The following is a 144,179-nucleotide window of genomic DNA, read 5'->3' as shown; positions in this document are numbered from 1 at the left end:
AAGCAAAATAGTCAAATACAAACAGGTAAAACGGAGGGGGGGAAAGGAAAGAATTAAAGATGAGAAAAAGAAAAGGGGAAAGGGAGGAAATAGAGGGGAAAGAAATAGTCAAGTAATCTGTTGACCATCATTATTACACAGCCTTTAAGTAGCAGTAATCCCTCTCTACTTCGCGGTTCATCTTGCGGATTCCTTTATTTCACGGGTTTTCAAAGGGGGCTTAAATCCATTAAATCCATTGAAAATTTTAAATTCATTAAAAATCCATAAAATTCTTCTTCAGTACTACTGTACTCTATTAAAGATACTGGTAGGATATCACATATAGTTCCATCTGAGAAACATAGAAAGACCTCATGGTCCATCTAGTCTGCTCTTATACTATTTCCTGTATTTTTATCTTAGGATGGATCTATGTTTATCCCAGGCCTGTTTAAATTCAGTTACTGTGGATTTACCAACCACGTCTGCTGGAAGTTTGTTCCAAGTATCTACTACTCTTTCAGTAAAAAAATATATTTTAATCCTAACTATTTTTCCCTTTTTGGGTGGGTGGATGGATGGATGGATAGATAGATGGATAGATAGATATCTTCTCTGTGTCTGTCTGTCTCTATCTATCTATCTATCTATCTATCTATCTATCTTCTCTGTCTGTCTATATCTATCTCTATATCTATCTAATAATAATAATAATAATTAATAATTTATTAGATTTGTATGCCGCCCCTCTCCGAAGACTCGGGGCGGCTCACAACAAGCGATAAAACAATATTGTACAAGCACAAATCTAATATTAAGAAAAAACTAAAAACCCTATCAATTAAAAAAAAAACCAAACAACAGATACATACCAAACATAAATTATAATAAGCCTGGGGGAAAGGTGTCTCAAATCCCCCATGCCTGGCGGTATAGATGGGTCTTAAGTAGTTTACGGAAGACAAGGAGGGTGGGAGCAGTTCTAATCTCCGGGGGGAGTTGATTCCAGAGGGCCGGGGCCGCCACAGAGAAGGCTCTTCCCCTGGGGCCCGCCAGACGACATTGTTTAGTCGACGGGACCCGGAGAAGGTCGACTCTGTGGGACCTTATCGGCCGCTGGGATTCGTGCGGTAGTAGGCGGTTCCGGAGGTATCTATCTGGGTGGGTGGATGGATGGATGGATGGATGGATGGATGGATGGATGGATAAATAGATATCTTTTCTCTATCTATCTATCATTATTATCATCTCTATCATTATCTATCAATATATCTATGTATCATTATAACTATCATACCTATCTATCTCTACCAGGCTATCATTATCATTTCTCTCTCTCTCTCTCTCTCTCTCTCTCTCACACACACACACACACACACACACACAGAATCAAAGACGGAACCAAGTCTTGCCTAGTACTGCTTCCATTTCCCACAGAGCTAGATGAAAACTTTCCTAAGGCAAAAGATTCCTGCTTCAATTTCCTGGACCTGCCCAACATCTTCTCCATCCCCAGCAGCTGCTACAGAGGCTGATGCTATGTACTGTTCCCAGCTCCCTCCCTCCTCCCATTCTTGGTAATAAAACCTAACATTTTCCTCCACTTAGCCAAGTGGCCTGGCTTTCTCCTTGACCCCTCTCCCATCTGTCTCTTCTGGGGATGAGAACCATCGAGTGTCCTTGTGCTTCCTGGCAGTCGGGCTTGGCCTTCACAGCAGGTTGCTTCTGCAGAGTGCGTCTCTCTATGTCCTAAGGCCTAGCAATTAAAATCAGACACGAACTTGATGGATCACTAGACCAAAACATGACTAATGTTTTAGATCAGTGATGGCGAACCTCTTTTTCCTTGGGCACCAAAAGAGCGAGTGTGTGCACTCTATCACACACGCACAAGTGCCCATAATTCAATGTCTGGGGAGGGCGAAAACACCTTCCTCCACCCTCCTGGAGGCCCCCTGGAGGCTGGAAACGGCCTGTTTCCCAGCTTCTGGTGAGCCCAATAGGTTTGTGTTTCGCCCTCCCCAGGCTTCAAAAGCTTCCCTGGAGCCGGGGAAGAGTAAAAACGTCCTCCCCCATCACCCTAGAGTAGTGGTGGGCAATTAATTTTGCCAAGGGGCCACATGAGAAATTGGGATGGTCTTGGAGGGCCAGACTAATATAATTAGAAACATAGAAGACTGACGGCAGAAAAAGACCTCATGGTCCATCGAGTCCCCCCTTATACTATTTCCTGTATTTTATCTTACAATGGATATATGTTTATCCCAGGCATGTTTAAATTCAGTTACTGTGGATTTACACCCTCCCCGAGCCTCTGTGAGCCCAAAATCAGCTGGCCAGCACACATTAATGTTGGAACTGAGCTATGGCAATAGCTCACGTGCCAGTAGATATGGCTCCGCGTGCCACCTGTGGCATCCATGCCATAGATTCGCCATCACTCAATCTGTATAGTCTGGAGGACAGAAGGGAAAGGGGGGACATGATCGAAACATTTAAATATGTCGAAGGGTTAAATAAGGTCCAGGAGGGAAGTGTTTTTAATAGGAAAGTGAACACAAGAACAAGGGGACACAATCTGAAGTTAGTTGGGGGAAAGATCAAAAGCAACGTGAGAAAATATTATTTCACTGAAAGAGTAGTAGATCCTTGGAACAAACTTCCAGCAGACGTGGTTGGTAAATCCACAGTAACTGAATTTAAACATGCCTGGGATAAACATGTATCCATTGTAAGATAAAATACAGGAAATAGTATAAGGGCAGACTAGATGGACCATGAGGTCTTTTTCTGCCATCAGTCTTCTATGTTTCTATATTTCTATCACTCTTAGATCCTACCCTGCTTGACTTTGATCTAAACCCTTCTTCCAATAAGAACAAACAACTGTGAACAAAGTCTTAAGAAGGAAGAAGGAAGGACCCACGAATGTAAACCGCCCTGAATCCTATTGCGATTGAGTGGCATAGAAGTCGAATAAACAAACAAACAACAGTTTCCAAGAAATACAAATAGAAGGCAAAGTTCTATTGGTTCCTCTTATGTTCCTCTTTATACCTGTTTGAAGAATCACACAGAAACTGTAAATTTGGGTTATGATTTTTTTTATTAGTTCTAAGAAGCATCTTTCCTAACTCAGGTTGGTTTTGGGGTTGGTTGTTATTGGGGTTTTTTTGGGGGGGGGAAATAATATGGCTATGGGTATTTTTGTATTTATTTATTTATTTATTTATTTATTTATTTGATTTGTATGCCGCCCCTCTCCAGAGACTCGGGGCGGCTAACAGCGACAATAAAACAGTGTACAATAGTAATTTGGTATTGATGATTAAAAATCAATTACTGTAATATAAAAACCAAACATACATGCATACATACATACCATGCATAGAATTGTAAAGGCCTAGGGGGAAAGAGGATCTCAATTCCCCCATGCCTGGCGGCAGAGGTGGGTTTTAAGTTGTTTACGAAAGGCAAGGAGGGTGGGGGCAGTTCTAATCTCTGGGGGGAGTTGGTTCCAGAGGGCCGGGGCCGCCACAGAGAAGGCTCTTCCCCTGGGTTCCACCAAGCGGCATTGTTTAGTTGACGGGACCCGGAGAAGATCCACTCTGTGGGACCTAACTGGTCGCTGGGATTCGTGCAGCAGAAGGCGGTCCCTGAGGTAATCTGGTCCGGTGCCATGAAGGGCTTTATAGGTCATAACCAACACTTTGAATTGTGACCGGAAACTGATCGGCAACCAATGCAGATTGCGGAGTGTTGGTGTGACATGGGCATATTTGGGAAAGCCCATGATTGCTCTCGCAGCTGCATTCTGCACGATCTGAAGTTTCCGAACATTTTTCAAAGGTAGCCCCATGGAGAGAGCATTACAGTAGTCGAGCCTCGAGGTGATGAGGGCATGAGTGACCGTGAGCAGTGACTCCCGGTCCAAGTAGGGTCGCAACTGGTGCACCAGGCGAACCTGGGCGAACGCCCCCCTCGCCACAGCTGAAAGATGTTTCTCTAATGTGAGCTGTGGATCGAGGAGGACGCCCAAGTTGCGAACCTTCTCTGAGGGGGCCAGTGATTCTCCCCCCAGGGTAATGGACGGACAGATGGAGTTGTCCTTGGGAGGTAAGATCCACAGCCACTCCGTCTTGTCTTTTGCATCATGCAGAGACATTAACTGCATCCAAAAACCAGAGGAAAAAACAGCTGATAAATAGCCTCTTAATAGTGTTTATTTCATGCAGTTTGTGGGCATCCACCAGAGGACAGCTAAAGACCAGCTAAATCTCTCACATCTACTTTTGTCTATTTTATTTATTTATTTGTTTATGGGATAGTAGTAGTTTGTACAAACATAAGTAAAAAGTAATGATAAAAGAGGACAATAAGACAGTAGGACGGGGACTGTAGGCACAGTGGTATGCTTATGCATATTTGGTTTATATTTTGTTTCCGCCCCCTTATTTTTCATATATTTTGTTTCCAGAAAATCGGTTTCCTTCAGGCTGCAAAGTTCTTACAATCTAGCAATCCATCGTGATGGCCTAACCATGATAATTATTTGCTTCCTTTCTACTTTGAAGTCTTACCTAATTTTAGGAAATCCCTCCCTCCTTTCCTTCCCTCCCTCCTTTCCATATTCCTTTCTTCCCTCACTCTCTCCCGCACTCTCTTGCTCCCATATTCCTTCCTTTCTCTCTTTCTCCCTCCTTCTCTCCCTTCCATATTCTTCCTTCCTTCTCTTCCTTCTTTCCTTCCCTCCCTCCCTTCCATATTCCTTTCTTCCCTCACTCTCTCCTTCACTCTCTTGCTCCCATATTCCTTCCTTCCTCTCTTTCTCCCTCCTTCTCTCCCTTCCATATTCTTCCTTCCTTCTCTTCCTGCTTTCCTTCCCTCCCTCTTCCTTCCCCTCCATATTTTTTCATTGCTCCCTTCCTTCCTTTCCTCCTTCCTTCCTTCCCACCCATCTTCCTAAACGCAATAAACTAGGTCAAGAAGCCATGAAGAAATTTTTAAAAACCCCAGGAACCTTTAAAAAAGAAAATTAGGCCAAATAAACTGTTACAAAAATCTCTGCAGGCTTTTAATTTTTTTAATTCTTCTGCTACGCTTGCAGAAAACGACGTTTTAGAATTAGTCCACTTTCCTACCGAACATGTCCAACAATGGGACGCAGATAATCTCAGCTACGTGGACAGAGGAGATTCGGGGATGAAATGTTCCCAGTTCGCTCGTGCCTGTCGGTCATCGGAGAGCCGGTCGCGAGAGCTGGTCCTACAGCAGTGGGGGGGGGGGGGGGGGGGGGCTGCTCCCAGGAACGTGGGGGGGGGGGGGGATGCCGTCCTGGTAGCAGAAATGGAGCTGATTGGCAGTCGGGCGTGTGGGCCTGGTGCGAGATTTCGGTGATTCCCGCCAATTTTTTGCTAACCCTGCTTGCGAAAAAGCAAATCTCGCTTCTGCGTGTGCGGAAGCAAAAAACTGGCAAAATTTGCCAAATTCTCATGGTTGCGCGCGTCCTCATGCGAGGTTTCGCTTCCTGCGGACCCCTGACCCCTGCCTGCATGCTGCGACCACTGCCCACGTCCGACGTCCAGCCGGAGGCGTCCCGGTAAACAGAGGTAAGTGTGGCCCCTCATTGTCCTACAGGGAGAGGTTTTCTGGCCCATGCTCCATATTCTTTATCACGTCTAAGAAAAATAAGGGCTGTTGTTGTTGTTGTTGTTATTATTATCATTATTACTATCATTATCATTATATTAGATTTAGATTTATTGGATTTATATGCCGCCTCTCTCCACAGACTCCGGGCGGCTCACAACAATGGTGAAAAACAGTACATAGTAACAAATCTAATATTTAGCAATCTAAATTTCAGTTTTAGGTTAAAAAGTCCAAAAAAAAAGAAACCCCAATACTGTACATAAAAAACAAGCACACAATCTAATCATACACCAAAACAACATGGGCAAGGGGGAGATGTTTCAGTTCCCCCATGCCTGAGGGCAGAGGTGGGTTTTAAGGAGTTTCCGAAAGGCAGGGAGGGTGGGGGCAATTCTAATCTCAGGGGGGAGCTGGTTATTTATTAGATTTGTATGCCGCACCTCTCCGAAGACTCAGAGCGGCTCACAACAGCGATAAAAAATGTGACAAATCCAATACTTAAAAACAACATCTAAAACCCCAAAAGCCATACAATTCAATCATAGCATACATAAATAAATCACATGGTTCGTAACTTACAGGAGTGGTTCGAATCTCGGGGGGGGGGGGAGTTGATTCCAGAGGGTTGGGGCCGCCACAGAGAAGGCTCTTGCCCTGGGCCCCACCAGACAACATTGTTTAGTCGACAGGACCCGGAAAAGGCCAACTCTGTGGGACCTTATCGGCTACAGTATATATTAGATATATTCATGAAAATCAGTTTTTATAGTCACAGCATTAAGTTTTTACTTTTGTGATGTGTACCACCTACAGTTCACATTTTGGAAATGCTCATTTAATGTTTTGTTACGTCCTATGTGTTATGTTTGTTTGTTTTCTTCTTTATAATCAATAAAATTATTTAATTCAAAAAACCTCAACTGTCATAACTCGTATGAGTCAGTGATCAAGCTAGGATTTTGATCACATGCCAAGCGTCCGAATTTTGACCAGGTGACCAGGGAATGCCGCAACTGTTGGAAGTGAGAAAAAAACAGTCCTCATGCGCTTCGTTCGATGTCCTTGCAACTGGAAAGGCCACTAAATAAACTGTTGTAAGTTGAGGGCTATCTTATCGGAGAGGAAAAGCAGTGATGGTTAGAGGCGGGCATTGAGGCCTTAAACTTTTCCACCAGTTATGGCTGACTCAGCCTTCCATCCTTCCGAGGTGGGTAAAATGAGGACCCAGACTGTTGGGGGCAATAGGCTGATTCTGTAAACTGCTTAGAGAGGGCTGTAAAAGCACTATGAAGCGGTAATAATAATAATAACAACAACAACAGAGTTGGAAGGGACCCTGGAGATCTTCTAGTCCAACCCCCTGCTTTGGCACCCAGACAGAACAGGCAGGAAACCCTACTCTACTTCAGACAGATGGTTATCCAACATCTACTTTAAAATATCCTGTGTTGGGGCATTCACAACTTCTGGAGGCAAGCTGTTCCACTGATCAACCGTTCTGATTGTCAGGAAATTTCTCCTTAGTTCTAAGTTACTTCTCTCCTTGTTTAGTTTCCATCCATTGCTTCTTGTTCTACCCTCAGGTGCTTTGGAGAATAAGTTGACTCCTTCTTTGTGGCAACCCCTGAGATATTGGAAGACGGCTATCATGTCTCACCGGGTTCTTCTTTTCATTAAACTAGCCGTGCCCAGTTCCTGCAACCGTTCTTCATATGTTTTAGCCTCCAGTCCCCTAATCCTCTTTGTTGCTCTTCTCTGCACTCTTTCTAGAGTCTCAACATCCTTTTTGCATCGTGGCGACCAAAACTGAATGCAGGATTAAGACCTTATAAAGTGGTATTAACACTGTACATGATCTTGATTCTATCCATCTGTTAATGCAGCCTAGAACTGTGTATATACAGGGGGTGGACAAAGAAATGGAAACACTTGACTTTTTGGCATCATAATGTTTGAACATGTTCAAATCAATCAAAACTTGACATATTTTAATGTTTTTTTAAAAAAATTCTGTTATTTGATATGTTTTTTTAAACTACCTTTTTTTTAAACAGAAATTTAAGGAAATTGGTTATAACCTTCTAGAAATGACCTCTCAGACTTTCAAAGAGGCCAAATTGTTGGTGCTCGAATGGCAGGCGCTAGTGTCACAGAAAGTGCCCAAATGTTTGGCGTTTCAAGAGGTCATGTCTCAAAAGTAATGACTGCTTTTGAAAGAGAAGGGAAAACGTCCTCAGCCAAGCACAGGTCTGGTCGAAAGTCGAAGTTGTCTGAGAGAGACCGTCGGACTCTAAAGCGAATTGTTAGAGCGGATTGCAAGAACGCAGCTTCTAAAATCACCGCAGAGCTCAATAGATACGTTTCCACAAAACCTGTTCGAAGGGAGCTTCACAAATCTGGATTCCACGGAAGAGCTGTGGTTAGCTCTGGCGCTGCTCCTGCCCCAAGGACTGTGGATGTGGGGGAGACATCCACATGCTGCAGGCCTGTTTTGCCCCCCGGTGGAATCTGCTGATGAAGGCTCCTCTGGCCCAGAAGACATGAGTGACAGGGAGGAGGAGAGTGTGGCAGACAGCTCAGAAGGAGATCAATTATCTAGCTCCTCCTTGGATTCAGAACAAGAGTTAATGATACAGCCACGCATGTGGAGAGCGATGCATAGGCAGCAACAACTGAGAGATTATTATCAAAGAAAATGAGGCCACCTGTGGTTGGGTGGGGCTGTGGTAATTAGTGAGGCTGCTATAAATAGCAGCCTGTGGGTTTGGCCATTGTGGAGGATTATCTGATCGTTGTGTTTCGTGACTGCTTTACTGACTTTGACCTTTTGTATGCTGATTTTCCCCCGCTTTGAAACTAAACCAGAGCAAAGTGTGTTTCACTTTGTGAAAGAAGAAGGACTGTGAATTGCCTCACAGCTGCAAGCTAAGTATCTCAGAACTGATAAGGGACTTGTATCAATTACCAGTTTGGAGACGAGTGCTCTTTGCTCTACCAAAAGAGGGCTTGGTTTAAGTGAATTTTCCTTATAAAGAACATTGTTTTGAATTTTCAAACGTGTGTGTGTCTGAAATTTCTACCTGTGAATTTTTGGGAGGATTCTACCAGAGAGCACGACAACATCCCGTAAGTCTAAATGCTATTGCTATTCCTCATTCCTGCTTAGAGAGGGCTGTAAAAGCACTATGAAGCTGTATATAAATCTAAATGCTATTGCTGTTCCTCTTCGTGTGAACCTTATCAAACCAGCAGGGATAATTATTCTTTCTGGTCTCATCCCTCATCCCTTAATGTCTCCCAAAGACCCCCGTTTGTTGCAGCTGCGATTGTGACGCAGCCTCTGACTCATAAATGAGGCTAATTTAGAACTCCAAAAACTTTTCCTGGTTCTCAAAGCAAATACCAATTACCAATAAAAAAAACCCCACCAAAAACCAACAAACCCATGAAATTCAAAGAAAAGTAATTGGTTAGCACAGCGGTGGAGGTAAAGGCAAGAAATGGATTGTTACGACCAAAATATACGTCCCTCCTGACTCACTCTGAACTTAAAGTGCAAATAGAACGGAGGTGATAAAATGAGATTATATGAGGAAATGAACTTAACATTTTAAATGATTAATAGGGCCCATTAAGCCCCCCCATCTGCCCCCCATTGAGATGTTCCTATCTGTGCTGTGTTAACATTTGGCAAAACACATTTTCATATTTTTTTAAAATAAATGTTGCATCCAAAGAGATTTCTAATAGCTTCTTGTAACCCATTTATTTATGTATTTTTGTCATATTTGCAAGGCTGTCCTGTTCCATGCAAATTCCATGAGGTCTAGAATGTTGTGGCTGGGGTTGTGATAAAAATACAACATTTTATTTTATATTTTATTTTATGTTATGTTATGTTTGTTATTTTTTTTATTTTATTTTATTTTATTTTATTTTATTTTATTTTAACCATACTCTCATATATGTTGAGAGTGCTGGTAATGACCTATAAAGCCCTACATGGCATCGGACCAGAATACCTTCGGGACCATCTTCTGCTGTACGAATCCCAGCAGCCGATAAGGTCCCACAGAGTTGGCCTTCTCCAGGTCTTGTTGACTAAGCAATGCCATCTGGCGGGACCCAGGGGAAGAGCCTTCTCTGTGGCGACCCCGGTCCTCTGGAATCAACTACCCCCGGAGATTAGGACTGCCCCCACCCTCCTTGCCTTTCGCAAGTTATTGAAAACCCACCTATGTTGCCAGGCATGGGGAAATTGATATACCCCGTAGCTTTTACAATTTATGTATGTTTTGATTGGGTTGTGTGACTATTTTAATGACAAGGGTTTTTAATTGTTTTTTAAGTATTGGATTTGTATAATGTTTATTATTGTTGTGAGCTGCTCCGAGTCTCTGGAGAGGGGCGGCATACAAATATAATAATAATAATAATAATAATAATAATAATAATAATAATAATAATAACAACAACAACAATGATAATAATAATCCCCTGGGGACAGCAGAATTGAGGAGAAGCAGCTAGAAAAATTAGTGAAATACGAAGATCTAAAAATCGAGCTGCAACGACTCTGGCATAAGCCAGTGAAAGTGGTACCAGTGGTACTTGGCACGCTGGGCGCAGTGCCAAAGGATCTCAGCGGACCTTTGAAAACCATCGGAATTGACAAAATCTCCATCTGTCAATTGCAAAAGGCCACTTTACTGGGATCGGCAAACATAATTCGCCGCTACATCACGCAGTCCTAGGTGCTTGGGAAGCGCCCGACTGGTGATGAAATACGAAATCCAGTATAGTGATCTCGTTCGCTGAGTTGTATTGAAATAATAATAATAATAATAATAATAATAATAATAATAATAATAATAATTGAATCAGGGCAGGTCAGGATGATGAGAACAAATCACTAATAATAATAATGAAATATATTACATTATACAATGTCTGCGGAGTCTACGGAGAGGGGCGGCATACAAATCTAATTAAATAATAATAATAATAATAATAATAATAATAATTGGGTGAGCAATTGGACTGCATTTAACCTGTGCCTTGTGTGTACCAGAAAATCCCTTTGGCATTTAAAAAGGGAGCTGTTTCTGTTTTTCTGTTTATAAAAACTTTTGGGTTTTCCTTTAATCGTGTGGTGTGTGTCTTCCTGGACTAATTACCATGTAATTCCGGGCGGTTGAAACATGCCGGCAGAACACTACTGATTGCACCCCAAGATGGCTGTAATGCCAAAGTCCCTTGTCAACTCTCTCCTGATTGTTACAAATCTTAAAATGACCTGCCAATGTGAATTCTAATCAGCTCAGGAGTTTTGTGGGTGGGTTTTTTGGTCATTGTTTCTTGGCAGAAGAGTTGAGCTATTTTAGATTTTTCACTCCCATCAACTCCTCTTGGCGTTGCCAAGGCACAAGAACTGCGGCGGCTGGAATCGAAAATGAGAGAAGGAAAGCAGATTGTATCCAAGCCAACCACTCCACACCAGTTGTTCAGTAGCTTAAATGGGTCTCTTTTAATTTATTTATTTTTCGTAGAAACATAGAAGATTGATGGCAGAAAAAGACCTCATTGTCCATCTCGTCTGCCTGTATACTATTTCCTGTATTTTATCTTAGGATGGATCTATGTTTATCCCAGGCACGTTTAAATTCAGTTACTGTGGATTTACCAATCACGTCTGCTGGACGTTTGTTCCAAGCCTCTACTACTCTTTCAGTGAAATAATATTTTCTCACGTTGCTTTTGATCTTTCCCCCAACTAACCTCAGATTGTGCCCCCTTGTTCTTGTGTTCACTTTCCTATTAAAAACACTTCCCACCTGGACCTTATTTAACCTCTATAGGAATCTCCTGGGAGGAAACAGGGCCTCCACCCTCCCTGTGGTTTCCCCAATCGCACGCATTATCTGCTTTTACATTGAATCCTGTGGGAAAAATGGCTTCTTCTTACAAACTTTTTCACTTAAGACACCTGAAGAACAGAACGGATTAAGTTCGTAAGTAGAGGTACCTCTGTATTCTTCCTCATTCAGTCAGAACTGAAGAACCTTCTTTGATGAGAAATGAAACATCTTCAAGGGAAAAACCCAAAAAGTCCAGTTGGGACAACCATGTTCTGGAGATGAATCCAAAAATCTCCATAGACATTGCTTCATTAATGCTGTAAAACGTGTCGACTGGTTTATTTTATCTATTTATTCATCACATTTGACACAGTGGCCCCTCTCACAAGTATTTCTTAATCATCCTCCTCAATATTTAATGTATAACATTAGAAGAACCGATTCTGTTATGACAATTATTGCTCTTTCCCACGCTCTCTTTTGTTATTCTAAACTGCCTGGAGACTTGGGAGCCGGCTGGTACATAAATGAACACAGTCTCAATTTCTGCATATTATTCTCTGCAGCTCCATCTCGTCTTCCAATTCATCTTTCCACAGCAGCGTTTCTCCACGTTGGCAACTTTAAGTGGTGGGAAGTCCATTTCCTAGAATTCTCCAGTCAGTAGGCATGGACTTCAATACCCAGAATTCCCCAGGCAGCATGGTGGTGCAATGGTTAGAGTGCAGTACTGCCAGCTACTTCTTCGGATCACCGGCTGCCAGCAGTTTGGCAGATCGAATCTCGGTAGGCTCAAGGTTGACTCAGTCTTCCATCCTTCCAAGATGGGTAAAATGAGGATTCAAATTGTTGGGGGCAAATATGCGGACTCTCTGTAAACCGCTTAGAAAGGGCTGTAAAGCACTGTGAAGCGGTATATAAGTAAATGCTATTGCTATATGTGGACTTCAGTTCCCAGAATTCTCTAGACAGCATATATGGACTTCATCTATCTATCTATCTATCTATCTATCTATCTATCTATCTATCTATCTATCTATCTATCTATCTATCATTTATCTTCTCTCTCTCTGTGTCTGTCTCTCACATTGTCTTTCTGTCTGTCCATCCATCCATCCATCCATCCATATTTATCTATCTATCTATCTATCTATCTATCTATCTATCTCTATCTATCTATCTATCTATCTCTATCTATCTCTATCTACCTATCTATCTCTATCTATCTATCTATCTCTATCTATCTCTATCTATCTCTATCTATCTATCTATATTTATCTATCTATCTCTATCTATCTATCTATCTCTATCTATCTCTATCTATCTATCTATCTATCATTTATCTTCTCTCTCTCTGTGTCTCTCTCTCACATTGTCTTTCTGTCTGTCCATTCATCCATCCATCTCTCTCTCTTTCTCTATCTATCTATCTATCTATCTATCTATCTATCTATCATTTATTTTCTCTCTCTGTGTCTCTCTCTCACATTGTCTTTCTGTCTGTCCATCCATCCATCCATCCATCTCTCTCTCTCTCTCTCTTATCTATCTATCTATCTATCTATCTATCTATCTATCTATCTATCTATCATTTATTTTCTCTCTCTTTGTGTCTCTCTCTCACATTGTCTTTCTCTCTGTCCATCCATTCATGCATCCATCCACGCATGCATGCATGTATACATCTAGTCTATCTTGTCTGTCTTTCTGTCTGTCTGTCTGTCTGTCTGTCTACCTACCTACCTACCTACCTACCTACCTATCTATCTATCTATCTATCTATCTATCTAACCAACCATTTATCTATATAATTTATCTTCTCTCTCTCTTTCTCATTGTCTGTCTGTCCATCCATCCATCCATCCACCCATCCATTTTGGAAGAAGCCAGGCTGCTGGGAAGGAAATGGTTTGGGTGCGGTTGAAGGCAACTGAGCTTAATTCAAGGCTGCCTGGACCGTTTTTCCTCCAAATTAGTTTGCCCTTTAAAGATCAATTGAACCTCTCGCTAGCGTGCTCGGCTCAGCTAAGCAGAGCGGTGCTGTGCTCAGTGAGGCAAACACTGTTTCTGATGGTATTAACAGAATAATTAATAATTAACAGCTTGTCCCCATGGCTCAGAAGCTGTTGTTTTTGGAGCATGACATCGAAAGTAGCTTTTCCGTCGGCATCAGAGGCAGCGTTTTGGAACAAGTAAGGCTGAATTAGCTACGACTGTGAAGGTGTTTGAATTCATCGACAAAACATAGAACATGGAATAACAGAGTTGGAAGGGACCTTGGAGATCTTATTTATTTATTTATTTATTTTATTAATTAAATTTCCATGCCACCCAACTCCCAAGGGATTCAGGGTGGCTCACAACAAAAACAGGTATAGATTGATATAAAAAAATTAAATTTGCATAAATTTGCATTAAGAGAAGAGAAGAGAATATAGAGTAGAGTAGAGTGGAGTGGAGTGGAGTGGAATAGAACAGAACAGAGTATAGAGTAGAGTAGAGTAGAACAGAATAGAATATAGAGTAGAGTAGATTAGCAGGATGCTTGGCTGCATAGATAGAGGTATAACAAGCAGGAAGGGGGAGATTGTGATCCCGCTATATAGAGCACTGGTGAGACCACATTTGGAATACTGTGTTCAGTTCTGGAGACCTCACCTACAAAAAGATATTGACAAAATTGAACGTGTCCAAAGACGGGCTACAAGAATGGTGGAAGGTCTTAAGCATAAAACGTATCAGGAAAGACTTCATGAACTCAATCTGTAGAGTCTGGAGGACAGAAGGAAAAGGGGGGACATGATTGAAACATTTAAATATGTTAAAGGGTTAAATAAAGTCCAGGAAGGAAGTGTTTTTAATAGGAAAGTGAACACAAGAACAAGGGGACACAATCTGAAGTTAGTTGGGGGAAAGATCAAAAGCAGCATGAGAAAATATTATTTCACTGAAAGAGTAGTAGATCCTTGGAACAAACTTCCAGCAGAGGTGGTAGATAAATCCACAGTAACTGAATTTAAACATGCCTGGCATAAACATATATCCATCCTAAGATAAAATACAAAAAATAGTATAAGGGCAGACTAGATGGACCATGAGGTCTTTTTCTGCCGTCAGACTTCTATGTTTCTATTAGAGAAAATACGACAGAATACAATATAGAATTAGAGTAGAAAATCAAGTAGAATAGATCTGTGAAGACCAGGCTTTGCCAGGAGGCCTGGGGGCCATGAAATTGATATCCATCATGGCCGAATTGTAGTGAATGCTATGCATGTGTGTTGCTTGGATTGTTGAGTTGTGGTTTTTTTTTAATAGGGTGTTATACACTGCTCAAAAAAATAAAGGGAACATTTAAACAACACAGTATAACTCCAAGTAAATCAAACTTCTGTGAAATCAAGCTGCCCACTTAGGAAGCAACAGTGATTGACAATCAATTTCACATGCTGTTGTGCACATTCAACTTTGTACAGAACAAAGTATTCAATGAGAATATTTCATTCATTCAGATCTAGGATGGGTTCTTTGAGTGTTCCCTTTGTTTTTTTGAACAGTATAGTTTTAGAGATTCGTATTTGACTTCTTTTGTATCTTTTTATATCGTTGTAAACCGCCCTGAATCTTTCGGGATTGCGTGGCATAGAAGTAAGTGGCGGAAGAACAGCTAGTCTGTGTAGAATATATTGAGAAATATCTAAATATATTGAGAAATATCTAAGACTTGGGTCAGTTCAGCGTCCGTGTTTTGGCTGTGAGCTTTTCCCATCGTTCTTGCACCGCTACAAAAATAAAAACAATTAAAATAAATTGTGATGCCTTTTTCCCCAAGCCCTGGAAATTTTCCCCAGACTATTATTAGCAATTGGGTGTTTTTGGAAAAACAAGATGTACAACTATCAGTCGCATTTGTTCGGCCTCATTTGGAGGTATTGTTTGCTTAGCAGCTGCATCCTCAAATCGTTGTGGAATATAATTCCCGTAAATACAGCATTGCCGAAATAGCCAGAATATGCAATAGATCTTTACCCAAATTCCACATGTCTTTGTACCTCATGATGACAAGCTGTTCCTAAACCAACATTTTTTAGCTGAGACATGATTGGGAACTTGTACTAATGGGAAACAAATGAGAGCCATTTGATTTTCTGCTGACTTCCGCATTGATTTTTCTCATACTGTGTTTCCCTGAAAATAAGACACTGTCTTATATTAATTTTTGCTCCAAAGGTTGTGCTACGTCTTATTTTCGGGGGGGTGCCGTATGTTTCTCAAATAAGACAAATTCACAGGCAGAAAAGCTGACACCCCCAAAGAAAGGGTACCGTACGGTACACTGATTATGGTACGGTACCTGTCAGTATGGCACCCACACACACAAACGACGGAACTTATACGGTACAACAGTATACTCCCGCTATTGCAGCCTCCGGCCACCAGAGGAACTACAGTCTACGCACTGTAGTGGAGACTGTAATGGTGGTGAGACAGCAGCAGACTGTGTCTGCTGTACTGGACGGTACAAAGCGATGGAAGGGGCCAGCAGGGGACGCCACATTATTATGGTACCGCTATGAACAGCTTTGAATGGTACCATATGTTTTTCCACCGTATCGTATGTAAACTTGACTACGCCTTATTTTCGGGGGGTGCCTTATATTAGGAAATTCTGCAAAACCTCTGACATGCCGCCCCGAGTCTACGGAGAGGGGCAGCATACAAATCTAATAAATAGATAGATAGATAGATAGATAGATAGATAGATAGATAGATAGATAGATAAATAAAAATAGGGTAGGAGTATAGGGGGCAGCGTCATCAATGGCAAATCATATGATCCCAATTGATTGCAACAGTTTGGTAGCACCGAACTGGCCATAATTTTGCCAAATTACAATCCCCCGGGAAAGTTGGGTCTTAGACATAGACCCAACAGACACAGACTTCGGAGGATAATCAGAACTGCAGGAAAAAAACCCAATTCCTTCCATTGAGGACTTGTATACTGCATGAGTTGAAAAGAGGGCCCTGAAAATATTTACTGACCCCTCGCATCCTGGACATAAACTATTTCAACTCCCACCCTCAAAACGTTGCCACAGAGACTGCACACCAAGACAACTAGACACAAGGACAGTTTTTCCTGAATGCCATCACTCCGCTAAACAAATAATTCCCTCACCACTGTCAAACAATTCACTAAGGCTGCATTACTATTACTATTAGTCTTCTCATCGTCTCTATCACCCATCTCCTCCGGCTTATGACTGCACGACTGTAACTTGTTGCTTGTATCCTTACGATCGATATTAATATTGATTGTTTCTTGGTTGCTTATTTGACCCCTATGGCAATCATTAAGTGTTGTCCCTCATGATTCTTGACAAATGTATCTTTTTCTTTTATGTACACTGAGAGCATAGACACCAAGGACAAATTCCATGTGTGTCTAATCACAGTTGGCCAATAAAATTCTATTCTGTTCTATTCTATTCCATTCTATTCTATTCTAGACACAATATCAACTTTATTTGATTAGTCAATCGACCATATCAAAGCGAGGAAAAGGACCACATCGGTCGTCATAAAACTGTGACTGGTTAAAATACAATAAAATTGGCTAAAATAGAGGGAATTTGAATACATAATAAGTTAAAATGCAGTATAATAAGCTAAAATTGAGTAGTAAAACATGAGAATATAACTCGTGCAAAGGATTATATTAAACAAATCTAAGATACTGATATAAAACATTCGTAAGTGAGTTCATCTCCTTTGCATGCCACCCCAATATGTTCTATAAAAAGTATTCTCATCTGAACAGCCCTGACTATAAACTTAGCGGTTCTAGAAACTACATATATATTTGTACCCTGAAGAAAATATGATAATTGTTTATTGCAGTCCCAGTGTATGATTTTGTGAAGTAGGGGCTGTAAATACTGAGGTCTTACTGAGGAGTATAGTTTACAATTGAGTAGCACATGTGCAATGTCTTCTATTTCTGGTGCACCGCAAATGCATGTTCTCTCAAAATATGGTACTTGGTGGAATCGTCCATATTTGACCATAGAATCTAACTGCTCAAATCTTGCTCTAGTGAGTGCTGTTCTATGGTATTGGGTCAGACCCATTGTCAGGTATTTTTGTAGTTGAAAGGCTGTTTTGTTCTTGGCTAACCATTTCAGTGACCTGCACTTAGAAAGTGCCTCAATATCAGTTTGTGCATTAACATCTAAAACTCTTTGTTTAAATATTTCCTTGGCCTGATGTCCGGCTGAAAGCAGGTGTAAATTAGCCCATCAGAGGTATGTTAATTCAAAAATGGCTGCTCTATGGCTAACCCTTTTGTAGGTTACAAACAATCAAACTGACATAAAGGTTTTAGTAGATCCTACACTATAAAGCCTGTTCTCATAGTTGTTGTTGTTTAGTTCAATATGAGGGGTTGCCACAAAGAAGAGGGAGTCAACCTATTCTTCAAAGCACCTGAGGGTAGGACAAAAAGCAACAGATGGAAACTAATCACGGAAAGAAGCAACTTAGAACTAAGGAGAAATTTCCTGACATTTAGAACAATTGATCAGTGGAACAGCTTGCCTCCAGAAGTTGTGAATGCTCCAACACTGGAAGTTTTTAAGAAGAAACTGGATTTGCCTGAAATGGTATACGTTTCCTGCTTCAGCAGGAGGTTGGACTAGAAGTCTTTCAAGGTCCCTTTCAACATTATTATTCAAGCTACTATGTTTTGTCTACTGTGTTATTCTGTTAAGTCTTTTGTTTTCCAGTCTTCACTTGTGCAAAATTTCGAGAAGGTGAATAGGATAATGTTCACACAACATATTTACCCATCATTTCTGCATCATGTACTGTAGAAGTCCATAGCAGACCACCTAAATCAATGTTCAACTTAGCTTCTTTCTTCATGAAATGAAATAAGTCCCCCAATAGAATGGTTATTTGGGGACTTTAAATGACAATTACATTTTTTTAAAAAACCTCATTTTTTAAAAAACACACCAATTTTATCCAAAATTATTTTTTATTTTTTTAAAAAAATTATTTATTAAATTATAAAAGATAACAAAAAGGAAAATTTAGCCAAAATTTTAATTACAGTGGTAAAACAATATCATACAAACTGTAAAAATAAATAGAGCAAATAAATGTGGGCACAATCCTATTTATAGCAAATAACATAAACAAATATTGAAGTTTAATATTTCAGATGGGGCAATGTATCCCTTTAAAGAGAGCAAAGATTTCACAAAAAATCTCTCACTTTAAATGAAAAGAGAATTAATTATTAAGCCAATCTAGAGACTGTTGGAATAGAATACATAAAGAAGTTGTAGGGAGAAAGACTTAAACACCATTGTTAATTGCAAACCCATTAAACAACATTTTCCAAGTCTACATGTCTAGACTGTCTAGAAGGAACCAGCTAAAATAACAACATGTCCCATTTTAAACCTAATTGAATAAATCAATTTCGTATTCCTTCCTTTTGTGTAAAACAATTTGCTCTTTCGTTCAGATGAGTGTCAATCTTTGTCTTGAAATTCTTCAAACCTTTAAAAAAAAACCAACTCCACTTTTGTAAGACTAGCGAGAAGAAATTATTTGAATTACTCACTTGAGATTGGCATTCCTTCTTAATTTTTCTTCTTAATTTTTCAAGACTTGTCTAATGATTAATTTTTGTTCGTGTTCTCAGAATTTGTTGGAAATCCTTTTCTGTAGCATCTTCATGAACAGACTGTTCCTAAGAACAGACAGCACAGCTGAGATCGGAGCTGTAAAATTCTGGTGCAATTTCTCAAAAAATGTCTCTCAAGGCCATTATAAATTGCTAATTTTATTATGTCCCTTGTTATGAGTTTTTGTTAAGGAGAGACGTTGGTGGCGCAATAGTTAGAATGCAGTACTGCAGGCTGATTCTGCTGGCTGCCAGCAGTTTGATTCTCATCAGCTCAATCATTCTTGATGAACTTATCTTTTCTTTTACGTACACTGAGAGCATCTGCACCAAGACAAATTCCTTGTATGTCCAATCACATTTGGCCAATAAAGAATTTTATTCTATTCTATTCCATTCCATTCCATTCCCATCCCATTTTCTATTTTATTCCCATTCCCATTCCATTTTCTATCCTATCCTATCCTACTCTACTCTACTCCCCTACCCTACCCCTACCCTTCCCTACCCTACCCTACCCTACTCTACTCTACTCCCCTACCCTACCCCACCCCTACCCTTTCCTACCCTACCCTACTCTACTCCCCTACCCCTACCCTTCCCTTCCTTACCCTTCCCTACCCTACTCTACTCTACTCTACTCCCCTACCCTACCCCACCCCTACCCTTTCCTACCCTACCCTACTCTACTCTACTCCCCTACCCTTCCCTTCCTTACCCTTCCCTACCCTACCCTACTCTACTCCCCTACCCTACCCCTACCCTTTCCTACCCTACCCTACTCTACTCCCCTACCCCTACCCTTCCCTACCCTTCCGTACCCTTCCCTACCCTACCCTACCCTACTCTACTACCCTACCCCTACCCTTTCCTACCCTACCCTACTCTACTCTACTCCCCTACCCCTACCCTTCCCTACCCTACCCTACTCTACTCTACTCCCCTACCCCTACCGTTCCCTACCCTACTCTACTCTACTCCCCTACCCCTACCCTTCCCTTCCCTACCCTACTCTACTCTACTCCACTCCCTATCCCTATCCCTGTTCTATTCTATTCACAATCAGTCACCTAGTCCAATCAAAAAGCTGTTTGGTTGCCTGGTGACCTCACTCCTCCTTCCTCAGGCCAGGTGTAAGAATGACCTTGGTTCCCAAGAGAAAGTATGTTGTTTTGGCTATAAAACCCCAGCTATCTCTAATCCCTCACCCCCTCTCTATTCCTCAGCTCCAATCTGGCAACACTGAAATTGTCAAGGTGGCCTCGGTCAGTTCAGCTTCAGGGCTGACAACAAACAGCCTTGGGTTGCAACCAACAAATCTGTCACCATTGATGCAGCGTCTGTACTATGGGATGTGGGTTTTTGTTGTTTTGAAATAAATGTTTGGGTGCTCCAACACAGGGATATTAAAGACGAGACTGGGTGACCATTTGTCTGGAATAGGAGAAGGCTTCCAAGTTCTGTCCTTCTTCTCAGGACCTGACGTAATATTCCAAATTTCAGGGAGAAGAACTGTAATCCAGGTAATGACTTTAGCAGGGTAAAACTGCTTGGTCACGGTGAATCTGCAGATTGTAATGTAACCTGATTGGTTGACAAAAGGCATGGGGTGAGGTATCATCAGTACGCTGATGATACCCAGCTTTACATCTCCACCCCATGTCCAGTCAATGAAGCAGTGGAAGTGATGTGCCGGTGTCTGGAGGCTGTTGGAGCCTGGATGGGTGTCAACAGACTCAAACTCAACCCTGATAAGATGGATGGGTGTCAACAGACTCAAACTCAACCCTGATAAGACATAGAAACATAGAAACATAGAAGACTGACGGCAGAAAAAGACCCCATGGTCCATCTAGTCTGCCCTTTTACTATTTCCTGTATTTTATCTTACAATGGATATATGTTTATCCCAGGCATGTTTAAATTCGGTTACTGTGGATTTACCAGCCACGTCAAGACGGTGTGGCTGTGGGTTTTGCCTCCCAAAGACAATTCCATCTGTCCGTCCATCACCCTGGGGGGGAATTATTGACCCCCTCGGAGAGGGTCTGCAACTTGGGCGTCCTCGATCCACAGCTCACATTAGAAAACCATCTTTCAGCTGTGGCGAGGGGGGCGTTTGCCCAGGTTCGCCTGGTGCACCAGTTGCGGCTCTATTTGGACCGGGAGTCACTCCTCACAGTCACTCATGCCCTCATCACCTTGAGGCTCGACTACTGTAATGCTCTCTACATGGGGCTACCTATGAAAAGTGTTCGGAAACTTCAGATCATGCAGAATGCAGCTGCGAGAGCAATCATGGGCTTTCCCAAAAATGCCCATGCAACACCAACACTCTGCAGTCTGCATTGGTTGCCGATCAGTTTCTGGGCACAATTCAAAGTGTTGGTCATCACCTATAAAGCCCTTCATGGCACTGGACCAGGGTATCTACGAGACCGCCTTCTGCCGCATGAATCCCAGTGACCGGTTAGGTCCCACAGAGTGGGCCTTCTCCAGGTCCCGTCAACAAAACAATGTCGTTTGGCAGGGCCCAGGGAAAAAGCCTTCTCTGTGGCGGCCCCGGCCCTCTGGAACCAACTCCCCCCCAGAGATTAGAATTGCCCCCACCCTCTTTGCCTTTTGTAAGCTCCTTAAAACCCACCTCTGCCGTCAGGCATGGGGGAACTGAGATATTCTTTCCCCCTAGGCCTTTACAATTTATGCATGTTATGTTTGTTTGTAGGGATGTTTGGTTTTTACAATAAGGGTTTTTAGTTGTTTTAGTATTGGATTTATATGATGTTTTTTTATTACTGTTGTTAGCCGCCCCGAGTCTACAGAGAGGGGCGGCATACAAATCCAATAAAATAAATAAATAAATAAATAAATAAATAAATAAATAAATAAATAAATAAATAAATATACCATCATGAACCTTTGCATAGGTGTGGCTGGGCTTTTGAAGCAGAGCGGCTTGTAGATATTGCGGCTTAGAGATATTGTGTGGCTTGTAGTGACTGAAGAATATCATAGCTAAAGACTTGTAGCTGAGAATAGTCGATAGAGAATTGTGAGTATTTTGTTTAGTAACTGCTATAGAGAGATAGCTACAGTGTAAATAGTTAGTATAGGTTTGCTACGAAAGAAGTAAATATTTTCCTAAGAAACTCTGCAGTACGTACCTAGGCAGAAAAAACCCTGGACACACATACAACCTGAGAGAAACCCCTGTTAGCAGTAGTGACTGTGAAAGAGATCTCGGAGTCTTGGTGGACAATCAACTAAACATGAGCCAACAATGTGCAGCAGCAGCAGCTAAAAAAGCCAACACAATCCTAAGCTGCATCCACAGGGGAATACATTCCAAGACCAGGGAAGTCTTAATACCACTCTACTACGCCCTGGTCCGACCACACCTGGAGTACTGTATTCAGTTCTGGTCACCACACTTCAAAAGAGACATTAAAACTCTGGAGAAGGTGCAAAAAAGAGCAACCAAGATCATTAAGGGATTGGAAACCAAGACTTAGGAAGAGAGACTGAGGGAACTGGGCATGGATAGCCTAGAGAAAAGGAGGGCCAGAGCGGACATGATAGCAGTCTACAAGTATACGAGGGGATGTCACAGAGAGGAGGGGATCACTTTATCCTCCAGGGCACCAGAGGGCGGACGAGGAACAACTTGGCTGGAAGCTAACCAAGGAGAGATTCAACATGGAGATAAGGAGGAACTTCCTGACGGTCAGAGCGATCAACCAATGGAACAACCTACCAGCGGAGGTTGTGAACTCCAACACTCTGGACATTTTTAAGACAAGATTGAACTGCCACTTGACTGGTGTACTATAGGGTTCCTGCTTGGGCAGGGGGTTGAACTCAATGGCCTTCATGGTCCCTTTCAACTCTAACAATAAATAAATTATCTTCAAGATTAAAGTTCCTGATATCCGGGTCTGAGGCAGACTGGCTATCTGCTTTGGCTATCTGGGTGGGCTAGCTTCTGCAACATGTTACTCCAACACTTCTGTTATACTCCCTTATGCTGGGCTTGTAGACCAACTGTAGTGGTACCCCGGCCCAGTCAATCATTGTTTAGAAAGCGCCCAGAGATACTTTACGAGAATACTCCTCCACTACTTGCAACAGAATACCCTACGCAACTAGACTTACAATGCTAGGTTTAGAAAGCTTGGAACTACATCGCCTTAAACACGACCTAAGCATAGCCCATAAAATCATCTGCTACAATGTCCTTCCTGTCAATGACTACTTCAGCTTCAACCACAACAATACATGAGCACATAGCAGATGCAAACTCAGAGTTAACCTTTCCAATCTCGATGGTAGAAAATATGACTTCAGCAACCGAGTTGTTAATGCATGGACTCACTACCTAATTCTGTAGTATCATCACCTAACCCCCAAAACTTTATCCTTAGACTATCCACTGTTGACCTCACTTGATTCCTAAGAGGAATCAAGTGAGTAAGGGGTGTGCATAAGTGCACCAGGGTGCCTACCGTCCCTAATCTAAATTTCTCTTTTATTAGTACCAATATCATGTGTATAAACAATGTTACATAGAATCATAGAAGATTGATGGCAGAAAAAGACCTCCTGGTCCATCTAGTCTGCCCTTCTACTATTTCCAGTATTTTATCTTAGGATGGATATACGTTTATCCCAGGAATGTTTAAATTCAGTTACTGTGGACTTACCAACCACATCTGCTGGAAGTTTGTTCCAAGCATCTACTACTCTTTCAGTAAAATAATATTTTCTCATGTTGCTTCTGATCTGTCTGGAATCCATCTGTCTGGAACCCACACCACATCTCGGACATCAACACCCTTGAAAATGTCCAAAGATACTTCACCAGAAGAGCCCTTCACTCCTCCACTTGAAACAGAATACCCTACGAAAGCAGACTATCAATCCTAGGTCTAGAAAGCTTAGAACTACGTAGCCTAAAACACGATCTAAGTATTGCCCACAAGATCATATGCTGCAACTTTCTACCTGTCAATGACTACTTCAGCTTCAATCGCAACAACACGAGCACACAACAGATTCAAACTTAATATTAACCTCTCCAAATTTGACTCTAAAAAATATGACTACAGCAACCGAGTTGTCGAAGCGTGGAACTCATTACCTGACTCAGTAGTGTCAACCCCTAACCCCCAACATTTTTCCCTTAGACTATCCACGATTGACCTCTCCACGTTCCTTAGAGGTCAGTAAGGGGCGTGCATAAGTGCACCAGTGTGCCTTCTGTCCCCTGTCCAATTGTCTCTCCTTATCTCATTTATCTTTTCTTCCTTTCAAATATGTTCACCTATACTTTTATATCTTTTCTTCTATTCTTTTCTTTATTTATATTATTACATATCTATTCTCTTCAATGTGTATTATGTATTGGACAAAATAAATAAATAAATAAAAATAAAACCTTTCCCCCAACTAATTTCAGATTGTGCCCCCTTGTTCTTGTGTTCACTTTCCTGTTAAAAACGCTTCCCTCCTGAACCTTATTTAACCCTTTAACATGTTTAAATGTTTCGACCGTGTTATTTCTTTGCATGCTACCAATACGTACTTGACAAATAAAATAAATAAATTTAATAAATCAATTGTGGAAACCAATCCATCCGTCCATCAGGGATTGTATCCATGCTGCCAAACGACAGAAATGATCTTCTCCCTTGCCTTGGCTGTTGAGCATCTTTTGTGGAGGGTTCCTTTAAAAAAAAATGTTTTTGCAACAGCTGTTTGTGAGCTCGAAACGTTTTCAATAGAAAAAGACCTGTAAATTTGCTCTAGGCTAGACGCGTGAGAAGGCAGGCTGGTGAGTCATCCGAGATGGTCCAGGAGGATAAATGATCAACAGTGGCCTTTCTGCGTTCCAGTTGCTGTCCCTGCAGACTGCAAAGAACACGTTGCTCCATGGGACAAGCTGATCCGTTATTCTCTGCCGGGAGGCCGTAGCAGCCTGGATCCCCTGCTCCACCCAGACCTACTCAGAAGTGAATCCCATTGAATTCACGGTGAGATGGCGTGGGGGGGAGAGTAGGAGCTTCTTCCTACGCAATGGACTCCCAGAACAACGGAGTCCGAAGGGACCTTGGAGGTCTTCTAGTCCAACCCCCTGCTTGGGCAGGAAATTAAGGAAAAATTTCCCGACAGTTAGAACAATTAACCAGGTGGGTGTGTCTAGCTGGTCATGTGATCAGATGGGGATGGCTAACTGGTCATGTGACTGGGTGGGTGTGGCTACATGCATCGGGATTACTCAGAGGGCTGGAAAAAAGTGAATTACAACTGGTCTTTGCACTTGATAGCAGTGTTTCAATACCTCAGGGGCTACCACAAAGTAGGAGTCAACTTATTCTCCAAAGCACCTTGGGGTAGAACAAGAAGCAATGGGTGGAAACGAAACAAGGAGAGAAGCAACTTAGAACTAAGGAGAAATTCCCTGACAGTGAGAACAATTAATCAGTGGAACAGCTTGCCTCCAGAAGTTGTGAATGCTCCAACACTGGAATTTTTAAAGCAGATGTTGGATAACCCTCTGCCTGAAGTAGTGTAGGGTTTCCTGCCTAATCAGGGGGTTGGACTGGAAGACCTCCAAGGTCCCTTCCAACTCTGTTGTTGTTGTTGTTGTCTTCCTCCTCTTCCTCTTCTTCTTCTTATTTAAATATAATTTATTAGTTTTATAAAAGGGGAAGGGGAAGTAGGGAGTACAAAATCGAAAAAAGGGGGGAGGGGAGAGTACACGTGTAAAAAGTTTAAGGTAAATTTACAGAGAGTTACTATTGTTATTGTTATTATTGTTGTTGTTATTATTATTATTATTATTATTATTATTATTATTATTATTATTATTATCCCTACACCACTACAGATAAATGGTTATCCAACAATTCTTAAAAACTTCCATTGTTCGAGCATTCACAACTTCTGCAGGCAAGCTGTTCCACGGATTAATTGTTCTAAATGTCAGGAATTTAGTTCTAAGTTGCTTCTCTCCTTGTTTAGTTTCCACCTATTGCTTCTAATTCTACCCTCAGGAGCTTTAGAGACTAGCCTGACTCCTTCTTCTTTGTGGCAACCCCTGAGATATTAGAAGACTGCTATCATGTCTCTCCTGGTCCTCCTTTTTATTAAACTGGACATACCCAGTTCCAGCAACTGCTCATCATATGTTTTAGCCTCCAGTCACGTAATCCTATTTGTTGCTCTTCTCTGCACTCTTTCTGAAGTCTCAACATCCTTTTTACAAAACTGAATGCGGGATTCCAAGTGTGTACATGAGTGGGACTATAGACACAAGTTCCCACCACATGCGAGTGGAGCTGAGTGTGTATTCATGCTCCCCTGTTACTTGTGCAATCTGGTTATGAATGGACCACACCTCGGTAGTGGGCCACAGCCCGGGATTGGGGATCCTAGCCTTATACCATTTCAGGCTATGAGCAGTATAGAAGTCTAAATGCTATTGCTATTGCTATTACAAATGCAATATTTGTAGGACTTTTTCTAGGAAAGCATCCAATGGGTACCAAGGAGATTCTCCATATCAAATCATGATCAGCTAAATTTTCCCCTTCCCATCCTCCCATCCTTTTTCTCTTTGCAGATGGGCATATATATATTTTTTTGAAGGGGGGGGGAGCTCCCTTTTCCCTTAATGCCATGACTACCAGCACCTGTTTCAGCCTGTCGCTTAAAAGAGGGTGCTTCTCATAGGGAGACAAAGCCTCAAAATGCGTAGCTGCAAAATTTGCTCAGCCAGCAAACCAGGAATAACTGCAGATTTCAAAAACCCCTTTCGAATCTCTCCCATGCTTCCTCCTCTTTCATTTCTTTAATTTAACCCTCTTTGAAAACTAGGGGAGGTCTCGTGTAGCTTTTAGACTTATATACCGCTTCATAGTGCTTTTACAACCCTCTCTAAGTGGTTTACAGAATCAGCCTCTTGCCCCCAACAATCTACAATCAGTCAACAGGCTCAAACTCAACCCTGACAAGACGAAGTGGCTGTGGGTTTTGCCTCCCAAGGACAATTCCATCTGTCCATCCATTACCCTTCGTTAGTTAGTTAGTTAGTTAGTTAGTTAGTTAGTTAGTTAGTTAGTTAGTTAGTTAGTTAGTTTTGTGGTTAGCTCTGGCCCAGCTCCTGGCCCAAGGACTGTGGATGTGGGGGAGACATCCACATGCTGCAGGCCTGTTTTGCTCCTGGTGGAATCTGATGATGAAGGCTCCTCTGACCAAGAAGACATGAGTGACAGGGAAGAGGAGAGTGTGGCAGACAGCTCAGAAGGAGATCAATTATCTAGCTCCTCTTTGGATTCGGAACAAGAGTTAATGATACAGCCACGCATGCGGAGAGCGATGCATAGGCAACAACAACTGAGAGATTATTATCAAAGAAAATGAGGCCACCTGTGGTTGGATGGGGCTGTGGTCATTAGTGAGGCTGCTATAAAGAGCAGCCTGTGGGTTTGGCCATTGTGGAGGATTATCTGATCGTTGTGTTTCGTGCCGGCTTTGCTGACTTTGACCTTTGTGTGCTGATTTTTCCCGCTTTGAAACTAAACCAGACCAGTGTGTTTCACTTTGTGAAAGAAGAAGGACTGTGAATTGCCTCACAGCTGCAAGCTAAGTATCTCAGACCTGATAAGGGACTTGTACAAATTACCAGTTTGTTTGGAGACGAGTGCTCTTTGCTATACCAAAAGAGGGCTTAGTTTAAGTGAATTTTCATTATAAAGAACATTGTTTTGAATTGTCAAATGTGTGTGTGTCTGAAATTGTATCTGTGCATTTTCGGGAGAATTCTACCAGAGAGCTCGACAGAACAGTTAGTTAGTTAGTTAGTTAGTTAGTTAGTTAGTTAGTTAGTTAGTTAATCAAGTACACATTGGTAGTATACATAGATACAGTATAACACTGTTTATATACATGATATGAGTACTAATAAGAGGGAAACATTGGGACAGGGGATGGTGGGCACCCCTTTTACTGACCTCTTAGGAATCAGGAGAGGTCAACAGTGGATAGTCTAAGGGTTATGTTTTGCAAGTTTGGTGATGAAACTACAGAGTCTGGTGGTGAGTTCCAGGCATCAACTACTCGGTTGCTAAAGTTGTATTTTCTACAGTCAAGTTTGGAGTGGTTTACGTTGAGTTTGTATCTGTTGTGTGCTCGTGTGTTGTTGTACTTGAAGCTGAAGTAGTGGTTGACAGGAAGGACATTGTAGCAGATGGTTTTATGGGCTATGTTTAGGTTGTATTTAAGGCGACGTAGTTCTAAGCTTTCTAGACCTAGGATTGTAAGTCTAGTTGTGTAGGGTATTCTGTTGTGAGTGGAGGAGTGGAGGGCTCTTCTCGTAAAGTATCTCTGGATGTCTTTTCATGTATTTATGTCTGAAATGTGGTGCGAGTTCCAGACAGATGAGCTGTATAGCTGTCTAGTCCCACCTTAGACATGAAAGCCAGCTGGGTATCTTTGGGCCAATCTCCAGCAGAAAGCGAGTTCTAATCCCACCTTGTTCTGCTGGCGTGTTTCAACCGCCCGTAATTACAGGGTAATTAGTCCAGGAAGACACACACCACACGATAAAAGGAAAACCCAAAAGTTTTTATAAACAGAAAAACAGAAACAGCTCCCTTTTTAAATGTCAAAGGGATTTTCTGGGATACACAAGGCACAGGTTAAATGCAATCCAATTGCTCACCCAATAACTGGGAAATTGAGTCCAATTCTAAAGTCCAGAGAGTCCACACACAATCTTGAACAGCCCAAAAACCACAATCTTGACGAAACAATGAATCAGATAAACTGCCATGAGGCTAAAACATGAAGCTGCACTTTTATCTGTAGCACTAATTACAGCAGCCCCACCCGACCACAGGTGGCCTCATTTTCTCTTGTAATAATCCTTCAGTTGTTGTCTCCTATGCATCACTCTACGCATGCATGGATGTGTCATTGATTCTTGTTCAGAATCCAGGGATGATACCAATGATTGATCTCCTCCTGTGCTGTCTGCCAAACTCCCCTCTTCCCTGTCACTCATGCTTCCTTGGTCAGAGGAGACTTCGTCGGCAGATTCTACTGGGAGCAAAACAGGCCTGCGGCATGTGGATGTTTCCCCCACATCCACCTGCACATTCCTTGGGGCAGGAGCTGGGCAAGAGCTAACCACAACACACCTTAGGCATGAAACCCAGCTGGGTGACTCGGGGGCAGTTCACTTTTCTTAGCCCAACCCACAGGGTTGTTGCTGGGGGAATATAGGAGGAGGAAGGACTCTTAAATATGCTCACCACCTTAAATTATTTGCAAAAACTAATAAAGGCAGGGAGAAAATATGTCTAAACCAAAATAAAAACAAAAATTGAATGGCAGCCTTTCTTGCCTAGGTGTTGAAAGCAAAGGAACTGATGAGTCAACTCTCTTCTTGATGCCCGATGTTCTTTTCATCCAAGTTCATTTGGCACATGAAATGAGGGGCTGAGGCTGGCAGCCTTTCCCTTGTCCATCTGAGATGGGCACGAGGCTGTCCCTACCAGATACCATAGTTCCCTCTAAGCTGAGCAGTGAGCAATCGCTCACTTAAAAATCATCCTCAACTCAGAGTTTTCCAAACCTGCCCAGAAGCCGAGAGGGAACGAGTGAGAGGGAAGGAGAGAGAGAGGAAGAGAGGAAGAGAGAGAAACAGATAGAAAAAAGAGAGGAAGGAAAAGAGAAAGAAAAAGAATGGGAGTAAGGAAGAGAGAAAGAAAATCAAAATCTAGTTTGAAACTAGCTCAACTATTTAAGTGGCATTTTGATATTGATAGAGTTGCCCTATTATGAGCTCACTGTTATAGACACACAGTACAGTATTTTATTTTGAAATTCTCTGAGGCAAAACAGGGTGGGTTTTTTATTTGTTTGTTTGTTTGTTTATTTATTTATTATTTCTGTGCCGCCCATTCCCTAAGGGACTGCCGCTCAGACACTATACTTTTCCGCCCCCCCCCCAAAAAAAATTAGAGGGAACACTGCCAGATACTGTTTACTTTTTGTAAAAAAATTACGAAACCAATTACAGTCATAAAATGAGTCACAGCTCACTTAACATCCACCTTTGGGGTTTTGTTGCCGTTTTAAGTGAAGGACCTACCTGTGTGATGAGGAAGCAGAGTTGTTATATTCGCTGAGGTTGAAATCCCTGGGAGATAATTGATGTGTTGATGTGACGGGAGATAATTGATGTGTTATTATGATGATGATATCATTTCTACACAGCTATCTTTAAGGTTGGGAGTAAACAAGAGAAGCTCTTCTGTTGGGAGAAGGTGAAACCGAGTAAATGAAGGGTGTGATTTATTCATCCCAATAAAATAAAGGTCTTAAGCATAAAACTGATCAGGAAAGACTCCGTGAACTTAATCTCTATAGTCTGTGGGACAGAAGGGAAGGGGGGACACGAACAAAACATTTAAATACGTTTAAATAAGGTTCAGAAGGGAAGTGTTTTTAATAGGAAAGTGAACACAAAAACAAGGGGGCACAATCTGAGTTTAGTTGGGGGAAAGATCAGAAGCAATATGAGAAAATATTATTTTACTAAAAGAGTAGTAGATACTTGGAACAAACTTCCAGCAGACGTGGTGGGTAAATTGACAGGAACTGAATTTAAACATGCCTGGGATAAACATAGATCCATCCTAAGATAAAATACTGGAAATAGTATAAGGGCAGACTAGATGGACCGTGAGGTCTTTTTCTGCCGTCAATCTTCTATGTTTCTATAAATAACGGAGCTGGTAAAAAATGAGGTTGGGGTCTTTGTCACAATTAAATGTGGCGATTAAAAGGTTATTCGGCAGTTTAGGGGAAACGTCACTTTTCTTCCACACCAAATGATTTCGAAGCTATTTACATCCCCTTCACCTTCCTCAAACAGGGAAAGGTTGTGCACTATTAGTGGAGAGATTTTTAAACGTCAGCTTGAACACCAAAAATTGGCTTTCCTTATTTTCACGGATGTCAATCAAATGTCAGCGCTGCAGTGGTGAGAAGGCAGTATTGCTGGCTGACTCTGCCCACTGCCAGGAGTTCGATCCTTCTTCTGTCCTTCCAAGGTTGGTAAATTGAGGAAGGGAGGGAGGGAGGGAGGGAGGGAGGAAGGAAGGAAGGAAGGAAGGAAAGGGGAGGGAGGAACAGGCCTGGTGGTGCAGAGATGAGAATGCATCTAACTTTACCTGCTGTCAGGAGTTTGATCCTAACCTGCTCAAGGTTAACTTAGGATTCTGTCCTTCCAAGGTTGATAAAATGAGGAAGGAAGGAAGGAAAAAAGGGAGGGAGGGAGGGAAAGGAAAGAGGAGGGAAAGAAGGAAGGAAGGAAAGAGAGAAAGAAGAGGAGAGGGGAGGGGAGGGAGGGAAGAAAAGGCCTGGTGGTGCAGAGATGAGAATGCCATATTGTAGGCTAACTTTGCCTTATGTCAGGAGTTCAATCCCAACCAGCTCAAGGTCGACTCAAATTTCTGTCTTGCGAGGTCGGTAAAATGAGGAAGGAAGGAAGGAAAGAGAGGAAGAAGAGGAAAGAGGAGGGGAGGGAGGGAAGAATAGGCCTGGTGCCGCAGAGATGAGAATGCCGTATTGTAGGCTAACTTTGCCTTATGTCAGGAGTTCAATCCCAACCAGCTCAAGGTCGACTCAAGCTTCTGTCCTTGCAAGGTCGGTAAAATGAGGAAGGAAGGAAAGAAGGAAGGAAAGGAAAGGGAAGGGAGAATGCCGTATTGCAGGCTAACTTTGCCTGCTGTCAGGAGTTCAATCTCAAGGTTGACTCAGCTTTCCATCCTTCCAAGGTCAGTAAAACGAGGACCCAGATTGTTGCGGATAATACAGTGACTCTGGAAATCGCTTAGAGAGGGCCGTAAAGCCTTGTGAAAGAGCTATTTAAGTCTAAGCGCTAGGACCCCTCATTTCAACCTTGAGCTACAAATATCCCCCTTTATTGATGGTTGGATTATTATTTTTTTTCAAGGGAAATATGGCTTGGTATGCGCTTTCTCCTGTCTCCTTGTGCCTGGGTTTTACGCTGTCCGGTGGCCACTTTTGATCCTTCAGCTGCCCAATTTCCCTGGGTCTTTCGTCTGCATGTGGCAGGATGGAGCCAAGGAGATGCCCTGTCTATCGCTTCCTTTTCTGGCTCCCTTGGCAGCATCTGTCGGCGTTCCCTTCTGGATCTTGCTTGACTGGGCACATTTGTCATTGTTTTTCCGAGTGTGACATTCTGTCCCAGCTGCGTCACCCCTGTCATAAGTGCCCAGACAAGGACAGGAGTTGGCAGCTCTCAATGGCAGAGAGATGGTGCCGGGTGCCTAATCCCCCTCCAAAAAGAAGGAAATCACCCAAGCCCAAAGAGGCTCGTTGGTAGAGGAGAGAGGAAAGAAAATTGCAGGGAAATATTTTTTTTTTAAAAAAAAATGTATTTCTGTATTCTGTAATTTTAAAAAACATTTTAATTGTAAGCAGCCCAGAGGCCTTTGGGAGTTGGGTGACCTATAAATTGTATAACTATATATAAAGTGTGTATGTGTGTGTGTTATTTATATATATATATATACATACATACACAGTGGTACCTCGACTTACGAACTTAATTCGTTCCGTGACCAGGTTCTTAAGTAGAAAAGTTTATAAGTAGAAACAATTTTCCCCCATGGGAATCAAAGTAAAAGCAAATAATGCGTGTGATTGGGGAAACCACAGGGAGGGTGGAGGCCCTGTTTCCTCCCAGGAGATTCCTAGAGAGGCCCCACGGAGGCTTCTCCCTGCCGTTTCCGGCCCTGTTTCCTCCCAGGAGATTCCTAGAGAGCCACATGGAGGCTTCTCACTGTTATGCCAGCCTCTTTGCTAATAGCAAACCACAACACTCCCCACCTTTTCCGGCCATTTTTTCTCCCAGGAGATTCCTAGAGAGGCCCCATGGAAGCTTCTCCACGCCTTTTCTGGCCCTGTTTCCTCCCATGAGATTCCTAGAGAGGCCCCACGGAGGCTTCTCCTTGCCTTTTCCGGCCCTGTTTCCTCCCAGGAGATTCCTAGAGAGGCCCCACGGAGGCTTCAGCAAACAATGTGTGCAAACCCATCAGGAAAGAAATAAAAGCTCGGAATTTGGGTGGGAGGAGGAGGAGGAAGAAGAGGAGGACAGTCACTGCTGAAAGAAGAAGGTGAGGTGACGGGAATAAAAAAAAATCTAAAACTTTAAGGCTTTTTTTTTTTAAAAAAAGAGGGACTCGAGGTGGCAAGGAGGAGCACGCGCCTCCCATACACCTGGTGTGAGGCTGCCTCTCATACACTGCGCCAGAGGGAGAAACCCAGGGGGAATGGCAGGAAACTGGCGGGGCCTTTGTGCCGCTCTCAACTTTCCTGGGGAATTTTTCTGGGCTTGGGTTCTTAAGTAGAAAACGGTTCTTATTAGAGGCAAAAATAACATTTTGTGTCCGTATAGGCCTTACTAGCCACCTGTGGACACATCGTGTACAGCCCACAACCCATCAGATGTCAAGGTCCTCTTCGAACACGATGGACCAACATCATTCTTGACTACATGCCATTCTCCCTGTGTCGAAAGATTTGGCGGGTGCTGATTTACTCAAGCAGAAAGACCATAAACTTCTCCAGGTTTATAGACAATTCACACTGTTACAATAACACGAGTAATTTATAGGAGGTGTCCCTGCCTCTGAGAAGCTAAAGCCTGTGCGTTGTGTTTTCTCTAAACTAGCAGCCATCCTCCTGCTAAAGAACCACTTCCTTATCTTGATTACACATTATCCTTGGTTTATAGCTGGTGGAAGTGCCATCCATCTGGTAAATTCACACGATTCGTTTTTCTCACCATGTACGTGCATAGGGAGCGTCATATCTCATAATCAACAAATTAGAAAAAAAGTGGAGTAGACTACAACAGATGGAGATGGATCAATAGCTGGCTGACGAACCGCACCCAACGAGTTGTCCTCAGCGGTTCCAAATCCACATGGAAGAATGTAGGCAGTGGGGTACCACAGGGTTCAGTCCTGGGCCCTGTGCTCTTCAACATTTTCATCAACGACTTGGACGAGGGAATAGAAGGGCAACTGATCAAATTCGCAGACAACACCAAGCTGGCGGGGGTAGCCAATACCCTAGAAGACAGGCTCAAATTACAGAAAGACCTAGACAGACTAACACAGTGGGCCCACACCAACAAAATGATGTTTAACATCAAGAAGAGCAAAGTCCTTCACCTAGGCAGAAAAAACCCTGGACACACATACAACCTGGGAGAAACCCCCTCTTAGCAGTAGCGACTGCAAAAGAGACCTCAGAGTCTTGGTGGATAATCAACTAAACATGAGCCAACAATGTGCAGCAGCAGGTAAAAAAGCCAACACAATCCTAAGCTGCATCAATAGGGGAATACACTCCAAGACCAGGGAAGTCTTAATACCACTCTACTACGCCCTGGTCCGACCACACCTGGAGTACTGTATTCAGTTCTGGTCACCACACTTCAAAAGAGACATTGAAACTCTGGAGAAGGTGCAAAAAAGAGCAACCAAGATGATCAAGGGACTGGAAACCAAGACTTACGAAGAGAGACTGAGGGAACTGGGCATGGATAGCCTAGAGAAAAGGAGGGCCAGAGCGGATATAATAGCAGTCTACAAGTATACGAGGGGATGTCACAGAGAGGAGGGGATCACTTTATTCTTCAGGGCACCAGAGGGCTGGACAAGGAACATCGGCTGGAAGCTGACCAAGGAGAGATTCAACATGGAGATAAGGAGGAACTTCCTGACGGTCAGAGCGATCAACCAATGGAACAACCTACCAGCGGACATTTTGAATTGCCACTTGACTGGTGTACTATAGGGTTCCTGCTTGGGCAGGGGGTTGAACTTGATGGCCTTCATGGCCCTTTCAACTCTAACAATAAACAAACAAACACACACAAACAAACAAACAAACAAACAAACAAACATCTAATCCTGTTCCCCCAAGGCAGCTTACTTGGACCAACACACTTTATACTCTGTATAAATCACCTTTGCGATCACAGTGCAAGCAACTGCGTTCTCTTCGCCGATGATGTCAAACTTTTCAACAGCACTGATAACACAGCTACTCTCCAAAAAGACCTTGACTTTGTGTCTGAATCGTCAAACATCTGGCAACTCCAAATCTCAACCCCAAAATGCTCTGTCCTACACATTGGCAAAAAAAAAAAAAATCAGATCACCAAATACAACCTGAATAAACAAGACCTTACAGACAACCCTCAGTCTGTAAAAGAAAAGAAAGAATATAAAAAGAAGAGAAGAGATACAAGGTAAAAAGTATTGATCGATATGAATATCTCTGTGGATTATAAGATGTCATTTCCAGGTTAGAGCAGGAAGTCAAGGCGGAGTCCAATGAAAGAGAATGGCGGAGATTTGTGGCGTTCCTGAAATCAAAGAGTGAAAAATCTCTGCTGTGTTGTCCAAAATGAAACAAAAGTTGCACTTTGAATCTATTGTGAAAGTCGGTAAGCCGATGGACTTAAAGTGGTGATTTTAAAGTGGTCTCTTATCTCTGAGCCAGCCAAGAATGGAGTGCAGGAATGCTTCCCAGAACAGGTAGAGAATTTCAAGACGAGAGAATACACTTCAGTCTTTATGCTTTGCACTTTTACTTGCTAAAGTTTTATGTATCTAATCTGATATGAACCTAAATAAAAGAGACTATTATTTCAAGGAGTGGATTTTTGAGAGTCTTGAAAAACTACTGGAACCGTGCCTAGAACAGAAGCTAGATTCGCTTAACAACTATGTTATTGACTTAACAAATGCAGTGATTCACTTAAAAACTGTGGTGTGGTCATAAAATGGAGCAAAACTTTCTTAAGACATATCTCACTTAGCAACATAAATTTTGGCCTCAGTTGTGCTCATACCCTGATAAATTAATCCAAATAATGCCTTGAGGCACACTCCTTCTCTTGTCCTCATCAACACACACAATCTGTTTCACATTGTAGCAGCTTAAACTTCTTTACAAGTAGGTGGTTGTTGTTTTAAAAAAGAAAAGAAAAATGAAAGCTTTGTTTTTGATGTTGCAAACATGTTTCATGTCTCAGCGGGAAATTATGTAGAAATAAAGTTATCGGGATTTGAGATGCTCTTTGAAACTCTGATTCGGTTGAAAGGGATGCCGAACAACAAGGTAAGGAAGGGAAATAAATAAGATGCTAACTTGCATTTTTGGGAAGCAGCCTGGAAAATTAAAATCATAGTTGTTGTTGTTTTTTAAAAGGAGAGATGTAGATCGGTGTTAATAAAAAGATTAAGGTATCAGCCTCAATCTTAAACCTGGCTGATTCCTTATTGCAGACTTGGGGGCTTTTCGGGGTGGCGCAGTGATTTGTGCAGCAGAAGACGGTCCTGAAGGTATTCTGGTCCGATGCCATGTAGGGCATAACCAACACTTTGAATTGTGACCAGAAACTGATCGGCAACCAATGCAGGCTGCAGAGTGTTGACTAGTGTGCCTCCCGTCCCCTGTCCTATTGTCTCTCCTATATCTCATATATCGTATCTACTATTCTTCTATTTTATTCTTCTCATACTACTCTCATAATATCCTTCTATTCTCTAATTGATATATTCTGTTCCTAAATTTTCACTTCTATTCTTTCTCTAATATACTTTACTCGAGTATAACCTCTATAACCTTCATTGTGTATTGTTGTGTATTAGACAAAGTAAGTAAGTAAGTAAGTAAGTAAGTAAGTAAGTAAGTAAGTAAGTAAGTATGTAAGTATGTAAGTAAGTATGTAAGTAAGTAAGTAAGTAAATAAATAAATAAATAAATAAATAAATAAATAAATATCTGGGGAGGCCCATGATTGCTCTCACAGCTGCATTCTGCACAATCTGAAGTTTCCTTTCCTTTCCTCTCCTCCCCTCCCCTCTGCTCCCCTCCCCTCCCTCCCCCTCCCCTTTCCTTTCCTTCTTTTTCCTTCCTCTTCATTCTCCTTTCTTCTTCCTCCCCCTCTTTCCTCCCCCCATCTTCCCTGCACTCTTCCCATCTTTCCTCTTTCCCTTTCCCTTCTTCGTTACTCAAATACAAAAGGGGAAACATTTCTCCTTTTCCTTTGTTTTTAAAGTTGGTTTGATAGCTCTCTGCCAGTGAAAAAAGGAGCTCGGGGGACCGCATTTTCAGCGCCACGATGCCTTCCTCGAAGCCCTCATTGGCCAGTCCTTTGGTGTTTTCCAGGGTGGGTCAGATCTAAGCGACCCCCCCCCCCCCCCGTGGGCTGGCTTTGAGTTTACCCCCCTCCTAATCACTTTCTAATGGTATTTTAACTCAGGTCTCCTTTGCCTTAATTCATGTGAATGTTGATTGCTAGTTTTTCCATGACAACAAATTGGCACATGGTATTACATGAGCAAGAGCTAAATACCACAAAGAGCTAACAAACTGTGGAAACAGTGGCAGTGCTGATATTTGCCTTTTTCAGAGGCCCCTTTGCTGCCTTTGTGACTCTGCAGATTGTGATGGATCCTTTATTCCCTTTTTGGATTAGAATAATTTCTCAGATTTACTGATGGTTGCAATAGAAACCATTTTTTTTGCATTGGGTGTGTGGTCTCTCCCCTTCCTACAGACTGACACAGAAATACACACACACACACACACCTCCAAACAATGGTGACCAAGTTGTGCTGTAGATAAATGATTCAAAGATTGATCCTTGCGAATTTGATAATTTCATGCTGTAGGGTGTTAGTATACTGTGTGTAACTATGTTGCAATACAGAAGCTAACAATGTAAGTATAAGACTGTACTTTTAAGAGTCATTTGCTGGTTGGCCACAAGAGGGAGCCAACAATGTTCCTCTTGGGGGAGTTTATACTAGAGAGATTTATATTTGCTGTGTGTATATTTTGCTGTGTGCCATAACCTGGTTTGTAAACCATTATTAGGATTATATGTGTATGATATTGGACTGTGTAACTACTATTGCTTATTTGCCTATTTGTACATAATAATATTGTTCTATTTTGTACTAAGTCTGATTCATTGACTGACTAACACAAATAGCTACATTTACTCTGCTTAAAGTTTGTTGAAGGTTTATTATATTACCTAGACATTCTAACATAGGGCATCCTAGACTCATGGAGTGGGAAACTCATAGGAAGCTGCTCTTACAGGAGGACAAGCCATTTGACAGCTAGCAGAGCACTGGTTGCATGTCCATGAATTGTGTTAGGACTCTATCCATAACTGTTGGGTTGGCAATATATTGATTGCAGGTGTTGCAGACCACCACAAGAGGGAGCTAGAGTTTATAGCTTATTTCTCTGAGTCACCCTCTCTGTTTCTCTTTGTCTGGCTACTCACTATTAGGTTAGCTCTGCAATCTCTCTGTATTGTAGTTATGCATATCAGCTAAAATGTGTTTCGGCTTGATATCTTTGTTTGCTGATTATGACAAAGACAGCTGGTAAGAAAGACTACGTACTTGGTAATATTGGGATTGTTATTCTGGCTTATTATGTGTATGACTTTATACTGTTTATAGGAATATGTTATTTCTCAAAGTAAACTTTAATTCAAGTTAGTGTATCTGTGAGTGGCTGAGTAGCTATTCACAACTAATCTCAATCTAAACGTTTCTGTGTGCACAACGTTGGTAAACAAGGATTACTTTGCTGCTCATACATTAACAAATTGCATGCTATCTAACTCACTGAATTAATTTATCTAAGGTCTAGTTTGCAAATAAACAAACTAAGGTTAGTATTACCAAGTTAGTGTTTTAGGCAAATGCAATGGGTTTGGAGAAGATATGGTTAAGCATATTCTGTAGCAGGATCGATTCAATTATTGCAATTCATCTAATGGCCAGAACTTCAAACAACAGAATAGAAGAGAATAGAATGGAATGGAATAGAGTCATGTATTGTATTGTATTGTATTGTATTGTATTGTAGGGTAGGGTAGGGTAGGGTAGGGTAGGGAGGTAGAGTAGAGTAGAGCAGAATAGAATAGAATAGAACAGAACAGGACATGATAGAATGGATGGAGTGGAGTGGAATGGAATGGAATAGATTAGATTGGATGGAGTGGAGTGGAGAATGGAATGGAATAGAATTAGAATTAGGATATGGTAGGTAGAATAGAATAGAATGGAATGTAGTGCAATGGAACAGAACAGAACAGAATACTTTATGGGCCAAGTGTACACACAAGGAATTCTTTTCTCTGGTGCAGAAGCTTTCAGTGTATATACAAACAAAAAGGTAATATATAATCCTAAAATACCAAGAGGAGAAGGTAGTAGAAAAGATGAGTAGAAAAGAAAAAAGAGGGAAACTCAGTAAGCTTTGGCCTGGTTATCACCAGATCTCCAACCTGGTTGTGTATGGACCACCAGATTGCCAACCTGATTGTGATTGGCAGAAGGCCTCAGATTCAAAGTGTAGCCTTTCCCAAAACCTTTGGAAAAACGTTAAAGCTGATTCTCAGTCAGTTGCTTTGGAAACCCTTCCTCCTCCCACTGAACAGGTTTGAAACTACTTTTACCCTCTATTTTAAGAGCCAGCGTGGTCTAAGTAACCACCTCCTCATTGCCTTCTCTGCCAAGGAATTAGAAATGTTAGTTATTATGGTGGAAACACCCTTTGCCAATGCCCTTCTGGAAATAGCAGCGCTCTAGATTGGCGAGCAAGAGAATGGGCACAACTCTTCCTCTGCCTTGTGCCAATGCCATGAGCAAAGCTTTGGGCCACAGAAAAGAAATCAAAGCATGATGCCCATCCAGAATTGGCGGTTTCTTACCTGTCCTCATTTTCTTTTTTTAAATCTTATTAAAATTTTATTGTTTATAAGTTTATATATTTTTTCTCTTTTCAAGCCACATGTACAGTTTCACCCATATAATGTATACTCTATTTCTTTCTCTTGCTCATTTCACAATTCTAAGGTAAGTTTTGCTCATTTCTGCGCATTCCAATAATTTATTAATTTCCATTGTGTCTGAGGGCATGTTTTCAATTTTTCCACATTTGCGCAATTGCTAGTCAGGCGGCTGTTAATGTCTAGTTAAACAGTAGTTGGCTTTTGAATGTTTTCCTTTTATTATTCCCAATAGATATGTTTCTGGTTTTAATTCCAATTCGTAGTCTAATATTTCATTTAAGTTTAAGTTTAATTGGATTTTATGCTGCCCCTCTCCGAGGACTCGGGGCGGCTCACAGCACATAATAAAACAGTAGAAAAACAATCCAATTAATAACATAAACAATCATTTAAAAATTCTAATTTTAAAACTTCAATTAACAATACATACAACAGTCATACTAGGAATTTATTTATTTATTCATTTATCCAAGTTTGAATCATAGTCCAAAATTTCTTGCTTTCTGGGCACGTCCAACCGAGATGGTACTACGTTCCATAGGTTTTTTTGCATTTCAACAATTGGGGTCTAATTTTGGATAAATTTTTGCAATTCTTGCCGAGGCATAATGCCACCGGTAGAACAATTTGTAGAGATTTTCTTTATAGGCTACAAATAATGTCTATTTATAGTGATCCTTCCAAATTCTTTCCCATTCCTCTAATTGAATTATGTAATCGCCTGTCCTCAGTTTTCAGTGGAGAGGTTGCTGAGATTCTTTGGAATCTGATATGTAGATTCCAGAATCCCTTCCCAGAAGATCCAGGAGTTTAACAGGAACACAAAAGTCACATAGCCCATGAGAGACCATTACTCATGTAGTGGTAAATATTCTCTTACATAAGAACATAAGAAGAGCCCTGCTGAATCAGGCCAAAGCCCATCAAGTCCAGCATTCTGTGTCACACAGTGGCCCACCAATTGTCCATGGGGATCTTGAGCAGAAGGAGAAGGCAAGACCCTCCTTTTCCCCTGACCCCCAACAAATGGTACTCAAGGGAATCCTGCCTGCCTCAACCAACATAGAGGCGGCACATGGACATCCATTTCAATAACCACCGATACACTTGGCATCTATGAATCTGTCTAATCCTGCCTTGAAGCTAACCAGGCTGACAGCTGTCACAACCTCTTCTGGAAGTGAATTACATAAACCAAGGACCAATGAAGAAATATTTCCCTTGATTTGTCCTCACTTTCTTACCTATGAGCTTTAGGGAGTGCCCCCTCGTCCTAGTGTTGCATGATAGAGAAAAGATTTTTTCTCTATCTACCTTTTCTATCCCATGCATGATTTTATACACTTCGATCAAGTCACCCCTTACACGCCGTCTTGCAAGGCTAAAAAGACCAAGGCGTTCTCTTTTAATGGTAATGTCAACTGTCCAGTTGGCAAATATGGAAAAAGAAACTCCTGGGACACTATTTTACCAAGAGTACAAACTTTACTACATAAATCAACATTGGCATAAAAGAAGCAAAACCAGCTCTGGGATTCCTGTGCATAGTTCATTATTCTTGTGCATGCATAGTTCATTCCCCATTTTCCCCAGTCCATTACATACAACAACAATGCTTGGATGCCGGTCAAGGGCTGCAAAACCCACACAGTGTGGGTGTGGCTTATTTCGCGGGTGTGGCTTGATGGTCATGTGACCCAGTAGGAGTGACTTGCCAGCCATGTGACCAGGTGGTAGTGGCTTGACAATCATGGGGCTGGGGGTGGCTTAAAGGTCATGTGACTGGGTGGGGGTGGCTTACCGACCAAGATAAGGTTTCAACAGGAAGCAGTTGTTGGAGCTAAGCAGTCACCATGAGAAAGAGTTGGCAAAAGAGCCGGGCTCAGTTCCAATTGGATCTGACTTGAGAATGAGGCTCAGCTAAAGTACCTCACTGAGGACTACGAGCATAGGCTTTCCAAGCAGAGGGAAGACCTGCGGGAGTGCAAGGCTAAGAACTGGTGCCTGGAGGCTCAGTGGGCTGAGATGGTCAACCAATTCTAGGCCATGATGCAATCCCACTAGAACAAGGCCAAACGGCTCTTTGCCACCAGCAGAACTTCCCTTCAGTCTTCTCCAAACGGCCCACACCAGGAGGCTGAAGCAGACCCTGTCAGAATTTATGGCCCCCTCTAACTCACACAAAGGCCCCCTGAAGGGGAAGGCTCTCTGCAGCAACATAAATGTTTATTGCAGGTATCCATCCCAGGGGCCATAGTTTGAGGGCCCCTGATTTGGTGCAAAATAAAAATGCAAGCAATTTTTCTGCAGACCACCAAAATTTGCACACAGACCACCAGTGGCCTACGGACCACCAGTTGGTGACTGCTGCCCTAAACCACATCTTAGTTGGCTGTGTGAAGCAAACCTATTGGGGAATTGATTTATAATTCCATTGTTATGCAAGCCTAGGAAACCAAACAAAACATAGTATAATCCAGTTAGTCATCAGCAACCATGCTATGCAAATACATATTTTGAACCAATTAGTCTGGTTTGTAACTGGTCAATCTTTGTAGAATTATTAAAAAAACAGTGCACAGTCCTTCAAGTGGCACTTGAAGACAGCACTCATATCATCTCCTAATAATTTCTCCTCCTAGCAACAAACGCTCTTCCCGCTTTTACTCATTGGATTTGATCTTTAGGCCCTCGGTATATGTCTTGTCTTACTCCATAATATTATTAGAAAGAAGTGGTGTGTCACTTTCTCCGGATCAGAAGATTGCGATAAATTGATTCAAGTATTGCATAAGATGTGGGAGCAAGGGGAAGAGAATGGGGATGACCTTCCAACCCAATTACTAGCTGGTGTAAATAAATAAAAAGCCATCACATGAAGAATGCGCACTCCATGCAGTAATTCTTGCTTTAGGAGGCATGACAGCATGTGCTGCTGTGCATTGCAATAATAAACAGGTCTCGTCTCCACTTGACCTGAAAATTCAAGATGCCTTGGCCAAAAAAACCCTTAAAAGTCAGCCATGGGTTTCAGAGAAAGAATGTCATAGAAAGAAAGAAAGAGATCAGTTTGAGGAAAATGCCTGTTGCACAGCTCTAATGTCTTCTTGAGGGGACTAGTGCCTTCTCCTCTATGGCTAATTCACTCAGTTTCATTAAGCTGAACAGAACAGAACAGAGAAATTAAAATAGAGTAGAGTAGAGTAGCCTAGCCTAGTCTAGCCTAGCCTAAACTAAACTATAGTAGAATAGATAGGATAGGGTAGGGTAGAGTATAGAGTAGAGTATACTATAATATAGTAGGATAGGAGAGAATAAAATAGAATAGAATAAGGAAATTCGAATAGAGTGGAATAGAATAGAGTAGAATCGAATTGAATATGGAATGGAATAGAGTAGACTAGAATAGGATAGGATAGGATAGGGTAAGGTAGGGTATGGAGAATAGAGTATAGAATATAGAGTATAGAGTAGACTGTAGTAGAATAGAATAGAATGGAATGGAATAAAATAGAATAGAATAAGAAAATTAGTAGAGTAGAATCAAATTGAATCGAAAATGGAATGGAACAGAATGGAATGGAAAGGAATGGAATATAATAGAATAGAATATTTATTTATTTATTTATTTATTGGATTTGTATGCCGCCCTTCTCCTATAGAATAGAATAGAATAGAATAATATGGGAGTGGCAAAGCAGAAGATAGGCATGAGGAAAGGAGGCAGGATCAAAGCCTTTCGGAGACACTTTCTCAGGAGCCGTAGTAGCCAAAATTGAGGCTCGGTTCAACCGAACCCAACGACCCAACCCATGCGCCGAGCACGAATCCAGCCCTCTACCCCCCCCCCCCCAACCGCCCTTTGGCAGGGGCCGCCGGCGCTGTCCGAGGTGCTGAAAGCGAGAGCGCCGTCAGAAACCAACCCGCCACTTTCTCTCCCTCTCCCCCGCCTGCCCACCGCCCACCGCCCCTCGCGCTAGCAGCAGTGACGTGGGCGAAACGTGCAGGCGGCTCGGCCCCAAAGTCCCCGAGACGCCAGCTTGCCGAGGAGCGGAGGGGCGCAGAAACCGAAGCGGGGCGGAGACAGCGAGCCAGCGCGCTTCCTGGAGGCTGGCGGTTGTGTGTGTGTTTGTGCTTGCGTGCGTGTTTGTGAAAGCGCGCGGCCCCCCCCCCACCCCGCGCGCGCTCCCGTGTTTTCCTCTCAGCCTACCTCTCCGGCAAATCAGCATCTGAAGACACCCATCCACACAGCCCACCCCACCCCCCCAGGAGAAAAAAGGGGGCGCTCCTCGTGTCATCCGCCGGCTGCCCGGTTTGCCTACCAGTTGCCGGCCCATGAGGTATTGTGGCAATGTTTGCGGTCTGGAGCCACGGTTTACCTCCATCCTGAATTGCCCCCGTCGATTATGGGCTGTATTGGCTCCAAAACCCCCATTGGTAAGACCGGCTTTCATTGTTTATGGAAAGGGGGTGGGTGGGTGGGTGGGGAGGAAGGCGGCTGCGTTTTCCCCGTGGATCGGGACCAGGCGCCCTATGGACTCAGGGTTGGGTGCTCCCTGTGGAGAATGGATTGGAGGGGGGGAGGAGCAAGGTGGTAGTAAGGAACCTTGGTGGTAGCAAGGATCTCCCTCTCCCTCCCTCCCTCCCTCCCCCTTCTCCCTCCCTCTCTCTCCCTCTCTCTCTTTCTCCCTCTCTCCCTCCTCTCTTTCTCCTTCTCTCTCTCTCCCTCCCTCTCTCCCCTCTCTCCCTTTCTCTCCTTCCCTCCCTCTCTTTCTCCCTCTCTCTCTCCCTCCCTCTCCTCTCTCCCCCTCTCTTCCCTTTCCCTCTCTCCCTTCCTCTCTCCCTTTCCCTCTCCCTCCTTTCTCCCTCCCTCCCTCTCTCTCTCTCCATCCCTCCCCCCCTCTGATAGCTCCATCCCCTCTTCCCCTTCGGAGTTCCTAGGTTGCCTTGATGCTGACCCTGACTCCCTCGCCTTCTCATCCTCTGATTCGGCTACTGGAAGGGCCGGCGGTCAATGGGGCCACAAGAATGACAACCTCTCGCTAAAAAAAATATAAAATTGCCAGGAAGACATAGCCAGAAGAGGAGAGGTTGTGGGTCAATTGTTCGCCACTGTTGAGAAGCCTCACTTCTTTGCTACAGAGAAGCATGGACATTCCGGTTCAGGAAAAGCCAATGTGACTTGCTTTTAAACCTATGGGTTTCAAATGATTATTTTTTTTAAAGCATATTTATATCATGGTCTATCATAAGTGGAAAACTGTCTGGGGGCGGGGGGCGCTCAACTGAGCCCAGTTGGTTTTTCTTGCTTCCCGCCTGGACCCTCCGGGCGTGGGTATCGCAGTTCTCGGGCAGTGGCTTTTCGCGGGACTGCGTGGCCCCGCAGCGCCCCGGCAGTTTCCGTAGGTTGTTTTCTCCCTCGCCGCCCTCCCGCCTCGCCCGGCGGCGTCGCCAGCTACCGGCCGAAGACCGGCGCAATTAGCATGCTAGGACTGACTCGCGGTTGCCAAGGAACCGTTCTCCTTAGCAGACCTTCAGTCTCTTCGCCCCCCCCCGCCCCCCCCACGTCTCCCCAATATCAATTGCTATCCCAGAATCAGAAAAAGGTGAAAGGAAGGGCGGGGGTGGGGGTGGGGGAGAATCCGAGTCCATTGGCAAGATTCGCAAAGTATGTTTTCTACTCCGGGATGCAAAAAAGGAAGGGAGGGAGGGAGGAAGGAAGGAAGAAAGGAGGGTGGGAGATAGGGAAGGAAGGAAGGAGCCAACCACAATGGAAGGATGGAAGGAAGAAGAGAAGGAAGGAGGAAAGAAGGAAGGAAGGAAGGAGATAAGGCAGGAGGGAAGGAAGGAGGGCGGCAGGGTGGGAGGGAGGGAAGGAAGGAAAGAAGGAAGGAAGGAGAGAAGGAAGGAGGGCGGCAGGGTGGGAATGAGGTAGGGAAGGAAGGAGAGAAGGAAGGAGGGAAGGAGGGAACTAAGGAGGGCGGCAGGGTGGGAATGAGGTAGGGAAGGAAGGAAGGAGAGAAGGAAGGAGGGAGGGAAGGAAGGAGGGCGGCAGGGTGGGAATGAGGTAGGGAAGAAAGGAAGGAAAGAAGGAAGGCTTTGAACCCTATTTCCAAGCTGAGTTGGGGCTATTTTGTACGGTAACCAAGTGAGAGTTGGATGGAACGCAAGCCAATTCTTCTCCCAACCCAACAGGGCAAGTGAAAATAAAGGCATGAAAAAAAAGAAAAAGGCTGTCTTTGCAAGATGTGTGTATGTTATGAGTAAGAATTAAAGATTCCCCTTGAATTCTGGCACTGCCTAAAGAAGGGAGTAGCTGTTCTTATGCCAATTGGAAGTATTATATTCAATTCCTTCTTGGCACATGCCTCATAACTGATTCAACACCAGCCTCCTGCTCTGGCTGCTCTGGAGATGAGAATAACTGCTTCTTTTCTCTCAGGAGTTGCCTCTGAGTTCCTTGGAGTAACTCTACACTGTTGACGTGTGTGTCGAATGAGCACAGCAGAGTCCTAGAAACAGTTGCACAAAGTTTGCCTAGGAGGTGAAGAAGGAAACCTGTAACCCAGACAATATGCGTAGGGCATCTACGAGTGTTTACTTACACTTGAATATCCCATTCTTCAAAGCCACTAAGCCTGCTTAGCGCATATCCCCAACATGCAGATCGGACAATTCTTACGCAATTAACAATGAAGCAGAACAACAACAGTAGCAAAAAAAACCAAACAAAAAAATCGGCCTAAAATCCAGAGATCTTCATCTGACATTAATAAAAAGAAAACAAGAAACATAGAAACATAGAAGATTGACGGCAGAAAAAGACCTCCTGGTCCATCTAGTCTGCCCTTATACTCTTTCCTGTATTTTATCTTAGGATGGATCTGTGTTTATCCCAGGCATGTTTAAATTCAGTTACCAACCACATCTGCTGGAAGTTTGTTCCAAGCATCTACTACTCTTTCAGTCAAATAATATTTTTCTCACGTTGCTTCTGATCTTTCCCCCAACTAACCTCAGATTGTGCCCCCTTGTCCTTGTGTTCACTTTCCTATTAAAAACACTTCCCTCCTGAACCTTATTTAACCCTTTAACATATTGAAATGTTTCGATCATGTCCCCCCTTTCCCTTCTGTCCTCCAGACTAGACAGACCGAGTTCATTAAATCTTTCCTGATACGTTTACGCTTAAGACCTTCCACCGTTTTTGTAGTCTGTCTTTGGACCGGTTCAATTTGATCCCACTCTTTTTGTAGGTGAGGTCTCCAGAACTGAACACAGTATTCCAAATGGGGTCTCACCAGTACTCTATACAGCGGGAACACAATCTCCCTCTTCCTGCTTGTTATACCTCTAGCTATGCAGCCAAGCATTCTACTTGCAGGCAAGAAAGGAAAAAAGAAAGGAAAAAAAAGAGAAAGACATTGACTTGCTGCGTAAAATCTTTCTAGTGACAGGATTCCAAAACTGAGGGGGTGGGAAGGGGCAAGAGGACTTAATGCATTTGGTTATGAGAACAGCTTTTCAGTTATGAACGGGAGTGTACAAGCTTTTAACCGAGAGTGAAATTCTATGTAAAAGAGAAAGCAGTGATCTTTGTAGTAATAGCTTGATTGAACACAACAGCAACTATATAAATGTTGATCTCTCTCTGATCATCCCTCAACATTTCTCCTTTGAGAGGGGGAAAAAGCCCTCCCCTCTGATATTCTCTTCTTTCGTAGATTCATTTGTGTGCATGTCCTTTGCAGTGTGTTCTAAGGCAGGGGTCTCCAACCTCGGCAAAAAGGGCCATGAAAATATTTACTGACCCCCTCGCATCCTAGACGTAAATTGTTTCAACTGCTATCTTCAAAACGATGCTATATAGAGCACTGTACACCAAGACAACTAGACACAAGGACAGTTATTTCCCAAACGCCATCACTCTGTTAAACAAATAATTCCCTCGCCACTGTCAAATTATTCACTAAGGCTGAATTACTATTACTATTAGTTTTCTCATTGTTCCTCTCACCCATCTCCTCCCATTTATCTGTATGACTGTAAGTTGTTGCTTGTATCCTTAGATTTATATTAATATTGATTATTTCCTGATTAGTTATTTACACCCTATGACAATCATTAAGTGTCGTTCCTCATGATTCTTGACAAATGTATCTTTTCTTTTATGTACACTGAGAGCATCTGCACCAGAGACAAATTCCTTGTGTGTCCAATCACACTTGGCCAATAAATAATTCTAATCTATTCCTTAAGCCTGGCGGACTTCAACTCCCAGCCAACCATGCAATTGGGACTTGAGGTCCACTAGGCTTAAAGTTGTCAAGGTTGGAGACCCCTGTTCTAAGGCAGGATCCAAAGTCAGACAAATCGTCCTTTCTGGATATTTAGCGGTTGATCTAGGTAAAGGCAGGGATTGTGGCAGGGTGGCACAGTGGTTAGAGTGAAGCACCGCAGGATACTTCATCTAACTGCTAGCTGTGGTTTAGCAGTTTATATCTCACCACGGGCTCAAGGTTGACTCAGCCTTCCATTCTTCCGAGGTGGGTAAAATGAGGACACAGATTGTTGGGGGTAATAGGCTGATTCTCTAAATCCCCTAGAGAGGGCTGTAAAGCACTGTGAAGTGGTATATAAGACTAAGTGGTATTCCTCCCTCCCTCCCTCCCTCCCCCTCCCCCCTCCTTCCTTCCTTCCTTCCTCCTTCCTTCCTTCCTTCCGTCCTTCCTTCCTTCCTTCCTTTCTTCCCCTTCCATCCATCCATCCATTAGGCTTAAGGTTGACTCAGCCTTCCATCCTTCCGAGGTGGATAAATTGAAGACCCAGATTGTTGGGGGCAATATGCTGATTCTGTAAACAACTTAGAGATGGTTGTCAAAGCACTATGAGGCGGTAAATAAGCCTAAATGCTATTGCTATTGTTTTCGTATCTTGTTTTATTGGCCATCGATGGCAACATTCACCCAATCATGTTAGTCAGATAGGTCCAAGGCCTGCAGGCTGCATGCATCTACAAACCATGCCAAGCTTGCCTGCTTATTTTGATCTGCAAGCATACGAACTGCGTTCTTCCTAACCACCAGGCTTAGAAACATAGAAGATTGACGAGAGAAAAAGACCTCTTGGTTCATCTAGTCTGCCCTTATACTATTTCCTGTAATTTATCTTAGGATGGATGGATGTTTATCCCAGGCATGTTTAAATTCAGTGACTGTCGATTTACCAACCACGTCTGCTGGAAGTTTGTTCCAAGCATCTATGACTCTTTCAGTCAAATAATATTTTCTCACGTTGCTTCTGATCTTTCCCCAAACTAACCTCAGATTGTTCTGCCTTGTTCTTGTGTTCACTTTCCTGTTAAAAACACTTCCCTCCTGAACCTGATTTAACCCTTGAACATATTTAAATGTTTTGATCCTGTCCCCCCTTTCCCTTCCGTCCTCCAGACTATACAGATGGAGTTCATGAAGTCTTTCCTGATACATTTTATGCTTAAGACCTTCCACCATTTTTGTAGCCCGTCTTTGGACCCGTTCAATTTTATCCATATCTTTTTGTAGGTGAGGTCTCCAGAACTGAACACAGTATTCCAAATGGGGTCTCACCAGCGCTCCATACAGCGGGATCACAATCTCCCTCTTCCAGCTTATGGTGCAAGGTTAATTTTAACCCAGGGAAGGTTGAGATTTCGTGGCTTCCACCAACCTAGATTGTTCAATGATGGTTGCAGTGGGTGAATCCGTAAAATGGGTTCATTTGGCAATTTGGAGACGTGCCTGCAACATGTGTATTTAATTATGGGCGATGGGGAATACCTCCTCTGGATCCATTGTGGTCACTCAGGTTCAATAACATTCTGTGCTGCGTACTTATCTGTCATTGTGGGCTAAAATACAGCCTGCATGGTTTAAGCTTGAAGCCTGGTCTTTTAGCAGTCGACGTTGGCATGTTTGTCTGTTTGTCAGGATGGGTTAAATAAGCTTCAGGAGGGAAGTGTTTTTAATAGGAAAGTGAACACAAGAACAAGGGGACACAATCTGAAGTTAGTTGGGGAAAGATCAAAAGCAACATGAGAAAATATTATTTTACCGAAAGAGTAGTAGATCCTTGGAAGAAAGTTCCAGCAGACGTGGTTGGTAAATCCATAGTAACTGAATTTAAACATGCCTGGGATAAACATAGATCCATCCTAAGAAAAAATATAGGAAATAGTATAAGGGCAGACTAGATGGACCATGAGGTTTTTTCTGCCGTCAATCTTCTATGTTTCCATGTTTTTATGTTTCTATGTTTTTTTTGTTTTTTTTAAAAATTATTATTATTATTATTATTATTATTATTATTATTATTATTATTATTATTATTTATTGGATTTGTATGCCGCCCCTCTCCGGAGACTCGGGGCGGCTAACAGCAGTAATAAGACAGTATACAATAATAATCCAATACTAAAAACGATTAAAAAACCCATTAATATAAAAACCAAACATACATACAGACATCCCATACATAAAATTGTAAAGGCCTAGGGGGAAAGAGTATCTCAGTTCCCCCATGCCTGATGACAGAGGTGGGTTTTAAGTAGCTTACGAAAGGCAAGGAGGGTGGGGGCAATTCTAATTTCTAGGGGGAGTTGGTTCCAGAGGGCCGGGGCCACCACAGAGAAGGCTCTTCCCCTGGGTCCCGCCAAGCAGCATTGTTTAGTTGACGGGACCCGGAGAAGACCCACTCTGTGGAACCTAACTGGTGGGTGGGATTCGTGTGGCAGAAGGTGGACTTGGAGATAATCTGGTCCGATGCCATGAAGGGCTTTATAGGTCATAACCAACACTTTGAATTGTGACCGGAAACTGATCGGCAACCAATGCAGACTGCGGAGTGTTGGTGTAACATGGTCATATTTGGGGAAGCCCATGATTGCTCTCGCAGCTGCATTCTGCATGATCTGAAGTTTTCCCATGAAACTAAGGTGGGCGAGTGAGAACAGACCAAAGGTCAATTCTCTTCATACAAAACAAAATGAGATCAAATGATGGAAATCAGAAGTGCAAAGCACAAGAGTGGCAGCTGAGATTTCCGAGCTGGAAGGGCACCCCTGAGGCCTTTTAGTCCAACTCCTTTCCCAAGCAGGCGACCTTATCACCATTCCAGACAAGCAGTGATGAACTCCTACGGGTACGGTTAAGTACGCAGGACCGTAAGAAAAATTTTGAATTTTTTTCTTTTTTTCCCTTCCGGGCTCTGGGTCTGTTTTTTCTATCGCAGTAAATGAGGTTGAATGTGTATAATTTTCGAAGAGCTGTGCGTGTGTATGTGTACATACACACATACAGTTTATATAGTAGATGGTGTATACTTTTGTGTGCCTGTGTGTAATATAGTAGGGAAAGCAAGTAGGATGCTTGGCTGCACAGCTATAGGGATAACAAGCAGGAAGAGGGAGCTTGTCATCTCGCTATATAGAGCGCTGGTGAGACCCCATTTGGAATCTTGTGTTCAGTTCTGGAGACCTCAGCTACAAAAAGATTGACAAAATTGAACGGGTCCAAAGAGGGGCTACAAGAATGGTGGAAGGTCTTAAGCATAAAACGTATCAGGAAAGACTTCATGAACTCAATCCGTATAGTCTGGAGGACAGAAGGAAAAGGGGGGACACGATCGAAACATTTAAATATGTTACAATAATAAAAACAATTAGAAAGAGAAGATTAACCTAAAAAATTAACTTATTAACCAAACATTCAGCAATCATACTTAAGGCATTCAGTGGTCAGGGGAAGATCTAAGAGTCCCAAGCCTGGCGGCAAAGATAAGTTTTTAAGCTCTTTCGGAAGGCAAGGAGGGAGGGGGCAGTGCGAATCTCTGGGGGGAGTTGATTCCAGGGGGCCGGGGCTCCTACAGAGAAGGCTCTTCCCCTAGGTCCCGCCAGCCAACATTGTTTGGTCAACAGGACCCTAAGGAGGCCAACTCTGTGGGCCCTGTGCCAGATTTGAACTGCTGAACTACAGCTAGCAGTTAGCTGAAGTAACCTTTAGTGCTGCACCCTGGCTCATGATATCAGGGATGGTGGGCCTCTACACAGTGGTTCCTACAATAATTGATCTCCTGTCCTATATGTAAATGTACGCATCAATCTAGCAATGGAGGTAGTAGTTTCATGCACTATTTATTGAATACTTAATAGGTTTTTTTTTTACTGTCCTTCCTTCTCTAGTACCTTAGCATGATTCCTAATTACTTTTAAAACAGAAAACAAGTAAATAGTGTGTTTTTACCCATAAACACTTTCATCATTTTAGTCATTATCTAGAACTGAACTTTTATAGCAATTCAAGCTACTTGCCTAATCTGTTATCATACTGAGCCTTATAGGCTCAGTACGAAACCTTAAAATGTTAACAAATAACGCTGTCTCTCATTTGTCCTTTTGGTGGCTCTTCAAATAATGTGACTTAATCAAGTGGAAAAAAAGAGTCCAAGCACCTGTTGGAAAACTTATCTTGGTTGGTAAGCCACTCCCACCCAGTCACATGACCATTAAGCCACTCCCAGTCCCATGATTGTCAAGCCACTCCCGCCTGGTCACATGACCATCAAACCACACCCACACAATAAGCCACGCTCACAGCGTGGTAGTAAATTTGTTTGCAGCCCTCCACTGCTTACATCCTGTGTATCTCGGTAGTCAATCTTAGAAGGGATAGGGGGGAAAAAACCCCTTCAAGGGCTTGTCAGGAAATCTTTCTCTCAATCCAGACCATTTAAAAAAATAATAATAATAAGCTGCAGGTGCCTCCCATTCTTCTTCGGTGAGTTGGCAGATACCATAACAACTTTTCATGCACCATGAACATGTCTGAGATTAATGATGCTGCAAGCATTGTAAATACATAGCAGTTGCCAAGTGCCTAAATTCTGATCACATGATCATGGGGAATGCTGCAGTAGGTATTTATTTATTTATTTATTTATTAATCAGATTTGTATGCCGCCCCTCTCCGTGGACTCGAGGCGGCTAACAGCAATAATAATACAATGTAAACAAATCTACTATTTAAGTTAATTTAAAAAAAACCCAATTTAAGAAACCAATCATACATACTGACATACCATGCATAAATTTTATAAGCCTAGGGGGAAGGGAAAGTCTCAATTCCCCCATGCCTGACGACAGAGGTGGGTTTTAAGGAGCTTGCAAAAGGCAAGGAGGGTGGGGGCAACTCTGATATCTGGGGGGAGTTGGTTCCAAAGGGTCGGGGCCACCAAAGAGAAGGCTCTCCCCCTGGGTCCCGCCAAACTCTGTGGGACCTAACTGGTCGCTGGGATTCGTGCGGCAGCAGGCGGTCCCGGAGATATTCTGGTCCGGTGCCATGAAGGGCTTTATAGGTCATAACCAACACTTTGAATTGCGACCGGAAATTGATCGGCAACCAATGCAGACTGCGGAGTGTTGGTGTAACATGGGCATATTTAGGAAAGCCCATGATAGCTCTCGCAGCTGCATTCTGCACGATCTGTAGTAACTCTAAGGACTGGTTGCAAATCACTTCTTTTCAGTGCCGTCATAACCACAAATGGTTGGGAGACAAATGGTCATATAAGTTAAGGACTGCTGTATGAGACATGTATTGATACATCACTCGATTGGGAGCTAATGTACTTGTCCATACAGTGGTACGTCTACTTATGAACTTAATTTGTTCTGTGACCAGGTTCTTAAGTAGAAAGGTTTGTAAGAAGAAGCAATTTTTCCCATAGGAATCAATGTAAAAGCAAATAATGCATGCGATTGGGGAAACCACAGGGAGGGTGGAGGCCCTGTTTCCTCCCAGAAGATTCCTAGAGATGTCCAACAGAGGCTTCTCCCTGCCTTTTCCGGCCCTGTTTCCTCCCAGGAGAGTCCTAGAGAGGCCCCACAGAGGCTTCTCCCCGCCTTTCCCGGCCCTGTTTCCTATCAGGAGATTCCTATAGAGGCCCTATGGAGACTTCTCCTTTTCTGGCCCTGTTTCCTCCCAGGGGATTCCTAAAGAGGCCCCCGGAGGCTTCTCCCCGCCTTTTCAGCCCTGTTTCCTCCCAGGAGATTCCTAGAGAGGCCCCATGGAGGCTTCTCCCCGCCTTTTCAGCCCTGTTTCCTCCCAGGAGATTCCTAGAGAGGCCCCACGGAGGCTTCTCCCTGACTTTTCCGGTTACAGTTTTGGAGGCTCGGGTTTGTAAGTGGAAAATGGTTCTTGAGAAGAGGCAAAAAAAACCCTTGAACACCCGGTTCTTATCTAGAACAGTTCGTAAGTAGAGGCGTTCTTAGGTAGAGGTACCACTGTATTCTCCCTTCTGCATATAAACCTATTTTAGGTGGAAAAGGATGGGTCTGCAAACAGGCAAAAATCTCTGGGAATTGTAGTTCCTGCCCTACTGGTGGATTTTCAGTTGGGAAATACAATACATTTTTTGCTGTTTGAGTTATGTGGCAAATCACTCTATATGTACAGTTCTTTAAAGAAACCTAACTTTTTTTATATGGGACGAAAAAATGTTTTTAAAATAGATTTGGAATGTTGTTGTCTCATCTTAAATAGAAAAATAATCGCTATTGAAATGACTTGAAGCTGTTTGATTGAGTTGCTTGTCCTGAATGTCTTTTATATCTCAATGAACGTATTTGATATAGGAAGTTTTCTAAAATAGCTTGTTATCATTTACATCAGATAAAGGTAATAATGATGGTAAGATCCTGGGGAGGAGATAAATGATATTCATTTAATAGCTTACCCTGATTAAGGAATTAATCCATCGACACATTATTTATTTATTTATTTGTTTGTTTGTTTATTTATTTATTTATTTATGTATTCATTTATGTATTTATTTATTTGTTTATTTATTTATTCATTTGTCCAATACACAAATACATAGGAAGAAAAATAGACATGTAGTAATATATATATAAGGGTAAAAGTGAACTTAGAGGAGAGGATATATGAAAGAAAGAGAATATACAGTATATGATAAGTGAGAGAAAGGAAAGACAATTGGACAGGGGACGAAAGGCACACCAGTGCACTTATGTACTGACAAAATCACAGGTCAATCACAGTAGGGAAAGCAAGTAGGATGCTTGGCTGCATAGCTAGAGGTATAACAAGCAGGAAGAGGGAGTTTGTGATCCCGCGGTATAGAGCGCTGGTGAGACCAAATTTGGAATACTGTGTTCAGTTCTGGAGACCTCACCTACAAAAAGAGATGGATAAAATTGAACAGTCCAAAGACGGGCTACAAAAATGGTGGAAGGTCTTAAGCATAAAATTTAGCAGGAAAGACTTCATGAACTCAATCTGTATAGTCTGGAGGGCAGAAGGGAAAGGAGGGACATGATCAAAACATTTAAATATATTAAAGGATTAAATCCGGTTCAGCAGGGAAGTGTTCTTAATAGGAAAGTGAATACAAGAAAAAGGGGGGCACAATCTGAGGTTAGCTGGGGGAAAGATCAGAAGCAACGTGAGAAAATATTATTTTACTGAAAGGGTCGTAGATGCTTGGAACAAACTTCCAGCAGACGTGGTTGGTAAATCCACAGTCACTGAATTTAAACATGCCTGGGATAAACATCCATCCATCCTAAGATAAAATACAGGAAATAGTATAAGGGCAGACTAGATGAGCCATGAGGTCTTTTTCTGCCGTCAATCTTCTATGTTTCTATGTTTCCAAGTTGAGTTTGTATAGCACAATAACCCGCCCCCCAAATCTAACCACGTTTTAGTGGGAGTGCAGCCACTAGGTCCATAACAGTCCTGGTGAAACATTTTAGTGGTACATAATGCAGAAGGCATGCTATTGAATGTACACACCAGAGGCACATTTTTAAGCAGCGATTTTTCTCAGGCTGAAATCCCTGCGTGATGTTAGTTTAATCAGAAAAATGTGCACCGGCTGAATTCTTCCCTCTGTGTTTACGTCCTAGGAAAAATGTTTCAGACTGCAGCTCAAAATTGGCAGATCTACCGCAGGCTTAACTGGCGGGTCAGCATAACGGAATCTAACAGATTTTACTTGGTAATAAATACAGGATTGGTCCGTAATCCCGGACACTGATGCTGTAATAAGGATTAAATGTCTTCAGGAGGATTTATTCGGTTAAGACTATTGCCAAAGATGCATTTTCTGTATTCTACCATGCTACTTCTCGGCTGGGACAAAGAGGTTGAAAAACCAGGCTTGAGAGTTGATCGTTCATTAAAAAAATTAATTCAAATGGGAGCTTAGCATTTTCGTGGGTTTTTTTTTTAAAGTGGAATCTGCGGTGTCTTGTTTCTTTTCCAAATCGGAAATTAAAGCAAGAAAAAAGAGGCACATTTTGTGCCAGGAGGAAGTGTTATTTTATACCTACTTCGGCACAGGAAATAAATACTGGCAGGGCAAGAAAGGCTTTCTGCCAACCGGCATGAGAGCTAGAAACTTGCTCAAACGCTTCGCAAGGAAACTGGCTTGCTTTCTCGAAGCGCTTGGAAAGAGAACGCTGCATCTCCAGGCTTTTCCACTATCTTTCGAGGACAGAAATCTCCAGGCAGATGGGCAGGTGGAGACGAAGAACATCCTGCAGCTCAGATTTCCTGGCCGAGAAGCTTTTGGCTTTGTGTAAGGTGTGCATTAGGGGGTGACCATTGTTTGTTTGTTTGTTTATCAGACGTATACAAGATAGCAGGTATAGGTATAAACATAACAAAAGTAAATTCAGGTAAACGAGGACAATAGGATGGTAAGACACGGACAGTAGCAGTGATGAGCTCCTACAAGTACGGTCAAGTATGCAGAACCAGTAGAAAAATTTTGAATTTTTTTTCTTTTTCCCCCTTCTGGGCTCTGGGTATGTTTTTCCTATCATAGTAAATGAGGTTGAATGTGTATAATTTTAGAAGAGCTGTGCGTGTGTGTGTGTACATACACATACAGTTTATATAGTAGGTAATGTATATTTTTCTGTGCCCGTGTGTAATATCTACATGAAACCGCTGGGCATGGGGTGAGGTATCATCAATATGCAGATGATACCCAGCTGTACATCTCCACCCCATGTCCAGTCAATGAAGCAGTGGAAGTGATGTGCCGGTGCTTGGAGGCAGTTGGGGTCTGGATGGGTGTCAACAGACTCAAACTCAACCCTGATAAGACGGAGTGGCTGTGGGTTTTGCCTCCCAAGGACAATTCCATCTGTCCGTCCATTACCCTGGGGGGGATCTATTGACCCCCTCAGAGAGGGGCCACAACTTGGGCGTCCTCCTTGATCCACAGCTCACATTAGAGAAACACCTTTCAGCTGTGGCGAGGGGGGTGTTTGCCCAGGTTTGCCTAGTGCACCAGTTGCGGCCCTATTTGGACCAGGAGTCACTGCTCACAGTCACTCATGCCCTCATCACCTCGAGGTTTGACTACTGTAATGCTCTCTACATGGAGCTACCTTTGAAGAGTGTTTGGAAACTTCAGATCATGCAGAATGCAGCTGCGAGAGCAATCATGGGTATGCCCATGTCACACCAACACTCTGCAGTCTGCATTGGTTGCCGATCAGTTTCCGGTCACAATTCAAAGTGTTGGTTATGACCTATAAAGCCCTTCATGGCATCGGACCAGAATATCTCTGGGACCGCCTTCTGCCGCACGAATCCCAGCAACCAGTTAGGTCCCACAGAGTTGGCCTTCTCCGGGTCCCATCGACTAAACAATGTCGTTTGGCGGGACCCAGGGGAAGAGCCTTCTCTGTGGTGGCCCTGAATCAACTCCCCCCAGAGAGTAGGATTGCCCCCACCCTCCCTGCATTTCGCAAACTCCTTAAAACTCACCTTTATCATCAGGCATGAGAAAACTGATTCCCCTGGACCGTTTCGCTTTATATATGGTTTGTATGAGACGTATGATTGTTTTTATATCAATGAGTTTTAAATTGTTTCAATTTTGGATTTGTATTGTTCCTGTTGTTGTGAGCCGCCCCGAGTTTTCTGTGCGTACAAATCTAATAATAATAATAATAATAATAATAATAATACTAATAATAATAATACTAATAATAATACTAATACTACTACTAATAATAATGTGTATGTACACATATGGCATCTATACATAGAATTAAAGAGTATATTTTTGATATTCAGTAATAGTAAGTAGATAGAGAAATTGTATGTCTCTGAGGCGAGGAGAGGCCAGGTACCCTAACACCAAACTTAACCCAACTCTTGATGTGGGTGACGTCAAGTTGGCCACCTTTAAGCCAGTCACATGACCTTTAAGCCACCCCCATCACATGATCATTAAGTCACTCCCACCTGGTCACATGGCTGGCAAGCCACACCCACAAAATAAGCCACGCTCACAGTTTGATAGTATAAAATTTAGCAGCCCTTCACTGGACAGTAGGCACAATGATATATGCTTATGCACGCCCCTTACAGACCTCTTAGGAATGGGGTGAGGTCGATAGTAAACAGTCCAAGGTTAAAAATGTTGGGGTTTGGAGTCAGGTAGGCATTGATCACTCTGTTGCTGAAGTCGTATTTTCTGCAGGCAAGTTTACAGTGGTTTACATTCAGTTTGTATCTATTGTGTGCTCGTGTATTGCTGTGGTTGAAGCTGAAGTCGTCATTGACAGGTAGGGCATTGTGATGGATGATTTTAGGAACCACATTTCGATCAGTTTGAAGCTGAGTTGGTTCTAGGTTGTCGAAGCCCAAGATTTCACGTTTGGTGGCACGAGGTATTCTGTTGCATGTGGAGGAGTGGAGGACTCTTCTCGTGAAATATTTCTGGACACTCTCAGTTGTATGAATGTCTGAAATTTATTATTTATTTATTGTGTAGGATGCCGTAGTATGTTTCTGAATGTTTGACTTTTAAATGTCTAGCATTTAAAATAATATTTTAAATTAATTATTTTTTGTTAATTGGATTTAGAAGTGGTTTTTATTGAAATGCTGTAAGTTGCCCCGAGTCCATGGAGAGGGTCGGCATATAAGTCCAATCAATCAATCAATCAATCAATCAATATCTATGTATCTATGTATGTATCTATGTATGTATCTATGTATGTATCTACCCATCTACCCATCTACCCATCTACCCATCTACCCATCATCTACCCATCATCTACCCATCCTATCTATCTATCTATCTATCTATCTATCTATCTATCTATCTATCTATCTATCTATCTATCATTTATTTAATTGCATTTATATGCCACTCCGGAGCTGCTTACAACATACAAAAACAACAGAATACAATAGTTAAATCCAATTAATCAAAACTAGACAAACAATCTAAAATCCCCAGTTATGCTAAAAATCAGTCATGCCCATTCAAACAACAACCGTACAAACATTTGTTGACCAGGGGCTGAGATCTAATTGCCCCCAGCCTGGTGGCATAAATGAGTCTTAAGACTCTTGCGAAAGACGAGGAGGGTGGGGGCAGTGCGAATCTCCAGGGGAGCTGATTCCAGAGGGCCGGGGCCACCACAGAGAAGGCCCTTCCCCTAGGTCCCGCCAAGCGACATTGTCTAGTTGACAGGACTTGGAGAAGGCCGACTTTGTGGGACCTAACCAGTCACTGAAACTCATACGGCAGAAGGCGGTCCCACAAGTAATGCATTGCAGGTTCAAGACAAGTGAGCTGTATTCGAGAATTGGCCCACCGAATGTTTTATATGCTCTGACCGACAAGGTCCCATCCATCTCTGTTAATCTCTACTCCTAATTGAAGATGTGGCATCAATTTGGAGAGGAGGGGGAACTTCTATTTTTAATCTCTTGGGGTTGGCTTTCTCTGAGTGCCACAAGCCCCCAACTGATGGGTTTTTTCCCCCTGCATCTGACTGGTTGCTGACAATCGGGACGAGAGACGGCTGTGCCTTCCAGCGCACTCTGTCCGAACGCGTTAGCTTCGTCGGCTCATCTTCTCTAAGATGTCCTCTTGTCTCTGTGAACGTTGACGTTTGCTCGCTTCTTTTATTTTTCCTGCTTCGCTTGTTGGCGAAGACCACAACAATGCGTGCTATCAGTTCCGCACAATTGAACGCTTTTCAATATTGTCCCGCCGTCATACAAATAAACATCTCCGAATGGAAATGTCTGATGTGGATGGAAAATGCTCAAGAGCAATTGCACTGTCAGTTGGGCAGCCCTGGAAGGTTTCTTTCTTTCTTTCTTTCTTTCTTTCTTTCTTTCTTTCTTTCTTTTTGTCTTTCCTTCCTTCCTTCCTTCCTTCCTTCTTCCTTCCTTCCTTCCTCTTCCTTCCTTCCTTCCTCTTTCTTTCTTTCTTTCTTTCTTTCTGTCTTTCCTTCCTTCCTTCCTTCCTTCCTTCCTCTTTCTTTTTTCTTTCTGTCTTTCCTTCCTTCCTTCCTCTTTCTTTCTTTCTTTTTTCTTTCTTTCTTTTTTCTTTCTCTCTCTCTCTCTCTCTCTTTCTTTTTTATATATTTATTGTCAAACAATTATAGGATGGTAATTTGTATAAATATAACATTACAAAATGTTGCACTTATGTATTGGGCATAGCTACTCGACCCATAACCTGTTGGGGACAGAGAGTTTTGCGCACATGGAAGTTAACCCACCAAGTAGCCACAGTTATACCTAACTGAAGTCTTCTATGAAACACAGCAGCAGGCTTGATTGTAAAAATATATTTTAGTTCTCTTTTATCAAACTGCTTCTCTAAATAAACTATTATACAATACTAGTATATAACTCTTATAATATCCACCACTGCAACCATTAAGCACTAACCACTGTATACTCTAACAAACCACCCACTGTAACAAACCCATTCTGTATGAAACCACTCTGTAACAAAACCACTCTTTATAACAAACCACTCTCTGTAACAAAACCACACCCATGCAAGGGTGTTCCTCCTTATATAGGACGCAGCCAATCAGGTTGCAGCACAATTAGCAAACCCATGATCCAATGCTGATTATGGCTTACATCAGCCTCTCCCATGGTTACAAACCATTTACTTGCATTGTGATACAGTGGTACCTCTACTTACGAACTTAATTTGTTCCGTGATGATGTTCTTAAGTAGAAATGTTTGTAAGAAGAAGCAATTTTTCCCATAGGAATCAATGTAAAAGCAAAGTGATTGGGGAAACCACAGGGAGGCTGGAGGCCCTGTTTCCTCCCAGGAGATTCCTAGAGAGGTCCCATGGAGGCTTCTCCCCACCTTTTCCGGACCTGTTTCCTCCCAAGGGATTCCTAGAGAGGCCCCACAGAAGCTTTCCCTGCCTTTTCCGGCCCTGTTTCCTCCCAGGAGATTCCTAGAGAGGCCTCACGGAGGCTTTTCCCTGCCTTTTCCGGTTACAGTTCCGGAGACTTGGGTTTGTAAGTGGAAAATGGTTCTTGAGAAGAGGCAAAAAAATCTTGAACACCCGGTTCTTATCTAGCAAAGTTCACAAGTAGAGGCATTCTTAGGTAGAGGTGCCACTGTATTACCTTCAGAAATGAACTTATTTCTGACATTATGCACGCCCCCTTACAGACCACATTGAAATGGGGGGGGGGGAGGTCAATTGTAGATAATCTAAGATTAAAGGTTTTGGGGTTAGGAGTAGAAACCAAAGAGTCAGGTAGCTTTACTGCTATATTGTTTTATTATTGTTGTGAGCCGCCCCGAGTCTTCGGAAAGGGGCGGCATACAAGTCCAATAAATTATTATTATTATTATTATTATTATTATTATTATTATTATTATTATTATTATATTATTTACCAACAGGTTTCTGCACATTTTAAGTAAAACTTTTATAGTCCTGCCTGTTACATTTATAGAAACATAGAAACATAGAAGACTGACGGCAGAAAAAGACCTCATGGTCCATCTAGTCTGCCCTTATACTATTTCCTGTATTTTATCTTACAATGGATCTATGTTTATCCCAGGCATGTTTAAATTCAGTGACTGTGGATTTACCAACCACGTCTGCTGGAAGTTTGTTCCAAGGATCTACTACTCTTTCAGTAAAATAATATTTTCTCATGTTGCCTTTGATCTTTCCCCCAAATAACTTCAGATTGTGCCCCCTTGTTCTTGTGTTCACTTTCCTATGAAAAACACTTCCCTCCTGAACCTTATTTAACCCTTTAACATATTTGAATATTTTGATCATGTCCCCCCTTTTCCTTCTGTCCTCCAGACTATCCCTGCCTGTATTCACACAATATGCTTAATGAGAGTGGGTCAACACGGAGTAGTAGCTTCATTGGTATAATTGGCTAAGGAAGCTTTGCTGTCGTGGTTACCGTTATCCGGTACATTGTGTTGAAAAATCCCAGAAAAAGGAGCAATTCAGTAATCTGGTTAGGCGTGCTGCGTAAGATTACACTCTGCGGATTACGTCTAGTGTTGAAGGCGCAAATGGCTTCCTATTTATGCATTCAATAATCTCCCTTGATCATCTCAGTTTCTTTCTTTCTTTTGGTTCTGTTGGGAAGAATTTTTTTTAACTGTACTTCTTTGGAGGGGGGAAGAGAGAGAGAGAGAGAGAGAGAAATGGAATTATTTTCTCCTCTAAAATAGCAACACAGCCTCGAGGCAATTCAGGGAAGTTATTCCTTCTCCATCAAAGGCCCAGCTATGATCGATAAGAAGTAAACAGAAAAACCCTCATTAAGTGTCAAAGGGGATGTTTTTGCCGAATTTAAACCAACTCTGGACTGATTGTTCCAGAATGGGCAATACTATCATTTTGTTGTACCCTATGGTTCTTAAACTTATCTTTTCCTATATATACATTGAGAGCATATGCACCAAGACAAATTCATTGAGTGTCCAATCATACTTGGCCAATAAAGAATTCTATTCTGTTCTGTTCTTATACTATTCTACTCTTCTCTACTCTCTACTTCTATTCTTATTCTACTCTACTCTATTATTCAATTCTTATTATACTCTATTCTACTATACTCTATTTTATTCTTCTATTCTTATTCTACTCTACTCTATTCTTCAATTCTTATTATACTCTACTCTATTCTACTCTATTCTATTCTTCTATTCTTATTCTACTCTACTCTATTCTTCAATTCTTATTATACTCTACTCTACTCTATTCTATTCTTCTATTTTTATTCTACTCTAATGTACTCTATTCTTCAATGCTTATTATACTCTATTCTACTCTATTTTATTCTTCTATTCTTATTCTACTCTACTCTTCTCTATTCTTCAATTCTTATACTCTACTCTGTTCTACTATACTCTATTTTATTCTTCTCTTCTTATTCATCCATTATCCTGGGGTGTGTGAGGAATTATCACAACTTGGACATCCTCCTTGATCCACACCTAACATTAGAGCACCATCTTTCAGCTGTGGCGAGGAGGTCGTTTGCCCAGGTTCGCCTGGTGCATCAGTTGTGGCCCTATTTGGACTGGGAGTCACTGCTCACAGTCACTCATGCCCTCATCACCTTGAGGTTCGACTACTGTAACGCTCTCTACATGGGGCTACCTTTGAAGAGTGATCGGAAACTTCAGATCATGCAGAATGCGGCTGCCAGAGCAATCATGGGCTTCCCCAGATATGCCCATCTTTTTAATATTGGATTTGTACATTATGCATTATGTTGTGAGCTGTCCCGAGTCTTCGGAGAGGGGCGGCATACAAATCTAATTAATTATTACCGGTAATTATAAATTATTAATTATTATTATTAAATTATTATTATTCCACTACACTCCACTCTATCAACTCTACTCTATTCTTCTATTCTTATTCTACTCTACTCTACTCTTATTCTACTTGGAATAGGGGTGCGGATGGGCCTGTGTTTTTTATTTGTTTGTGTATTTTTGATTTTTGGATTTCATTAATTGTGTGCCATCAAGTTTGTGTCAGCTCTCACTACGTAGATAGATTTTCTCCAGGGTAATTTGTTTTTAATCTGTTTTTTTCAATCCTTCCAACGGTGCCCCCTATTGCTGCTGAGTCTTTCCCTCATTTTACTGGTCATTCTCTTCTCTTTTATTCCCTCTTTCTGGGCATTATGTTTTGTATTAAAATAAGCCACTTATGGTACCTCTACCTACAAATGCTTCTACTTACGAACTTTTCTAGATAAGAATCGGATGTTCAAGATTTTTTTGCCTCTTCTCAGGAACCATTTTCACCTAACAAACCCGAGCCTCCGAAATTGTAACCGGAAAAGGCGGGGAGAAGCTCAGTGGGGCCTCTCTAGGAATCTCCTGGGAGGAGACAGGGACGGTAAAAGCGCGGAGAAGCCTCCGTGGGGCCTCTCTAGGAATCTCCTGGAAGGAAACAGAGCCAGAAAAGGTGGGGAGAAGTCTCCATGGGACATCTCTAGGAATCTCCTGGGAGGAAACAGGGCCAGAAAAGGCGGGGAGAAGCTTCTGTGGGGCCTCTCTAGGAATCTCCTGGGAGGAAACAGAGCCTCCACCCTCCTGTGTTTCCCCAATCGCAGGCATTATTTGCTTTTACATTGATTCCTATGGGAAAAATAGCTTCTTCTTACAAACTTTTCTACTTAAGAGCCTGGTCACGGAACGAATTAAGTTTGTAAGTAGAGGTACCACTCTATACCGCTTCCCCAATTATTAAGAAGAATGGAGGAGAAAGCTTGCCCTCCACAACTCTAATTCTCCTAAAATTAGAATATGAAATTCTATTTTAGCCACAGCATCATCAGGAACTATGGCAAATTACCGTTCTTACTCATTTAATATTTTGTTTGGAAAATTAGCCATTTCCCCTTCTCTTCTCAATTTAATGCAGCAGATACCAAGATGATTTGGCGAACAGTATTATTATGCATTATATACACAAGTCGTGGTACCAAAAGCCCAAAAATGTTTGAGTGGAATAAAGAGTGCTTAAAGAAAATCGTTTTTCCTATCATTTTTCTTTCTTTCTCTGGTTTTTTTTTTTAAAGGAAATCTTTTAACCTTTTGGTTAAACGTTTTTGTTCTGGTTTTGACCTTTCTGGAAATATTACAAAAGATTTTAAGTTTCCCGCAAAGGACAAAAAAATGGCATCATTGAATCTTTGTAGCATCCATTATTGACTAAGGGAATGACAGAGTTAGAAGGACCTTACAGTTAGTCGGGGGATTCAAATTTTTTAACAAGCGGTTCTGTGGGTGTGGCTTAATTGGGAGTATGCCTTGGAGGACATGTGACTGGGTGGGTGTGTCTAGCTGGTCATGTGATCAGGTGGGGATGGCTAGCTGGTCATGTGACTGGGTGGGTGTGGCTACATGCATCGGGATTACTCAGAGGGCTGGAAAAAAGTGAATTATGACTGGTCTTTGCACTTGATAGCAGTGTTCCAATATCTCAGGGGTTGCCACAAATAAGGAGTCAACCTATTCTCCAAAGCGCCTGGGGGTAGAACAAGAAGCAATGGGTGGAAACTAAACAAGGAGAGAAGCAACTTAGAACTAAGGAGAAATTTCCTGACAGTTAGAACAATTGATCAGTGGAACAGCTTGCCTCCAGAAGTTGTGAATGCCCCAACACTGGAAGTTTTTAAGAAGATGTTGGATAACCATCTGTCTGAAGTAGTGTAGGGTTTCCTGTCTAAGCAGAGGGTTGGACTGGAAGACCTCCAAGATCCCGTCCAACTCTGCTGTTATTATTGCTATTATTATTATTATTATTATTATTATTATTATTATTATTATTATTATTATTATCTGGATAATTAGAACGGCAGAAAAAACACAATTGCTACCACTGCTTCCACTGAGGATCCATAAAGAGACCCATGAAAATATCTACATACCCCTTACATCTTAGACATAAACCGTTTCAACTCCTACCCTCAAAATGACACTATAGGGCACTGCACACCAAGACAACTAGACACAAGGGTAGTCCCCACCCCCTATGCCATCACTCTGCTCAGCAACTAATTCCCATAACACTGTCAAATTATCTGGAAAGCTGGTATTATCATCATTATTCTCATCTTCCCTTATATCTCCTTATATATCTCCTTATATTCTTATGACTATAACTCTGGTGCTGGTATCGTATGACTTATATTGTTTAATTAGTATCCTAGTATGATTTATGTCAATTGCTTATTTAGTAGCCACGGCTACCACTAAGTGATGTATCTCATGTTTTATGATGGCTGTATTTTTGCACTGACTATGATCATGATCTATCTCTATTGTTGAACGTACACTGAGAGCTTATGCACCGGAGACAAATTCCTTGTGTATCTAATCCCACTTGGCCAATAAAGAATTCTTATTCTAACTCTTAATTCTAAACGTAGAATCTTACTTTTCTCACCATTAGATTTCATTTTTTTTCCAAATCACATTTCAGATTGAATTTGAATTTCAAATGTATGTAGGACGACATCTGGAATCTATCCCATGTATTTGAAATAATGTAATTGATATAATTTGGAACAGGCAGCTCCCAGACTGGCTTTACATAGTATATTTGAAAACAACCTCTCAAGCTGTTTTATTTTATTCTATTCCAATTTTCTATTCTATTCTGGACTTCTTTTCTTCCCTTTCCTTCCCTTCCCTTCCCCTCTTCTCTTCTCCCCTCTCCTCCCCTGTCTTCTTTTTCTTTTCTCTTCTCTTCTCTTCTTTCCTATCCCCTTCCCTTCCTTCATTTATTTCTGCTTGCCAAAAGTCACATTGACACGGCTGGGTTGGGCTGGCTCACGTGTCTTCAGGGATGGGCCTACCAGGCTGACCTTCATCCGAGTCACTCATCCGGAATTGCAGTACAATCGTTCCTGGTTTGACTCTGGATCGGTAGCAAAGAGGCACAGAAATATACCCTTCCTTCTTATGAAAACTTCGTTATGCCTTGACAGCGGAAGAGAAAATAGCTGTGCTATTTTCTGCAGAAAGCTTCTGGCAGCTCCTGGGTACAAACGGGAGAAGTAACACTCTAGAAAATTAATGGCTCATCTGTTTGGGAACGCAACGTCCCTTCCCAACACGGAAGGCAGAGTCCCTGTTGCCGGATGCATTCTCCCGTCTCAGAGGGAAAAGGCTGGCTCAGTTCAGATCTCCCCTCTTCTCTCCTTCTTCCCAGGCTTCTTTCTTTCTTTCTTTCTTTCTTTCTTTCTTCCTTCCTTTCTTCCTTCCTTCCTTCCTTCCTCCTTCCTCTTTTCTTCTTTCTTTCTTTCTTTCTTTCTTTCTTTCTTTCTCCCCATCCTTTCCTCCCCATCCTTCTCTCAACACAGAGATAATTTAATTCAAAGATCACCAACCAAGGCAACTTTAAGACTTGTGGACTTCAACTCCCAGAATTTTGATGATGATGATAATAATAATAATAACAATAATAATAATAATAATAATAATAATAATAATAATAATAATAATAATTTTTTAAAAAAACAGAGTTGGAAGGGACCTTGGAAGTCTTCTAGTTCAACCCCCTGCTTAGGCAGAAAACCCTACACTGCTTCAGACAAATGTTGGTCCAAAATCTTCTTAAAAACTTCCAGTGTTGGAGCATTCACAACTTCTGGTGGCAAGTTGTTCCACTAATTAATTGTTCTCACTGTCAGGAAATGTCTCCTTAGTTCTAAGTTGCTTCTCTCCTTGATTAGTTTCCACCCATTGCTTCTTGTCCTACCCTCAGGTGCTTTGGAGAATAGCTTGACTCCTTCTTCTTTGTGGCAACCTCTGAGATATTGGAACTGCTATCATGTCTCCCCTGGTCCTTCTTTTCATTAAACTAGACATACCCAGTTCCTGCAACTGTTCTTCAGATGTTTTAGCCTCCAGTCCCCTAATCATCTTTGTCGCTCTTCTCTGCATTTTTTCTAGAGTCTCAACATCCTTTTTGCATCTTGGCGACCAAAACTGAATGCAGGATTCCAAGTGTGGCCTTACTAAGACCTTATAAAGTGGTATGAACACTTCACGTGATCTTGATTCTATCCCTCTGTTAATGCAGCCTAGAACTATGTTGGCTTTTTTGGCAGCTGCTCCACACGGCTGGCTCATATTTAAGTAGTTGTCCACTAGGACTCCAAGATCCCTCTCGCAGTTATTACTGTTGAGCAAGGTGCCACATGTTTGAAGTCGAAGTCCAGGAGTCTTAAAGTTGCCAAGGTTGGAGACCCCTCGTTTGGTTCACCCTTCTCCAGCCTAGTTGGGATTATCCCTCACAATTCCTTCCATCATTTGGAGGGCACCAGATTAAGTCTCAAGGCAAGGGTCTCCAATAATATCAACTATAAGACTTGTGGGCTTCAACTTCCAGGTTGACGTTTAGGGGGTTTAGGACATGGGGGTCAGACTAGATGGCCACTGAGGTCCCTTCCCTCTCTATCATTCTGTAAGTCTCCTGAATGAGAAGGGGGTCAGACTAGATGGCCACTGCGGTCCCTTCCATCTCTATCATTCTGTAAGTCTCCTGAATGAGAAGGGGGTCAGACTAGATGGCCACCAAGGTCCCTTCCATCTCTATCATTCTGTAAGTCTCCTGAATGAGAAGGGGGTCAGACTAGATGGCCACTGAGGTCCCTTCCCTCTCTATCATTTTGTAAGTCTCCTGAATGAGAAGGGGGTCAGACTTGATGGCCACTGAGGTCCTTTCCCTCTCTATCATTCAATGTGTGTGTTTGTGTATGAAAGAGCAAACTGTCCCATTCTTTCCTTCCCAAAGTAGCGTTTTGTAACAACCGTTCTGATTGGATGGTGGCGAAGTGTCCCATGTGGCCAAAAGGCTGTGGCTGAATTTGGATTTTTGTGGCCAAAGGGCTGGGGCCAAGAGCTAGGGGCCTTTGGGTGAGGGAGTGAAGGCAGCGGCCGATCAGCTGCTGCAGAGGAAAGAGCTTCATCCAAGTGGCGGAGGCAAAAAGTCCCATCCCCACGTTTAGGACAGGGTTCTTCAAACTTTTTTTATTTATTTTATTTATTTATTTTGTCCAATACACAATAATATACAATGAGGCTTATAGAGATATAGTAGAGGAGATATAGGAGATATAGGAGAGACAATAGGACAGGGGACGGAAGGCACTCTAGTGCGCTTATGCAGTTCTCTTACTGACCTCTTAGGAATCTGGAGAGGTCAACCATGGAAAGTCTAAGAGTAAAATGTTGGGTGTTAGGGGATGATACTACGGAGTCCGGTAATGAGTTCCACGCTTCGACAACTCGGTTACTGAAGTCGTATTTTTTACAGTCAAGTTTGGAGCGGTTAATATTGAGCTTGAATCTGTTATGTGCTCTTGTGTTGTTGTGGTTGAAGCTGAAGTCGTCTTCGATAGGCAGGACATTGCAGCATATAATCTTGTGGGCAATACTTAGATCATGTTTAAGGCGTCGTAGTTCTAAGCTTTCAGGACTTGGCACTTTGGTTCCCCCGAATTTCCCGACTGGCCACGCTTGATGGGGAATTCTGGGAATTGAAGTCCACAAGTTGCCAGGTGACAATTGCCACTTTAACATGTGAGGACTTCAATCTCCACAATTCCCCACCGAGACATTAATACAATTGAGAGTGTCCAGAAATATTTCACAAGAAGAGTCCTTCACTCCTCCTCCCGCAACAAAATGCTACCTTACTCCGCCAGACTTAAAATTCTAAAATTAGACAATTTACAATTACGTCGCCTCCGAACTGATCTAACCATAGTCCAAAAAATCATATACCGAAATGTCCTTCCTGTTAATGATTGCTTCACCTTCAACCGCAACAACACACAAGTATGTAACAGATTCAAACTAAATTTAAACCACTCCAAACTAGACTGCAGAAAATACGACTTCAGCAATAGAGGGATCAACGCCTGGAATTCACTACCTGACTCTGTGGTTTCTTCCCCAAACCCCAAAATCTTCAATCTTAGATTGTCTACCGTTGACCTCTCCCCTTTTCTAAGAGGTCTGTAAGGGGCGTGCGTAAGCGCACCGTTGTGCCTACCATCCCTATCCTACTGTCCTATTGTCTTTTTATCATTTCTTTCTATGTTATGTTTATATAAACTACTATCCTATACTTGATTGACAAATAAAATAAAATAAAATAATAAATAAATAAATAAAATATGGCTGGCTGGAAGTTGAAATCCACCCACCTTAAAGTTGCCAAGTTTGGAGATCCCTGTCTTGGGTTGCCAAGAGATTCTCTCGCCTGAATAGAATAGAATAGAATAGAGTAGAGTAGAATAGAATAAAATTGAATAGAATTGAATAGAATTGAATAGAATAGAATTGAATAGAATAGAATTGAATTGAATTGAATTTTATTGGCCAAGTGTGATTGGACACACAAGGAATTTGTCTTGGTGCATATGCTCTCAGCGTACATAAAATAAAATATACATTTGTCAAGAATCATGTGGTACGACACTTAATGATTGTCATAGGGGTCAAATAAGCAATGAAGAAGCAATATTAATAAAAATCTTAGGATATAAGCAACAAGTTACAGTCATACAGTCAACATGGGAGGAAATGGGTGATAGGAATGATGAGAAAAACTAGTAGAATAGAAGTGCAGATTTAGTAGAAAGTCTGACAGTGTTGAGTGAATTATTTGTTTAGTAGAGTGATGGCGTTCGGAAAAAAAACCTGTTCTTGTGTCTAGTTGTCTTGGTGTGCAGTGCTCTGTAGCGACGTTTTGAGGGTAGGAGTTGAAACAGTTTGTGTCCAGAATGTGAGGGGTCAGTAAATATTTTCCCTGCCCTCTTTTTGACTGTTGCAGTATACAGGTCCTCAATGGAAGGCAGGTTGGCAGCAATTGCTTTTTCTGCAGTTGTGATTCTCCTCTGAAGTCTGTGTCGGTCCTGTTGGATTGCAGCACCAAACCAGACAGTTGTAGAGGTGCAGATGACATATTCCTCCAGAACAAATGGATATTGTTTTCTTGCAAATGTTTTATTACCTGACTAGGTAACATGCTTGGGCTGGTTCTGGTCGCTACAAATATCTCTCTCTCTTGGTACCGAGTGGATATTCTCGAATGCCTTTCTTCCACTTCACTGCAGGATTTTTGCTCAATGCAAGATCTCCTCCATAGATTATGGTTTTTTTTGGCACATTACTATGTAGCTTCCTTGGCTTTTATTAATTCATACACTGTTTGAGCTGTCGGGCCGTTTTCAGGAATTCAGGCTTGCGGAAAACTCTCTGCTGAGTTAGCAGCTTATGTGAAATAGACATTCTGTGCTTTGTTTTTTTGTCAGCAATGGAAACTGCAGTTTAATGCTTCCAAATGTAAAATAATGCACTTGGGGAAAAGGAATCCTCAATCTGAGTATTGCATTGGTAGTTCTGTGTTAGCAAAAACTTCAGAAGAGAAGGATTTAGGGGTAGTGATTTCTGACAGTCTCAAAATGGGTGAGCAGTGTGGTTGGGCAGTAGGAAAAGCAAGTAGGATGCTTGGCTGCATAGCTAGAGGTATAACAAGCAGGACGAGGGATATTGTGATCCCCTTATATAGAGCGCTGGTGAGACCACATTTGGAATACTGTGCTCAGTTCTGGAGACCTCACCTACAAAAAGATATTATTGATCAAATTGAACGGGTCCAAAGACAGGCTACAAAAATGTGGAAGGTCTTAAGCATAAAACTTATCAGGAAAGACTTGAAGAACTGAGACTTGGAGAACGGAGGACAGAAGGGAAAGGGGGGACATGATTGAAACATTTTAATATGTTAAATGGTTCAGTAAGGTCCAGGAGGGAAGTGTTTTTAATAGGAAAGTGAACGCCACCACCCTTCTCACCTTCCTCAAGAGTCTTAAGACACACCTGTACTGACAAGTTTGGGAAAATTAACCATCAGCCCCTGCCTATGAATGAATGAATGAATGTATGTTGAATGGAAAGTATGTTTCTACGGAAAGGGGCGGCATGCAAATCTGATAAATAAATAAATAAATAAATAAATAAATAAATAAATAAATAAATAAATAAATAAATAAATAAAAAAAATGTTGGTGGATTGAATATGGCTGTTTTTAGATTAAATTGGGGTTTTAGTCTGTTTGTTTTTAGTTTTATTGGATTTCAGAACAGTATTTTTTCCTCCACATGTTGTAAGCTGCCCTGAGTCCTCGGAGAGGGGCGGGATAAAAACCCAATAAATAAATAAATTTACGGGACTGCCTCCTCCCCCATACTTCACTGTGGCCAGTAAGGGTCCACGGAGTCGGCTTTCTCCAGGTCCCGTCCGCCAAACAATGTCGGTTGGCGGGAACTCGGGGAAGAGCCTTCTCTGTGGTGGCTCCGACCCTATGGAATCAACTGCCCCCCAGAGATTTGCATCATCTCCTCTTCTACTGATTTCCCGGAAAGCTGCTAAAATCTGGCTTTTCCAGCAAGCCTGAATTTAAAGTTGAATGTTAGGATGTATGGTTTTTTTTAAATGATATATGTGATTTTAGTAATGTTTCTTACTGTTTTTATTTGTATTTATAACCCATTGTTAGCTGCTCAGAGTCCGTTTGAGAGTGAGTGGCATATAAATGCCTTTGGAACCGTCTTCTGCTGCATGAATCCCAGCGGCCAATAAGGTCCCACAGAGTTGGCCTTCTCCAGGTCCTGTTGACTAAACAATGTTGTCTGGTGGGCCCCAGGGGAAGAGCCTTCTCTGTGGCGGCCCCGGCACTCTGAAATCAACTCCCCCCAGAGATCAGAACCGCCCCCACCCTCCTTGCCTTTCGTAAGCTATTGAAGACCCACCTATGTCATCAGGCATGAGGAAATTAAGATACCCCTGGGCTTATATTGTTTATGTATGGTATGATTGTGCTGCATGGTTTTAATAATGGGTTTTAGATGTCTTTTAATATATTGGATTTGTCATATTGTTGTTTTTGTTGTGAGCCACTCCGAGTCTCCGGAGAGAGGTGGCATGCAAATCTAATTAATAATAATAATAATAATAATAATAATAATAATAATAATAATAATAATAATAATACCGTAATAATAATTTTATTATTAAAAACTACTGTGGGACTTCCGAATTCAGATTGACCAAATTCTGAAGCATAACACACCAGACGTCCTGATTGTGGAGAAAAAGAAAGTATGGATCATCGACATCGCAATCCCAGGGGACAGCAGAATTGAGGAGAAGCAGCTAGAGAAATTAGTGAAATACGAAGATCTAAAAATCGAGCTGCAACGACTCTGGCATAAGCCCGTGAAAGTGGTCCCAGTGGTACTTGGCACACTGGGCGCAGTTGTAAAGGATCTCAGCGGACATTTGAAAACCATCGGAATTGACAAAATCTCCATCTGTCAATTACAAAAGGCTGCTTTACTGGGATTGGCAAACATAATTCTGCTATATCACGCAGTCTTAGGTGCTTGGGAAGTGCCCGACTGGTGATGAAATACGAAATCCAGCATAGTGATCTCGTTTGCTGTGTTGTATTGACATAATAATAATAATAATAATAATAATAATAATAATAATAATAATAATAATAATAAGAAGAAGAAGAAGAAGAAGAAGATCTAAAAATCGAGCTGCAACGACTCTGGCATAAGCCAGTGAAAGTGGTCCCAATGGTACTTGGCACGCTGGGCGCAGTGCCAAAGGATCTGAGCGGACATTTGAAAACCATCGGAATTGACAAAATCTCCATCTGTCAATTGCAAAAGGCTGCTTTACTGGGATCGGCAAACATAATTCACCGCTACATCACCCAGTCCTAGGTGCTTGGGAAGCGCCCGACTGGTGATGAAATACGAAATCCAGCATAGTGATCTCGTTTGCTGTGTTGTATTGACATACTACTACTACTACTACTACTACTACTACTACTACTACTACTACTACTAATAATAATAATAATAATAATAATGCAACAGACAAACCAACCAACCAACCAACGAACCAAACAATCAACCAACCAACCAACCAATCAATCATTCTATAGTCTTGGTTTTGGGAAGCTTAGAGTTAGCTTTGCCTCGCCATGACCATGCTGCATATTCAACAAACATCAGATTTTCAGAAACTTAATGATTTGGGGACGAGCTGGATGTGTTGAGCCGCTGTCCTTCCCGAGGAGGGTCAGGGCGAAGGTTGGTTTCCTTTAGGTTCCGTGCTTTGTGGGGCATGCTTAATTCTCCCTGTGACCAAATTGGAGCGGCTCTGGTTCGCTCCACTCCCTTCGGGTTGTCTGTGAGCTCAGCTGCGCTCATAATAATTCCGTATTAATAGCTGGAGGTGGCTGGGGGGGGGGGAAGCGTAAGAGAACGAGCAGTGTAACCGCAAAGCAAAAGCTCTCCGCGTTCTTCGAATGAGCAGGTGCAGATCAAAGGTTGCAAATCGCTCTTTGCCATTCTGGAGTCGCAGTGTAGGACAATAAAAACAAAACAGATCCATGCTTCAAGGATTTATTCCATCTCTGATGTCCTTCGTGTCCTCAGAGATTACAGGCGTTTTGTTACCCGTCTATTTAACCACATCAGTGCCAGAGAGTGTGGGGTTTGTTCGTTAGTAATATCAAACCAGTGTCGGGCTCTTATAGGAACGGTCAGGAACGCAGTTCTGGTAGCAAAATTTGGAGCTCCACCCCAGAGCACCCAATTTCCACTGAAAGATGTTGAAACAAAATGCATAAGCCACGCCCACAGGGTGGTAGTAAAATTTTTACTATGCTGCTCAAAAATATAAAGGGAACACTCAAATAACACATCCTAGATCTGAATGAATGAAATATTCTCATTGAATATTTCATTTGCACAGCTATTCCACAGCATGTGAAATTGACTGTCAATCAGTGTTGCTTCCTAAGTGGACAGTTTGATTTCACAGAAGTTTGATTTACTTGGGGTGATATTGTGTTTTTAAAATGTTCCCTTTATATTAATAGTATGTACACACACACACATACATGCACAGCTCTTCTAAAAATTATACACATTCAACGTCATTTAAAGCATATCCAGAGCTCAGAAGGGGGAAAAAAGAAAAAAAAATTCAAAATTTGCCACCGGTTCTGTGTACCGGACCGTATCCTGTCGGAGCCCATCACTGCCGTCCACCCTTACCAAAATGCCTTCTTCTTTTTAAAAATGATTTCTAAGGTTGAAGGTAAACTGCCGAGGGCAAAAACTAAACAAACAAACAACCCAGAACAGAACTCTCTAGCCGTTATGTTGCCAATTACCCACCTGCTCCACAATTCAGCGGGAGACGACCTTGTGGCAGCTATCTTTAGAAACGTTGACGGCCCAGATCCAATTCTTTGAATCTGGGCTATTAAGAAGTAAGGTGGGGGCTTTTTTTACACTCTAGGGGAAGGTTTGGTAGGGAAGGTTTGCCTATTTGCCGATGACTCTAAAGTGTGCAATAGGGTTGATATTCCTGGAGGGGTCTGTAATATGGTAAATGATTTAGCTTTACTAGATAAATGGTCAAAGCAATGGAAACTGCAGTTTAATGTTTCCAAATGTAAAATAATGCACTTGGGGGAAAGGAATCCTCAATCTGAGTATTGCATTGGCAGTTCTGTGTTAGCAAAAACTTCAGAAGAGAAGGATTTAGGGGTAGTGATTTCTGACAGTCTCAAAATGGGTGAGCAGTGTGGTCGTGCAGTAGGAAAAGCAAGTAGGATGCTTGGCTGCATAGCTAGAGGTATAACAAGCAGGACGAGGGATATTGTGATCCCCTTATATAGAGCGCTGGTGAGACCACATTTGGAATCCTGTGTTCAGTTCTGGAGACCTCACCTACAAAAAGATATTGACAAAATTGAACGGGTCCAAAGACGGGCTACAAGAATGGTGGAAGGTCTTAAGCATAAAACGTATCAGGAACGACTTCATGAACTCAATCTGTATAGTCTGGAGGGCAGAAGGGAAAGGGGGGGACATGATCAAAACATTTAAATATGTTAAAGGGTTAAATAAGGTTCAGGAGGGAAGTGTTTTTAATAGGAAAGTGAACACAAGAACAAGGGGACACAATCTGAAGTTAGTTGGGGGAAAGATCAAAAGCAACATGAGAAAATATTATTTCACTGAAAGAGTAGTAGATCCTTGGAACAAACTTCCAGCAGACGTGGTTGGTAAATCCACAGTAACTGAATTTAAACATGCCTGGGATAAACATAGATCCATTGTAAGATAAAATACAGAAAATAGTATAAGGGCAGACTAGATGGACCATGAGGTCTTTTTCTGCCTTCAGACTTCTATGTTTCTATGTTTCTATGTTTCTAGCAAAGTGTACAACAATGTGCAGGCAAGTCCTCGATGTACAACCGTCCGCTCAGTGACCGTTCGAATAAAATTACAACAGCCAGTGAAGGGCTGCAAATTTTTTTACTACCACACTGTGGGTGTGGCGTATTGTGTGGGTGTGGCTTGATGGTCATGTGACTGGGTAGGAGTGGCTTGCTGGCCATGTGATCAGGTGGGAGTGGCTTGTCAATCATGACCAGCATTGGCTTAAAGGTCATGTGACTGGGTGGAAGCGTCTTACCGACCAAGATAAGTTTTCAAATAGGTGCTTGGACTCTTTTTTCTGTTGATGAAGTCAAATTATTTGAAGAGCCACAAAAAAGGACACATGATAGACAGCATTATTTGCCGAGGAGCACAGTCACACTTGAAGATTTTGTACCGAACCCACAAGGTTCCATATGATAACAGATTAGGCAAGTAGCTCGATTTTCTTTCATTGCTATAAAAGTTCATTTCTAGATAATGATTAAAACGATTAAAGCATTTATGGGTCAAAACAGACTCTTTAATTATTTCCTATTTTAAAAGTAATTAAGGATCATACTAAGGCATTAGAGAAGGGGGGGTAATAAAAAACTACTAAGTATTCAATAAATAGTGTGGGGGCAGCAGCCCATTACGGACAATGGACACTGAAGGAAGTGACCGCTGGACTGTTTTTCACGCTTACGACCAATCGAAGCTTCCCCATTTGCCATCGAATGGCTTGACTCACTTTTATGACGGTTGCAGTGTCCCAGGGGGATCATGTGATCTCTTTTTACGACCTCCTGACAAGCCATGGGGGAAAACCAGATTCACTTAACAACCGTGTTACTCATTGAAACAACTGGCAATTCACTGGTGAAGGAAATTTGTCAAACAGGGCAAAACCCACCACAGCAATTTCTCATTTCACTATATAAATGTTGGGCACAGCTGTGGTCATAGCTTGAGGACTAGTGTACGCAGTGTCTCAATGTTGCTAAGATTGATTTTTTTGGGGGGGGGGTTATAATGGGTTCGTTAGGGTTATAATGGGGTTTTAATCTACTGGTGATGTTGGACTTCTTTTTATTACTGCACAATTGTATTATTTTTTAATTGTTGCAAGCCGCCCTGAGTCCTATGGGATTGGGCGGCATAGAAGAAATTAAATTAAATTAAATTAAATTAAATATTAAATTGCCTTCTACCGCACGAATCCCAGTGGCCAATAAGGTCCCACAGAGTTGGCCTTATCCGGGTCCTGTCGACCAAACAATGTCGTTTGGTGGGCCCCAGGGGAAGAGCCTTCTCTGTGGTGGCCCCAGCCCTCTGGAATCAACTCCCCCCGGCCCCCACCCTCCTTGTCTTTTGCAAGTTACTCAAGACCAACCTATATCGCAAGGCATGGGGGAACTAAGACATCTCCCCCAGGCTTTTTATATTTCATGTTTGGTGTGTATGTGCTGTATGGTTTTTAATTATTGGGGCTTTTATATATTTTTATTAGTAGATTTGTCCCATTGTTATACTGTTTTATTACTGTTGTGAGCCGCCCCGAGTCTTCGGAGAGGGGTGGCATACAAATCTAATAAATTATTATTATTATTATTATTATTATTATTATTATTATTATTATTAAATTAAATTTTAAATTAAATTAAATTTTAAATTACATTAAATTTAAATTAAATTAAATTTTAAATTAAATTAAATTTGGCCCCACCTGCCCCCTGTGACACGCACGCCATAGGTTCGCCATCAGGGACCTATACCATTTTTTAAACAAATTACTTTAAACACCCCCCAGTGATGCAGCACCCACTGAAGCCAAATGGTACACTGATTAATTGTCCTCACTGTCAGGAAATTTCTCCTTAGTTCTAGGCTTGATAAACTTCCCTCCCTTACTTCTGGTCCTGCCTTCAGGTGTTTTAGAGCCGATATGTCGGCTTATCTGTGATAGGAAAGAAATACATTGCAGATAGGCCACAACGTGCAGCCATTAACAATTGACAATAACACATGGAAGAAAGTGACTTACAATCAATTCTGGCTCTTGCAAGCTTTGGGGAAATCAGGAAGCGAGGCCTGGTTTGGCTAGCTGCACGGAGTGGGGTGGGGTGGGGTAACCCTAGGGCAGGGTTTTCCAACCTTGGCAACTTTAAGATGCATGTCCCTAAGATGCTTTTTTTTTTGAAACTGCAGGCAATTGGACTTTATCTATCTATCTATCTATCTATCTATCTATCTATCTATCTATCTATCTATCATCTATCAATCTATCATCTGTCTGTCTGTCTGTCTGTCTGACTGTCTGTCTGTCTGTCTGTCTATGTATCTATGTATATATCTATGTATGTATGTATGTATGTATCTATGTATCTATGTCTATCTATCTATCTATCTATCTATCTATCTATCTATCTATCTATCTATCTATCTATTCTGTCTGTCTGTCTATCTATCTATCTAATCTATCTATCTATCTATCTATCTATCTATCTATCTATATCTACCTACCTACCTACCTATCTATCTATCTATCTATCTATCTATCTATCTACCTATTTTAGTTGAGTTGAAAGGGGCCTTGCAGGTCATCAAGTTCAACCCTCTGTTTTATTTATTTATTTGTTTTATCCAATACACAATAATACACAATGAGGGTTATAGAGGATATAATCAGGTAGAATGTATTAAAGGGGGAATAGAGGAGAAAATAAAGGAGTGAAATATAACTATGAGAGAATAGCAGAAAAAGATATAGGGATAGAAGAGAAGATATAGGAGATATAGGAGAGACAATAGGACAGGGGACGGTAGGCACTCTGGTGCACTTATGTAAGCCCCTTACTGACCTCTTAGGAACTTGGCGAGGTCAACCGTGGATAGTCTAAGGTTAAAGCAGGAAATCCTATACCACCCCAACAAGATGGCAGTCTAATTTTCTTTTGAATGTGTCAAGTGATGGGGCGTTCACAACCTCTGCTGGCAGGCTGTTCCATGGGTTGATCGCTCTCACCATCAGAAAGTTCTTCCTTATTTCCAGGTTGAATCTCTCCTTGGTCAGTTTCCATCCGTTGCTCCTGGTCTGGCCCTCTGGTGCCCTGGAAAATAGTGTGACATCCCCTCTTCTCTTATTAGTGTGACCCCCTCCTTATTCTTTGAAGACGTTTCACTTCTCAACCACGAAGCTTCTTCAGCACAGAAGCACCAGACCAGGAGCAACGGATGGAAGCTGACCAAGGAGAGATTCAACCTGGAAATAAGGAAGAACTTCCTGATGGTGAGAGCGATCAACCAGTGGAACAGCCTGCCAGCGGAGGTTGTGAACGCCCCAACTCTTGACACATTCAAAAGGAAATTGGACTGCTATTTGGCTGGGGTGATGTAGGGTTTTCTGCTTGAGCAGGGGGTTGGACTTGATGATCTGCAAGGTCCCTTTCAACTCACTCACTCACTTACTTACTCACTCACTCACTCATTTATTTATTTATTTATTTATTGGATTTGTATGCCGCCCCTCTCCGGAGACTCGGGGCGGCTAACAGCAATAATAAAACAGCATATAATAATAATCCAATACTAAAAACAGTTAAAAACCCATTATTATAAAAACCAAACATACATACAGACATACCACGCATAAAATTGTAAAGGCCTAGGGGGAAAGAGTATCTTAATTCCCCCATGCCTGGTGGCAGAGGTGCATTTTAAGCAGCTTACGAAAAACAATCAATCATCAATCAATCAATCAATCAATCAATACCCACAAGTTCATCACATGGACCACTCCAGTTCTTCAATGTTCATGGTCCATCCCTGAACTTCCAGCTGGTGTAGAACAAAGGATGACCTTGAATCTCCTGGAAGGAATGTGTTACGACTAGTAACTCCCCCCTCTCACGCAACCAGCCCTCCCCAATTCCCACCGAACTACTCTAATTGTGGCAGGCCAAAGACTCTACTCCGACGATGGCTTAGGCTTGACAGGTGGGACTTCAACTCCTAGAATGGCTGGCTGGGGAATTCTGGGAGTTGAAGTCTACGAGTCTTACAATTGCAAAGGTTGGAGACCCCTGCTTTAAGGGGGATTGCTCTCTGTCTCCCTCTTGTGGCGCCATGGAGGCTGACCTCACTCTCTGCTCTCCCCTGCAGTGGCTGTGGACAATACGTTGCACGTGGAGTGGAACGAGGCGAAATCCCTGCCTGCCCTCTCGTCCTTGGGCCACACTCGGACCTCACTGGTGCGCAGGTTGGTGCGTCAGAGCTCTGTCGACAGCCAGGACTTTCTTGAGGTGCCTGTTTCAATTGCTCTCCTTGTAGGGCCACTGACTGGTTTGTTTGTTGTTTTTAGCCTGGGATGCCACAGCCACTCACGCCCTTATCACCTCGATGTTTGACTACTGCAATGCTCTCTGTTGGGAGCGCTCCTTGTCCACCTCAGGTCATGTCTGGTTCTATTTATTTATTTTATTTTATATTTGTATTTATTTGTTTTGTCAAGTACATAATGAGTAGAAATAACATATCAATATACAGTGATGCCCTGTCTTACAAACCCCTCGTCATACAAACTTTTCAAGATACAAACCCGGGGTTTAAGATTTTTTTGCCTCTTCTTCCAAACTATTTTCACCTTACAAACCCACTGCTGCCGCTGGGATGCCCCACCTCCGGACTTCTGTTGCCAGCGAAGCGCCCGTTTTTGCGCTGCTGGGATTCCCATGAGGCTCCCCTCCATGGGAAACCCCACCTCTGGACTTCTGTGTTTTTGCGATGCTGCAGGGGAATCCCATCAGTGCAAAATTGGGCATTTCGCTGGCAACGGAAGTCCAGAGGTGGGGTTTCCCAGCGAGGCGAGCCTCAGCGAAATTGCAGCATCACAAAAACATGGAAGTCTGAAGGGGAGGTTTCGAGGACTTCCGTGTTTTTGCGATGCTGCAATTTTGCTGAGGTTCCCCTCGCTGGAAACCCCACCTCTGGACTTCCGTTGCCAGCGAAATGCCCATTTTTGCACTGATGGGATTCCCCTGCAGCATCGCAAAAACACAGAAGTCCAGAGGTGGGGTTTCCCATGGAGGGGAGCCTCAGGGGAATCCCAGCAGTGCAAAAACAGGCACTTCGGCTGGCAAAAGGCGTGAGTTTTGGGCTTGCACGCATTAATCACTTTTCCATTGATTACTATGGGAAACATTGTTTCGTCTTACAAACTTTTCACCTTACAAACCTCTTCCCAGAACCAATTAAGTTCGTAAGACGAGGTATCACTGTACATGAAAATGGATTAGAAAAACATTGGGAGTAATAGAGAAGAAAATGATCATTGAAATAATGGAGTTCATATCCGTAATGCAAGTAAAACATAAAGAGACATTAGGGCAGGGGACGGGAGGCACTCTGGTGCACTTATGCACGCCCTTATTGACCTCTGAGTAATCGGGAGAGGTCAACAGTGGAGTGTCTCAGGGTAAAGTTTGGGGGGTTAGGGGAATGACACTACAGAGTCAAGTAGTGAGTTCCATGCTTCGACCACTCTATTACTAAAGCCGTACTATTTGCAGTCGAGTTTGGAGTGGTTTACACTAAGTTTGTATCTGTTGTGTGCTCGTGTGTTGTTGTGGTTGAAGCTGAAGTAGTCATTGACAGGGAGGATGTTGCAGCAAATGATTTTATGGGCTATGCTTCGGTCGTGTTTAAGGCGACGTAATTTTAAGCTTTCAAGACCCAGGATTGTAAGTCTAGTTGCGCTGTAGGGTATTCTGTTACGAGTGGAGGAGTGGAGGGCTCTTCTAGTAAAGTATCTCTGGACATTTTCTAGAGTGTTTATGTCCGAAATGCGGTGTGGGTTCCAGACAGATGAGCTGGTGAAAGTTTTGTATGCTCTGGTTAGTAGTGTGAGATTGCCTGAGCAGAAGCTACATAAGATTAGGTTTGTGGATGTGGCTTGATGGTCATGTGACTGGGTAGAAGTGGCTTAAGAAAACTTAAGAAGAGAAGGATTTAGGGGTGGTGATTTCTGATAGTCTCAAAATGGGTGAGCAGTGCGGTCAGGTGGTAGGGAAAGCAAGTAGGATGCTTGGCTGCACAGCTAGAGGTATAACAAGCATGAAGAGGGAGATTGTGATCTCGCTATATAGAGCGCTGGTAAGACCACATTTGGAATTATACTGTGTCCAGTTCTGGAGACCTCACCTACAAAAAGATATTGATCAAATTGAATGAGTCCAAAGACGGGCTACAAAAATGGTGGAAGGCCTTAAGCATAAAACTTACCAGGAAAGACTTAAAGAACTTCACTCTGCATAGTCTGGAGGACAGAAGGGAAAGTTCAGGAGGGAAGTGTTTTTAATAGGAAAGGGCCACAATCTGAGATTAGTTGGGAGAAATATCAGAAGCAATGTGAGAAAATATTATTTTACTGAAAGAGTCGTAGATGCTTGGCACAAACTTCCAGTAGACGTGGTTGGTAAAGGAACTGAATTTAAACATGCCTGGGATAAACATATATCCATATGAAGATAAAATGCAGGAAATAGTATAAGGGCAGACTAGATGGAGCAGGAGGTCTTTTTCTGCCGCCAATCTTCTGTGTTTCTATGTTTCCCTGAAGATGCTGTCTTTCAAATCCTGGGATTAATTCAATTACTCAACTCCGGGTGGTCTTTGCTCTTGGCACTCCAAAGAAATAGCTGTAAATCGAAACAGTCGCTTTTTTGGGGGGGACTGGATCTGGCTAGGATTATGGAATTTCTGAGAGGTTTCATCACGCAGCAGCCAGGAAGTTTAGCAGGTTGCCAACTGACCAGAGAAACCACTGGTTGCCTTGTTCCTCGGCTGTTGGCATCTGTTGGGCCTTTGAAACTAGCAGGTGGCATTTCGCTTGGCGCTGGAAGCAGGCACGAACATCTGCTGCCCTCTAAAGCAGAGAGGAAGGGGAGAGATTTATTTAGTGATCATTTCACTGCCAGCGTCTTGAATTTCAATTTTTTTTCAGCCATATGGTCAAATTTAGCTGTGATTTGTCGTCCTCCAAAGTTCACGTTGCGATTCTCTCACGTCACCACCAGGCCTATCGGAGAAAAGTCAGTTCGCTCTGCTAAACAACTCATTTCCGTAACATTACCAAGCTATTTACTAAGACTGTATTACTATTCTTCTTCTCGTCATTCGGTAAAAGGCTGCAAAAATTTTTTTCTACCACACTGTGGGAGTGGCTTATTTTGTGGGTGTGGCTTGCCAACCATGTGACCAGGTGGGAGTTTTTTTGATGATCATGTGACCAGGGGTGGCTTAAGGATCATGCGACTGGCTCCAACTTGATGTCATTCACGTCAAGGGTTTGGATTTGGGTTTGGGTTAGGGTGCCTGGCCTCTCCTCACCTCAAAGAGATACAATTTCCCTTATTATTTACTATTACTGAACATCCAAAATATGCTGTTTAATTCTATCTATATATGCCATATATTATTATTATTATTATTATTATTATTATTACTACTACTACTATTATTACTATTATTATTATTATTACTATTATTACTATTACTATTATGATTACTATTATGATTACTATTATGATTACTATTATTATTATTATTATTATTATTATTATTATTATTATTACTATTATTATTATTATAGAGTAGTTGCAACTAGAGAGCATGTAGTTATGATGCTTAGCTTTGGCACACAGGTAACACATAGTAAGCTACCAAAAGAAATCCCATAATTTTCTTTCCTGAGGAGTAGCCTAGTACTGACATCATGTGTTATAACTGTTGCATATATGTCAGCTCACAATTTATAAGAGTATTGTGGAAATAATTATAAAAGCTAATCTAAATGGCAGAGTACTAAGGATGTGGGGAACGAGGTGGTCAAACTTGGAACAAACTTCCAGCAGACGTGGTTGGTAAATCCACAGTAACTGAGTTTAAACATGCCTGGGATAAACATATATCCATCCTAAGATAAAACACAGGAAATAGTATAAGGGCAGACTAGATGGACCATGAGGTCTTTTTCTGCCATCAATCTTCTATGTTTCTACGTTTCTATGTTTCTATTATTATTTATTAGACTTGTATGCTGCCCTTCTCCGAAGACTCAGGGCGTCTCACAAAATACAATACAATAACATGTGTATAAATCTAATAGTTAAAAACTCTAAGCTAAAATCACCTTACATTTAAAAAACAGTCAATTAACTCAATCACATCCACACATAACATTTAATGGTCAGAAAGAAGGGGGGGACATGATCTAACTGCCCCAAGCCTGGCAACATAGATGGGTTTTAAGGCTTTTGCGAAAGGCGAGGAGGGTGGGTGCAGTGCGAATCTCTGGAGGGAGCTGATTCCAGAGGGCCGGGGCCGCCACAAAGAAGGCTTTCCTCCTAGGTACCGCCAGAGGACATCCCCTCGTCTAAATCATGGAGGAAGAATTTCTTCCTGTCCTGTGGAACAGGAAGTACCGGTGCTTGCTGAGAGCATCTGCACCAAGACAAATTCCTTGTGTGTCCAATCACACTTGGCCAATAAAGAATTCTATTCTATTCTATTCTTTTCTATTCTATTCTATTCTAATGTATCTTTTCTAATGTATTTTGTGCACTGAGAGCATATCCACCAAAGACAAATTCCTTGTGTGTCCTATCAAACTTGGCCAATAAAAAGCCAAATCAAATCCAATCAAATCCAATTGAATCCAGCCCAACCCAACCCTACTCTACCCTACCCTACCCTATTCTATTCTATTCTATTCTATTCTATTCTATATGTCCTTCTGTAAAATAACCCCACGCCTGTTAACTTCTTAATACCCTGCGGTGACATTTATAACATAGAGGAGGTACGGTCGAATGTAGGACAAACCCGAGAGATTTAATGAGTTGGAAATCCTACTCAGTACTTAAAAGCTTTTTGGTTTCACCCTCCCCGGTACAAAAACTGCATTTCCATGCTTTTTTCCGGCAGCTTTATTTGTCACTTGCTGAGAATGACAGTTTCAATAAACTGGTAGGCCGGACTGGTAGGCTGCTAGTCCTTAAGGAATTGGGCGGCATGAAAATCGAATAAATAAATAAAAGCATTTCAGGCAGCAAAGTCACCGAGATATATGGGCGAATGATGCACAAAGCCCTGGTTCCTTTACCCACTGCCTTGGGGAATATAGAAGGCAGCATGGGTGCAGTTTAGAAGCAATTATCACAAAGCTCTGATACTTTTTGCTTCCCAAGGAGTATAAGTGTTAGTTGTCACGTTCGAAGCTTTACAAGGTTTAATTAGGGCTCCCTTCTTGAATATGTGCAGAGTGCTTGCAACAATTCATTTATTCATTCATTCATTCATTTTGTCCAATACACAAATACATAGGAAGAAAAAGAGACATGTGGTAATATATATAAGGGTGAAAGTGAACTTAGAGGAGAGGATATATGAAAGAAAGAGAATATATATGATAGGTGAAAGAAAGGAAAGACAATTGGACAGGGGATGAAAGGCACACCAGTGCACTTATGTACAGCCCTTACTGGCCTCTTAGGAACCTGGAGAGGTCAAATCGTGGAGAGTCTAAGGGAGAAATGTTGGGGGTTAGGGGTTGACACAATTTTCAGAGTAGGGGTAGGTTCAGACCGGTTTGGACCAGTTCGCCTCTACTGGTAGCGACCCGCTGGTGATGTTACGATGACATCACCAAACCTGATTGGTTGGCGCTGGATTGTAGGCACTGTCATTTTTTTTTTTTTAAATTAGCACTGTTTTCCAATGTTGACAATTTTATGATGGGTACACTCGAGCTCTCAATTTCTTCCCCCCTCTCTCCCCGCTTCTTTCTCTCTCTCCTCCTTTCTTTGTTTCTCTCTCTAATTCTTTCCTTTTCTCTCTTTCTCTCATTCCTTTTCTCTCCCTCTCCAGTGTCTCTTACTCTCTCAGTCTGTCTCATATTCTTTTTCATTATTTCCCTCTTGTTCTTATTTTTTTCCTCTCTTTCTCACCCATTCTTTCATTCTCTTATTTTTCTCTCTCCCTAATTCATTTGTCTATCTTACTTACTCATTCACTCCCACTCATTATCTCTCATTCTTTCTCACCACCATTTTCTTCTGCCGCACGAATCCCAGTGACCGATTAGGTCCCACAGAGTTGGCCTTCTCCGGGTCCCGTCGACTAAACAATGTCGTCTGGTGGGTCCCAGGGGAAGAGCCTTCTCTGTGGCGGCCCCGACTCTCTGGAACCAGCTCCCCTTGGAGATTACAACTGCCCCCACCCTCCTTGCCTTCCGTAAACTCCTTAAAACTCACCTCTGCCGTCAGGCATGGGTGAATTGAGGCATCCCCCCCCCCGTGCCTGTACAATTTATGTATGGTATGTTTGTGTGTATGTCTGCTTTAATAAGGGGTTTTTTAAGAATGTTTTTTAAATTTATTAGATTTTTTATGAATTGTTTTATTGTATGCTGTGAGCCGCCCCGAGTCTGCGGAGAGGGGCAACATACAAATCAAATCAAATCAAATCAAATCAAATCAAAAATAAAATAAAATAAAATAAAATAAAATAAAATAAAATAAATAAAATAAAATAAAATAAAATAAAATAAAATAAACAAAATTTAAAAAAACAAATTTTTAAAAAAACAAATAAACAAACAAACAAACAAATAAATTTTCTCTCTCGGGGTCTCTGTCACTCTTTTTCTATGTCTTCCATTCTCTCATTCTTTTTCTCTCTCATTCTGTCTATCATCTTGTCTCCTATTCTTCCTTGCATATTGCTCAAAAAAATTAAAGGGAACACTCAAAGAACACATCCTAGATCTGAATGAATAAAATATTCTCATTGAATACTTTGTTCTGTACAAAATGGAATGTGGTGAGAACAAAATGAAATTGATTGTCAATCGGTGTTGCTTCCTAAGTGGACAGTTTGATGTCACAGAGGTTTGATTTACTTGGAGTTATATTGTGTTGTTTAAGTGCTCCCTTTATTTATTTTTTAGCAGTGTATTTTCTTTGTTATTCTTTTTCTATTTCTCCCATTCCATCTCTCTCATTGTCTCTCTTTCATATTCTCTTTTCATTCTTTCTCTCTCCCACTCACCACTGGTTCAAAGTTACAAAGGTCGTTAATAAAGTGACTTTTGACTGTTTTTCACACGACCCTGGAAGTGACCCCGTGGTCATGTGGTCATGTGGCCACGTGGCATCAGTGTGAGATTTGGATCTTGCACATGTGCCTGACGCCAAATCTCACATGAGGGTGGGTGCGGGTGTGAGGTTTCTGCGATTTTCACTGATATTTTTGAACATAAGAACATAAGAAGAGCCATGCTGAATCGGGCCTAAGGCCATCGAGTCCAGCATTCTGTGTCACACAGTGGCCCACCAATTGTCCATGGGGATCTTGAGCAGAAAGAGAAGGTAAGACCCTCCCTTTCCCTTGACCCCCAACAAATGGGACCTAAGGGAACCCTGCCTGCCTCAACCAACATAGAGGCGGCACTTGGACATCCGTTTCAATAGCCACCATGGATACACTTGGCATCCATGAATCTGTCTAATCCTGCCTTGAAGCTATCCAGGCTGACAGCTGTCACGATCTCTTCTGGAAGTGAATTCCATAAACCAAGGACCCTCTGGGTGAAGAAATATCTCCCTTTATTTTTTTATTGATTGATTGATTGATTTTGTCCATTACACAATGAGGGTTTTAGTAGGTATACACATAGTAAAATACGTAATGAAGGTTATAGAGGATATACTCATAGTAAAATATATCTAAGAAAGAATAGAAGAGAAGATATCAATTAAAGAATAGAATAGAAACATAGAAACATAGAAGAGTGATGGCAGAAAAAGACCTCATGGTCCATCTAGTCTGCCCTTATACTATTTCCTGTATTTTATCTTACAATGGATATATGTTTATCCCAGGCATGTTTAAATTCAGTTACTGTGGATTTACCAACCACGTCTGCTGGAAGTTTGTTCCAAGGATCTACTACTCTTTCAGTAAAATAATATTTTCTCACGTTGCTTTTGATCTTTCCCCCAACTAACTTCAGATTGTGTCCCCTTGTTCTTGTGTTCACTTTCCTATTAAAACACTTCCCTCCTGAACCTTATTTAACCCTTTAACATATTTAAATGCTTCGATCATGTCCCCCCTTTTCCTTCTGTCCTCCAGACTATACAGATTGAGTTCATTAAGTCTTTCCTGATATGTTTTATGCTTAAGACCTTCCACCATTCTTGTAGCCCGTCTTAGGACCCGTTCAATTTTGTCAATATCTTTTTGGAGGTGAGGTCTCCAGAACTGAACACAGTATTCCAAATGTGGTCTCACCAGCACTCTATATAAGGGGATCACAATCTCCCTCTTCCTGCTTGTTATACCTCTAGCTATTCAGCCAAGCATCCTACTTGCTTTTCCTACTGCCCGACCAAACTGATCACCCATTTTGAGACTGTCAGGAATCACTACCCCTAAATCCTTCTCTTCTGAAGTTTTTGCTAACACAGAACTGCCAATACAATACTCAGATTGAGGATTCCTTTTCCCCTAGTGCATTATTTTACATTTGGAAACATTAAACTGCAGTTTCCATTGCTTTGACCATTTATCTAGTAAAGCTAAATCATTTACCATATTACAGACCCCTCCAGGAATATCAACCCTATTGCACACGTCTAGTGCACTTGTACTCACCCCTTTGTCCTCGCTTTCTTACCTATGAGCTTTAGGGAGTGACCCCTCATCCTAGTATTGTGTGATAGAGAAAAGAACTTTTCTCTATCCACCTTTTCTATCCCGTGCATGATTTTATACCCTTCGATCAAGTCACCTCTTCAACGCCGTCTTTCAAGGCCGAAGAGACCAAGGCGTTGCAGCCTGGTATTATAAGGGAGGGGCTCCATTTCCTTGATCATCCTTGTTGCCCTTTTTTGCACTTTTTCTCTCTCTTTGTTGAGGGGCTGGTGCCAGAGCTGTTGCCGTCTGATGCTCTACCCTCTGTTATTTTAAAAGAGAAGTGACTTCGGTCAAGTGCCCTATCGAAGTAATGCCCACTGTGAATTGTGTGTTTGTCCCCAGACGCTGATTGCATTTCGCATGACTGGCTTCATCTGATGATTAAATTAACCCATTTTTTCTGGCTTTGCACAATGCATGGAACTGTAAAGCTAATCAGACAGGCCAGGATCGCAGCGCGGAGTCAAAGGAAGATTTTAACTCTAACCCTGCTTAACCTTTAAAACTGCACTTCGTTCAATCGCTCCCCTGGTGGAAGCAGAGAAATAGAGAGAGAGAAAGAAAGAGAGAACGGGAGAGAGGAAGAATGAAAAGAGAACATGAAAGAGACACAATGTGGGAGACGGAATGGGAGAAATAAAGAAAGAATAAGAAAGAAAATACAAGGAAAATAGAAAAAGAAATGATAGAACGAGAGAGAAAAAGAATGAGAGAGAACACTTTACCCTTAGATTATGTATGGTTGACCTATCCAGATTCCTAAGAGGTCAGTAAGGGGCGAGTACAAGTGCACTAGAGTGCCTTCCGTCCCCTGTCCTATTGCTCTGCTATATCTCCTATCCCTTTCTTCTATTCCTATATCTTTTCTTCTATTCTTTCATTTATATGTTCTATTACTATATCTTCTTTTCTATTCTTTCTTAGATATATTTTACTATGAGTACCTCCTCTTTAACCTTCATCATGTATTTTACTATGTGTGTATAGAAACATAGAAGACTGACGGCAGAAAAAGACCTCATGGTCCATCTAGTCTGCCTTTATACTATTTCCTGTATTTTATCTTACAATGGATATATGTTTTTAATAGGAAAGTGAACACAAGAACAAGGGGACACAATCTGAAGTTAGTTGGGGGAAAGATCAAAAGCAACATGAGAAAATATTATTTTACTGAAAGAGTAGTAGATCCTTGGAACAAACTTCCAGCAGACGTGGTAGCTAAATCCACAGTAACTGAATTTAAACATGCCTGGGATAAACATATATCCATCCTAAGATAAAATACAGAAAATAGTATAAGGGCAGACTAGATGGACCAGGAGATCTTTTTCTGCCGTCAGACTTCTATGTTTCTATGTTTCTATATGTTTATCCCAGGCATGTTTAAATTCAGTTACTGCGGATTTACCAACCACGTCTGCTGGTAGTTTGTTCCAAGGATCTACTACTCTTTCAGTGAAATAATATTTTCTCACGTTGCTTTTGATCTTTCCCCCAACTAACTTCAGATTGTGTCCCCTTGTTCAGATATATATATCCACTAAACCCTCTTTGCGTATTGGACAAAATAAATAAATAAGCAAACAAACAAACAAATAAATAAATGGAAGAGAGAGAAAAAGAGTGACAGAGTCTAGGAGAGAGAGAGAGAGAAAAGGTGTGGAGATGAAAGAATTAGAGAGATGAATGGGAGTGAATGAGTAAGTAAGATAGACAGAGAATGGGGGAGAGAAAAAATAAGAATGGGTGAGAAAGAGAAAGAAAGAGAATGGGAGAGAGAGAAAAAAAAATAAGAGCAAGGTAGAAAGTATGGAAAAGAGAAAGAATGAAAATAGAATTCTTAAATAGAATTCCTTATTGGCCAAGTGTGATTGGACACACAAGGAATTTGTCTTTGGTGCAGATGCTCTCAGTGTACATAAAAGAAAAGAGACATTTGTCAAGAATCATGGGGTACAACACTTAATGATTGTCATAGGGGTCAAATAAGCAATCAGGAAAATCAATATTAATAAAAATCTTAATGATGCAAGCAACAAGTTACAGTCATACAGTCATAATTGGGAGGAAATGGGTGATAGGAATGATGAGGAAAAACTATTAGTAATACTAGTGCAGACTTAGTAAAGACTTTGGCAGTGTTGAGGAATTATTTGTTTAGCAGAGTGATGGCATTCGGGAAAAAGAATATGCGACAGAGAGAATGAGAGAGACAGAAAGACTGGGGGTAGAGAGAAAAACAATGAGAGAAAGAGTGAGAAAGAAAGAAAAGTAGAGAAAATTAGAGAATGAGAGAGAAAGAAACAGAAAAAAAGAATGAGAGAAAGAGTGAGAAAGAGAGAAAAGGAGAGAATGAGAAACAGAAAGAAAAAATGAGAGAAAAAGAATGAGAGAAAGAGTGAGAAAGAAAGAAAAGGAGAGGATGAGAAACAGAAAGAAAGAATGAGAGAGAAAGAAGGAAAGAAAGAAAGAAAGAGAGAGAGAGACTGGGAAGTCCACCCATCTTAAAATCATCAAGGTTGGAAAACAGTGCTGTGGCTCATTTCTAGATTGTGATGAACAGGAGGACAATTGTTCAGTTTAGCTCTGAGGTCAACTCTGCAGGGAACATAAAGAACCATTCCCCAGAGTAGAAAATTAGCTGCACAAAATTGGAAACACGCTGACATACCATCCAACAGTATAATTTTTTTTTTAAAAAAATGGAATGTGCAGAATCAGATAAATTGCCGAAAGAATTAATCCAGAACGAGGACTCCAGAATATTTTCAAGTTTGGAATTTATTTTATAACTGGTTGGAAAGGAAGACTAGAAAGAAAAAAAGATGTATAAATGTATATATTGATATTTAGTTTAAAAAACGACAATAGGACTCATAGAAACATAAACGATTGACAGAAGAAAAAGATCTCCTGGTCCATCTAGTCTGCCCTTATACTATTTTCTGTATTTTATCTTAGGATGGATTCCAGGCATGTTTACATTCAGTTACTATGAATTTACCAACCACGTCTGCTGGAAGCTTGCTCCAAGCATCTACTACTCTTTCAGTAAAATAATATTTTTTCATGTTGCTTCTGATCTTCCCCTCAACTAATATAAGTCTGGCTGTAACAGATAGATATATTTAGTCATAGATTTATGGAGAAAAACTGTAAAGGAAATTGTAACGTTAAAAGAAGTTAAAAAAATACAAACAAACATCTAACAAGCTAAACCATACGTATAAAACCTCCTAGGTACTTCTACGGTAAATTGTCTTATCATTAAATTTTCATTTATACATAAATCTTATAAACTGTATTTCCTTTACAGTTTTCCTCCTTAAATCTATGACTAGTGTTTATACTCAATACAAACTATTTTTTTTTTAAAAAAAGAAAGTAAACTAACTGTTCAATTGCAAGGCATCCCAGACACACCCGACTTCTTCCCGACAGGTTAGCCCTTTTTTTATGAAAGAGAGGATGCTCCCATTTTAGGGGTGAGGGGAGAAACATTAAGCAGCTGAGCTGCTCTCCTCCCAACCAGTACGTTGTCCGCCCCCCACCCTTCCACGCACCCTCTCAGAGTGCCTTTAAAGGCCTCGGTGTTATCGCTCCTTCTTGTGCTGTGCTGACGTCAGTCAAAAGCCCGGCTTGTATCCTGGGAGAAATTGGTCCATGGTGACTGGTTGCCATGGAAATACACCTTGTTGCAAGCTACCAGCCATGATCGGCTTCTGACACAGCCCCCACCATCACTCCGGCTTCAAGCCAAGAGGGCTGCTGCGATGTGGGAAGGGGCCAAGGTAAGCCTGCCAAAGAAGGATAGGTGGAGGGCAGGTAGAGAGAAAGAGGATGCTCCGCTCAAGATGCCTTAGAGAGTGGTACCCGGATGCAGCTTTCTCTGAGCCATCCCACTTCCCAGCCTCGCTTTGGGGCAGGCAAGGGGTAGGCCTTTGGGGCAAGCAGGAAGCTGGCTAGTGTGTTAGCAAAAACTTCCACAGAGTAGGATTTAAGGGTAGTGATTTCTGACAGTCTCAAAATGGGTGAACAGTGCAGCCAGGCGGTAGGGAAAGCGAGCAGAATGCTTGGCTGCATAGCTAGAGGTATAACAAGCAGGAAGAGGGAGATTGTGATCCCGCTGTATAGAGCGCTGGTGAGACCCCATTTGGAATCCTGTGTTCAGTTCTGGAGACCTCACCTACAAAAAGATATGGATCAAATTGAACGGGTCCAAAGACGGGCTACAAAAATGGTGGAAGGTCTTAAGCATAAAACTTACCAGGAAAGACTTCATGGACTCAGTCTGTAGAGTCTGGAGGACAGAAGGGAAAGTGGGAACATGATCAAAGCATTTAAATATGGTAAAAAGGGTTAAATAAGGTTCTGGAGGGAAGTGTTTTTAGTAGGAAAGTGAACACAAGAACAAGGGGGCACCATCTGAGGTTAGTTGGGGGAAAGATCAGAAGCAACGTGAGAAAATATTATTTGACTGAAAGAGTAGTAGATGCTTGGAACAAACTTCCAGCAGACGTGGTAGGTAAATCCGCAGGAACTGAATTTAAACATGCCTGGGATAAACATCGATCCATCCTAAGGTAAAATACAGGAAATAATATAAGGGCAGACTAGATGCGCCATGAAGTCTTTTTCTGCCATCAATCTTCTATGTTTCTATGTTTCTAGTGCACTAGGGATACTGTCACCTTCCTCCTTTACTCTTTTTCCAACTTTGCAAAAAGAAAAGAAAAGAAATAAGGGTAGAAATATGTCCAGGGTGGACTCCGCTATGTGATGATTTTCATACTTCTTCAGGCCTTTCCAACTGCAAATGTTCACCGCTGCTCAGTTTATTTGCTTCATGTGTAAGACTGCATCCACGCGACACTTTGAAAAATCAGATCTGGAGGCCAGTGGCTGCAACCACTGGAGGGACACGAAGCTTGGTTTTCAGGCTAACCTCGGATAGAAATTTCGGGGGTTCTTCTGGCAGACTGGCAAATTGTGCGAATCCAACCTGTTTGGGTTCCTTTTGTGGCTTAATAGAATTCCTTATTGGCCAAGTGTGATTGGACACACAAGGAATTTGCCTTTGGTGCCTATGCTCTCACTGTACATAAAAGAAAAGATACATTTGTCAAGAGTCATGATGTACGACACTTAATGAATGTCACAAGGGTCAAATAAGTAATCAGGAAAATCAATATTAATAAAAATCTTAAGGATGCAAGCAACAAGTTACAGTCATACAGTCACAAGTGGAAGGAAACGGGTGATAGGAATTATGAGAAAAAACTAGTTGTAATAGTAGTGCAGACTTAGTAAATAGTTTGACAGGGAATTATTTGTTTAGCAGAGTGATGGCGTTCGGGAAAAAACTGTTCTTGTGTCTAGTTGTCTTGGTGTGCAGTGCTCTGTAGCGACGTTTTGAGGGTAGGAGTTGAAACAGTTTGTGTCCAGGATGCGAGGGGTCAGTAAATACTTTCCCCGCCCTCTTTTTGACTTGTGCAGTATACAGGTCCTCAATGGAAGGCAGGTTGGCAGCCATTGTTTTTTCTGCAGTTCTGATTCTCCTCTGAAGTCTGTGTCGGTCCTGTTGGGTTGCAGAACCAAACCAGACAGTTATAGAGGTGCAGATGACAGACTCAATGATTCCTCTGTAGAACTGTATCAGCGGCTCCTTGGGCAGTTTGAGCTTCCTGAGTTGGCTCAGAAAGAACATCTTTCGTTGTGTTTTTTTAATGACATTTTTGATGTTAAGTGACCATTTCATATTGCCTCCATCATCCTCGCCTTCTGCAAGAGTCTTAAGACTCATTTATGCCTTGGGGCAATTAGATCTTGGCCCCCTGGCTGACGAATGTTTTTGTATGATTGCTGTTTGAATGAGTATGATAGATTTTTACCGTTATTGGGGATTTTAGATTTGTCCACCTAGTTTTAATTACTTGGATTTAGACACTGTAGTTTATTGTTCTTTTTATACGTTGTAAGCTGCCCCGAGTCCTCGGAGAGGGGCGGCATTTTTTTAATAATCCAATAAATAAATAAATAATAAAAACAACCAAACTATAAATGCCCATAGAATGTAAAAATTATTATACTTATTTTTTTTAAAGACGGCTTTATTATTGTTCTAGACAACTTAAGAAAATGAATGAATTTATTTTTAAAATAAATGTGTGGTCTGAAGAGGCCCAGACCTACTTATTAAATTATTACTATTATTAAATAAAAATATTAAATAAATTTTGGAACAACCTACCGGCAGACGTTGTGAACTCAAACACTCTGGACATTTTTAAAGAGAAGATTGAACTGCCACTTGACTGGTGTGCTATAGGGTTCCTGCTTGGGCAGGGGGTTGAACTTGATGGCCTTCATGGTCCCTTTCAACTCTAACAATAAATAGATAGATAGATAGATAGATAGATAGAGAGAGAGAGAGAGAGAGAGAGAGATAGATAGACAGACAGACAGACAGACAGACAGACAAACAAACTTACTTTCTCTTCCTTTCTTTACTTCCTACTGTCTCTTTTGCCACAATCCTTTTCCAATTCGTCTTTTAAATCCTTCCGCAGTATGGTTCATAGATTAAATCAATCCTTCACCTCCTCTCCAATGTCCACTCTATTATGTTTTCAATGCCCATTTCTGCAACTTCTGCTCCCACTGTCCCTTCACTGCTTTGACCTTCCGAAAGCCACTCTCTGTCATCTTCAATATCTCCAACTCCACCAGAAAGGATCTCCTTCTCGCTTCGTCCTTTTAGATGTCAATAATCCACTTTTGTCCACTTTCCATCATTCATCCCGGCTGTTTTTCACTCACCGCTTCTCTCTTCTCGTCACTCTTTGACGCTTTGGGATCAGCTCAATGAATCAATATCTTTTGCAACGGACTGAGGGGCTTCCTCTCGCTATCTGGGGACAAGGATAGGCAAAGTTGGATCTTCTATGACATGTGGACTTCAACTCCCAGAATTCCTGAGCCAATCATGCTAGCTCAGGAATTCTGGGAGTTGAAGTCCACATGTCATAGAAGAGCCAACTTTGCCTTCCCCTGTCTGGGGAGATTGCCTTTCTCCTCTGATGTCTCGAGGTTTTCTCCTTTTGCCACTGCTCCCTCTGAGATCAGCTTCACCTATGGGCCTCTGAAAATCACAAAAAACACAGCAGCAGCTCACGGGGCTCAATTTGCTGCTCCGTACCAACATGACATACAAACCGGAAGTCCATCTGCTTTTTAGAAGGCCAGATCCTGAAGATGAAACTGAAATACTTTGGCCAACTATGAAGAACAGTTGCAAGAACTGGGCATGGCTAGTTTAATGAAAATAAGCAGACATGATAGCAGTGTCTCAATATCTCAGGGGTTGCCACAAAGAAGAAAGAGTCCACCTATTGACTCTGGTCACTCATGCCCTTATCACATTGAGGTTCGACTACTGCAATGCTCTCTACATGGGGCTACCTTTGAAGAGTGTCTGGAAACATCAACTTGTCCAAAATGAAGCTGCACAAACAGTTCTGGGCCTTCCGAGACATGCCCATATCTCGTCATCACTCCGCGGACTGCATTGGCTACTGATCTATTTCCGGGCACAATTAAAAATGTGTTGTTTATGATCTATAAAGCCCTACATGGCATCGGACCAGAATACCTCCGAGACCGCCTTCTGCCGCACAAATCACAGCGACCAGTGAGGTCCCACAGAGTTGGTCTCCTTAGGGTCCCGTCGACCAAACAATATCGGCTGGCAGGACCCAGGGGAAGAGCCTTCTCTGTAGGGGCCCCGGCCCTCTGGAATCAACTCCCCCCACCCTCCTTGCCTTCCAAAAGAGTTTAAAAACTCATCTTTGCCACCAGGCCTGGGGTTCCGTAGATCGTCTCCCCTGACCAATGAATGTTTTAATTTGATTGTTGAATGTATGGTATTGATAGTTTTTTTAATTAGAATTTTATAGATTGTTTTTAATGTATCATTAAATGGATTGTAGTTACCCTTTTCTGTTTTTTTCTGTACATGCTGTGAGCCACCCCAAGTCCTTGGAGAGGGGTGGCATACAAATCCAATTAAATCTAAATCAAATCTAAATCTATTCTCCAAAGCACCTGAAGGTAGAACAAGAAGCAATGGGTGGAAACTAAACAAGGAGAGAAGCAACTTAGAACTAAGGAGAAATTTCCTGACAGTCAGAACAATTGATCAGTGGAACAGCTTGCCTCCAGAAGTTGTGAATGCTCCAACACTGGAAGTTTTTAAGAAGATGTCGGATAACCATCTATCTGAAGTAGTGTAAGGTTTCCTGCCTAAGCAGCGGGTTGGACTAGAAGACCTCCAAGGTCCCTTCCAACTCTGTGGTTATTTTTATTGTTATTATTGGTAAGGACTCACTGGAGGAGAGCCTAATGCTGGGAACAATAGAGGGCAAAAAAGGGGACGACAGAGAACGAGGTGGCTGGATGGAGTCGCCGAAGCAGTCGGCGGGAGCTTAAACGGACTGCAGAAGATGGTAGAGAATAAAAAGACCTGGAGCAGTGGTCCCCAAACTATGGCCCGTGGGCCGGATGCGGCCCGCTGAGGTCTTTTAACTGGCCCGCGGCAGCACACGAGATTTTACCGATCGATATAATAAGAGGGAGAAATAGAGAGGGAGAGAGAAATGAAGAGGAGAGATAGAAAGGGAGAAATAGAGAGAGGGGGAGAGAGAGAAAGTGTGAGAGATACAAAAAGGGAGAGTTAGAAACAGTGAGTGAGAGAAAGAGAGAAGAGAGAGAGAAAGAAAGAGAAAGAGGGAGAGATAGAGAGGGAGAGAGAAAGGAAGAGGGAGAGATGGAAAGAGAGAGAGAGAAAAAAAGAGAAAAATGAGAAAATGATGGAGGGAAGGAACGAGGGAGAGGAAAATGAAACAAATGAGAGAAAAGGAAGAGGGAAGAGAGAAGTGGAGAGGAAGGAGGGAAGGAAGGAAAGAAGGAGAAATGGAGTTTGTTGATTTAAGTTTAAGTTTACTTGTTAATAAAGATGTATAAATTACTTAATTACTTAATTATTAATTAATTACTTAATTACTTATTACTTCTTCTTTATTTTAAATATTGTATTTGTTCCCATTTTGTTTTTTACTTTAAATAAGGTATGTGTAGTGGGCATAGGGATTTGTTCATAGGGGTTTTTTTATAGTCCGGCCCTCCAACAGTCTGAGGGACAGTGAACTGGCCCCCTGTGTAAAACATTTGGGGACCCCTGACCTGGAGGAACATTGTCCACGGGGACACAACTTGGTGGCTAACAACAACAAAACTTGTAATAGAACTGAGCTGAGGAATTCTGGGAGTTGAAATCCACCCATCTTAAAACAGCTGGAGTTGAGAAACAACAGTGTGGATGGCGGCATTTTGATCACATCAGTAATAATATTACTTCTTCCCTCCCAGCACTGAGGCTAGGAATAGAAATGACCATAATGTCTAATAACATTGCATTTCTTGCCCATTTACCATATGTTGCTGTAACCAGAACTTCCTAAACTTTTACCTCCTCCACGCACATTTATTTACTTTTACACAAGCATCTAATACACTTTATGGCCCTGTAAAGAATTACTGAAACTATCAACAGACTGAAGGCACAGTTGGTATTTTTTTCACCATCGTAATTTGCTTCCTGTTTTGAAATCCCTATAATATGAAGGTCAAGGCACAGAGGCTTTTGGAAAGCACGGCGATTAGCATCCAAGGAAAGAAATAGCCCAGAAGTAAATCAGAGGGGGGGGGGGGGGGGAGGCTTTAAAAATTCAAACTAGAGACAAATAATTTATAAGGCCTGAAAGAACGGAAAGACCCAAATTCTCCGTTATATTCATAATATAATGGGGAAAAGGAATCCCCAATCTGAGTATTGCATTGGCAGTTCTGTGTTAGCAAAAACTTCAGAAGAAAAGGATTTAGGGGTAGTGATTTCTGACAGTCTCAAAATGGGTGAACAGTGCAGTCAGGCGGTAGGGAAAGCAAGTAGGATGCTTGGCTGCATAGCTAGAGGTATAACAAGCAGGAAGAGGGAGATTATGATCCCGCTATATAGAGTGCTGGTGAGATCACATTTGGAATACTGTGTACAGTTCTGGAGACCTCACCTACAAAAAGAAATTGACAAAATTGAACGGGTCCAAAGACGGGCTACAAGAATGGTGGAAGGTCTTGAGCATAAAACGTATCAGGAAAGACTTCATGAACTCAATCTGTATAGTCTGGAGGACAGAAGGAAAAGGGGGGACATGATCGAAACATTTAATTATGTTAAAGGGTTAAATAAGGTTCAGGAGGGAAGTGTTTTTAATAGGAAAGTGAACACAAGAACAAGGGGACACAATGTGAAGTTAGTTGGGGGAAAGATCAAAAGCAACCTGAGAAAATATTATTTTACTGAAAGAGTAGTAGATCCTTGGAACAAACTTCCAGCAGACGTGGTTGGAAAATCCACAGTAACTGAATTTAAACATGTCTGGGATAAACATATATCCATTGTAAGATAAAATACAGGAAATAGTATAAGGGCAGACTAGATGGACCATGAGGTCTTTTTCTGCCGTCAATCTTCTATGTTTCTATGTTTCTAATATTTGTATACAGCCTACTGGAAAGGGGTGAACAGGTGCTTTGAAAGAAATCCTTTCTGAAATTCATAATCTGCCAGATCCTCAACAGTTCCACATCGGCAAAAAGAATCCGAACCTCGTATACAAAGTAAATAAACAAAATCTCACAAACAACCCCCACTCAGTAAAATACCATGGAATACTAATATCAAATGACTTAAGTGCCAAAGCCCACTGCAACAATATCGCTAAAAAGGCTTCTAGCATTGTCAATCTGATCCTACGTAGCTTCTGCTCTGGCAATCTCACACTACTTTCCAGAGCTTACAAAATTTTCACCAGACCCATCATGGAATACAGCTTATCTGTCTGGAACCCACACCGCATTTTGGACATCAACACCCTCGAAAATGTCCAATGATACTTCACCAGAAGAGCCCTTCACTCCACCACTCGAAACAGAATACCCTATGAAACTAGACTTACAATCCTGGGTCTAGAAAGCCTAGAACTACGCCGCCTTAAACATGATCTAAGTATTGCCCACAAGATCATATGCCGCAACGTCCTGCCTGTCAACGACTACTTCAGCTACAACCGCAATAACACAAGAGCACGCAACAGGTTCAAACTTAGTATCAACCGCTCCAAACTTGACTGTAAAAAATATGACTTTAGCAATCGAATTGTCAAAGTGTGGAACTCATTACCGGACTCTTGTCCACGATTGACCTCACCAGGTTCCTTAGAGGTCAGTAAGGGGCGTGCATAAGTGCACTAGTGTGCCTTCCATCCCATGTCCAATTGTCTCTCCTATATTTTATATATCTTTTCTCCCATTCGTATATCTTTTCCTCTATTCTTCATTGACGTATTCTATTCTCATATCTTTTCTTCTATCCTTTCCCTGATATTTACTACGACATGTTTTTATTCTCTTTAACTTTCAATTTGTATTGGAACAAAAAATAAATAAATAAAATAAATAAAGAATTGGACGCACAATTGTATCATAATCTTTACTAAACGATGAAACGGCTCTCGCCTGATTTGAGAAAGAGAAGCTGACAACTGATGAGGGAGGGAGGAAATTAAACCCAGATTAGTTATGACTTTTAAATCAAACCTCCATGTTTCAAGGCATGGACTCCTCGATAGTCCTCAACTTACAACCATTTTCTCAAAGATCCAAACTCCGGATTAGAAACATAGAAACATAGAAGACTGACGGCAGAAAAAGACCTCATGGTCCATCTAGTCTGCCCTTATACTATTTCCTGTATTGTATCTTACAATGGATATATGTTTATCCCAGGCATGTTTAAATTCAGTTACTGTGGATTTACCAATCACGTCTGCTGGACGTTTGTTCCAAGGATCTACTACTCTTTCAGTAAAATAATATTTTCTCACTTTGCTTTTGATCTTTCCCCCAACTAACTTCAGATTATATCCCCTTGTTCTTGTGTTCACTTTCCTATTAAAAACACTTCCCTCCTGAGCCTTATTTAACCCTTTAATATATTTAAATCATGTTCCCCCTTTTTCTTCTGTCCTCCAGACTATGCAGATTGAGTTCATGAAGTCTTTCCTGATACGTTTTATGCTTAAGACCTTCCACCATTCTTGTAGCCCGTCTTTGGACCCGTTCAATTTTGTCAATATCTTTTTGTAGGTGAGGTCTCCAGAACTGAACACAGTATTCCAAATGTGGTCTCACCAGCGCTCTATACAGCGGGATCACAATCTCCCTCTTCCTGCTTGTTATACCTCTAGCTATGCAGCCAAACATCCTACTTGCTTTTCCTACTGCCCGACCACACTGCTCACCCATTTTGAGACTGTCAGTCCATTTTGAGACTGTCAGTTTGACACCAGTAAGAAAAACACCACATACTTGAATGTAAACTGGACTCTGTTTATTCAGCTGGACTCTGGAAAACGAATGAGTTCATTCAACCGCAAAACAGCAGTCCATAAAGTCTGGTTTAAAGCAGGTCTGTACGATGCAAAGTCAGCATAGGGAATGTCCATCTCCCAGTGCCCTTATTCCCAATTGTGCAATTGGTTGGGCAGTGTGGCAACAGCAGATTCAGTGATGGGCTCCTACGGGTACGGTCAGGTATGAACAATTTCGGCCGAGTACGCAGAATTGGTAGAAAAAAATTGAATTTTTTTTCTTTTTTTTCCCTTCTGGGCTCTGGGTATGTTTTTCCTATCGCAGTAAATGAGCTTGAATGTGTATAATTTTAGAAGAGCTGTGCTTGTGTGTGTACATATACACATACAGTTTATATAGTAGATAAGGTATATTTTTCTGTGCCTGCTGTGTGTAATATGTATGTATACATACACTTTGGGTGCAATTGTCGTCGTAAGGCAAGGACAAGCTGTTTTGTGCAATTTTTTTGAGTTCATTGAGGTTTTTTAAGGACTGTTTTCAAGACGGTAGTTATTCTTTGTAACCTTATAAACTGTCTGCTTCTTCTTCTTTTTTTATCCCCCTGTTGGTCATCAGCCTTGAAAGCCTTGATTTACGTTATTTAATTTGTTTCCTTATTCCAGCAAGAGGCTCCAATCCAGCCCTTTCAAATCTATGTTCACTTTAATTGTAGACTGCAGCCTTTTCCTTCTGATTCTATGGTGAAATTTGAAAAACGCATTGTGGTCAATTCGATATCATGCAAACGAAGGCATGTATGTATGTATGTATGTATGTATGTATGTATGTATCATATATTTTTGCTGAATATTTAAAATTAAGGGAGACTAGGATAGCGCTATTTTGGCCTTGCTCTGGCCTCATCAGCTAGCCATACCCTTACTGGGATTTGATCCTGGGGCCTCTGCCTTGTAAGGCAGAGAATTAACCACTAGGCCACCAGATCTGATCCCTTCAGCTTTGTACCAGGGAGGGGCTATATGTTTTTTTGTTGTTGGGTGGGTTGGGCCTAGAGGCAAAAAGGAGCTGTGACGTTCCTTCAATATACCAGGGTGATCCAACAGAAAAAAACATATAGCCCCTCCCTGGTACAAAGCTGAAGGGACGAGATCTGGTGGCCTAGTGGTTAATTCTCTGCCTTACAAGGCAGAGGCCCCAGGATCAAATCCCAATAAGGGTATGGCTAGCTGATGAGGCCAGAACAAGGCCGAAATAGCGCTATCCTAGTCTCCCTTAATTTTAAATATTCAGCAAAAATATGTGATACATACAGAACATAGTTTGTTGGGTATGAATAAATTAAGTGCCTTGAAAGGGCCCTGGGTTGGGCCTAGAGGCAAAAAGGAGCTGTGACATTCCTTCAATATACTAGGGTGATCCAACAGAATATATGTGTGTGTGTGTGTGTGTGGAATACTGCACCCGGTTTTGGTCGCCACAATGCATAAAAGATCTTGAAACTCTAGAAAGAGTGAAGAGAAGAGCAACCAAGATGATTAGGGGACTGGAGGTTAAAATATAGGAAGAAAAGTTGCAGGAATTGGGTATATGTTTGGTCGAGTGAAAAGAAGGACCAAGCGAGACATGGTAGCAGAATCCCAGTAATTGAGGGGCTGCCACAAAGAAGAGGGAGTCAAATTATTTTCCAAAATGCCAGAGGGCAAGACAAGAAATGATGGATGGAAAGTAATCAAGGAGAGGCAGTAGGGAAAGCAAGAAGAATGCTTGGCTGCATAGCTAGAGGTGTAACAAGCAGGAAGAGGGAGATTGTGATCCCGCTGTATAGAGCGCTGGTGAGACCCCATGAGGAATACTGTGTTCAGTTCTGGGGACCTCACCTACAAAAAGAGATTGATCAAATTGAATGGGTCCAAAGACAGGCTAGGTGGAAGATCTTAAGCATAAAATGTATCAGGAAAGACTTAATGAACTCAATCTGTATAGTCTGGAGGAGAGAAGGAAAAGGGGGGACATGATCGAAACATTTAAATATGTTAAAGGGTTGAATAAGGTTCAGCAGGGAAGTGTTTTTAATAGGAAAGGGAACACAAGAAGAAGGGGACACAATTTATTTATTTATTTATTTGTTTGTTTGTTTGTTTGTTTGTTTGTTAGTCAGTCCAATACACAATAATACACAATGAAGGTTATAGAGGCTATAGTAGAGAAGATATAGGAGAGACTATAGGACAGGGGATGGAAGGCACTCTAGTGCGCTTATGTACACCCCTTACTGACCTCTTAGGAATCTGGAGAGGTCAACCATGGATAGTCTAAGGATAAATTGTTGGGGGTTAGGGGATGATACTGTAATAAGTTCCATGCTTCGACAACCTGATTACTAAAGTTGTATTTTTTACAGTCAAGTTTTGAGCGGTTAATATTAAGCTTGAATCTGTTGTGTGCTCTTGTGTTGTTGTGGTTGAAGCTGAAGTAATCTTTGACAGGCAGGACATTGCAGCATATGATCTTGTGGGTGATACTTAGATCATGTTTAAGGTGTCGTAGTTCTAAGCTTTCAAAACCCAGGATTGAAAGTCTAGTTTTGTAGGGAATTCTGTTACGGGTAGAGGAGTGAAGGGCTCTTCTGGTGAAGTATCTTTGGACATTTTTGAGAGTGTTAATGTCAGAAATGAGGTATGGGTTTCAAACAGATGAGCTGTATTCTATGATGTGTCACCTCACCGGTCACGATGATCTATCATGGGATCCCTCACCTGTCGCCTTAAACATGAATTTATTATTTATTTATTTCTTATTTATTAATTAATTGGATTTGTATGCCGCCCCTCTCTGACGACTCGGGGCGGCTCACAACATATCAAAAGAACATAGCAAATACATTTAAAAATCCAATTCATATGACTAAAAAGACTTTTAAAAACTCCAATGCAGTTTACAACATGTGGACTTCAACTCTCAGCCAGAATTGCTAAAAGAAATAAACAAAAAAACCAAGCAAAAACAAAACGACCCCAAATAGAACCGTGTCGTCCAAATCCAACTTATAATAATTTTATTTTTTTGCTTGCCTGCTCTGGAAGGCAGAGCAGGTCATGGAATGACTTCTCCATTTCACGCAGCGCAATCATGCCGCATTTATCGCTTGGCGAGGGATCGTCTTTTGTTGAGTTTGATGGTTCTGAGCTGGTGGGATTTAATAAAGAAACGTCATGGTCTTTCGTTTTGTCCGCTGGTGCTTTTCAGAAGGTGAATCCCGTTTGGAGTTAAGAGGAGGGAAAAAGAGACGACTGGAAGGGGACGGGTTGGGCTGATCAAGGAAGAAGAGAAAAGTTACTGTTCTTGGAAGGAGCCAAATCTAAAAATGGATATTGCCAAGGGCAAATGGATTTGGGTGGTCCTTGACTTACCACAGTAATGAAGAGGAGCCTGTGAATTACGGTCATAAGTCCTGAGAGTTATAGGTGTCAAGGTTCCAGGTAGCATCCACACGAAATCAGAGTCCCAGTCGAAGTACTCCTCAAAGTTCCAATTTATTGCTGGAGCCATCCTGGCATCTACACCAAAAAAAACCCCTGAATTTATTATTTATTTATTTGCTATTTATTTATTTATTGGATTTGCATGCCACCCCTCTCCGACGACTCCGGGCGGCTCACAACATGTCAAAGGAACATAGCAAATACATCTAAAATCCAATTAATATGACTAAAAAGACTTTAAAAAGCTCCAATGTAGTTTGTTTATTTATTTATTTATTGTTAGAGTTGAAAGGGACCATGCAGGTCATCAAGTCCAATCCCCTGCCTGAGCAGGCATCTTAAAGCACCCCAGCCAAGTGGCAGTCCAATCTCCTCTTCAAAGTGTCCAGAGTTGGGGAGTTCACCACCTCTGCAGGCAGGCTGTTCCACTGGTTGATTGCTCTGACCATCAGGAAGTTCTTCCTTACTATTAGGTTGAATCTCTCCTTGGTCAGCTTCCAGCTGTTGTTCCTCGTCCGGCCCTCTGGTGCTCTGGAGAATAGAGTGACCCCTTCCTCTCTGTGGCAACCCCTCATATACCTGTATACAGCTATCATGTCCCCTCTGGCCCTCCTTTTCTCTAGGCTATCCATGCCCAGTTCCCGCAGTCTCTCTTCGTAAGTCTTAGTTTCAAGTCCCGTAATCATTTTGGTTGCTCTTTTTTGCACTTTCTCCAGAGTTTCAATGTCTCTTTTGAAGTGTGGTGACCAGAACTGGATGCAGTACTCCAGATGTGGTCTGACCAGGGCGTAGTAGGGTGGTATTAATACTTCCCTGGTCTTGGAGTGTATCCCCCTGTTGATGCAGCTTAAGATAGTGTTGGCTTTTTGGGGCTCATGTTTAGTTGATTATCCACCAAGACTCCAAGATCTCTTTCACAGTCACTACTGCTAAGTGGGGTTTCTCCCAGGCTGTATGTGTGTCTAGGTTTTTTTTTTTTTACCAAGGTGAAGAACTTTGCTCTTGTCGACGTTGAACATCATGTTGTTAGTGTGGGCCCATAGTGTTAATCTGTCTAGATCTTTCTGTATTTTGAGCCTGTCCTCTAGGGTGTTGGCTACCCCTGCCAGCTTGGTGTCATCTGTGAATTTGATTAGTTCCCCTTCTACTCCCTCATCCAGGTCGTTGATGAAAATATTGAAGAGAACAGGGCCCAGGATGGAACCCTGTGGTACCCCACTGCCTACCTTCTTCCATGTGGATTTGGAACCATTGAGGACAACTCGTTGTATGTGGTTGGACAGCCAACTGTTTATCCATCTGCATGTGTTGTAACCTACCCCATTTTTTCTAATTTGTGGATTAAGAGATTATGGTCAACTTTATCAAAAGTTTAAAAAACATTCATCACCATTCACTCCACAAAACATACTAAGACACTCGTTGGTCAGGGGGCTAGGATATAATGGCCCCAGGCCTGGTGGCATAAATAGGTCTTTAAATTTTAATGAAAGACAAGGATGGTGGGGGCAGTGTGAATCTCCAGAGGGAGCTGACTCCAGAGGGCCGGGGCTGCCACAGGGAAGGCTCTTCCTCTAGTCCCCGCCAAATGACATTGTCTGGTTGACGGGACCCTGAGGAGGCCGACTCTGTGGGACCTAACCGGATGCTGGAATTCATGCGGCAGAAGGCGGTCTCGGAGGTCATCTGGCCCAATGCCATGTAGGGCTTTGTAGGTCATAACCAACACTTTGAATTGTGTCTGGAAACTAATTGGCAGCCAGTGCAGTCCGCGGAGTGTTGATGAAACATGGATATTTACTTATTTACTTATTTACTTATTTGCTTATTTACTTATTTACTTAGTTACTTAGTTACTTGGTTACTTAGTTACTTAGTTAGTTATTAGATTTGTATGCCTTGGAAGGCTCATAACCGTTCGCGCAACAGCTGCATTTTGGATGATTTGATGTTTCCGAACTCTCTTCAAAGGTAGCCCCATGTAGAGAGCATTGCAGTATTCGAACCTCAGGGTGATAAGGGCATGAGTGACCGTGAGCAAAGACTCTCTGTCCAAATAGGGCCGCAACTGGTGCACCAGGCGAACCTGGGGAAACGTCCCCCTCGTCACAGCCGAAAGATGGTGCTCTAAAGTCAGCTGTGGATTGAGGAGGATGCCCAAGTTGCGGACCTTCTCTGAGGAGGTCAGCAATCCCCCCCCCCAGGATAATGGATGGAGAGATGGATGTGTCCTTGGGAGGCAGTACCCACAGCCACTCTGTCTTATCTGGATTGAGCTTGAGCCTATTGGCACCCATACAGACCCTGACAGCCTCCAGACACCAGCACATTACTTCCACTGTTGAAAGTTCACATCCTTTGTCCCCCACCCACAAATTTGTCACGTTGCCTACTCAGATTGTGCAGGCATGTCCAGTTCTCCTTCCACTTCCGCCCAGGTGGGCTGGCATAGGATGTCCTTGAACCACTGGAAAGAGTGCTTTGTGGCTGCATCTGTTCGCTCGTGAAAATCACCCCTCCCAAGTTCCCACAAACATCAGGCCTTCTATAGACCGTGTGGCAAGCCGTTAATTTATCACCAATTTCTGCACCGGCTTGACAATAGAATAATAGAGTTGGAAGGGACCATGGAGGTCTTCTAGTCCAACCCCCTGCTTAGGCAGGAAACCCTGCACCACTTCAGACAAAGGGTTGTCTAACCTCTTCTTAAAAACCTCCAGTGTTGGAGCATCAACACGTCTGAAGGCAAATTGTTCCACTGATTAATTGTTCTAACAGTCAGGAAATTTCTCCTTCATTCTAAGTTGGTTCTCTCTTTGATAAACTTCCCTCCCTTACTTCTTGTCCTGCCTTCAGGTGCTTTAGAACAGATATGGGGTTTTTTATGTATGTTAATAAGGCCCTGTCTTATATTTTTTTGAACTTTGAAATAAGTGTGTGGCCTTATTTCCATGCACACAAAAGCTCCATTGGGCTTATTTATTTTATTATTTATTTTATTTATTTTATTTATTTTATTTATTTTATTTATTTTATTTATTTTATTTATTTTATTTATTTTATTTATTTTATTTATTTTATTTATTTTATTTATTTTATTTATTTTATTTATTTTATTTATTTTATTTATTTTATTTATTTTATTTATTTTATTTATTTTATTTATTTTATTTATTTTATTTATTTTATTTATTTTAATTTTGTCCAATACACAATGAGGGTTTTAGTGGGTATATATCTATATACACATAGTAAAATACATGATGAAAGTTATAGAGGAGATACTCATAGTAAAATATATCTAAGAAAGAATAGAAAAGAAGGTATAGTAATAGAACATATCAATGAAAGAATAGAAGAAGAGATATAGGAATAGAAGAAAGGAATAGGAGATATAGGAGAGCAATAGGACAGGGGACGGAAGGCACTCTAGTGCACTTGTACTCGCCCCTTACTGACCTCTTAGGAATCTGGATAGGTCAACCGTAGATAATCTAAGGGTAAGTGTTGGGGATTTGGGGATGACACTATGGAGTCCGGTAATGAGTTCCACGCTTCGACAACTCGATTACTGAAGTCGTATTTTTTACAGTCAAGTTTGGAGCGGTTAATATTAAGTTTAAATCTGTTGTGTGCTCTTGCGTTGTTGTGGCTGAAGCTGAAGTAGTCGCCAACAGGCAGGACGTTGCAGCATATGATCTTGTGGGCAATACTTAGATCTTGTTTAAGGCATCTTAGTTCTAGACTTTCTAGGCCCAGGATTGAAAGTTTAGTCTCGTAGGGTATTATCAAAGGATATCTTATTTTGGGGGAAACGGGGTAGATATAAGATGATTTACATTATATGGGGAGCAGGCAGAGGAAGGTCTTCAGAGCTTTAAGAAAGACCAAGTGGGAGGCTGTGGTATGTATCTCCAGAGGGAGTTCATTCCAGAGGGGCGGGGCCGCCACAGAGAAGGCTCGTCCCCTAGGCCCTGCCAGACAACATTGATTGGCTGACGGGACCTAGAGAAGGCCGACTCTGTGAGCCCTGACCAGCCACTGGGATGTATGAGGCAGAAGATGGTCCCGTAAGTAATTGGCTGGTTCAGGAATTCTGGGAGTTGAAGTCTACAAGCCATTAAAGGGGCCATCGTTCCCCACCTCTGATCTAGAGGCACACTGGGATGTTTCTACGTGAATCTTCCTAAATGATCTCTGGTTTCTTCTCTTTCACAGGTAAATGTTGAAGACACCATCGAAATGCTACCCAAGTCCCGGCGAGCGTTGACCATTCAGGAAATTGCAGCCCTCGCTCGCTCTTCCTTGCATGGTAAGATGTAGAAGACCCCAGCCATATGTCAGAAATAGGTTTATTTCTGAAGTAATATTATAATGCAGGAAAATGGTCTGTAACCATAGCAATGGCTGATGTAAGCCATAATCAGTATGTAATCATGGGGTTACTAACTGTGCTGCAACCTGATTGGCTGTAACCTATATAAAAGAAATAACACCCTTGCATGGGTGGAGTTAGTAGCTTGTGGGTGGTTGCAATGGTGGATGTAATAGCAGTTGTATGATAGTATTGTGGGTGGTTTGTTATAGTGGTTAAATGTAAAGGTGATAGCTTATTTAGAGAAACATTTTGCTAAGAAGAAAAGTAAAGTACAGTGGTACCTCTACTTACGAACTTAATTTGTTCTGTGACCAGGTTCTTAAGTAGAAATGTTTGTAAGAAGAAGCAATTTTCCCCATAGGAATCAATGTAAAAGCAAATAATGCGTGCGATTGGGGAAACCACAGGGAGGGTGGAGGCCCTGTTTCCTCCCAGGAGCTTCCTAGAGAGGCCCCATGGATGCTTCTCCCCGCCTTTCCCAGCCCTGTTTCCTCCCAGGAAATTCCTAGAGAGGCCCCATGGAGGCGTCCCCCTCCCACCTGGCCACATGGCTGTCAAGTTACTCCTACCTGGTCACATGACCATCAAGCCACACCCACAAAATAAGCCATGCCCACAGTGTAGCAGCAAAAATTTTGGTAACCCATCACTGAACATAACTTATATTGTTTGGCAAATATAACAAGACCAGCACCCATGATGTTACCTATTTTGGGTAATGAAAGCTCTGCAAGAAAAGTAGCAAAGTCAGATAGCACCAAAGACCCTTCAGGTATCACAAAGCCCATGTTGCTTCACCTTGAGAACAAGAGCCAATTTAGTGTCACGACTGAAGGACTAGAAACCACAAGTTTGAGTTCTGCCCTAGGCGTGAAGCCAACTGCATGACTTTGGGCACATCACTCTCTCTTTCAGGCCTAGAAAGAAGACAGCAAGGGCAAGCAACTTTGGGAATTCTTGTTTTTTGAAAAGGGAATATATTTGTCCTAAAGCTGCCAAGAATCCAGGCTGACTCGAGTAGCAAAATGAACAGGACACCGGAGAGAGAGAGACAGAGAGAGAGACAGAGAGAGACAGAGAGAGACAAAGAGACAGAGGGAGAGAGAAAGAGAGGAAGAGGGCAAGAAAGTTTTCCTTATTTCTAAGTTGGATCTCCTTGATTTGTTTCCATCCATTGCTTCTTGTCCTGACTTTCAGGTGCTTTGGAGAATAGCTTGACCCTTTCTTCTTTGTGCAGCCAATCAAATATTAGAACACTGCTATCATATCAAGTTCAGCTTGGAGAGAGAGAGAGAGAGAAAGACACAGAGAGAGAGAGAAAGAAAGAGAGAGAGAGAGAGAGAGAGACAGAAAGAGATAAACAGAGAGAGAAAGAGAGAGAGATGGAGAGAGGGGGAGAGACAGAGAGAGAGAGGGAGAGAAAGAGAGTGTGTGTGTGTGAGAGAGAGAGGGAGAGACAGAGAGACAGACAGAGAGAACGAGAGAGAGAAAGAGACAGACAGAGAGAGAGAGGGAGAAAGAGGCAGAGACAGAGGGAGAGAGAGAGAGAGAAAGAGAGGAAGAATGCCAGAGCTTGTCCCAAATATAAGATCCCCCCCGAAGTCCCTTCGCACACAAACACAAACACACACACACACTATTCAAAGGAACCAAACTATTTTAAACAAAAACCCTTGGTGATTGAGAGAGGAAACATCCCTCTAGGCACATGGTGACATTGTTCTGTCTCTTTGGGTGCCAATCGTTCAAACGTTGCCCAAAGAAGACCAGCCAACCAGAGAATATCCAAATACCTTAAAGGTTTATGGCCTTATTCATAAAACCTATTATGTGTTCATTTTTTAGTAATTTAAAAAGGTTTAAGTACGTACTTACAATACAATCGAGAGAGTCCAGAAACATTTCACAAGAAGAGTCCATCACTCCTCCGCTCGCAACAAAATACCTTATTCCACCAGACTTGAAATACTGGGATTAGACAATTTACAAGTACGTTGCCTCCGAACTGATCTAAAGGCAGTTCATAAAAATCATATACCCAAATGTCCTTCCTGTTAATGACGGCTTCACCTTCAACCGCAGCAATACCGGAGCATGGAATAGATTCAAACTCAATGTAAACTGCTCCAAACTCGACTGCAGAAAATACGACTTCGGCAATAGAGCGATCAATGCCTGGAGTGCACTACCCGACTCTGTGATTTCTTCCCCAGACCCTAAAAATGTCAACCTTAGATTGTCTACAGTCGACCTCTCCCCGTGTCTAAGAGGTCTGTAAGGGGCGTGCATGAGCGCATCATTGTGCCTACTGCCCCTGTCCTGTCCTATTGTCCTTTTTTATCGTTACTTTTTAGTTATGTTATGTTTATGCAAACTACCACTATCCTAAATATGTTTGACAAATAATAAAATAAAATAATAGAAAATAATAGAAAATAAAATAAAAAAAATAAAATAAATAATAAAAAAATAAAATAAGATAAAATAAAATAAATAAAATAAAATAAAATAAAATAATAAATAAAAAAATAAAATAAAATAAAATAAAATAAAATAAATAATAATAAAATAAAATAAAATAAAATAATAAATAATAATAATAAATAATAATAAAATAAATAAAATAAAATAAATAAAATTAAAATTAAAATAAAAAATAAAATAAATAAAATAAAATAAATAATAAAAAATAAAATAAAATAAAATAAAATAAAAAAATAAAATAAAATAATAATAAAATAAAATAAATAATAAATAATAAAATAAAATAAAATAAAATAATAACATAAAATAATAAAATAAAATAATAAATAAAATAAATAAAATAAATAAAATAAATAAAATAAATAAAATAAATAAAATAAATAAAATAAATAAAATAAATAAAATAAATAAAATAAAATAAAAAGTAAGTAAATATTTTTTTCAGCCTGCTATTGTTGCTTTGTTTCTCTCACTGCAATTTTTTGATCATGTCCCTATTTGTAGGTCAGCCTGATCCACCACGAGGCTAGTGCTTTCCATATTTGACCCCTTGAAGATGGGTGGACTTCAACTTCCAGAATTCCCCAGTCAGCTGGGGAATTCTGGGAATTGAAGTCCACCCATCTTCAAGCGGCACAGAATTGAAACACACTTCTCTAAAAAAATCTCCTAAAATGCTCTCTGCCCTCCTCGCGAATATGAAAACATTAAAAATACGAATGCGTGCAGAAACGAAAGCATATTTTAATTAAGAGAGGTCAATCAGAAGGGATGAAGGAAGACCAAAACAAGCCATGAATCTTTTAGAAGGACAAGTGTTCTTTAGAACATGGAGTCTGTCCATTATCAGAATTCCAAGGTCCATCATTCATGGTCGCCAGGGTTCTCCACCATCTCAGCAGCTCTCCAGCTAATGCTGTCTGTTCCTTCGGTTGCAGGTATTTCCCAGGTGGTGAAGGACCATGTGACCAAGCCCACCGCCATGGCGCAAGGCAGGGTGGCCCACCTGATCGAGTGGAAAGGGTGGTGCAAACCCATCGATTCTCCTGCGACCTTGGAAAGCACCTTCAACTCCTATTCGGATCTCAGTGAAGGAGAACAGGAGGCCAGGTTTGCCGCAGGTGAGACTGCAAGGGGGGAGGGCAACAGCTCTCTCAAGGAAGTCCCATAAGCATATCTGACCAATTTTTTCTACCAGTGCTGCATACATAAAGTGACCAGATTTTAAGATTGAGAAAGAGGGACACCATCGAGCAGGGCATGGGTGGTGGGTGGGGAACGTTTAGCCCCAAAAAAATAGCAAAAAAAATATCTCTCTCTTCTTCCTCCCTCTTTCTCTCTCTTCCTTCCTTCCTTCCTCTTTCTTTCTCTCTCCCTCCTTCCCTCCCCCCTCTCTCTTTCTCTCTCCCCCTTTCTTTCTGTTTCTCTCTTCCTTCCTCTTTTCCTTCCCTCCCTTTCTCTCTATTTCTCTCTTTCTCTCCCTCTTTCTCTCTTCCTTCCTTCCTTCCTTCCTTTCCTTCTTCCTTCCTTCCTTCCTTTCTTCCTTTTTTCTTTCTTTCTTTCTTTCTTTCTTTTATCTCTCTCTCTTCTTCCCTCCCTTTCTTTCTTTCTCTCCCTTCCTTCCTCTTATCCCCTTCCTCTCCCCCCCCCACAAACCCAGTCCCTTCCCCGGGGCTCAGTAGGTGCTCCAGCCCAGGAGCAGCTTCACCTGGAGAGAGAGGGCGGGGCTTCCACTCCTCCTTTGCTCTCAGAGGCCGACGGGCGGGACCTCTGCAGCACAGGAGCCGCCCGGCTTCCCTGCCCCAATGGTGCCTGGATGGAGGTGAAGGCGGGAGAAGAGGTGGGGTGGGGAAACGGGCGAGCAAAGACCGTGCACAGCTGGCCAGAACTAAGCGCAGAGACCTCCGGCCAAGCTGGGTTGGGGTGGGGAGGGCGAGGCAGCAGCGGAGAGCTCATAAACCCCTCCCTCTGGCCTCTTCCCAAGGGGGCTGTTTGGGAGGGGGGGAAAGCGGGACGTTTTTCAAAGGGTGCGGGATGCCGGACAAATGGCATCGCACCAGAATATCTCCAGGACCGCCTTCTGCGGCACGAATCCCAGCGGCCGGTTAGGTCCCACAGAGCTGGCCTTCTCCGGGTTCCGTCAACTAAACAATGTCATCTGGTGGGATCCAGGGGAAGAGCCTTCTCTGTGGCGGCCCCGACCCTCTGGAATCAACTCCCCCTTGGAGATTAGGACTGCCCCCACCCTCCTTGCCTTTCGCAAACTCCTCAAAACCCACCTCTGCCGTCAAGCTTGCGGAAATTGATTCCCCTGGGCCGTTTCCACTGAATGTATGGCCTGTATGAGATGTATGATTGTTTTTATGTTAAGGGTTTTAAACAGTTTTTTTACATATTGGATTTGTACTGTTTTCTCTTGTTGTGAGCCGCTCCAAGTCCTCGGAGAGGGGCAGCATACAAATTTATTTATTTATTTATTTATTTATTTATTTATTTACTTACTTACTTACTTACTTACTTACTTACTTACTTACTTACTTACTTACTTACTTACTTACTCATTCATTCATTCATTCATTCATTCATTCATTCATTCATTCATTCATTCATTAGATTTGTATGCCGCCCCGCTCCGCAGACTCGGGGCGGCTAACAACAGTAAAAAGACAACGTAAACAAATCTAATATTAAAAAATCTAAAAACCTCAATTTAAGAAATCAGTCATACATGCAGTCATGCCATATATACATTTTATAAGCTATGGGGAAGGGAATATTTCAATTCCTCCATGCCTGACGACAGAGGTGGGTTTTTAAGAGCTTACGAAAGGCAAGGAGGGTGGGGGCAACTCTGATATCTGGGGGGAGTTGGTTCCACAGGGTCGAGGCCGCCACAGAGAAGGCTCTTCCCCTGGGTCCCACCAAACGACATTGTTTAGTCGACGGGACCCGGAGAAGGCCAACTCTGTGGGACCTAAGTGGTCGCTGGGATTCATGCGGCAGAAGGCGGTCCCGGAGATATTCTGGTCCGGTGCCATGAAGGACTTTATAGGTCATAACCAACACTTTGAATTGTGACCGGAAACCGATCGGCAACCAATGCAGACTGCGGAGTGTTGGAGTAACATGGGAATATTTAGGAAAGCCCATGATAGCTCTCGCAGCTGCATTCTGCATGATCTGGAGTTTCCGATCTAATCAAATAAATAAATAAATAAATAAATAAATACATACATACAGAAAGAAAGAAAGAAAGAAAGAAAGAAAGAAAGAAAGAAAGAAAGAAAGAAAGAAAGAAAGAAAGAAAAAGTGTGACTGTCCCGCTAAAAGTGGGACATCTGGTCACACTATGCATACCTGACTGTACCTGTCGGAGCCCATCATTGGGCAGGGGGATGTAACCTCAATGGGGCCTACATAGAAACATAGAAGTCTGACGGCAGAAAAAGACCTCATGGTCCATCTAGTCTGCCCTTATACTATTTTCTGTATTTTATCTTAGGATGGATATATGTTTATCCCAGGCATGTTTAAATTCAGTTACTGTGGATTTATCTACCATGTCTGCTGGAAGTTTGTTCCAAGGATCTACTACTCTTTCAGTAAAATAATATTTTCTCATGCTGCTTTTGATCTTTCCCCCAACTAACTTCAGATTGTGTCCCCTTGTTCTTGTGTTCACTTTCCTATTAAAAACACTTCCCTCCTGGACCTTATTTAACCCTTTAACATATTTAAATGTTTCGATCATGTCCCCCCTTTTCCTTCTGTCCTCCAGACTGTACAGATTGAGTTTATGAAGTCTTTCCTGATACGTTTTATGCTTAAGACCTTCCACCATTCTTGTAGCCCGTCTCTACATATGCTTTGTAAATTGCTCGCCTTAGCTTGACAAAGTTGGCTGATGCCGAGGGAATGAGCTACCGTCAGACAGGACCAAAACGAAGGAGAAACGAATTCCAGGCTGGTGTTTGGAGGTCAAAGTCATGATTGTTTAATTGGATTTTGCCTGGATATTTTATAAATGTTTCCCACTGCTCATTTGCTACTTTAATCAGATCCTAGTAGAAGTAAGTGGAGGGAGGAAGTTCATTAAGACTTAATTAGTTCATTAAGACTGGTTCCCAGCTACGGGTTTGTTTTCTGAGTGGTTCTGATGAATAAGAGGGGAACTTGCTCGCAAGTGGGAATAAATATGCATAGGAAAACTTTACATTAAATCACGGGAAACCGTGGCGCCAAATGCTAGCGTTTCACACAAATGGACCTGTTTACTTCTCTGGGTGGTTGTCTTCTTGCTGGTATCCAAAGTCTTCCATTGCAGCTTAGCTGAAACCTTGGGGCATGTGACTTCATTCACTTACATCAGGAGTGGTGAACTGTGGCTGTTAGGTCCCCAACAATCTGGGTTCTCATTTTACCCACTGTTCTGCCGGGCTTCATGCCACGAGTCCCCAATTAAGTGCAAAGGTAGGAATTCAGACACACACACACTTGAAAAGTCTATAACACTGTTTTTTATCGGAAGTAAAATAGAAGCAAAACACCCTTTTGGTAGTCAAAGGGCTCGCCTTCAAAGCAACAGACTTGAATGCTGTGAAAAACAATAAACAAACACAAAGCAAATAACAAGCAGCTGTGAAGACGTCACAGCCACTCTCCTTCCAATGTTTTCAACTCACACACTTGACTATGGTTTAGTTTAAGAGTCCTGGAATCAAAGCAAAGAGAGTCCTTGGAGAATCCTGAAACGAAAGCACCTCCTTTTTCACCGAACGGATAAAGTTCCACGCTCAGAGGCCAGAACGCTGCCAATTTAACGGCAGCCCCAATTAGTCGAACTACACCCAACCACAGGTGAACTCTCTTATTTCCTGTAGTATTTACACAGTTGCTCTTTTCTAGTCATTGCCATGCATCTGCGTACATCAATGAATGTCTCCCCATCCGAATCCAGTGAGGATAATGATGATGAATTATTTTTATTTTTATTTTTATTAATTGGATTTGTATGCCGCCCCTCTCTGTGGACTCGGGGCAGCTAACAACAGTAATAAAAACAATATGTAGCAATCCAATAATAAAACAACTAAAAACCCTTATTATAAAAACCAGACATACATACAGACATACCATGCATAAACTGTAGAGGCCCAGGGGAAAACAATATCTCAGTTCCCCCATGCCTGACGGCAGAGGTGGGTTTTAAGGAGCTTACAAAAGGCAAGGAGGGTGGGGGCAATTCTGATCTCTGGAGGGAGTTGGTTCCAGAGGGCCGGGGCCGCCACAGAGAAGGCTCTTCCCCTGGGTTCCACCAAACGACATTGTTTAGTTGACGGGACCCGGAGAAGACCCACTCTGTGGGACCTAATCGGTTGCTGGGATTCGTGCGGCAGAAGGCGGTCCCGGAGATAATCTGGTCCGTTGCCATGAAGGACTTTATAGGTCATAACCAACACTTTGAATTGTGACCGGAAACTGATCGGCAACCAATGCAGACTGCGGAGTGTTGGTGTTACATGGGCGTTTTTGGGAAAGCCCATGATTGCTCTCGCAGCTGCATTCTGCACGATCTGAAGTTTCCGAACACTTTTCAAAGGTAGCCCCATGTAGAGAGCGTTACAGTAGTCGAACTTCGAGGTGATGAGCGCATGAGTGACTGTGAGCAGTGACTCCCGGTCCAGATAGGGCCACAACTGGTGCACCAGGCGAACCTGGGAAACGCCCCCCTCACCACAGCTGAAAGATGTTTCTCTAATGTGAGCTGTGGATTGAGAAAGACGCCCAAGTTGCGGACCCTCTCTGAGGGGGTCAATAATTCCCCCCCCTAGGGTAATGGATGGACAGATGGAATTGTCCTTGGGAGGCAAAACCAACAGCCACTCCGTCTTGTCTGGGTTGAGTTTGAGTCTGTTTACTCCCTAATGGGCTGCCTGCCATGACCCCCTCTGAGGATCCCATTTCACATTCACTCTCTGCTTCAGACACTTCGCTGTCCGAAGCAGTCGGCAGTAAAACTGGCCTCTGACACTGGGAGGATTCACCCACATCCACCCCCTACAGTCCTTGGGGCAGGAGCTGGCCCAGAGCCAACCACAACACCCACCACGGAAGAATATTAGGCTGAGTCAATCTTGAGTTGGTCAGGATTGAACTCCTGGCAGTGGGTAGAATTACCCTGTAGTGCTGCATTTTTAACCACTGTGTAACCATGGCAGGCAAGGCAAGGCAAGGCAAAGCATTATACAGTGGTGCCTCTACCTAAGAACGCCTCTACGTATGAGCGGTGGTGATGGGAGGCATTGCCCACTCACCTGGATGTCATCAAAAGTGCTCTACGCATGCGCAAAAGCATTGCATACGTGCAAACACCGCACCCCTCTCTCCCATTCCTTTTTAAATATATATATATATATTTATTATATATTTTTTCTGTTTTAAAAACAATACATAATCATATTTAGAAACATAGAAACATAGAAGTCTGACGGCAGAAAAAGACCTCATGGTCCATCTAGTCTGCCCTTATACTATTTCCTGTATTTTATCTTACAATGGATATATGTTTATCCCAGGCATGTTTAAATTCAGTTACTGTGGATTTTCCAACCACGTCTGCTGGAACTTTGTTCCAAGGATCCACTACTCTTTCAGTAAAATAATATTTTCTCATGTTGCTTTTGATCTTTCCCCCAACTAACTTCAGATTGTGTCCCCTTGTTCTTGTGTTCATTTTCCTATTAAAAACACTTCCCTCCTGGACCTTATTTAACCCTTTAACATATTTAAATGTTTCGATCATGTCCCCCCTTTCCCTTCTGTCCTCCAGACTATACAGATTGAGTTCATTTACAGGTGAATCAGCATCATATATATATCATGTATACATTTTTTATCAACATTGTCTTTTAATTGTTTTTGAACTTCCTGATGTTTTATTTCGGTGTTTGGTTTGAGTTTCTTTTTTTTGTCCATTGATACCATTTTGTCCAGATTTCATAGCAGTCTGAATCTTTTTGATTATTTAATTCCATTGTCAATCTGTCCATCTCTGCGCACTTGTATATTTTCTTGATGATCTCGTTGTCTTCGGGTATTTGTGGGTTTTTCCAATTCTGTGCGAATATAATCTTTGCCGTTGTTGTTATATGCAAGATTAAGTATTTTAAATTTTTAGAATAAGACCCAATAGAAAAAACTCTGGTGTGTATTCTATTTTTATGTTTGTTATTTGACACAACCAATTGTTTACTTTTTTCCAATATTTTTTTGTCTCTGGACATGACCACCATAGATGAAAGAAGGCGCCTTGTGTCTTATTACATTTCCAGTATATTGGGCTGTAATTTTTTGTGCATTCTTTATTTTATTTTATTTTATTTCTTTATTTTGTCCAATACAAATTGAAAGTTAAAGAGAATAAAAACGTGTAGTAGTAAATATCAGGGAAGGGATAGAAGAAGAGATATGAGAATAGAATCCATCAATGAAGAGTAGAGGAAGGATGGGAGAAAAGATATATAAAATATAGGAGAGACAATTGGACAGGGGACGGAAGGCACACTAGTGCACTTATGCTCGCCCCTTACTGACCTCTAAGGAATCTGGAGAAGTCAACCGTGGAAAGTCTAAGGGAAAAATGTTGGGGGTTGACACCACGGAGTCTGGTAATGAGTTCCATGCTTCAACAACTCGATTGCTAAAGTCATATTTTTTACAGTCAAGTTTGGAGCGGTTGATATTAAGGTTGAACCTGTTGCGTGCTCTTGTGTTATTGCGGTTGAAGCTGAAGTAGTTGTTGACAGGCAGGACGTTGCAGCATATGATCTTGTGGGCAATACTTAGATCATGTTTAAGGCGTCGTAGTTCTAAGCTTTCTAGACCCAGGATTGTAAGTCTAGTTTCGTAGGGTATTCTGTTGCGAGTGGTGGAGTGAAGGGCTCTTCTGGTGAAGTATCGTTGGACCTTTTCTAGGGTGTTGATGTCTGAAATTCGGTGTGGGTTCCAGACAGGTGAGCTGTATTCGAGGATGGGTCTGGCGAACATTTTGTAAGCTCTGGTGAGTAGTGTGAGATTGCCGGAGCAGAAGCTTCGTAGGATCAGGTTGACAATTCTAGAAGCCCATTCTCTCCCATTCCTGAACCGGTAGCAAAGTTAAATAATCTCATTTGTGCTGTGGTGTTCACACACTTCCTTTCCCATCCGTTCAAAATCTTGCTTCCCAAGAATCGAGGCTGTTGGACATTATTTTTAAGCATCTCTTTCGAAGCCACCGCTTGGCAAGCCCGACCCACAACAGTTCAAATGATATTTTTCTCTCTAAAAAAACCAACAACAACAAAAAAAATCCCAATGCAAAACATCCACCAAGCTTTGGACATCGGGCAAAGCTGCCAATTTCACCTCCGAGTGAAATGTTCATTGCGGTTGGCTGGTCTGCTTTGGGCAACGTTTGAACGATTGGCACCCAGAGAGACAGAACAATGTCACCGTGTGCCTGGAGGGATGTTTCCTCTCTTCAATCACCAAGGGTTTTTGTTTAAAATAGTTTGGTTCCTTTGAATTGTGTGTGTGTGTGTGTGTGTGTGAAGGGACTTGGGGGGGGTGTCTTATATTTGCGACCAGCTCTGGCACTCTTCCTCTCTCTCTCTCTCTTTCTCTTTCTCTCTCTCTGTCTCTCCCTCTTTCTCTCTCTCTTGCTTTGTCTCTGCCTCTCTTTCTCCCTCTCTCTGTCTCTCTCTCTGTCTCTCTCTTTCTCTCTTGTTCTCTGTGTCGCTCTCTGTCTCTCCCCCACTCTCTTTCTCTCTCTCTCACTCTCTTTCTCTCTGTCTCTCCCTCTTTCTCTCTCTCTCTCTTTCTTTGTCTCTGCCTCTCTTTCTCCCTCTCTCTGTCTCTCCCCCCTCTCTTTCTCTCTCTCTCACACTGTTTCTCTCTGTCTCTCCCTCTTTCTCTCTCTGTCTCTCTCTCTCTCTTTCTTTCTCTCTGTCTCTCCCTCTCTTTCTTTCTTTCTTTCTTTCTTTCTTTCTTTCTTTCTTTCTTAGAAACATAGAAACATAGAAGATTGACAGCAGAAAAAGACCTCATGATCCATCTAGTCTGCCCTTATACTATTTCCTGTATTTTATCTTAGGATGGATCTATATTTATCCCAGGCATGTTTAAATTCAGTTCCTGTGGATTTACCAACCATGTCTACTGGAAGTTTGTTCCAAGCATCTACTACTCTTTCAGTAAAATAATATTTTCTCATGATGCTTCTGATCTTTCCCCCAACTAACCCCAGATTGTGCCCCCTTGTTCTTGTGTTCACTTTCCTACATAAGTGCACTGGTGTGCCTTTCGTCCCCTGTCCAATTGTCTTTCCTTTCTTTCACCTGTCTTATATATTCTCTTCCTTTCATATATCCTCTCCTCTAAGTTCACTTTCACCCTATTTTATATTATCACATGTCTATTTTCTTCCTATGTATTTATGTATTGGACAAATGAATAAAATAAATAAATAAATAAATAAATAAATAAACCTTATTTAACCCTTTAACATATTTAAATGTTTTGATCATGTCCCCCCTTTTCTTTCTGTCCTCCAGACTATACAGATTGAGTTCATTCAGTCTTTCCTGATAGGTTTTATGCTTAAGACCTTCCACCATTCTTGTAGCCCGTCTTTGGACCCGTTCAATTTTGTCAATATCTTTTTGTAGGTGAGGTCTCCAGAACTGGACACAGTACTCCAAATGTGGTCTCACCAGTGCTCTATATATTTCTTTCTCTCTCTTTCTCTCTCTCTCTCTCTCTGCAATCTGAACTTGATATGAACTTGATTTATATTATTACATATCTATTCTCTTCAATGTGTGTTATGTTCTAATATTTGAGAGGCTGCACAAAGAAGAAAGGGTCAAGCTATTCTCCAAAGCACCTGAAAGTCAGGACAAGAAGCAATAGAAGGAAAGGAAGCAAGGAGAGATCCAACTTAGAAATAAGGAGAACTTTCTTGACAGGACAATTAATCAGTGGAATGACTTCCCTCTAGAAGTTGTAGGTGCTCCTTCACTGGACGTTTCTAAGAAGAGATTAGTCAGAGCATTTAGACTTATATACTGCCTCATAGTGCTTTGACAACCCTCTCTAAGCGGTTTACAGAATCAGCACAATGCCCCAACAATCTGGGTCCTCATTTGACCCACCTCGGAAGGACGGAAGGCTGAGTCAACCTTGAGCCGGTGGTGAGATTTGAACTGCTGAACTACAGCTATCAGTTAGATCAGAGGTCCCCAACCGCCGGTCCGCGGACCAGGACCGGGCCGTTGGGGGGTTTTCAGCCGGTCCGCGGCGGCGCTGCCCTCCCGGCAGAGAACATTATGCAGGACGGGGTGGGGCGTCGGGCGGTGACGCAGCCCTCCACACTTCTCCACAGGGCGGGGAGAATCAGGAGGCTCCTTTGGCGGCTGGGGGCTGCCTGGCTTTGTGATTTTGGATGGGGGGGGAGTTAGGAAGGTCCTACTTCTCTCCCCCCAGCCAAAAATTCAAAGCCTATCTGCTGGATACGGGCGATGAGTGGGACAGAGCGGCGCGGAAGCCTCTTGCAGCAGCTGCCACAGCCACCGGCTTCGGCGCCGTTCGTCCCGCCCATCGCCCGTATCCAGCAGAAGCTGCTGCCCGAGTGCTCTTGGCCGGCGGGATTCAAAGTGCTGGGGTGGGGGTGTCCTGACAGCCCCCCCACCCCAGTGCTTCGCCTCCCGCTGGGACACCCCCCCACCCCAGCACTTTAAATCCCGCCGGCCAAGAGCACTCGGGCAGCAGCTTCTGCTGGATACGGGCGATGGGCGGGACGAACGGTGCCGAAGCCGGTGGCTGTGGCAGCTGCTGCAAGAGGCTTCCGCGCCGCTCTGTCCCACTCATCGCCCGTATCCAGCAGATAGGCTTTGAATTTTTGGCTGGGGGGGGAGAAGTAGGACCTTCCTAACTCCCCCCCCAGCCAAAATCACAAAGCCAGGCAGCCCCCAGCCGCCAAAGGAGCCTCCTGATTCTCCCCGCCCTGTGGAGAAGTGTGGAGGGCTGCGTCACTAAGCTCCACCCCTCCATAACCCCACCCCCATATGACCAAAGCCCCCCCCCCCCACCGGGCCGTGGAAAACTCGTCTAACTTAAAGCCGGTCCCTGGTGCTAAAAAGGTTGGGGACCTCTGAGTTAGATGAAGTAGCCTGCAATGCTGCACTCTAACCACTGGGCCACCCTGGCTCTTGGACAGCACATTGTCCAAAATTGCAAGGGTTTCAAACTGGATTTCTTTCAGTGCCGGATCTATACAGTATTGTAATTCTCTGAGGCTTCCGGGCAGCCTGTTTTTGGCCTCCTCAGCCTTCAACAACATTCTGCCATCCAAAAACTTGACTGTAAAACATATGACTTCAGCAACCGAGTTGTCGAAGCGTGGAACTCATTACCTGACTCAGTAGTGTCAACCCCTAACCCCCAACATTTTTCCCTTAGACTATCCACGATTGACCTCTCCAGGTTCCTTAGAGGTCAGTAAGGGGCGTGCATAAGTGCACCAGTGTGCCTTCCGTCCCTTGTCCAATTGTCTCTCCTTATCTCATTTATCTTTTCTTCCTGTCAAATAAGTTCATCTATACTTTTATATCTTTTCCTCTATTCTTTTCTTTATTTATATTATTACATATCTATTCTCTTCAATGTGTGTTATGTATTGGACAAAATAAATAAATAAAATAAATAAAATAAAATAATAAAATAAAATAAAATAAAATAATAAAATAAATAAAAATAATAAAAAATGGGCCGCGCAGAGACCTTGCAAAGGTGATATCCGGCTGATTTGGACCGTTAGTGGCCATTTTGACCAATTTGGAGAACCAGCAAATACCATCAGGGTTGAAATTCAAAATTTTCCCCTACCAGATCTGTGGGCATGGCTTGGGTGGCGGTGGCAGGGGAAGGACACTGCAAAATCTCCATTCCCTCCCCACTCTGTGTGAGTGGTCCACAGCCCACTCAGCTGGTCATGGATTTTGAAGCCAGTGTTCTTGTCACCCGAGTCTCCCCACCTTTTCTGGCCCTGTTTCCTCCCAGGAAATTCCTAGAGAGGCCCCACGGAGGCTTCTCCACACCTTTTCTGGCCCTGTTTCCTCCCAGGAGATTCTTAGAGAGGCCCCACGGAGGCTTCTCCACACCTTTTCCGGCCCTGTTTCCTCCCAGGAGATTCCTAGAGAGACCCCACAGAGGCTTCTCTCTGCCTTTTCCAGCCCTGTTTCCTCCCAGGAGATTCCTAAAGAGGCCCCACAGAGGCTTCTCCCTGCCTTTTCCATTTACAGCTTCGGAGGCTCGGTTTTGTAAGTGGAAAATGGTTCTTGAGAAGAGGCAAAAAAATCTCGAACACCCGGTTCTTTTCTAGATAAGTTCGTAAGTAGAGGTGTCTGTAGGTAGAGGTACCACTGCATATATCTGGACAATTATGTGAATCCCAACCCTGCTACGGAGCCCGTTTTGGCCAGCAGAGGCACTGTGGACCAATCCTTTGATATTTTCAGGCTGGCCCTGCTGGCTGGATTTAAGCACCTCGCGGACCAAATCCGGCCAACGCCCCTTGATTTTGACATCTCTGGTATAGGATCTCCTGCTCGAGCACGGGGTTGGACTAGAAGACCTCCAAGGTCCCTTCCAGCTCTATTATTCTGTTATTCTGAAGAGGCTGCCTTGTCCTTATGTAGCCTAGCTTCACCAAAGCCAGCATCTGAGTCACTCCGAAACTCAGGGGAAAAAGCCAGAGAAGATTTTAACTCTCTCCTCTCCTGACCTTCTTAAGCTCCCGTGAGGCAGGGGAGATACGGTGCCTCAGCTGAATCCAAAGCCTTGGTCCTGGCAGGGCCCGTGCAATTGATTTTGAGGGAGAAGAAATTCCGCTTTGTAAAGCAAAGAGTTACCAGGGGTTATGGCCGTCGCCCAAGCTGCGCTGTTGGCTTTAATGGCTGAACTCTTCACATTTTGACAGCTTGTCAGCTGAGGGGAGGAGAGGACAGGCAGGAATAGCCATTCCACGGGATAAATAAGGACAGGATGGAGAAGGCAGCTGCAACCCCTGGCCCAGGCTTTGCGACAGTAGACCAGTGTTTCTCAACCTCAGTAACTTTAAGCTGTGTGGACTTCAACTCTCAGAATTCCCCAGCCAGCCATTCTGGGGAATTCTGGGAGTTGAAGTCCACATGAGGTTGAGAAACACTGGGGTAGACCATCCCTGGCTGGGGGGGGGGGGGAAGGTGGGAAAATCCACCTGCCTTTCTTATTTGTCTGCAGTTCTACCTCGTAAAGACATGGTTAAACCGTGCTCTTTTATTTATAGGATTTTTATCCTGCTTTTATTTTTGTTTGTAAATAACTGAAGGCCGTAAACACACCTAATACCCCTGTTTTCCTCTTTTTTCCCCTCGCACAGCTATCACTCTGTTGGGTTGAGCTAAAGGTGTGTGATTGGCCCAAAGTCATCCTGCCAGTCTTCACGCCTAAGGTGGGATTAGAACTCACCATCTCCTGGTGATTGGTCAAAACTCACCCAGCCAGGCGGGACTAAAACTCACCAGCTCCTGGTGATAGGTCTAACGCAGTGTTTCCCAACCTTGGCAACTTGAAGTTATCTGGACTTCAACTCCCAGAATTCCCCAGCCAGCATTCGCTGGCTGGGGAATTCTGGGAGTTGAAGTCCAGATATCTTCAAGTTGCCAAGGTTGGGAAACACTGGTCTAAAGTCACCCAAACTGGTCTTTGTGCCTAAGGCATAATTATGGACGGCCAAACTTTTTACTGCCACACTGTAGGCGTGGCTTATTTGGTAGGTGTAGCTTGACTGTCATGTGACTGGGTAGGAGTGGCTTGCTGGTCATGTGACCAGGTGGGAGTGGCTTGACAATCATGTGACAGGGATGGCTTAAAAGTCACGTGAGTGGCTTACCGACCAAGATAAGTTTTCAAATAGGTGCTTGGACTCTTTTTCAGTTGATGCAGTCACATTGTTTGAACAGCCACAAAAAGGACAAATGATAGACAGCATATATTTATATTATATTTTATTAGATTTGTATGCCGCCCCTCTGCGAAGACTCGGGACGGCTCACAACAACAATAATAACAGTATTACAAATCTAATATTTAAAAAGCATCTAAAAACAGATCATTTAAAAACCATACAACACAAACATACCATACATAAAACTATACAAGTCTGGGAGTGATGTCTCAATTCCCCCAAGCCTGGCAATACAGGTGGGTCTTAAGCAATTTACGAAAGACAAAGAGGGTGTGGGCAGTTCTGATCTCTGGGGGGAGTTGATTCCAGAGGGCCGGGGCCGCCAAAGAGAAGGCTCTTTTCCTGAGGCCCGCCAGACGACATTGTTTAGTTGACGGGACCCAGAGAAGGCCAGCTCTGTGGGACCTTATCGGCTGCTGGGATTCGTGCGGTAGAAGACGTTTCCAGAGGTATTCAGGATTGGTTGAGGAGCACAGGAACATTTTAAGGTTTTGTACTGAACCCACAAGGTTCGGTATGATTAGAGAATCAGTATGATCAGTATGATAAGAGGAAGGTAGGAAGGTAGGTAGGCAGGAAGGAAGGAAGGAAGGAAGGAAAGAAAGAAGGAAGGAAGGAAAGAAAGAAAGAAAGAAAGAACAAAGGAAAGAACGAAGGAAAGAAAGAAAAAAAGAAAGAATGAAGGAAAGAATGAAGGAAAGAAAGAAAGAAGGAAGGAAAGAAGGAAGGAAAGAAAGAAAGAAGGAAAGAAAGAAGGAAAGAACAAAGGAAAGAAAGAAAGAAAGAAAGAAAGAACAAAGGAAAGAAAGAAGGAAGGAAGGAAAGAAAGAAAGAACAAAGGAAAGAATGAAGGAAAGAAAGAAAGAACAAAGGAAAGAACAAAGGAAAGAAAGAAAGAAAGAAAGACTAGGGAAACACCATTGGCTGTTGCAAACTTTCAACCATCTTCATGCCCCCAAGTTTTGAAGAACTGCTCCCAGTGAAATATTTCCACTTGTGTAATAGCCTTTTCCCCCAAGTCAGCTCAAGCCAAGGTCCTTCCTGACAAACTCCGATCATGCTGGTATTGCGGGCAAACTGTCCAATGACGTGCCATCGGACAATACGGATTTATTTATTTTCAAGCTGTTCTGAGTCAGCTACTCTACCTGGAGTCCCGAGGTTGGGCAAACCTTGCCAAATGCAGGAGATTGGTTGCCTTTTATACTTTATTTTGTGCTTCCCCGTCTCTCTCTTCTACTCCACCTTTTCCTTCCCAGCCTGTCGAGTAGCAAATGAAGATTGATGCGTCCAGCCGATTCCCCAGTTACTCCCTTAATTAGAGGAGGTTAGTTTTTCAACTTGGTTGTCCTTCACTTAGCTGGTGGAGGTTTGGGGGGGGCCGGCGGGGAGAGAGGAACAATTATTTTATTTATTTATTCATTTGTGCAATACACAAATACATAGGAAGAAAAATAGACATGTAGTAATATATACAGTGATACCTCATCTTACAAACTTAATTGGTTCCGGGATGAGGTTCTTAAGGTGAAAAGTTTGTAAGATGAAACAGTGTTTCCCATAGGAATCAATGGAAAAGCGATTAATGCGTGCAAGCCCAAAATTCACCCCTTTTGCCAGCCGAAGCGCCCATTTCTGTGCTGCTGGGATTCCCCTGAGGCTCCCCTCCATGGGAAACCCCACCTCCAGACTTCCGTTGCCAGCGAAGCGCCTGTTTTGCGCTGCTGGGATTCCCCTGCAGCATCACAAAAACACGGAAGTCCAGAGGTGGGGTTTCCCATGGAGGGGAGCCTCAGGGGAATCCCAGCAGCGCAAAAACGGGTGCTTCGCTGGCAATGGAAGTCCGGAGGCGGGGCATCCCAGCAGCAGCGGTGGGTTTGTAAGGTGAAAATAGTTTGTAATAAGAGGCAAAAAAATCTTAAACCCCGGGTTTGTATCTCGAAAAGTTTGTATGACGAGGCGTTTTTAAGACGAGGTATCACTGTATAAGGGTAAAAGTGAACTTAGAGGAGAGGATATATGAAAGAAAGAAAATATATATGATAAGTGAGAGAAAGCAAAGACAATTGGACAGGGGACGAAAGGTACACCAGTGCACTTATGTACGCCCTTTACTGGCCTCTTAGGAACCTTGAGGATCATGTGACAGATGGGTGACTTAAAGGTCATGTGACTCCCTCCAGGGCTGGAGTCTGCAACCCTGGCAATTTTAAGACTTTTTATTTATTTGTTTTGTCAAGCAGGTATTTGTGGTACACAAAGATATAACAATATGTTAAAGGGTTAAATAAGGTCCAGGAGGGAAGTGTTTTTAATAGGAAAGTGAACACAAGAACAAGGGGGCACAGTCTGAGGTTAGTTGGGGGAAAGATCAGAAGCAACGTGAGAAAATATTATTTGACTGAAAGAGTAGTAGATCCTTGGAACAAACTTCCAGCAGACATGGTAGATAAATCCACAGTAACTGAATTTAAACATGCCTGGGATAAACATAGATCCATCCTAAGATAAAATACATAAAATAGTATAAGGGCAGACTAGATGGACCCTGAGGTCTTTTTCTGCCGTCAGACTTCTATGTTTCTATGTTTCTAATATTAATATAAATGATACTAGTAAAAGAGAAACATTAGGACAGGGGACGGAAGGCACTCTGGTGCACTTATGGATGCCCCTTACTGACCTCTTAGGAATTGGGAGAGGTCAACAGTGGATAGTCTAAGGGTAAAGGTTTGGGGTTAGATGATGATACTACAGAGTCAGATAGGTAGTTTTTTTAAATATAAACACACACGACATAAAACAGGTGCTTTGTGATGTGTGCTCACCACCAGACAAACATTCACACCCCACCACCAAATCGGGGGTGTTTCTTGTATAAACCATTTTAACCCAAGAGCAAAGTATCTGTTTACATATTATAAAGTGATTCCAACTTGTTTCTTATAGTTTGGTCTCGGATCCTACTCGCCATATATCGTCTTACCTTGTCCCATCGTCCCATCAGTTGTCTCAAGTCAGTTTCATTAACCAAATTCATCCTTTTATCCATAATCTCAAATTGAATGTGGTCCACTATGTACCTATACCAGTTTCGCATTGTCTATTTTGTCGCATCCTTCCAACCCAAGACTATTAAAGCCTAATCACTTTCTATCGCTGCTTGTTTTATTTCTCTAAATTCTCCCATCGCATTACTTTTAACTAATACAGTAGTCCCTCGCTATACCGCGCTTCACCTACTGCGGCTTCACTTCATCGCGGGTTTTCAAGAAATATTAATGAGAAAAATCATTCGCGGATCTTCGCGGGTTTCTGAGGAAGTCGGTCGGCAGATTTAAACAGCCCACGGAACTCGATCGGCAGGTTTTTCAAAAAATATATATCTAAAATTGTAAATACTGTATTTAAATACTGTATCTAAAATAAATACTGTGTGGGAAGGGTTTATAAACACTTAAAACAACAAAAACTTACCAAACAATTACAATATAAATACTTAAATAAGAACTATCAGTCGATAAATTCCCCATCGCGGATTTCACCTATCGCGGCCGGGTCTGGAACGTAACACCAGTGATAGGTGAGGTCTTACTGTACTGCCATTTCCTTAGTGATTGTCCATCGTATATTTAACATCCTATTGATATCCTCTTGCACTTTTTGCCTAAAATTCTGCACTACCGGGCATTTCCAAAATATATGCATAAACAAAGTCAGATAGGTAGTGAGCTCCAGGCATCAACTACTCGATTACTAAAGTCGTATTTCATGCAGTCGAGTTTGGAGCGGTTTACTTTAAGTTTTATCTGTTGTGTGCTCATGTGTTGTTGTGGTTGAAGCTGAAGTAGTCGTTGACAGGAAGGACATTGGAGCAGATGATTTTATGGGCTATGCTTAGGTTCGTGTTTAAGGTGATGTAGTTCTAAGCTTTCTAAACCTAGAATTGTAAACTTGTGGACTTCAACTCCCAGAATTCCTCAGCCAGCTTTGAGGCTCTGCGAGATGGAAGGGCCCTATTTTAACTTTTAACACACACACACACACACACACACACACACCCTCCAGTGTTTGACTTGACTCACTCCAAAGATGCTCTGGAGGCCACAAAGAAGGTGGGGGTCTATTGCTTGCTCAGAAAACAATGCTTAACATTCCTCAAATTCCAGCTCCATCACACGGGCTGGACTAGAGGCCCCTTGCTTGGAGGAGATAACCTCTGTCTTTCTAGGAGAGGTGGTGGGAAAAGGAAGGCATTTTCTCAGGCCTTGGTCCTTTCCCTGGTTGGTTTGTTGGTTTAATTTATTTCTCCTGTGTTTGTGTTATTTTTGAACATACTCCAACACTCCTTCCTCCCTATATTTTCCTCATACTGTAATAACAATCTTGTGAGGAGTGTTTGGTTGAGAGAGATGAATTGGCTGCTTCCTTCCTTCCTTCCTTCCTTCCTTCTTTCCTTCCTTCCTTCCTTCCTCCCTCCCTCTTTCCTTCCTCCCTCCCTCCTTCCTTCCTCCCTTTGTCCCTTCCTCCTTCCTTCCATCCTTCCTCCCTCCCTCCTTCCTCCCTTCCTCCCTTCCTCCTTCCTTCCATCCTTCCTTCTTTCCTTCCTTCCTTCCTCCCTCCCTCCCTCCTTCTTTCCTTCCTTCCTCCCTTCCTCCCTTCCTCCTTCCTTCCATCCTTCCTTCCTTCCATCCTTCCATCCTCCCTCCCTCCCTTTCTCCTTCCTTCTTTCCTTCTTTCCTTCTTTCCTTCCTTCTTTCCTTCCTTCTTTCCTCCCTTCCTTCCCTCCTTCCTTCTTACCTACCTACCTATCTACCTTCCTTCCTACCTACCTACCTACCTACCAAGAATACATTCTAAAGCGTAAAGTGAGGCAGGCCAAAGTCTCCAAGTCAATGATGGCTTTGGCCTGACACCTGATCTAAGTGATGTTCAGATGTGAAGATTTAATTTAAGGGTGAGGGAAATCTTACACACAGAAGGGAAACCGGCAGTGAAAGGCTGGAAAATGTTTCACTACCACACTTTGGCCGTGGCTTATTTTGTGGGTGTGGCTTGATGATCATGTGACCGGGTAGGAGTGGCTTATTGGCCATGTGACCAGTGGCTTGACAATCATGTGACAGGTTTAAAGGTGGCCAACTTGACGTCACTCATGTCAAGTGTTTGTGTTAGGGTTAGGGTGCCTGGCCTCTCCTCGTCTCAAAGAGATATAATTTCCCCACCTATTTACTATTACTGAACATCCATAATATATTATTTAATTCTATGTATATATGCCATATGTGTACATACATATTACACACAGGCACACAAAAATATACATTATCTGCTATATAAACTGTATGTGTATGTACACAAACACACACACACACACACACACAGAGCTCTTCTAAAATTATACACATTAAATCTCAATGCCGTCTGGCGGGATCCAGGGGAAGAGCCTTCTCTGTGCTGGCCCCAGCCATCTGGAATCAACTCCCCCCGAGATTAGAACTGCCCCCATCCTCCTCGCCTTTCGCAAGTTGTTGAAAACTCACCTATGTCGCCAGGCATGGGGAAATTGATGTACCCCCTAGCTATTATGGTTTATGTATGGTTTGATTGGATTGTGTGACTATTTTAATGGCTATTTTAATTGTTTTTTAAGTATTGGATTTGTACACTGTATATTATTGTTGTGAGCCGCTCCAAGTCTCCGGAGAGGGGCGGCATACAAATCTAATAAATTATTATTAATTATTATTATGATTTACTGCGATAGGAAAAACATACCCAGAGCCCAGAAGGGGAAAAAAAGAAAAAATAATAATTTCCTCCTCAAAAATTTTCTACCGGTTCTGCGTACCTGAGCGTACCTGGAATTGGAATCAGGGGATGCTCAGAAAAAGAGGTTGGAGGATGGGGGAGAAGAGGAATCTATTTTTCTAATTTGTGTGTCCAGAACAAAATGCCCATTGCATTACCTTTCAATCACTGCAGTCTGTTTTCAGAGATGGCAGCTTTGACGGCTGTCTCAAAAGCAAATTCCAGTTCAACTTATTTAGTCATTCTTGCATGTCCCTGCAGTTGATCTATGGCGATTAAATTTATGTTCTAAGAAGCACTCAAAAAGTAGATAATAAAATTAAGAAAGATTTTTTTAAAAAAAACGTAATAAAGATAATACATTTTGACAATCGGAGTTCACAGACAGCTTGGCCATTGGCAGCAATTCAAATGATGTTACCAATGCAATTGAAAGGCAACAGGGAAGAAGCTTTCAGTTAAAGGTACATAAGCTCCGTTAAGAAAAAAAAATGCTACTTTATGGGCCTTTATTATTATAATTATAAAATTATACTTATAGAATTATTAAAACCATAATTGTTATAATTATGTTTCCTCCAGTATTCCTGTTGTGAGTGGTCCTCAACAGTGACGGGCTACAAAATTATTAGTTAGATTTGCAATATATAAACAAGCTAACAAGGAATGATTATTTGTATTGAAATACTATAGCTTTAAGAGGTAATGTTGCAAATGGCCATAAGAGGGAGCCAGAAAGCAGGATTCTCTCTCTCTGCTCCCTCTGTTTTTCTGCTGATTCACTGTGACTGATAAAGTAACCTCTGTGTGTTCGATAGTAGTTTAATGCATTTGTAAGCTGTAATTTATGTCTGATATGTAAGACAAAGACAGGCTTATAATATTATTATTGTATTATGCTCCCCCCAGAGATTCATACTGCCTCCACCCTCCTCGCCTTCCGTAAGAGTCTGAAGACTCATTTATGCCACCAGCTTGGGGCCATTAGATTCTTGCCCCCTGGTCAATGAATGTGTTGAGAGAAAGTGGATTGAATGAAACAGCTGTTTTTATTTTTGGGGGGTTTTAGATCTTAAATTTAATTAATTGGATTAAGATGTTTCATATTGTTTTATTATATGTTGTAAGCTGCCCGAGTCCTCAGAGAGGGGCGGCATAAAAATCCAAGAAAGAAAGAAGGGAGGGAGGGAGGGAGGAAGGAAGGATGGAAGGAAGGAAGGAAGGAAGGATGGAAGGAAGGAAGGAAGGATGGAAGGGAGGAAAAGAAAGAAAGAAGGAAGGAAGGAAAGAAAGAAGGGAGGGAGGGAGGAAGGATGGAAGGATGGAAGGAAGGAAGGATGGAAGGAAGGAAAGAAGGAAGGAAGGAAGGAAGGAAGGAAAGAAGGAAGGAAAGAAGGAAGGAAGGAAAGAAAGAAGGAAGGAAGGAAAGAAGGAAGGAAGGAAAGAAGGAAGGAAGGGAGGAAAGAAGGAAGGGAGGAAAGAATGAAGGAAGGATGGAAGGAAGGAAAGAAGGAAGGAAGGAAGGAAAGAAGGAAAGAGATATTGACTGATTTGAATGTGTATGACCGGACTGTTTAACTTGACTGTGCTATTTCTAAAGTAAACACTATTTTATATACTTTAATTGTTTTATGTTCTATGTACTTATATTATGGAACGTATTTCCACAGGTGACTTTCCTACAACCTTTATCAATCAGCTGAAGGTCTGAAATCTACTCTTTCCCCAGCTTGTCATCCAGTTTGGTAAAGGAAAAGCTCGGATTTATGACTCCCACGATGGTCCTTAGGGTTGGCACTTCTTCAGCCCTGATTTCCACCATCCTGGGTTTCACCGCCGCTAAATAACAATGCACTTTTCTTCCCCAGGTGTAGCTGAACAGTTTGCCATCGCTGAAGCCAAACTCAGAGCCTGGTCATCGGTGGAGGGAGATGACTCCAACGACGAGTCTTACGACGAAGATTTTCCCACTTCCAGTGAAACTGCCCAGGCAGCTGGTAAGTCAGGATGGCTGGCATCTCTGCTGGGTTGAAAACCAACAAGAGCTTGAACACCCAACCAGGTAGAAAAGAAATAAATAACCAACCCGCCCACTTACTTTATTCCAAAATCTAGGTCTGAATGCAATACCAGCACACTGTAGGTCCCAGGTTTGTTTCATGGAGGGTTGCATGAGCATTATGGTTGCTCTGAAAGGGCCAGTGACATGTAACAGGGGTCTCCAACCTTGGTGTCTGTCTGTCTGTCTGTCTGTCTGTCTGTCTATCATCTTTCTTTCTTTCTCTCTCTTTCCTTCCTTCTTTCTTCCTTCTTCATTCATCTTTCTTTCTTTTTCTTTCTTTCTTCCCTCCTTCCTTTCTTTCTTTGTTTCCTTCATTCCTTCCTTCTCCATCCATCTATCATTCATATCTGTCTATTGGTTCATCCGTCCGTCCATCCATCCATCCATCTATCATCTTTCTTTCTTTCTTTCTTTTTTCTTTCTCTCTTTCTCTCTTTCTTTATTTCTTTCTTTCTCTCTGTTTCCTTCCTTCCTTCTTCTTCCTTCTTCTTTCATCTTTCTTTCTTCCCTCCCTCCCTCCTTCCTTCCTTTCTTTGTTTCCTTCCTTCCTTCCTTCTCCATCCATCTATCATTCATATCTGTCTGTCGGTCCGTCTGTCCATCCATCCATCCATCATGTTTCTTTCTTTCTTTCTTTCTTCCTTTCTTTCTTTCTTCCTTTCTTCCTTTTTTCCTTTCTTCCTTTCTTCCTTCCTTCCTTTCTTTCTTTGTTTCCTTCCTTCCTTCTCCATTCCATCTATCATTCATATCTGTCTGTCGGTCCATCCGTCCATCCATCCATCCATCCATCCATCCATCCATCCATCCATCTATCTATCTATCTATCTAATAAGCTGCCCATTTCCTGACAGACAGGGCAGCGTAGAAAAATAAAAGAAGATACAAAATTTAAAATCCCAATATTAAAAAACATTCATTCATCTATCCTTCGTTCGGGAGGAGAGAAGGGAGGAAGAGGAGATGAGGGAGGAGTGGAAAGACAGGAGGAGAGAGAGGGAGGAGGAAGAGGAGATGGAGAGGAGGAGGAAGAAGTGGAGGACAAAAGGGAGGAAGGAAAAAAGAGGAGGGGGAATGAGAAGGAGGAGGAGATGGAGAGGAGGAGGAAGAGGTGGAGGACCAAAGAAGGGAGGAAGGAAAAAAAAGGAGGAAGAAGGAGGAGGAGGAGGAGATGAGGGAGGAGGGGAAGGACAGGAGGAGGAGGAGGGAGGAAGAAGAGGAGGAGAGGAGGAGGAGGAAGTGGAGGAGAAGAGAAGGGAGGAAGGAGGAGAGAAATAAAGGAAAGGACCATCCTGCAAAATGCTCAAACCAAGCTTTGCACAATCACCACGCCAGCTCGGCCCCTTTAGAGGGCCACGTCATGTCACAGTGTGCTGTGTTTGATCCACTTCACAATGACTAGGTCACCCCTCTCGCTCACAACCCCCACCTCACAAGGACATAACAGGAAAAAGATAAAACAAAGATATTTCAAGGACTGGTGCAGGCGGAGAAAAGCTCTAAATATGGATCTACCCACTTGGATACTCCGCGTAGCGTTCCCGCTGCCCTTTCAGCGAAGCTGGTGAATCCGCTTTCTCTCGGCTACTCACCCTAGTTGCACACAAAGGGCTTCTGGGCCTCTTGGAACCTTTTGTGTCCACAAAGAGCCCTCCCAGTTGGCCACATGTTGTGTTGACACAGTGTGTAATCTCTACACTTTGTGAGAGCAAGCGAAAGCTTTCTTTTCCCTACAATTAATTGCTGACAAATCTGGGTCCATTGACAGATCAAAGAAGGTTCGCAGTAATCTGCCAGGGTAACATCAGAGCAGGGTTCGAATTAGCCGTCCCTATCATACGCGGACAAGAAACCGAGGGGGGGGGCCTGGATGAGACCCCCTAAATCAGTGATGGTGAACCTTTTTGGGATTGGGTGCTGAAAGGCTGTGTGTGAGTGTGCTAGCGCCACCCACGCAGGTACACACACCCGTGCTGACCCCGCGCATGTGTACAATTCCCTCCCATCTCTGCGCATGCGGGTAGGCCTCACTGAAGCCTGGGATGTGAAAAAACTAGCCAGACGGGCAAACCGGAAGTTTGGAAAAAACGGACTTTTGGTTCAGCCAGTGTTGCTGTTTTTTGTACTCTGGGGCTTCAGGAAGCTTCTGTGAACCCTCCAGAGTACAAAAAACACCCCAACAGACAAACCGGAAGTTCAGAAAACACACTTCCGGTTTGGCCATTTCATGTACTCTGGGGCTTCAGGAAGCTTCTATGAACCCTCCGGAGTGCAAAAAACCAGCCCAATGGACAAACAGGAAGTGCGTTTTCTGAACTTCCGGTTTGTCTGTTAGTTGGGGTTTTTTTTCACTCCAGGGTTTCAGGGAAGCATCTGGAAGGGTGAAATGGCCTCCCCCAATGCCAAAAATTAGCAGAGACTGGACGGTCATCTTTCTGGAATGGTTTAGTGAATCCTGCATTGAGCAGGGGGTTGGACCCGATGACCCAGGAGGTCCCTTCCAACTATGATTCTATGATTCTATGCCTTAGGGTGGCTCACGACACATCAACGACCGAAGAGTATACAATAATGCAACTAAATCCAATTAATATAAACAGTTAATTTAAAACATTATAAAAAGCTAAACATTAAAATCATTCATACAATTAAAACCATAAATATACTAAACATTCAATAGCCAGAGGCAGGGATTTGATGCCCCCAGGCGTGACGGCATAAATAGATTTTTAGGTTCTTATGAAAGGCAAGGAGGGTAGGGGCATTACAAATCTCCAGGGGGAGCTGATTCCAGAGGGCTGGGCCCCCCACAGAGAAGGCTCTTCCCCTAGGCCCCGCCAAACGACATTGTCTAGTTGACGGGACTTGGAGAAGGCTGAATCTCTGGGACCTAACTGGCCGCTGGGATTCATGTAGCAGGAGGTGGTCCCACAAGTAATCTGATCCGATGCCATATAGGGCTTTGTAGGTCATGACCAACCCTTTGAATTGTGTCCGGAAACCAATCAGCAGCCAATGCAGTCCGTAGAGTGTTGGAGAAACATAGGCATGCCTTGGGAGGCCCATGACCCTGTCTTTCGTAAACTACTCAAGACTCACTTGTACCGCCAGGCATGGGGGAGTTGAGATAGAAACATAGAAACATATAAGATTGACGGCAGAAAAAGACCTCATGGTCCATCTAGTCTGCCCTTATACTATTTCCTGTATTTTATCTTACAATGGATATATGTTTATCCCAGGCATGTTTAAATTCAGTTACTGTGGATTTACCCACCACGTCTGCTGGAAGTTTGTTCCAAGGATCTACTACTCTTTCAGTGAAATAATATTTTCTCATGTTGCCTTCCCCCTAGGCCATTACAAGTTATGCATGGTATGTTTGTGTGTATGTTTGGTTTCATAATAAGGGTTTTTAGTTGTTTTATTATTGGATTGTTACATGTTGTTTTTATCATTGTTGTTAGCCGCCCCGAGTCTACGGAGAGGGGCGGCATACAAATCCAATAAATTTTTATTATTAATTATTATTATTATGACTGCTCTCGCGGCTGCATTCTGCACAATTTGTAGTTTGGCTCATGGTTTTAAGCCCCTCTCCCCAGATAGAAGAAGAAACCACGAAATAATCCAAACACAATACAAATAATTCAAACACAAACGATTCAATCACAGCAGTCTAAACCCTTTGAAACCAAAACACTAGCTTTGTCTGACTCACTTCCAGAACTGACAGCCTCAGGGGAACTAACCAGAAAGACTAATGAAACCACCTGAATTTAGCAACAACGAAGCCAGACGTAACACGGTAGTGTTAACCTTGTTAAACCAATTACAATCCTTTGTTAAATAAACAAGGCACAGGAACCGGTCAAATTTCCCAACTCTATTTCTTTTCAACCTTTTTTGTTTTGCTTCCTTTCCAGACAAAGCCAAACTAAGAAAATTATCCCATCAATAGAAATCGAATTAAAATGTCACCAAATACAGGATTTAATTATCAAAGGCATGTGTTAAGCTGAAAGACTCAGAAAGGGTCTATAAACTCACAGTTCGGATGTCAATCAAGTCTAGCTGGCCAACAAACTTTGCTGGATGTCACTCGTCTTGTTTCCTTGCCATTAAAAAACTTCTTTCCCGCAGCTCTGCTTCACTATTCCTTTTTTATTTTTTATTTATAAAGCCCTACATGGCATAGGGCCAGATTACTCGTGGGACCGCCTTCTGCGGCATGAATCCCAGTGTCCGAGAATGTCCTGCAGAGTCGGCCTTCTCCAGGTCCCATCAGCAAAGCAATGTCGCTTGGCGGGGCCTAGAGGAAGAGCCTTCTCTGTGGGGACGCCATCCCTCTGGAATCAGCTCCCCCTGGAGATTCACACCGCCCCCACCCTCATCTCCTTCCGCAAGAGTCCTAAGACTCAAAATGGGTGAACAGTGCAGTCAGGCGGTAGAGAAAGCAAGTAGGATGCTTGGCTGCATAGCTAGAGGTACGGTATAACAAGCAGGAAGAGGGAGATTATGATCCCGCTATATAGAGCACTGATGAGACCCCATTTGGAACACTGTGTTCAATTCTGGAGACCTCACCTACAAAAAGAAATTGACAAAATTGAATGGGTCCAAAGACGGGCTACAAGAATGGTGGAAGGTCTTAAGCATAAAACGTATCAGGAAAGACTTAATGAACTCAATCTGTATAGTCTGGAGGACAGAAGGAAAAGGGGGGACATGATCGAAATATTTAAATATGTTAAAGGGTTAAATAAGGTCCAGGAGGGAAGTGTTTTTAATAGGAAAGTGAACCCAAGAACAAGGGGACACAATCTGAAGTTAGTTGGGGGAAAGATAAAAAGCAACATGAGAAAATATTATTTTACTGAAAGAGTAGTAGATCCATGGAACAAACTTCCAGCAGACGTGGTCAGTAAATCCACAGTCACTGAATTTAAACATGCCTGGGATAAACATATATCCATCCTAAAATAAAATACAGAAAATAGTATAAGGGCAGACTAGATGGACCATGAGGTCTTTTTCTGCCGTCAGTCTTCTATGTTTCTATGTTTCTATTTATGCCACCAGGCTTGGGATGATTAGATCTTAGCTTAGTACCCCTGCTCTAGAAAATAAAATGAATAATGCTTGAAAGCTAATGTTTTGCCAGAAACCTTGATTTTGTTTGGTGGTTTGCAGGAAGGAAGGAGGGTTAAGACTGTTACGTGGAATGGAGCATTTTGGGATGTTCACTTAGGCTGTGAAAGTAGCAAGGAACCCTTTAGATTGTGTTGCCTTTGCATAAGTGATTATTTTGTGAGTGGCCCTTTTAATCATGAAGGCCCCTTTATGACAATGCTCAAAATGTGCTTTCAAGATGAGTGACATTCAGCAAAGTTCCTTGGCCAGCTAGACTTGATTGACATCCAAACTGTGAGTTTATAGACCCTTTCTGAGTCTTTCAGCTTAACACATGCCTTTGATAATTAAATCCTGCATTTGGTGACATTTTAATTCGATTTCTATTGATGGGACAATTTTCTTAGTTTGGCTTTGTCTGGAAAGGAAGCAAACAAAAGGAGGTGGGGAATCCCACAATGGGATTCCCCACTCTCCTGCCAGGTGGTGCCGTTTTGCGGTGTTTGAGCGAAAGCCGAACCCAAACCCGAACTTTTAAAAAAGTTCGGATTCGGCATGCCGAACACTGCAAAGTTCGGCACGAACCCGAACTTTGTAAGTTCGGTTCGCCCAACACTACTCCTGAAGCCCGTGGATGCTGAAAAACAGCCCAACAGGCCAATCGGAAGAAATGCGGAGACAGTGTTTGGGGGGTTGTGTGCATGCACAAGGGGAGGGCATTGCATTATGGATGTGGGTATAGACCATTACACTCCGCAGTCTGCATTGGTTGCCGATGAATTTCCGGTCACAATTCAAAGTGTTGGTTATGACCTATAAAGCCCTTCATGGCATCGGACCAGAATATCTCCGAGACCGCCTTCTGCCGCACGAATCCCAGCGACCGATTAGGTCCCACAGAGTGGGCCTTCTCCGGGTCCCGTCAACTAAACAATGTCGGTTGGCGGGCCCCAGGGGAAGAGCCTTCTCTGTGGCGGCCCCGACTCTCTGGAACCAACTCCCCCCAGAGATTAGAACTGCCCCTATCCTCCTTGCCTTTCGTAAATTCCTCAAAACCCACCTTTGCCATCAGGCATGGGGGAACTGAAATATCTCCCCCGGGCCTATACAATTTATGTATGGTATGTCTGTACATATGTCTGCTTAATAATGGGGTTTTTAAAATATTTTAAATTGTAAATTATTAGATTTGTTATGTTTTATTCTGTTGTGAGCCGCCCCGAGTCTTCAGAGAGGGGCGGCATACAAATCTAATAAATAATAATAATAATAATAATAATAATAATGATGATGATGATGATGATGATGCATGTGCACACCCTTTTGGCACCCGAGCAAAAAAAGGTTCACCATCACTGTTCTAGTCCTTCTGTGCATTGAACTAAAATGCTACATTTATTTCTTTATTTCTTTATTTTATTTATTTTTTATTTATTTATTTTTTATTTATTTATTTTTTATTTATTTATTCATTCATTCATTCATTCATTCATTCATTTATTTATTTATTTATTTATTTATTTAGATTTGTATGCCGCCCCTCTCCGCAGACTCGGGGTGGCTCACAGCAAGATACAGCAATTCATGACAAATCCAAATATAATTCAAAAGATTTAAAAAGATTTAAAAAGAACCCCATTTTACTAACAAACACACACACAAACATACCATGCATAAATTGTACATGCCCGGGGGAGGTGTTTCAGTTCCCCCATGCCTGACGGAAAAGGTGGGTTTTAAGGAGTTTACGGAAGGCAGGGAGAGTAGGGGCAGTTCTAATCTCTGGGGGGAGTTGGTTCCAGAGAGTCGGGGCTGCCACAGCAAAGGCTCTTCCCCTGGGGCCCGCCAACTGACATTGTTTAGTTGACGGGACTCGGAGAAGGCCCACTCTGTGGGACCTAATCGGTCGCTGGGATTCATGCGGCAGAAGGCGGTCTCGGAGATATTCTGGTCCAGTGCCATGAAGGGCTTTAAAGGTCATAACCAACACTTTGAATTGTGACCGGAAATTGATCGACATTGCTAACCTCTTCCCTCTCTGTTGTTGTGTTGCAGATGCAGTGGGGCAGCTCCCCGCCAATGCCCTCTTGAAATCTCTCTTGCACAGCCGCCTATGCCACCTGAGCTCCCGGCAAGGTTCTTGCGACCCAGAAAGCGACTCCTCTCAGTCCACCGTCTCCCCGGAGACCTTGTGTTCCAGCCTCTGCAGCCTTGACGACAGCTTCCTCCTCAAAGAGTTGGGCTCCCCTTCCGAACTTGCCGCCAAACTGCTCGGCTCCGTGTCCGGCGGGGAGGACATGCTGATCTCCAAGTTACCCATACAGACTGCTGGAGAATGTGCCTTCCGGAGCCTGGCGCAACTGGAGTGCCAGGACTCTATGTACTCCATGTCCTTCACCGAGTCCTGCCTCTCGCCCACAGAGGAGGAGGGGGGCCTTCCATGCAAGGACTACAAAGTCCATGGGGACAGCTGCCAGGTCCGGAGGAAAGTCTCCGATGTGGCCTCCTCCGGCGTGGTTTCTCTCGACGACAACGAAGACGACGAGGCCGAAGAAGAGCTGGAGGAGGAGGAAGAGGAGGAGGAGGAGGAGGCCGAAGAACCGTGAATCTCCTCCCGTTCCGTGGCATGCTTCACCTGCCATTTTGCCCCGCTCTGTGGCACCTTTCGTCCACCCAGCTCCACGGCCCATCAGTTGTCTCAGTGGGATGGTTGCTCCCCTCTTTGGATGAAGGAAGGCAGCATGGGCAGGAGTGGCGGGTTCGAAAGCTCCCCTCCCAGGCCTTCCTGAGCTCCACCGTGCCATCCGATGCCACCATTAAAAGCCTCAGGAGCTGCTTAAATGGCTTCGTTGGGTTTTGCCTGCTGCATTTTATCTCTCTTTCTCTCGTGGCCTGTTTTTGTTTTCTTTGCATGGGAATGTCTTTGGGGGCAGGGCGAGACTATCGGGAGAAGGGCGACGCTGGTGGGATTCATTGCAACCCCGTGGGGTGGTCTTGGGCAACCTCAGGTGAGACCAAATTGTGATGCCCTGGGAACCAGGGGTGCCCTCATTCGTTGTCCAGGTGGCATGGCTAACGCTCTTTCAAGCCGGAAATCGTTTCTCTCCTTCAGACTCCAAATCTCGACAGACTCTCGAGATTACTTGTATGTCCCCTTTCCCATCCCGGCTCCTGTGATTTGTGGCAAAGAGCTGAAAAACGGGACGTGAAAATGTAACAAGGATGTGCGATTTGTTATGCTTTTTTAAAAAAACAACAAGAAAAAGAAAAAAAAATACCCACCTCGGCCCGAGGGCCAATCCTTGGCTTTATTGTCTCAGATTTTATACTGTGGACTCATTGGAAGAAAGTGGGGGGCATACAGGGATGGGCTCCAGCCGGAACGCTAAATCGGGCTCGTGAGTGCTTGTGGGGCCAGTGTGATTTGGCTTCCGCACCTGTGGAGGTAGCAAAATCGCGCATGGAGCTGCAGATGCGCCCGTGTTTTGGTATGCACAGAAGCAAAAAAATAAACGTCACCGAAACACGGGCACACATGCAGTACCATGCACAATTTTGATATCTCCACAGGTGTGGAAACAAAACTGCGTTGGCCCCGCAAGCATTCACGAGCCACGGCGGCGAACCCAATTTAGCGTTCCGGCTAGCAGCCCACCCCTGGAAGGATGGAGGGGGGCCATTCCCCGGTGTGTGCTCGGAAAGGCACGAGTGAGTCCACCCAACTTTGTTCTAGATCTTTTCTATAGTTTTGTACGCGTGTTTCCCTGTTCTGTCTTTCTGGGATTTGGTACCCCTACAAGGATTGATTTCCTTGGGGTGCCCTCTCTGCTGCTCTGCTCTCCCACCGTGGCCGAACCTGGGGTTGGGAATATTATGGTCTTTATCCTGCTCCCCTTTGCCCTAAGGTAGCGTTTCTCGACTTCAGCCAGTTTGAAGATGAGTGGATGTCAATTCCCAGAATGGAATTGACGTCCCAGAATGGAAGCCACCCCAGGCAATTCTGGGAGCTGATGTCCACGCGTATTAAAGCGGTTGAGGTCGAGAAATGCAAGCGACTCTCTCCCATATGGCCCCTTCTGGTCTCCCCTCTTCCTAAGGCCTATGTTAAGCGGATTTGGATGGTGCGACATCAGTAGCCAGTTTGGCATAAGCTGCAGCGATGTCATTTCAGAGATGGTTGCAGATGGTCTTATCTGCATCACGGTTTGCAGGGATCGGGCCTCCTTGGAACCTTGAGATAACAAGGACTTTGACCTCTCTTGGTTGGGAATTTGGCAGAGTTAGTCTCCCCCAACTCTAAACTCTCTAGAGCAGAGGTCTCCAACCTTGGCAACTTGAAGAGTTGCGAACTTCAACTCCCAGTATTCTCCAGCCAGCTGTGTTGACTGAGGAATTCTGGGAGTTGAAGTCCACAAGTCTTAAAATTGCGAACGTTGGAGTCCCCTGCTATAGAGCAGGGGTCTTCAACCTCGGCAACTTTAAGAGTTGTGGTCAGGGGTGGGCTACTGCCCAGACAGGGGGGAACGCAGTGGGGTAGCAGAAATGAAACTCCACCCCAGAGCACCCAATTTGCACTGAAAGATGTTGAAAGAAAATGCAGGGCGCTATACATAAGGCCACACCCACAATGTGGCATTAAGTATTTTGGTAGCCCTTCAATGTTTGTGGTCTTCAACTCTCAGAATTTCTCAGCCAACAAAGCTAGAGAACACCGGGTGAAGGAAAGCTGATCCAATCTATTTTATCCTTATGTAATTGGCAAAGCCTCTTTCAAAGAAAATGTAGTTTGGTAAAAGGGTTGAGGATACAGAGATAAAAATCCTAAAGTTGTCCACACACCAGTTTTAGCAAAGGTTCCCCCCCCCCCGACTGGTCTATCCCCACAATTGACGTCCTTCTAAGGAAAGAAAGTTTGCAGTGTAGGAGACGTCTCGGATAAACCAACTAGTGGTTAAATAACTAGGTGTGGGGAGGATTTAATGTCCCCGTTATTCCAGGGACTCTGAGATTTCATGGGGATTCGTTGGTTTCGTTTCCAACCATCCAGCAAGGCTGGGGATCTTTCGATTGGCTCAGGGATGGTAGGAAAGTTAAGTCCCAGCGTGACTCAGCCCTCTGAAGTCCAGCAAGGCCTAGTCAGGTGATCATGGGATGAGTAGGGGCTTTTGACCGGAAGACCTGAAGGCCACTCGGAAGTAGGGTGAGATGGGGAGGGAAAGTAAACAACA

At 42.5% G+C, this 144,179-nt stretch overlaps 1 protein-coding gene across 5 annotated transcripts; it reads left to right on the top strand.

Annotated features, from left to right (window-relative positions):
• Nucleotides 1-24,958: 24,958 nt before the first annotated feature.
• Nucleotides 24,959-142,232, top strand: FAM131A (family with sequence similarity 131 member A). 5 transcript variants are annotated; one of them, XM_070754157.1, is made up of 6 exons: nucleotides 24,959-25,220; nucleotides 80,474-80,570; nucleotides 109,261-109,354; nucleotides 112,843-113,025; nucleotides 133,628-133,756; nucleotides 141,007-142,232. In XM_070754157.1, the coding sequence occupies exons 3-6, from the start codon at nucleotides 109,285-109,287 to the stop codon at nucleotides 141,555-141,557; spliced, it is 933 nt and encodes a 310-aa protein (XP_070610258.1). In that variant the 5' UTR covers nucleotides 24,959-25,220; nucleotides 80,474-80,570; nucleotides 109,261-109,284; the 3' UTR covers nucleotides 141,558-142,232. The 5 variants fall into 5 exon arrangements, with proteins under 5 accessions (XP_070610258.1, XP_070610257.1, XP_070610259.1 ...); XM_070754156.1 differs by having other exon boundaries at nucleotides 25,048-25,220; nucleotides 80,474-80,613; XM_070754159.1 differs by lacking the exon at nucleotides 24,959-25,220 and adding an exon at nucleotides 67,957-68,034.
• The last annotated feature ends 1,947 nt before the right edge of the window (nucleotides 142,233-144,179 follow it).

This window comes from Erythrolamprus reginae, chromosome 5 (assembly GCF_031021105.1).
Source record: "Erythrolamprus reginae isolate rEryReg1 chromosome 5, rEryReg1.hap1, whole genome shotgun sequence".
NCBI classification, from domain to species: domain Eukaryota; kingdom Metazoa; phylum Chordata; class Lepidosauria; order Squamata; family Dipsadidae; genus Erythrolamprus; species Erythrolamprus reginae.
The sequence above is the reverse complement of the archived record's forward strand: the minus strand, read 5'-3'. Positions and strand labels throughout refer to the sequence as shown.

Bases quoted from the DNA above. Each gene is read 5' to 3' on its own strand.
- FAM131A (XM_070754157.1), top strand. From the start codon at position 109,285: ATGCTACCCAAGTCCCGGCGAGCGTTGACCATTCAGGAAATTGCAGCC. The intron at 109,355-112,842 runs GTAAGATGTAGA...CTTCGGTTGCAG, and splicing joins CGCTCGCTCTTCCTTGCATG to GTATTTCCCAGGTGGTGAAG. The intron at 133,757-141,006 runs GTAAGTCAGGAT...GTTGTGTTGCAG, and splicing joins TGAAACTGCCCAGGCAGCTG to ATGCAGTGGGGCAGCTCCCC.